This window comes from Haemaphysalis longicornis, unplaced genomic scaffold, assembly GCF_048455015.1.
Source record: "Haemaphysalis longicornis isolate Haplotype H1 unplaced genomic scaffold, Haemaphysalis longicornis Haplotype H1 scaffold_9, whole genome shotgun sequence".
Classification (NCBI taxonomy): domain Eukaryota; kingdom Metazoa; phylum Arthropoda; class Arachnida; order Ixodida; family Ixodidae; genus Haemaphysalis; species Haemaphysalis longicornis.
In genome coordinates this window covers 50827763-50971941 of record NW_027526460.1, presented here as the reverse complement: position 1 = coordinate 50971941, position 144179 = coordinate 50827763, and the positions used below count along the sequence as shown (strand labels likewise).

The 144179-nt window shown below is 49.7% G+C and overlaps 4 protein-coding genes across 4 annotated transcripts; 3 read left to right on the top strand and 1 right to left on the bottom strand.

The window, feature by feature from the left end:
• Positions 1 to 24487: 24487 nt before the first annotated feature.
• LOC144153177 (kelch-like protein diablo) lies at positions 24488 to 25403 on the top strand. The gene is made up of 2 exons (XM_077684826.1): positions 24488 to 25260; positions 25397 to 25403. Exons 1-2 carry the CDS (start codon positions 24488 to 24490, stop codon positions 25401 to 25403), a joined length of 780 nt encoding a protein of 259 aa, XP_077540952.1.
• LOC144153946 (uncharacterized) lies at positions 25216 to 26362 on the top strand. Its single transcript, XM_077685722.1, has one exon. It carries the CDS (start codon positions 25499 to 25501, stop codon positions 26360 to 26362), a length of 864 nt encoding a protein of 287 aa, XP_077541848.1. The 5' UTR covers positions 25216 to 25498.
• Positions 26363 to 28942: 2580 nt separating this feature from the next.
• Positions 28943 to 78590, bottom strand: LOC144153752 (urocanate hydratase-like). Its single transcript, XM_077685451.1, has 22 exons — positions 78335 to 78590; positions 67555 to 67685; positions 64321 to 64474; positions 59225 to 59415; positions 57498 to 57564; positions 57358 to 57414; positions 57070 to 57156; positions 53954 to 54042; positions 53269 to 53331; positions 51994 to 52102; positions 47544 to 47614; positions 43278 to 43375; positions 42745 to 42808; positions 35285 to 35317; positions 33948 to 34036; positions 32578 to 32648; positions 31953 to 32051; positions 30940 to 31039; positions 30769 to 30850; positions 30319 to 30367; positions 29656 to 29706; positions 28943 to 29205 (listed from the first exon to the last, which is right to left on the bottom strand). The coding sequence occupies exons 1-22, from the start codon at positions 78458 to 78460 to the stop codon at positions 29071 to 29073; spliced, it is 2016 nt and encodes a 671-aa protein (XP_077541577.1). The 5' UTR covers positions 78461 to 78590; the 3' UTR covers positions 28943 to 29070.
• Positions 78591 to 91692: 13102 nt separating this feature from the next.
• LOC144153906 (uncharacterized) lies at positions 91693 to 94961 on the top strand. The gene has a single exon (XM_077685656.1). The coding sequence runs from the start codon at positions 91951 to 91953 to the stop codon at positions 93751 to 93753; it is 1803 nt and encodes a 600-aa protein (XP_077541782.1). The 5' UTR covers positions 91693 to 91950; the 3' UTR covers positions 93754 to 94961.
• Positions 94962 to 144179: the final 49218 nt, after the last annotated feature.

Genomic DNA, 144179 nt, shown 5'->3' with positions numbered 1-144179 from the left:
CAGCATTGTCATATCATCTCGAACCTTCTCAACCATAAAATTGAGGGGCGCTGGAAAAAAAAGTCGATTAATGCGACTTAGTGAGTAGACGGGCGGAACAGTGAGATGAGTGGGTAAGCTAATGTGAGTTAGTGGGAATTGGAGTGTTGGTTAATTTGTATTAGAAGAATTAGTGCATCGGTTAAGGTGGATTAGAGGGTCGTACCAACCACGATATCTTTGGGGTCCTCGGTGTATTGGAAATTTTTCGGCGCTCTCCCTCTCGACCAATCAGAAAATGTAGTTGCGCACAAAATAGCCGGAAAGTTGTTATGTGACGAACACCTGAATGCTTAAAATGTCGTCCTTTATGCCCGTTTTGCGCTGTTATGCTAATTCTAACATAATATTCACATCTAGAACTGAAGGGAATAAAGAATTGCCTAATGTATATTTCATATTCATCCAAGGGTTTCCAAAACAAGTATATATGTGAGGTAAGACTAGTAAGCAACTAAACTGAAAGGAAAAAAAAAGGTGCGACCGACTGGTTTGATGCAAATGACATCCGATAGCATTCTTCAATACCTTTGCTTCATTTTTGCTACAGTTCTGCAGCCTTCGACATGTGCAGCATCTCAATCGCCGGACACAACCCCCTCCAAAGCGGCGCCAAAGTTATCATAACAGACTCCAGCAGGCGTGCCGCAACTCTGCCAACGGCGGATTTCATGTTGCAACACTTCGAATAATCAATCAGAGACCACCAAAGAGAGACCACTCCGCATTGTATGGGCACCAACTCAAAGCGGTATCTTCGGCAACGAGATCGCCAACCTCGTGGCTCGAGATTAGACCCGCCCAGCCAGCGCTGATGAAGCCGAGCCCGAGCGCATGCATCCTCTATTCACATACCAGGAAGTTGCTCAGCACTGTATATGCTCTCCCATAGAACATATTCCTCCCGGAACCAATCTCTACGAATTAACCAGCAGGTTCACACCTTTCCGCGTCCCAACAGCCTTCTCCTCTTTGACCGGACACACCTTTCACCAGTTCGCCATTTCTGTGGAGGCCCTGGGACCCTCAGGCGTGTAGTGGACGGCTGCGAGAAATCTACCCTAGACCCTCTCAAGCTCCACCTTTCTACGGAGCTTGGGGAGAGAGCCTTGACCACCACCTGTCTTTAAACATCGGCTGCGCGGGATCGAAAGGACTGTCGACTTGGCCCGAGCTCAAGGAATGCTTGAATGAAGACGCCTCTGTGAAACTTTTCCTCGAAGTTAAAGTTCATTCTCTCTCTCCCTACCAGCGGCCATTACCGCTGCTTGTAACTTCATTAAGCTATTATCTTTCCTAGAACCCAATCGCTGCCACCTGTCGCAGAAGTGTCATTAACAAGTTGTTATTCGGTGTTTCTCCGTATATCTATATGGCCGTTCCTTCCTTCTAATCGATCTGTTAGCAGATGCAACATGGTCCGAATGACATCGCTTTAAACGCCACCTGCCACGCTTGACAGTGGAGGCTGACGCCGACCTCGGACAGTTACAGTTTTCGACTTCTAGCAAAACGCCGTTGAAACTATGGGTAAATGAAAAGCGTAGCAGACCAACCAATTTATTTTCAATGCGAAATCTTTTTGCCTCTTTGTGCGAAAATACGTGTGCGTGCGCGCGTTTGTTCGAAGACATTTGATGGTACCAAAATAGATGGCGTGCGCGCAGGCTCTCTGCTACCCATAGAAGTTGCCTGCCCACCAAGGAGGCTGCCCGCGCACCAGTAAATTATACCTGCCTGCCTGCCTGCCTGCCAGAAGATTCCGGCGAGGGTGTGTGATTTCGATACGAGTGGCGGCCCGTCATGAGCCGGCCGGGGGGGGGGGGGGGGGGGGAGCGGAGTATTTGCATAGCCTCACTGCTGCGACACTCGAGGGTATGAAAAACCGATGGTGGACGGGGCAATGGGCATCCTGCGGGGAGGCTGCCCATTGCCAGAAGATTCAGGTGAGGATGTCAAAAGGGGCGAAACGGGGTTGGTGGGGGAGGGGGGGGGGATCCACTGGCCAGGAGGCTGCATGCTCGCCTTTCAGAAGACTGCGGCGAGGATGAATTATTTGGGGACGAGGTGTGGGTCGTCACTGGTCGGCGAGGGGAGTGGATCACAAGGGGGTACAGCGGCGGCTACGTAGAGCCATGTTTTAGAGCGCAGCTCTTAAGCGCCAGCTCCTGTGGTTTCGCGTAGTCCCTCAGCGTCGGCCGCGTTGTAACCGAGAGAACGAAGGGGCCACTGAATATAGAGCGAGCAAAAAAGCGGAAGATGAAAGTAGGGCGAAAGTGTGAGGGGGAGGGCGGAATGCCGAGACCGCGCGAGATATGCTACCGGGCAGCGACGCGCTACGAGGTAACGACAGAGTATAGCGCGCGCCGGATCCCAACCATGAGGCAGATATAATTAGCAGGATAAGAATGTGGTGGAGTGCATTCGGCCGGCATTCTCAGATAATGAATGGCAGCCTACCATTGTCCCTGAAGAAGAAAGTGTACGACAGCTGCATCTTACCGGTACTCGCCTACGGGGCAGAAACTTGGAGGCTCACGAAAAGGGTTCAACTTAAATTGAGGACGACTCAGCGAGAAATGTTACGGAAGATGATAGGTGTAACATTAATGGAAAAGAAGAGAGCTGAGTGGGTCGGAACAAACGCGTGTTAAGGACATATTAGTAGAAATTAAGAAGAAACGTATGTGGGCAGGGCATGTAATGCGAAGGCAAGATAACAGAGTGGATCCCTAGAGAAGGCAAGCGTGGCAGGGGGCGGCAGAAAGTTAGATGGGCAGATGAGATCAAGAAGTTTGCCGGGATAAACGGGTCGCAGTTAGCACAGGACGGGGATAATTGGAGATCCACGGGAGAGGCCTTTGCCCTGCAGTGGGCGTAGATAGGCTGATGATGGTGATAGCGCGCGCCGTCGTGCGTTCGCTGATGACGAGATTTCTTCCTGAGACGCAGCAGCTACGCGTCCTCGCCAAGGAGACGGCAGTTCACGCTGCACTCGAATTTCGCATTAGCGAGTATCGTAATCGCCAGCCAATTTTTAAATGCAGAGCATTTCAGTAACTCACGATGTCACCCGCGTTGACGTCCGTAGTCGTCCGCACCCCTCCCCCTACACTATATATAAAAAAAAAATACTATCCGGCGCCTGGTTTCGATCCCTCGACCCTGCGGGCGGAACGCAATGTACATGGTGCTCTACCCACTGCGCCACAAAGCCAACACAGAATGGGAGGCTACGAACGCGCCTTATATCCTTGACTCGTTCAAACTACGTCAAGAAGCTGCTGATACAACGCATTCACTACCACCAACTCCCCAAACACTAAACGTTAACGCAATACACCCACCCCCTATGCGACGCATTTACTCGAGTCCCCCTCGCGGGGAGATGGGCCCAATTTGTTTTTTTTGTATCCACAAGAAAACAACTGCGGGGTATGAAACTGCGGGTTTATGAGCCAATAACAAAACTAAATAAAATTACAAAAATTAACGCAACTAAGTCAATAAAAATAAAGATCCGGCCATAAAGAGTAATGCTTTCGCATACACACGCATACTCAGCCTTTAGTGTCCGAGCGAACCTTTTATTTCGCTTCAGTTGGTGTGTATTCGTTGACCTACCATAGAAAACGTTTGGCGGTAGATTTCACGGTTAAAGGGGCTCTTCAACGCTTTCTTAAACGCTTTCACTGTTTACGCCGCTTCTGGAAGCACTGCGAAAGCTAGAGGTATTGCCAGCACGGCGCGGCACTGCTTGATTTGCTCGTCGCAGTGGATACGCCTTCGTTTCTGCTTTAATTTTGTGACTTTCTTTTTAATGCAGCTATCAACTGCGTTCTTTGCTGCAACTTAAAAAAGCCGACAAAGAGCCGCTTAACCGCTGGAATGACGTAATTCCAGCGGTCAAAGAACGCCAAGACCGGGAAGGAGAGAAAAATATTTTGAGCAACTTTCTAAACTATCTGATGGGCATACATCAGTCATTTTGGGCTGAGGTACTTCGCGACCCCCTAATAGATGTCCTGGATGTGTTGGTTGACTACGTTCCGCAAGCATTCGAGATTTAGAAAATAGTTGAAATAAGCGTTGCATGGTCCCTTGAAGTTGGCCAAGCCAAAAACATTCCCACAAAGAAGCCCACATTATGACTTTGTTTGTATACCGGCGTGGCAGAGAAACAAAAACGGAGCGCAACAAAAAAATTAACTAGATAAACACTCATACTTTTTTTTTTTGGAAACCATTTGAACCGGTTTGAACCAGTTCGAACCGGAACGGAATGGTGCTCCGGAACCTAACCCAAACCGAACCCGAAAGGCTTGAACCAGAACCCAAACCGAACCCGAAAAACTACCGGTTCGACACCCTGGGCAGAGCGAGCTTAATATCAGCCTATTTATCTTAAGTTTTGAGTATTCGAGCACTTCGAACGGTAAAGGTGCGCTGCGAGTCGTATCGGATAACAACGACTGTTCGCGAAGTGTTCAAGGTTTAGAATATTCGCATACCTCCACTTTTCGGATCAGGACTTTCTTCTACTGAACTGTATGTAGGGCACAAAGTCCTGGAATCAATTAGTCATTTTTCACGCGAAAGCTCTATGTTTCAAGCACGAGATTTGTGAGGATCTGAAAATAGGTGGCCCAAGAAAGTTGAAATTGCGGGATCCGGGGAGCCTGAGCCTGCAACCGCGAACCAGGAAATTGAAACGGCAGTGCGGGGGGAGGCAGCGCGAACCGGGAAACGGCGTTAGCTAGCGAGGAGAACCAGCTTCGGGGGCTGGCCAAGTGGTGGAGGGCGCGGCCGCAAAGTTCAACAGAAAGTTCAACAGCAGATGAACACAGTCCAATTAGTCATTCGCCTTCACATTCTTAGGAAGTTTTAAGCATCACCGAAAATGTTGTTCGCTGCCACAGCTTCTCAATCACTCTTGGAGTTTAACCGTACAGTGATGACCCTTTCTATTTCACTTTTTGGTGCCACAAGTCTAGGATACGTTAATTAAGAAATCCTTATTCACCCTAATCTCCCTACAACGAGCGGCTTAAATTGCTAAGGGTCCTTCAAGTACTGCCAATATGGGTCGTCGTCATTCGCACCACAGCTTCATTTTCCCAGCTTCTTTGATGCTGTACAAGTGAGATTTTACCTATGAGGTCTCACCGGAACGCCATATCACGGCGGGGCTATAGAGCGGCGGCGCGCGCGAGAATGGCCAAGAAGGTGTCTTGGCCAAGAAGGTGTCTGCCTAACTAGGCTCTGACCTAGGTAAATTTCAGAACCAAATTCATAAAAAGTGAGTACAGAATGTAAAATTATAGTCAGGGAAAAGCTAAGTATGAAGGAGTGCTCGCCGCCGCTCTAGTCCGGCCGTGGCCATATATAAATCTTTTAGCCCTATGTCCCCCTATGAGTGTGGTCCAAACTCATTGAGGGCATCATCATCGTCGTCCTTATGCACTATGCAGGTATACTTCTTCATACTTATTTTTTCCCTGACTCTAATTTTACATTCCGTACTCTCTTTTTATGAATTTGGTTCTGAAATTTACCTAGGTCAGCCTAGTTAGGCAGACACCTTCTTGGCCATTCTCCCGCATTGGTATGTGCCGTGATCTAAAGAAACCAATGATAATCCGCTCGCGCAGCGTGGCACGGGCACGGTACCAGAACGTTCGAATCGGCCGTTGAGCAGACCATCCCACCTGGAAAGTCGCTGTGCTCCAGCGCTCTCGCCTGGCTGGCGACGGCGTCAGGCCCTGCCTCTGGTGCACGCTCCTGGCCGCCCCAGTATGAAGGCCCTCGGAGATGGCATCGACGACCGGAGCAGCTGCGAGAAGAACTGCACGGCAGCGACTTCTGCCCGGCAGCTTTTCGGCGGCCTCCCGGAGTCGTGGCCCGTTCCATGTCCATGCTGAGAGCCATGAGGAGGGCCCTCGAGCACTGCGATGCCGCATTCCGGACCATTGCAGGCGCCGAGCTCTGCCTCCGGGGAGCTCCTGGCCTCCCCAGGATGAAAGCCCCCGAAGATGGCATCGACGACCGCAGCAGCTGCGAGGACAAATGCACGGAACCGACTTCTGCCCGGCATCTTTTCGGCGACGGCGGCCGCCCGCGCCACTTCGCTCCCGGAGTCGTGGCCCGTTCCGTGCCCATGCTGACGGCCATGAGGAGGGCCCGCGAGCACTGCGGTGTCGCACTCCGGTCCATTGCAGGCGACGAGTTCGGGGCCCATCGCTTCGTGCTCACAGCCAGGTACGCTGGCTGTGATGCGTTCTTCTTCGCCTGCGATGGGAGTCTGCGCCTTGCCGTCGTGTCGATGCCCGCGCAGCAGGACATCGTGGGGCCGCCCGTCAGGGAAGTCGTAGTGAGCGGCCTTAGCCCAAGGATGCTAGAGCTCCTCATCGACCTTGCCAACCAGGTCTCCGTTCACGAGCTCGTAGGCCTTCACAACGTCCGCGAGGTGCTCGACGCAGCCGAGGCGCTGGACATCGCAACGGTACGGGACCACTGTCTTCAGCTGCTGGGCAAGAATTTGGAACCAGGAAACTGCGTCGGCACCTACCAGTCGGCTTTGAGCAAATGGTAGGGGATGCTCTCTAGCGATGCCTTCTACTACATAGTTCGTAATTTTGACAAGGTATGGACCACGAACTCCGAGTTCCAATCACTGATGCCCGACGAGCTTATAAGCGTGCTGCATGATGACGAGCTTCTCGACCCGAATGACGTTGAGTGCGCCCTTGGCACCATTCTCAAGTGGATCACCGGGAACTTGGAGGACACACGAGGCCACTTGCCGCGACTCCTGCCGCTGATACGGTTCGCCTTCTGCAGCTGCATAGACATGGCGAAAGTCAAGAGTGATCCCCTGGTGCGCGCTAGCCAGAAGGCCCTCGGTGTTTTGACCGTTATTAAGAGGACGCTGAGCCAAGTGACCGTGAGCGACGTTTATTGGAGGACCAGGCCGAGCCTCTCCGAACGGCGCTGCATCAAGCCGCGCGTTCCCAAGAAAGTATCCTTCATGTTCGGGGTCTGTACTGGTGGCGTAACCAACGACCTGCTCACGTACAACTGCCGTTCCAGTCGCTGGCTCCTCCAGCCTCACTAGAACACGCATCTCAAGGCCTACCATGGCGTGGTCTTGTTGGGTGGCCTCATCTACATTGTGGGCGGCTTCGGCGGCCACGAATATTACCACACGTCGTAACCCTGGCCGTGTCGCGTCACAAGTGGACCTCAAGGTCGAACACACGAGTGGCCGTTTGCTACGTCAGCGTTGGGCCTTGATCCGCCCTGCCAGTAATTTTTCGCCGGGTATTCGGACCTTCTCCTCACTGCTCGGTTTCTCGTTTTCTACTGCTCACCGGTGTCGGGTGCTGATGGTTAAACGAGTAAAGTATACCCAACATATCTGCCTGATGATTAATTGCAGGCGTGCTCTGCATTGTAAAACCCCACAGCCAGCATCCTTACATAGAACTGAAATGGTCGACTGCCCGGCTTCCTCAAGCACAAAGCACAAAGGAAGAATTCGTTTCAACAGTTCGTTCTTAAATCTAGGCTTTCTTCGCTTGCTTGACCAGAAACTTCGGCAACACAACTACCGCTTGTTCGCAAAGCGGGTTAAAAGGTCAAGAAACCGGAGTGTGACCAGTTCGATGTAAAGTTTTCGTTCGTCAATGAGTAGGCTGGGTTGTTACTTCGTCTTCTCTTCCACTATATCATCATGGTAACACACCAACGAAGAAGATTGGCCAGAAAATGGGCAATTTTTTATTATTTTCTTTGTATTTTGCATTGTTCATTCTTTCGTGATATCTTTATTTTGTATTAAACGTGACAAATACCGCTATTCTTCCTTTTCAACGCCTGCAGCTTCGCACTCTTTCTCAGTATCCGCTTTTAAACTGGAAAATATTTCATTGAGGGATTGGCCGTGGACCAAGGTACTTGTAGGGGCTAGAGGGTGTGGATAGTGCTCAGGAAGAGAGACGAGAGCGTGCCAGTGATAGCTCGATAGCCACCATCGATGGTAGCTATGGTGAGGGTTGTGGTCAGCCATAGAAGGTGACGTGCAACCGCGCAGAGGAATCGCCCAAGAAGGGATATTGATTTGATTGATTGTAGGGTTTAACGCGCCGACACAACGCAGGCGATGAGGCGCGCCGTAGTGGAGGGCTCCGGATTAATTTTGACCACCTGGGGATCTTTAACGTGCGCCGAAATCTCGTACACACGGCCGTTTTTGCTTTTCGCCTCCATCAGAAAAGCGGCCGCCGCAGCCGGGAATCGAGCCCGCGACCTCGTGCTCAGCAGCGCAACGCCTTAGCCACTGAGCCACCGTGGCGGGTCCCAAGAAGGGATAATTGAACTAGGCTGTACAAGGAGCAGATCATGGTCTTCCACAGACCACGCTAGCACCCCCTGCCTACGCACATCTTTTCTTTTTATTCCCGCCACTACAATAGTATAGGTAACTACCACAGATCAGTGGTTTATCCAGAATTTTGATTGCGGGGGGGGGGGGGGGGCGGTCGAAATCGTCCTGGGAGGGGGGGGGATGTATGTATCCTTGGGCAGCCCAGTACGTTCCTCCCACACCAGGGTGTGGTCGCCATCCTTCTCGATGGACGCCATGTTGTACTTGTACTGCTGCTTCCCGTACTCGGACGCTGCGAGTCCGATCGCAACTTACCAATGAGCACCAGGCGTAAATTTCAAGTGTGAAATGTAATGTATAAGCGATGGCGATCCTCTCTGCCACCTAGTGGGATAATAAGGAACCATATGCTGCGCATGTTGCTTTCTTTTCTTTTAATGCCACGCACAGGGGCTCCTTACAGGAACACTGCCTTACAGACCCTGCCCCAGATCCCTGACGAGTCGAAGTGCGCATTTCATCAGCAAAGATGACGGCCCAATAGGAGGCTTAATGACCTGCCGGGAAGTTGAACTATACCGGCATGCTTATACCGTTCGTCCTGACCAGGTCCTTGAGCACCGCCAGCAAGTCCTCCTTGCGTCCCGAGGTGCACACCCGCCTGGAATGAACTCGCGCCGTAAATACTCGCGCGCCCGATACCGTCACAAGTCAGCGGTGATAGTACGAACTGAAATAACTGAACGCAAACAATCTATAGAGGGCACGGTCTCGAGAAAATGAACAAAGCAAAGCGAGAAATGAGTGAGCTAGATGGTACCGCATTGAAATTCATTGACCTGATGCCACACGGTTGTAAATTATTAGTTCACTTGGCAAAAAAAAAAAAAAAAAAAACAAGACACGGACAAAGAAGACACAAAAAAGACAAGACACGTTGTCTTGTTTTTTGCGCTGTGAACAATGAGTATACAGTCCAACTTGCTCAGTTTTCCGTAGTTCTGGCTATAAATGTATGCCAAGAGACGCGGGCGGAATGCGCGTGGCCTCAAAAGAAGCTCATACAAGCAGCTTTTTAATGCGGCTATGCATTTTTCTTTTTGGGTCGAATGTAAGGGTCCTTCTCACAGTGTGAAGCGCAACGAAAAAAAATTGGCCGCGTATCTGCTCCTTTCGTTGCAAATGTCGACAAAAGATGAGTCTTTGTCGACATTGGCCAAGTAAATGCCTCCCTTCGCTTTCCCGCTCACCTCTTATTCTGTCCCTCTTCCGTCGCGCTCCTTTCAAGGCAAACACGCTAAAGGTTTGCTAGAGTCGATTTAAATTTACCGCGCTACACTCCTCCAGGCCGGGTGCCTCGATGCCAGCGCTGCCGTACGGCAGAGACGCGCTTGAATCGAGGCGTCCTACTTCAACGTTTACAGAACCACGTTGCCCTGCTCCACGTGCGTTCCAAGCAGACCGTGGAACCTATCTAGTGGAACCTTTCGTAACTGTTGCCGTTTAATTTCTTAAAATGCTGCCAGAAGCTGTAGAATCGCGGGCGATAGCACGCGACGGCAGAGTGAGTTTTTTTGCAGTGGGTGTAGTATTTCATTTTGCAAAAATCAAGCATCCATGATTTCTTTTTTTAAAGGAACACTGCAAATATCACTTACATATGAATTTGTTGTCCTATATTTGCGTAATGCCTTGATTCTTGTTCAACAATGTTGGCAAGTATGAACATTACACCGTACTTAGACGTTTAGATTTGGCTGCGAGTATATAAGACTATTGCGCAGACTATGTATCACTTTGGCCGGGTCGCTGAATCGAGTCACAGACAGACACACAGAGAAACCGAAATTTCTCGGTTTGAGCAGCCCAAGAAAGCATATCGTCTTTAAAATAACACCTGAGGGGCCCGTAATTAACAGTTAGGCTTTGCGCTTTCTTTCCCACTAAACTTTTATTTCATTAAACATGCGCTCATGAACACTGAGATTGTATGAACACAGAAAGAACGGGGAGGCACGTAGGCGGCGGCATGTAGGACCGGTCTTTTACCTGTTCGCCAGTTCGTTTGCTTTTTCGTTGCACTTCGTAGCACAGGATCTCATTGACAACTATCTCATCACTGAGTTCTACTCCACAGGGTTGCGCCCAACTCCCAGGCAAAACATTTAGAGCCCTTCTACAGGTGAATGCGTTTGTGGTGCGAGAGGGATCGAGCTTCAGGATCCGTCAGCATCCAGCAGAGACAGCCATGCTAGGCGGAAGAGGAAAGCACAAACGACGAACAGAAAAAAAGGACGGGAAGAAACGGGAGTGGGAGTCTGTGTTGGCGCCAGATGAACCGCTCTGCGCATGCTCACCTCGCCTGGGAATTTCCTAGCAATGGAGAAGAATCCTCCTCTCTCCTTTCGCCTTCGCTTTCTTTCGCTCAAAAGGCTTCGCTCTCACGACTTCTTTTAGGAGAGGCACATCGCGGGCTCTCGCAATAAACGCCCAGAACGCGTGAAAGGCAGCTGAACGCAGAGCACTAAAGCCGTGAAAGGAAGCTGAACGCATAGCACTAGAGCCGTGAGAGGCAGCTGAACGCGTAGTACTGGAATCGCGCCGCTTTCTTCGGAAAATGGCGCCGCACTACCCCGGGTGTTCTGTTGACCCAGCAGGAGCTTCAGGTGGGCCACCTGGCGCAACGTACTGAAGAAACAATTGCGCAATATACGGAACGGACGAACACAGTACAGCAAATTGGAACTAATTGCCAATTAAAATCTATTTGAAAAAGCAAAACATTCTATACATGGGAAAGGGGTTGCACCGCAGTTGGTTGATGCCGATTTTTTTCTATTACATCAAAAAGGATACCTCCTACAATGAAAGGGCACAAGTATACAGGTGGGCTGTTAATAACAATGCTGGGGGACATATTGCGGACCATTGCAAACGTTGCAAGTGCAAACCGATTCTTAATGATACAAAGTTTCTTGTACATTGTAGTAACAAGCTAGAAAGGGCGATACTGGAAGCTTTTCATATCGCGAGAGCTGGGGGCAAGTGCAATAGCTCCCTGTCCGCGGCGCTTGCCGATAGCAGGTAGCCTTTTTCATGCAATAGAAAAAGTCGCCATGACCCGACTGTGGTGCAATCATTTTGTTTGTTCGGTCAAGGTTTGGTTAAGTTCGGCCAACGTTGTGATCTTTCTCAGATTGTCGGGCAGCTGCGTGATGTAATTGTGAAAAATAGGCAACGTTTGCAGCACCTTGAAGCAGACGATATTGTCTGGTATGGCCTCGAGCTGGTTAAAGGATATCAGCGACACTTCATTGTTAGGTAGCCAATACTGTCGGGCAAAGACTTTAGACGGTTGTAGCTAGTCCAGAATACGCAGCTTAGGTAGTCTAAACGGTATCTCGGGGGGCAGCGTCGTCAGCTCGTTGAATGACACACTGAGGGTTTTGTACAGCGAGACCGCGTCCCTGAGGCCCCATAGTAAGTCCGTAAGACTCTTTTTCACTATGTTCGCCGTCGATATTCTGTAAAACAATAAAAAAAGGTCAGTAACGCACAACAACGCATATTTCTGAGAATGAAGCTCAATGCATCAATGCATTATACCTCATTAAAAGAGCGGTCGTCTGCTTTGACGCTGAGATCGAGATCTATGTTGAGCAAATATTCGCATACCTCCACTTTTCGGATCAGGACGCTCTTCCACTGAGCTGTATGTAGGGCACCCTGTCCTGGAATCAGTCGACCATCTTTCAGGTGAAAGGTCTACGTTTCAACCATGAACGTTGTGTGAATCAGAAAATAGGTGGCCCAATAAAGTTGAAATTTCGGGAGCCGGGGACCATGAGCCCGGACTCGCGCACCAGGAAATTGAAACGTCAGTGCGGGGGGAGGTGGTGGTGGTGGTGGTGGCCCGAAAAATGGCGCATACCTACTTAGAGGGATTGGCCAAGAAGAGTTATGTTCTCGTTACAATAAATCATGCGAGGCAAAATAATGGAGCAGAAGAAAGAATTTGGTCTAGGTTCATGAGAGTTAGAGGTTATATATATATATATATATATATATATATATATATATATATATATATATATAGAGAGAGAGAGAGAGAGAGAGAGAGAGAGAGAGAGAGAGAGAACACAAAAAAAAACAGAGAGAATAGAAGGAAAGCTATAGTAAAAGTCAGCCTAATCGGAATGTTTTTAACACTGCATACGAGCTGTCTCCGAAATGGAGTGGATGGCGTTGCACACGTCCCTTTGGCATCGGCCCAGCCTAGTCCCCCCAAACGACAAAAGCACCGGTACAGTCAAAGGCAGTCCAAGAAGGACGGAAGGAAACAACTTTTATTGTCAGACAGAGCGCGTTAAGCGCCCGATGGGGTGGCTCCCTCTTCACGGGTTCCATACGCTTCCAGGCCCGCCTGGCCCCGGTGGATCAGTCGGAGCTGGTCTTCCAGGGCGGGGCTGAATAGCAAGATCTCCCATCGCTCGTCAACGGTGAGGACAGGAAGGGGATTACTTATGGGTATAGGTGGGGGGCAAGACGTAGCAGGGAAATCTCCAGCAGCCTTTTCCGATGGTTAGAAAATCAGCGGCAAAAAAGAAAGAAATGCTCTTCGGATTGCAGCGCGACCCGGGAAATGGCGATGGCTAGCCAGGAGAACGAGCGTCGGAGAAGATTGTCCAGGGGCTGGTCAAGTGGTGGAGTGCGCGGCCGCAAAGTTCGGCAGCACGTTCAACAGCGGATCAAGAGAAAGTCCGACTGGGCCTTCGCCTTCACATTCTAGGAAAGTTTTGAGCATCCCTGAAAGTGTTATTTGCTGCCGCAGCTTCTCACTCTTGGGTTTTAATCGTACAGTGATGACCCTTTTCATTCCACTTTTTGGTGCCGCAAGTCTAGGATACGTAAATTTAGAAATGCTTATTCACGCTTATCTTTCTACAAAGAGCGGCTTCAATTACCAAGGGTGCTTCAATTATTGTCAATATGGGTCCTCGTCATTTACGCTACAGATTCATTTTCCTAGCTTCTTTGATGTTGTACAAGTGAAATTTTACCCACGAGGTCTCACCGGAACGCCATAGATGTTTTAGTCCTAGCCAGTTCCATTATGAGGGTGGTTCAAACTCGTTGAGGGCATCATCGTCGTCGTCCTTATGCACTATAAAGCTACTTCTTCATACGTATCTTTTTCCCGCCTATAATTTTACATTGTGTGCTCTCTTTTTTATTAATTTGGTTCTGATGTTTACCTAGGTGAGAGCCTAGTTTGGCGGAAACCTTCTTGGCCATTCCCCCGCGTGGGTATGTGCCAGGATCTGAGGAAACTAACGAACCAATGATGATCCGCTCGCGCAGCGTGGCAGGGGCACGGTTGAGAGATTGGCGTTGCGTTTATGTTTAGGGTTGCCAAAGTATGTAGCTAACTCTGTATTGTACCTTGAGGCACGGTTGCCTTCACTTCTGGATCGATTTAAATTGTTAACTGTTGTAACATTTCTAAAACTGTTTGAATCTCCATTATACGAAGCTCAACCCATCTTCCTCTTGAGGCCTGACCTTTTTCGAGGATTTACGTGGCCCCGATTTCAGCGTCCTCAATTGGATTGCGTTCAGGCATGGCTGCAGCCTCTTCGTGCAGATCTTTTTCTACTCCAGCCCTTTTCTGATAATTTGTCGCCTGTCGACATAAGCTTGGACAACATTTTTCCTTCGCATGCGAAATTATTGCCGGCCCGATTACTCAATCATTTACTTGAAGATCACTTGGCCACTCTTCATACTGATGTCGTCATTGCCACAGATGCCGCGCAAAGTGATGAGAAGGCTGGGGTAGGGATATATTCTCAGTCTCTAGATTGGTCCTTCTCAATCAGGCTGCCAGACTATACCCCGATCTTTCAGGCAGAATTATTGGCGATAATATTAGCCCTTAATAAACTACAGCACAGATTTGCGGGGGTGGTTATCCTTTCGGATTCTCTCTCCGTGTGCACTGCTCTAACAAATGATAAAGATTCTTCTATTCTCAGGTCATTCCGTTCATTCATTCCTTACCAGCTTGGCGAGATCCGGTTAGTGTGGGTCCCTGGTCACGCAGGGATAATCTTCAATGAAATGGCAGACCAATTAGCCAATTTGGCTCTTGGGGGTCCTGCCGTCGTGAATTGCCCAATTGACAGTTTTCTTTTGGGGGCGAGGTTCAGGCGCCTTCAAGTTTTACAAAGTAATCGGCAAGATGCCCTTCGTTCATGCTCCGACTATATTCACCTCTCTCACTTATGGAAGCCTAAATTCTGCGAATCTCGTAAATGTGAGGTCGCAATCACAAAATTTCGTTGCAGAATCCCCCCTTTAAATTTTTATCTATACAAAGCTGGTCAGGCGTTATCTCCTCAATGCCCTTTCTGCAATGCCCCTGAAACAATAGAACACTTTCTTTTAAATTGCCGCAGCTTTTCCTCGATGCGACGTACGCACCTTGAATACACGTTTAATCGGCTGAATCTCCCTTTATCTTTAACCGTTCTTCTTTCCCTGGGTGCTTCCGTCGTAGGATATTGCCACAGAGATGTCGTGATCGCCTTTCATTCCTTTGTTGCGGCGACAGGCCGGATGCCCTGCTAGATAGCTATGCCTTCATTCGCAAGATTTTTTTTTCCTGACAATCCTGTTCAATCCAAAGATTTTTTTTTTCTACTCTCAATGTTTTTTCTCGTACTCCTTTTTTTTTTCTCTAAAATAAACCGGGTCACAGCCTAATTATTACTAGCAGCTTCTTGGCCAATCCCCCGCGTGGGTACGCGCCATATCATAGGGAACCAACCAACCAACCAGAACGTTCGAATCGGTCGTTGAGCAGACCAGCTCTTCTGAAAAGTCGCTGCTTTCCAGAGCTCTTCCCCGGCTAGCGACGGCGTCTAACCCTGCCTCCGGTGAGGACCTGGCCGCCCCAGGATGAAAGCCCCCGGAGATGGCATCGACGACCGGAGCAGCTGCGAGGACAACTGCGCGGCAGCGAGTTCTACCCGGCATCTTTTCAGCGTTGGCGGCCGCCCGCGTCACTTCGCTCCCGTGGTCGTGGCCCGTTCCATGCCCGTGCTGAGAGCCATGACGAGGGCCCGCCAGCACTGTGAGGTCACACTCCGTACCATTGCTGGCGGCGAGTTCGGAGCCCATCGCTCCGTTCTCGTCGTTAAATACGCGGTCTGCGATCCGGGCCTGTCCGAACGTCGCTGGCTCAAGCCGCGCGTTCCCAAGGACGTACTCTTCATGTTCGGGGGCTGGACCGGCGGCGCGACCAACCAACTCTTCACGTACAACTGCCGTTCCAGTCGCCGGCAGCTCCAGCCCGACCAGAACACCCAACCGAGGGTGTGTCACGGCGCGGCCATTCTGGGCGGCACATCATATACATTGCGGGCGGCTTTGAGGGCCACGAATGTATACCACGCGGTCGTAACCCTGGATTTGTAGCGGCACAAGTGGACCTCAGGTCGAACATGACATTTTCCCGTTGCTACGTCAGCGTAGCGCTGTGATCGTTCCCGCCAATGATTTTTCGCCCGTGAATTCAGACCTTCTCCTCACGGCTCGGCTTCTCGATTTCTACTGCTCACCGGTGTCGGGTGCTGATGGTTTAACGAGTAAAGTATACGCTACCCAACATATCTGCCTGAATTTTGTTACAGGCGTGCTGTTTATTGTAAATTCTCTCAGCCAGAATTCTTACATGCAGAACTGAGATGGTCGACTGCCCGGCTTCCTAAAGCCCAAATCACTAAGGGAGAATTAGTTTCAACAGTTCGTTCTTGAATGTAGGGCTTCTTAGCTTACTTGACCAGAAACTTAGGCAACATGACAGTCGGAGACCATATAGCTGCGCTTGTTAACAAAGCGGGCTAAGAGGTCTAAAAACCGAAGTGTAATCAGTTCGATGCTGTCAAGTTTTCGTTCGTCAATGAGTAAGCTGGGTTACTTCAAGTCTTCTCTTCCACTAGATGGTAACACACCAGCGAAGAAGATTGGCCGGAAAATGGACCAATTCATTTGTGCTTTTCTTTGTATTTGTGCTTTTCTTCATTGTTGTTCATTGTTTGTTATCTTTCTTTTGCTTTAGGCGTGACAAATACCACTGTTTTTTTTCATCGTCTGCATCTTCGCACAATTTCCCAGTATCCACTTTTTAACAAAAACCGGAAAATATTTCATTGAGAGATTGGCCTCGGTCCAAGGTACTTGTAGGGACTATCGAGGGTGTGGATTGCGCTAAGGGAGAGAGACGAGAGAGTGTCAGTGCTACCATCGATGGTAGCTATGGTGAGGGTGGTGGTGGGCCATAGAAAATGGCGTGCACACGTACCTTCTTGGGTATTGGCCAAGAAGGTACAATTGAGCGAGGGAGCGGGCGGAGCAGATCATCGTATTCCACAGACCGCGCTAGCGCCCCCTGCGTTCGCACATCTTTTCTTTTTATTCCCGCCACTACCATGGATAGGTAGATACCACAGATCAGGGGTTTATCCAGAATTTCGAGTTTGGGGGGGAGGGGGGGGGGTCGAAATCCTCCTGAGGGGATGCTCGGGGTTGTGGAATCTTCTAACACCGACGCTGTTCAGCAAATCGTAATTTTTCGTGTCCGCAGTTAAAAACACCAAGAAATTGTCGAGCGCGCGCACGTCCTCGCGGGCCTCGCGGAGACCACCAGGCAGCGAACAAAATCAAGAAAAGGCCGAGCTCTCGTGTGGGCGTGCCTCGAGACGACGCCCAGCGTCGCCGGCGCAAGTTTGGAAGCCAAGTATACTCACTTAGGGATATTTCCCAAAATTGAAAAAGAAAAACGCCTGCGTTCGCCGTAACTCGGTGGCAACACTTGCTCAAAACGAGAATGATTCCGGCGTTCGCCGTAATCGTGACAACATTTCCATGCCAAATTTTATGCAACCAGTCTCCTACGTCAAGGTTGTATCCTCGCGTATCGCACTCATTCGGTCGGAGAAAAATAGAAGCAGAGAGAGAGAGAGAGCAGGATTGTATTTTTATTGGAATATAAAAATAAGGTACCAAAGGCCTCATGGTAAGTCCGTAAGACTCTTTTTACTATGTTCGCCGTTGGTGTTCTGTAAAACAACAAAGAAACGTCACGAACGCACAACACAGAAGGCAAATTTCTGTCAATGAAGATAGATGCATCAGTGTATCACCCCTTGTGTAAAGAGCGGTCGTCTACTTTGACGCTCTGATCAAGATCTCTGTTGAGCAAATATTCGCATACCTCCACTTTTCGGATCAGAACTTTCTTCCACTGAGCTGTATGTAGGGCACCAGGACCTGGAATCAGTCGACCATATTTCAGGCGAAAGCTCTGTTTCAAGCACGAACGTTGTGAGGATCAGAAAATAGGTGGCCCAAGAAAGTTGAAATTCCGTGAGATAGGGAGCATGAGCCCGGACTCGCGCACCAGGAAATTGAAACGGCAGTCCGGGGGGAGGCAGCGCGAACCGGGAAATGGCGATGGCTAGCCAGGAGAACGAGCGTCGGAGGGGATTGTCCATGGTCAAGTGGTGGAGGGCGCGGCCGCAAAGTTCGGCAGCACGTTCAACAGCGGATCAAGAGAAAGTCCGACTAGGCCTTCGCCTTCACATTCTAGGGAAGTGTTAAGCATCGCCAGATACGGCTTTACCTTCATTGCCAAAACTTCTGAGTAGCTGTACAGTTACTGTTGGGGTTTAATCGTACAGTGATGACCCTTTCTATTTCACTTTTTTAAGCCGCAAGTCTAGGATACGTAAATTTAGAAATGCTTATTCACGCGTATCTTTCTACAAAGAGCGGCTTCAATTACTGAGAGTGTTTCAATTATTGCCAATATGGGTCATCGTGATTTGCGCCACAGCTTCATTTTCCTAGCTTATTTCATGTTGTACAAGTGAAATTTTACCTATGAGGTCTCACCGGAACGCCATAGATGCTTCAGTCCTAGCTAGTCTCTCCATTAGTATTGTCCAAACTCGTTGAGGGCATCAGCATCGTCGTCCTTATGCACTATAAAGCTCCTTCTCCATGCTCACTTTTTGCTGACTATAATTTTACATTCTGTGCTCTCTTTTTATTTAAGTGGTTCTGCAATTTACCTAGGTCAGAGCCTAGTTTGGCAGACACCTTCTTGGCCATTCCGCCGCTTAGGTACGTGCCGTGATTTGAGGAAACCAACGATGATCCGCTCGCGCAGCGTGGCAGAGGCACGGTACCAGAACGTTCGAATCGGCCGTTGAGCAGACCATCCCAGCTGGGAAGTCGCTGCGCTCCAGCTCTACCGCCCGGCTAGCGACGGCGTCTCACCCTTCCTCCGGTGAGCTCCTGGCCACCCCAGGATGAAAGCTCCCGGAGATGGCATCGGCGACCGGAGCAGCTACGAGGACAACTGCACGGCAGCGACTTCTGCCCGGCAGCTCCTCGGTGATGGCGGCCGCCAGCGCCACTTCGCTCCTGGTGTCGTGGCCTGTCCCATGCCTATGCTGAGAGCCATGAGGAGGAGCCACAAGCACTGCGATGTCACACTATGGACCATTGCAGGCGGAGAGTTCGGGGCCCATCGCTTCGTGCTCGCCGCCAGGTACGCAGGCTGCGATGCGTTCTTCTCCGGCTGCGATAGGAGACTGCGTCTTGACGTCGAGTAGATGCCCGCGCAGCCGGGCACCGTGTGGGCGCCAGTCAGGAACGTCGTAGTAGGCGGCCTTAGCTCAGAAAGGCTAGAGCTCCTCATCGACCTGCCTACCAGGTCCCGATTCACGAGCGCGTGTGCCTTTCTCAAGTGGGTCGCCGGGAACGTCGAGGACCGGCGAGGCCACTTGCCGCGACTCCTGCCGCTGATAAGGTTCGCCTTCTGCATCCCCGCAGACATGGCGAAAGTCGAGTGATCCCCTGGTGCGTGCTAGCCAGAAGATCCTCGGTGTCTTTACCATCATCAAGAGTGCGCTGAGCCAAGAGACCGTGAGCGACCTTTATTGGAGGACCAGGCCGGGCCTGTCCGAACAGCGCTGGCTCAACCCGCGCGTTCCCAAGGACGTACTCTTCATGTCCGGGTGCTGTACAGGCGGCGCGACCAACCACCTCCTCACGTACAACTGCCGTTCCAGTTGCCGGCAGCTCCAGCCCAACCAGAACACCCATCCGATGGCGTGCCACGGCGCGGCAATCCTCGGCGGCGTCATCTACATTGCGGGCGGGTTTGACGGCCACGAATGTTACCACACGGTGTAGCGGCACAAGTGGACCTCAGGTCGAAAATGACACTTTCCCGTTGCTACGTCAGCGTAGCGCTGTGATCCTTCCCGCCAATGATTTTTCGCCGCGTATTCACACCTCCTCCTCACGGCTCGGCTTCTCGATTTCTACTGCTCACCGGGGTCGGGTGCTGATAGTTTAACGAGTAAAGTGTACGCTACCCAACATATCTGCCTGAATTTTGTTGCAGGCGTGCTGTATCTAAATTCTCTCAGCCAGCATTCTTACATGCAGAACTGAGACGGTCGACTGCCCGGCTTCCTAAAGCCTAAATCACTAAGAAAGAATTCGTTTCAACAGTTCGTTCTTGAATGTAGGGCTTCTTAGCTTGCTTGACCAGAAACTTCGGCAACAGAAGAGTCGGAGACCATAAAGCTGCGCTTGTTCACAAAGCGGGCTAAGAGGTCGAGAAACAATGTAGTCAGTTAGATGCGGTCAAGTTTTTGTTCGTCAATGAGTATGCTCGGTTGTTACTTCAAGTCTCCTCTTCTACTATATGGTCACACACCAACGAAGAAGATTGGCCAGAAAATGAGCCAATTTGTGATTTTCTTTGTATTTTGCATTATTGTTCCTTCTTTGGTGTTATCTTTCTTTTCCTTTAAGTGTTCCAAATGCCGCTCTTCTTTTTTCATCGTCTGCATCTTCGTACAATTTCTCAGTATCTGCTTTTAAACTGGAAAATATTTCATTGAAGGATTGGCCTCGCGATCCAAGGTGCTTGTAGGGACTAGAGGGTGTGGATTGTGCTAAGGGAGAGAGACGAGAGTCTGTCATTGCTACCATCGATGGTAGCTATGATGGGGGTGGTGGTGGCCCACAGAAAATGGCGGGCACACGTACCTTCTTGGATACTGGCCAAGAAGGTACAATTGAGCGAGGCAGCAGGCGGAGCAGATCATCATATTCCACAGACCGCGCTAGCACCCCCTGCATCCGCACATCTTTTCTTTTTATTCCCACCACTACCATGGATAGGTATAGACACCACAGATCGGGTTTGGGGGGGGGGGGGGACTTCTAACAGCGACGCGGTTTAGCAAATCGTAATTTTTCGTGTCCGCAGTTAAAAACACCAAGAAATTGTCGAGCGCGCACACGTGAGCGCGGGCCTCGCGGCGACCGCCCTGCAGCTAAACAAACCAAGAAAATGCCCGGCGCTGGTGTGTGCGTGCCTCGCGACGACCCCCCAGCGTCCCCGGAGCACGTTTTTCAAGCCAAGCATACCCACTTAGGTAGATTGGCCACCGCTCAAGAGTTAGAAAAAACAAGAAAATGCCTAGCGCTCGTGTGTGCGTGCCTCGCGACGCCTGCAAAGCGTCCCCAACGCAAGTTTGCAAGCCGAGCATTCCCCCTTAGGGATAATGGCCAAGATTGGCAAAAAAAAAAAAAAGTCACACATCTCCACGCCGTGAACGATGCCAGGGGTGCGAAGCACTGGGACGCAAGTTGTGTATTGCTTGTGTGCTGAGCTTCATCTTCCGTGCGTGCTGATGCACTCTGAGTTTTAAATGATTTTGAGGTGCAGTAAATGCCCTTTAAATGACAAGCGCCACACGAAAGACAATTCGCGTCCCAGTACTTCGCACCCTCGGCATCGTTCACGGCGTGGAGATGTGATTTTTTTTGTGTGTGTGTGTTTTGTACCCTTTTAGGTGGCTTGGCTCACATATTTTTCGATTATAATGCTGTGTGCATGGATGCCAACGGACGCCAACGCACATTGCGAGGTCGCTGTACACTTCAGTATCCGATATTGCGCATGAAGTTGTTCTCGTGTCTCCCATAAGTTCAACATGTGTTTGTCTGGCGTGGGAAGTTCTTCGGGAAGGTCTATTTCTTGAGTTGCGAGAACCATCGCTTGCTGCATATATCCTCCACGAGTGCACTGATCTCGCTACAGGTGGAAGAGGGGTAGTCCAGATGTTGCCGAAAAAGATCCTAATCTGTGCAGCGGACTTTGCGTTTACGCTTTTTAAGCCCGCGTTTTAGCGAGACCCATACAGAGTAATGGTCACTGCCCCATGGGTCATTTTCACAGGACCACGAAGAACAGAGATTATGCGATGTCCACGTGAGATCCGGGGTCAAAGAGTGCAGTGCTGTCCATGTGGGAATATCAAGATCGTTAACCAAGGTAAGGTTGGCTGCTTGGGCTTCACGCTCCAGCTGAGCTCCCCTGGGGGTATTTCGAGGGTATTCCCGGATAGCGTTAGGCGCGTTGAAGTCCCCTCCAGTGAAGATGGCGTTACCGGGAAAAAGGGAGCGTAGATGCGCCATCTAAGCGAAATCACCCCTGTTGGAGCGGCCCGTTTCGGGACGTAAGTATAGGCACACTAAAATTATCTTTTGTGGCGAGTTGGAGTCAATGCGTACTTCTACGACTTCCTAGAAAACCGTGCAGTATGCTGAAGTGTCCAGCTGACAGTGCCAAATAGTGCTGCTGATAAAAATTACCGCTTGTGGTGTGGGTTCAGGTTTTCCATCATGAAGAATGCTTGGCTGGAAGTAAGCGCGGTATCCATTTATACTGGGTGTTGGTTTCTTGAAGTAGAAGGGCCAGGGGGGTGAATGCATGGTCCGTAACCTTTCGCTCAATTCAGCGCCATTAGCTCGGAGGCTACGGCAGTTCCAATGCCGCGGTCATCTTGCGGCGTCGGGGTGAAGGAGAAAGGCTAGAGTATGAACGTCGCCGTTCCTGGCGTTTCAGGATCGATTTAGGATGTCCGACTTCCGAAGTCAGCGTGTCTAGCTGCGTTATAATCCTTGCAAATTTGTTTCCCAAACTGTCAAGTACTGCCGTTGCCAGTGCTTGCTTTTGGGTAAGATGTTTAAGCACTTGATCATGCTTCTGGGCGGTGGTTGGCATGCTTTGTATACAGTCGGCATCTCGGAATTCAATCGTTCATTCACGATTCCTTCATCGTGTCCATTTTTTATATTTGTTTCAGGGGCTGCAGGCTGTGATGACGATGACTTGTCATGGCTATGCAATGATTTCGAACCTGTTGTCTTGGAAGCAGGTCGGTTTGGTGTTGAACGCCGTGGTTTTGACGAAGATCGTTCGTTTGCGCGCACCTGCTGAAGGGGGTCGTCTTGTAGGCTCCGTAGTTGGGTGTCCCGGGTTTGGTGACATTTACGCCACAGCTTCATTTTTCCAGTTGCTTTGGTTGTGTATAAGTGAACTTTTACCTATGAAGTCTAAGCGGAACGCCATAGATATTTTAGTCCTATCCCGTCCCTCTTATGAGTGTTGTCCAAAAACGTTGAGGGCATCATCATCGTTGCTGTTATCCACTGTGCGGCTACTTCTTAATACGTATTTTAACAGCTGAGCTGCTTAATCTTCTAGTTCTGTCGCATGGCATTACCGGAAATATATAACAAGAAAAAAGGCCGAGCGCATGTGAGCGTACACCTCGTGCGGAGAGCCCCGCGTCGGCCAGGCTTGTGCCGCGTGACAAGCTCACAAAAAATAACAAGAAAAAAACTCCCACCTCCCCTCGCGGGAACCCCTGTGTAGATGCGACGCATAGGCGTAGCGCGGAAGGGACCGCGTTTTATAGCGCGCATAACGTTGAGGGGACTGCGTAAGCCGGTCCCAGTCGATGACAACGTTGGCGTACTTGTAAAGCGGCGTGGACTCTAGGTGTTTGAGCCAAGCGTGGATGTTGCTTTGCCGGAGAACGGCACACCGATAATATGCGCAGCGCGCCCGAAGGAGAGGAAACCTCGGAAGAGAGAGTACTGCACATGCGCCGGCCCCAGCGCGTCTGCCGCGGCTATGACGCAACGTGCCGCGGCTATGACGCAACACAATCCAACACAATCCACTTTGATCCAAGCCAAGCCAAGCCAAGCCAATCCAATCCAATCCAATGCCCATCGCGAGAGAGTGTTCGCTATCGGAGAGGAGAGGGGGTGAGCGGAGGAGAGCGCAGCTGGCGCGGCGAGGAGAATGGGGGAGGGGTGGACAACGCCGACGACAACGACGAAGACGACGCCGGAGGGACAAGGCGAGTGAATCAGATGCTCTGCATCTAAAAAAATACCGATCGCACGTGAACATACGCATCTTGAGGACAGCCCGGCGTCGGCCAGCTCGACCTTCGAGAACAATCTGCCCAGTGTTCGTAGCGTGATCTATCGTCTGCTCTTCTACCCGCCAGTTCATGTGCGTTCGAGCCCAGACGCTGAGTTCGCGCTTCAGACGACGACTTCGTGAAACCGATTACCGCGGGTTCTAGTGCGTGCTAACGCGTTCCACTTTTGAAGAGATGTGAAAGGCTGCGGACCAAACAATCCGGGCCTGCCAGTCATGCATTTTCAGCGGCAAGGTCGGAAATAAATGTGAGGTATAACAGCCAGGTCTCCGACGAAGGGAAAGGGGCCGCCAGCTCTGCTGTTTCTCCAGCCTTGCACCACTAGTGCAAGCTGCGCCGGTTTTTTTCCTCGCTGTACTTTTAGTCAAAATTTTTTCTGTGTTTTCTTGTTATTAGTTTAGTATCTAAATCAACCTAGGTCACAAGCTAATTTGGCAGACACCTTTTTGGCCATTCCCCCGCGTGGGCATGTGCCGTGATCTGAGGCAACCAACGAACCAACCATCATCCGCTCGCGCAGCGTGGCAGTGACACGCCACCAGATCGTTCGAATCGGCCGTTGAGCAGACCAGCTCAGCTGGAACACCGCTGCGCTCCAGCGCTGCTACCCGGCTAGCGACGGTGACCTGCGTCTGACCCTGCCTCCCGTGAGCTCCTTGGCCGTCCCAGGATGAAAGCCCCCGGAGATGGCATCGACGCCCAGAGCGGCTCCGAGGACAACTGCAAGGCAGCAACATCTGCTCGGCAGCTCTTCGGCGATGTTGGCCGCCAACGCCACTTCGCTCCCGGAGTCGTGGCCCGGTCCATGCCCATGCTGAGAGCCATGAGGAGGGACCATGAGCACTGCGATGTCACACTCCGGACCATTGAAGGCACCGAGTTCTGGGCCCATCGCTTCGTTCTCGCCGCCAGGTACGCGGGCTGCGATGCTTTCTTCTCCGACTGCGATGAGAGACCAGGCCTTGTCGGCGAGTCGATGCCCGCGCAGCAGGGCACCGTGTGGCCGCCCATCAGGGACGTCGAGGTAAGCGGCATCAGCTCGGAAATGCTAGAGATCCTTATCGACCTCGCCTACCAGATCCCGATTCACGAGCGCGTGGGCCTTCACAACGTCCGCGAGGTGCTCGACGTAGCCGAGGCGCTGAACATCGCTAAAGTACGGGACTACTGCCTTCAGCTGCTAGGGAAGAATTTGGAACCCGAAAACTGCATCGGCACCTACCAACTGGCTTTGAGCAAGGGGTACATGAGGCTGACTAACGATGCCTTCCTGTACATAATTCGAAATTTTGACAAGGTGTGGACCAGCAGTTCTCAGTTCCAATCACTGAGGCCCGACGAGCTGAGGAGTGTTCTGTACAATGATGAGCTACACGCCCGGAATGAGGTTGAGTGCGCCTTTGGGGCCATTCTCAAGTGGATCGCCGGGAACGCCGAGGACAGGCAAGGACACTTGCCGCGACTCCTGCCGCTGATAAGGTTCGCCTTCTGCAGCGGCGCAGACTTAGCGAAGGTCGAGAACGATCCCTTGGTACGCGCAAGCGAGGAGGCCCTTGGTGTTTTGACCGTTATCAAGCAGACGCTGATCCAGGAGCCGGTGGACGACGTTTACTGGAGGACCAGACCGGCCCTTCGCGAGCAGCGCTGGCTCAGGCCGCGTGTTCCAAGGGACGTGCTCTTCATGTTCGGGGGCTGGACGGGCGGCGCGACCAACAACCTTCTTACCTACAACTGCCGTTCCAGTCGCTGGCTGCTCCGACCTAACCAGAACACGCATCCGAGGGCCTACCACGGCGTTGCAATGCTGGACGGTCTAATCTACTTTGTGGGCGGATTCGACGGCCACGAGTGTTACCACACGGTCGTCGCTCTGGACGTGTCGCGGCACAAGTGGATCTCAAGGTCGAACATGCAAGTGGCGCGTTGCTACGTTAGCGTGGCAGTCCTCCAGGGCTACATATACGCCATGGGCGGCTTCGACGGTGAGGACCGCACATCGTCCTGCGAGCGGTATGACGCCAAGCGAAACCAGTGGGAGCTCGTCGCTTCCATGCACTCAGTCAGGAGCGACGCCTGCGCCGTGGCGGCCGCCGGACGCATCTACATCATGGGCGGCTTCACGGGCCGTGATGTGCTCGACAGCGTCGAGTGCTACGACCCGTCTGTTGATGTGTGGTCATACGTGAGGAGCATGTCGAGTCCCCGCAGCGGCCTGAAAGCGGTCGTGCACGACGACGTTATCTACGTGCTGGGTGGCTTCGACGGCGCCTTCAGGCTGGAGACGGCCGAGAGGATGGACGCGCGCAGGGGCCACTGGTCCGAGCTGCCCAGCATGGCCTTCCCGCGAAGCAACTTCGTGGCCGTACTGCTGGAAGGAAGCATCTACGTGGCCGGAGGGTTCGACGGCAATACGACGGTGTCGCTCGTTGAGCGATACGATATCGAGGCACGTCAGTGGCACCGCGCTCCGGACCTAAGCATTACGTGCAGCGCTGCCGCTGGTTGCGTTTACCCGAACATCCCTAACGCGAGGAACTGGCTGTGATGACTCCGGAGAAAAAGCACAGGGAGAAAACTCAGCCGCGACTGCTCTATCTTTCCCGCTATTTATTTTTCTCTTGTAATTCCGACCTTCTGACTACTGGATTTCCTGCTTTTATCTTGCTTACAAATGGTGGGTGCTGATGCTTTAACGATTAAAGTATGAACTTCACGACACAATTGTCTGTTTTTATTGCAGGCGTGCTCTGTATTGTAGATTCGCACAGCCATCATTCTATTTATCGCATTTTTATCACATAGGTGCTAAACATAAAATTGGGATGGTTGACTTCCTAGCTTCCAATGTACGAATCACTACGAAAGTATCCGTTTCAACAATTTGTGCCTGAATGTGGGGTCGCTTGTTTGACCAGAAACCTTGGCTATAAAATAGTCGGAGATTCTTTGCCCAGATTAACCAGACTTTGAAGGATGTCCCCCTCTCACTCGTTTTCGCAGAGCAGAAAAATATCTTGGCCAGAAAGTTATCCGCCTGTACGTTCGCTAGCCACCCCACAATCCTCTTAGACGCTAACGTGCTCATCATTCTTGTATTTACAAGTACAGGGGAGAATAATTTGTTGAAGTAGTATTTGCAGATACGGTAGGAGTGGCACTGTGAACAGTTACGATGCAAAAAGCCCCTGCGTTATCTGGCCAAACCTTCCACAATGACGTGGGCCGTCCCTGCCCCTCGCCTCCGTTTTTTTAATGTGTAGCACTCTTGACAGTTGGGTTTTTGCCGGTTTCGGACTTAATTTTCAACGGTGTTTTGTGGTCCGACTTGAGCTCCTCTAGCTCCGGCATGGTGAAACGAAAAGCTTAGGAGAGGACCTGACGTCACCACAACTGAATCCGCAACAGCCATTTTGTAGCGTTAGCTAAACTGGCCGAGGTTGAGCAGTTTCGCGTGGACCTTGAAGGGCCGTGCGGCGGAAGCGCGAGGACCACTTAATTGGATTGGATTGGAATAGGATTGAATTAAATTTAATTGCAAATCCAATCCAGTTGGATTACGCGTGTGCAGAGAATTGGGCCTGCACATTCGCCCGTCTGCGCATTCCAGAGAAGTGACGTCGTAGCCGCGGCAGACGCACTGGCGCCGGCGCGTGCCCAGCTGTGCGCCTCCGTTGCGCAGTAGCCAATTCTGACGCTGCGCCGGAGCCGCTTTATAATTGTTTCGCGTGGCTCCTGGAGAGCCGCGGTGCGCATGCGCCAGGAGCAGTGACAGATGAATTTTGAAAGGCAGAAAGAAGATGGAGAAAAAAATGCGCCCTTTCTTTCTGTTTTTCAAAATTCTTTATCTGTTTCAATGACCTAGCACATCCTCCCTTTTCTTGACTGCCGACCCTTATTTCTGTCTTATTTTAACGCGCCCCTCATTTCCTATTCTGATTCGCTACATGCATAGCGAGGGCCTCTGTTCTGACAGTTTTGGTGTCGTAGGGAGCTTAATTGGGTTCAACGCTGGTCGACCACTCTCGACATGTCGTAGACACTCGAGTCACGGCACGGGGTTAAAAACAAGGTGCCCTTCACCCCGAGTAGTCCGAGTGGCGCTGGCTACCACCCCCATGCGCAGGTAACAAAAATACCAGAATATAAATACCCCAGAAAGTGGAGGGGGAAATAGCCCCGCCGGTAGCGTAGTGGTCATCGCATCAGACCGGTATTCTGGAGGTCGTGGGTTCGGATCCCACCCGACGGGCATTTTTTATCCACTTTCTTTCTGTCTTTCAAAATTATTTTTCTGTTTCAATGACCTACCACATCCTCCCCTTTGCTTTCCTAGGTTTTCTTGACTGCCAACCCTTATTTCTGTCTTATTTGAACGAGCCCCTCAAGAAATTGGAAATGAGGAGCTATATATTGACTTGGGAGCCATGATTCGTCAACAGTAAAAAAAATGGAAGCACTTTCGGGCTCAATCTGTCACTCCTTCGATGCCGCAAGGCGGATGACACTGCACTGTTATTTCCTATGGAGGAGGTTGTCATTGCTCTCCTCATGTTGCCGAGGAGTAGTACGACTGCAACGGCCTTTTTATGACTTGAAAGTGCACTCCTTTTAAATCCGCCGCTCCGTGAGGGCCAGGGGACACGGAGGGGAGGGCTTGTGGTTTATCGTCCCAACACGAGAGGACCGGTGAAGTTGGGGAGGACCGGGGTGACCGTCACTGTGATTTGCCAATTGAATGGCTGAGCTTCTACGTCCCAATGATGGTCGGCTTCGCTGGGCCTTCATTCCATGAGTGGTCAACTTCCATCTTCCTTGAACTTCATGCGCGATAGAGCGCTGTTTGGGTGCGCTGTTGACAAGCTTTAATCCGTTTCGGAATGCCGGTGATATAGCCGTCTAGCGTCTGAAGGTAGGGAATAAAGTTCGTACGCTCCAAAGTGCGCTCGGGCCAGTTCATAACAAAGTGATCTACGTCACCAAGCGCTCCTACCGAAGGGTACACTGGGGGTGATTCAAGAGTGACCTTGAACAGCCAAGCCGTTCTGCGTCGTCATCGAGTCGGTCTGCTGATGCGCGGTTGCCGAAACCAGGCAACGTGTAGAACCAAGAATACGGAGAGCGACGATGTGTGTTAATGACACACTTCTTTGCAGAATGCAGCATTTATTAAGACACCCGTATCGTGTTGCTTGCTCGCGTAGGGGACGAAAGAGAGAGGAAAAAACGGCGGCCCCATATCGACGATGCAGGCAATCATTGCAGCGCTCTTTTGACGAGCTGGTCGTCCGCCTCGTTAGGGAGCGTCACCAGCAGGCGGGGGTCGTCCTTCATGGCTCGCTGGATCGTCTCCACGGCGTACTTGTTTCCTGACCAGCTCCTGCGGCACACCTGCGCAGCGATACGCACGGGAAAATTTGAAACTTCAATTTGAAATTCAAAATTTGAACCTCGAGCGGTTATATTTGTCGCTATTGTTTTTTTTTTTCGTTTGACCTTAGTTACAAGTTCAACGATACGATTCTGCCGTATCTATTGTTGAAGAAACTACGCTACATGAAGTCACCTCAAAACATCTTCGAGAGAGAGAGAGAGAGAGAGAGAGAGAGAGAGAGAGAGAGAGAGAGAGAGAGAGAGAGAGAGAGAGAGAGAGAGAGAGAGAGAGAGAGAGAGAGAGAGAAGGGGGGGGGGGCTATACTTAATCCCCGAGATGGGTTTTGAATGTAGACCTCTTGTACGGTGTTGCCCCCTCAGCCTTTAAATATAAATTTAAAACTAAAACTAAAACTTTAACACTCAAACTAAATTGAAAACTTTCTGACCGGCTTTTAGTATACTTACGCCGTTGTTGACGTCCCAGTTGAGAAGCGGTGTGAGACGTTGGTCCACTTCCTGAAAAATCAAGAGCCAAGTTTTATTCCACAAGCCACAATGCTTGCTTTGTAACTCGTTCCATAAGTATTTTTGTTTAGTGATGGTACGTGACACGCGATATTGAGGATTCTAGTACGCTTGCTACGTTTTCTTCCAGTGAAAAAAGGTCCGAGAAGCCACTAAAACTGGTTAAAAATCAATAAGGCGTGCATTTAGCCGAATATCGAAGCTGTATGCTTAAAACAAACGTTCCTAAAACAAACGTTCGACATGCTTGAACCAGAAATTTTAGAAGTTTTTTTTTTTTTGCTACCTGGAGACATAAACAGCTGGATAACCTTGTTTTATGACGACTTCAATTGCTGGGATGATGTTGGGGCATTCATAATTAGAGACACTACAAACAGCAGGTCTCTGAAACATCATTCCAGTTGTTTTGTTCAGTGGCATTTAAAACTAACGCGAGAAATTATTAGCGTCCCGTACCCTTTACAGAATTTTAAAGAACCTTTCAATAGGCCTATTTTCATACAAACTGAATAATAGAACTAAGCTGGTCGTTGATGTATGGTGCTAGTTCGAGAAATAGTGCTAAAAAAACAAGACGAACGAAAGAAGAGACATACGGACCTTGCTTCCGTCAAGAAGACAGCCGAAACCTCCGTTGATGACTTCACCCCTGCAAGACAATAATGACGGTAAAAATGAATTAACGGGAGAGTAAGGATTACAAAATTCAACCGCAATTACGCCGAACAGAACACTGTGGGACAAAAGCGACCGCTTTGCTTTTCCAATTTAGAATGCTCTTGCGTTCTGCTCCTTAAGTTCTTTTAGGTTTAATTATGTATATTTAAATTTACAACTAAGTACAAGTCCTAATAACACATTCTGTGTCGATTCTATGTCGATTCTGTGAGGGCCATTAATGATGGCTGCATGGCCCTCACAAAACACGAAATAGTCACGGCATAATGTGTCCTTGAACTCAGTTAATGCGCTCGATCGCTTGGTTCAGCTACGCATACGTCCATTACCGCGTGTTTGCGAACTACGTGGGCTTAAATCTGCTGCACTGACCAGCCAACGCCACCGCCGTTGTGCAGCGCCACCCAGGTCGCCCCCCTCAGGGCGTCGCCGACGAAGTTTTGCACCGCCATGTCTGCGAAAGAAACGGAGGTGAAAGTCTGACTCCTTCCACCCATCCACCAACGTGTGACCTTCTATTGGGTCCGAAAGGTCTGCACCCACCAGCGGTGAACGCCGAACCGTCGTAGATGTTCGAGGTCTCCCTGTACGGACTGTCGGCACCGCTGACGTCGTGGTGGTCGCGGCTGATCACCACCGGCCCCTGCAGAGCGCGGAGAGCAAAAGAATAACGCTGGACCTTGGGTCTTCCATTACGCGTACCGAATGTAGTTCCGAATCTAGTTGTCCCCTTGTCGGGAAACATTTACGTGTGATTTACACTCGTGGTTTTATTTCGAATGGAAGAAAATTGCGAACGTTCCCGCGTACAAGAAGTTGGGCGCGTGCCAGACGGCCAATACGGAGATTTTGCCTCGGCGCGTCCATGCCAAATATCATTAAAGGAATCCACTACTTCAACTGCCTTTTCTCTCTACTTGCACTTATTTGGTCTGAGACAAAGAGAAAAAGAGAGAGGGGGATTGCAGTTTTATTGTTCGAGAAGGAGAAAATATGGGAATCAGACAGAGATAAAAATGGAGGGGGAGGGAGGAGTCATATGTAGATGATGTGCTGGTAATCATACTCTGAAAGCGTACGAATTAGATTAAATATCATTTTTCTGTCATCATGGATCAAGGAGGCGGTAGTATTAGAGTTCGGGTGCAGGTTTCAACCACCCTGACTAAGGAAGACGCAGAGATCAAAGGAGTTGGTGCTGCGGCACGTGATTTGGGTGGTTTGCAGCTCGCTGCTTCCTGGCACCTCAAACAAGGCATGCAGTAAAGCTGCACAGCGTTTGGGGTTGGCTTTGTTGCGTTGCTCTTTCACACCGAGGCGAGGTAAACTTTTACACTGGAGGTGGAGTGCGAACACATTAACGAGAAACAAGCAACAGTTTCTGTAGCTCACCAAAAAAAAAGTGCGTATTGTAAAGCGCTATCATATATTATATAAAGAAATTGTAAAAAACGATAGCTATGTTCCTTGATTGTTTGCTTCGCTGGCCTATAGTATGAGTAGACGCGCAGCAAATGGCGTACGAAAGACGCCAATGGACCCTGAGATGTGCGTACCTTCAGTCGGCCGTCCCTGACGGCGCAGTTGAATGCGAGAGCAATCTGCGTTCGTCCGATCTTGTCAGAGTACAGAATGCGGGCTTGAGAGCCGACAACCTGCAAAGGCACACAGGTCCATGTAGAGACAGCACGTGCCGATGAGCTCATTCACATCTACAAGCCACAATTGCTTAAAGCGACGCGGGAGGAATCGTTTGTGGAATGGGGGGGGGGGGGGGGGATTTTTCGCCATTCTCACAAACACAATATTTTAATGCCTAAAAGTTTTCAATTTGCGCTTGGAAGGAGCCTATATGAGGCAGCCGCAACGTTCAGTAGAATTAACTCTCTGCTGGAGAAGAGGCATTAGTGATGCAAGCAGCTAGTCATTCGGACCCAATCGAATCGAGAAACCTTTTTTTTTTTTTTTTTAGGCGGGGAGGGCTAGGCTCGGCCGTGTAGCCGTCGCTTGGGCGTATTCGTGCCTGAACGTTTTAAAACACCATACCAGTGTTTTGACGTGCTGTTGTTTAGCCTGAATAGGTGAACGAAACTTACAAGCAGACAATAGTAAAAGAGAGAGAGAGGGAGTTGCCCCAATCAGAAAGCAGGGCGGCATGTGGAGAGAAGGCTCCTCCCTTACAAGGTTGTGGTCGCCAGCCTTCTCGATCCACGCGATGTTGTCCTTGTACTGCTGCTTCACGTACTCCGGCACTGCGAGACCAGTGACAACTTTTAAGCCGGGCAACAGTCTGAGTTTTTAGCAGTTAAATCTGTCCTACACACAAGGCCGGCTTCACTCACTCCGAGAGGGACTGTGAGGAGCCAAATTTTGTGCCATAGGTTGCCTTTCTTGGTGTTTTAATGCTGAAAGGGTTGCTGAACTTCTTGTCGACTAGGATGAAAGCTCGGTGCCTTTTTTTAGCCAAAAATTGTTATTCCTTCGCAACCCAAATACCCTGTGAACGTTGCAGAACTGGCGCGGCATTGTGCTACGACACCGTCGATAACGGCTGCAGTGGGCGTTTTGGGCGGAGGTGAGAGGCGAAAGCGCCAGTGTGTCGACATATTAGTGCCAGTTAGATATCCCCGAGTGTTCAAAATTAACATTTAGCCTTCTACTACGGGGCCCCTCATGGCCCAGCTGCAGCTTCGGCGCGCAAACACCGCGAAATTTGAATCTTTTTTTAGCAGCGGAGCTGTTGTTACTGACCGCGAGTTCACCGTTGAAGGAAAAAATAGTAAGAAAATGCCGAGCGCTCGTGAGTGCGTGCCTCGCGGTGACTGCTGAGCGTCCCCGGCTCGCGCAGTCGTTTTAGCAAAAAAAAAATACTCCAGCGCTGTTGTCAAGCGCTATCGCGCCCGTAAAAAAAAACTCTCGCGCTAATGCTAAATTAAAAAAAAAAAACACCCTGCTTGTGAGCGGTCACTGTGGCCGCCGCATTCTCTAGACGCCATTATGCATAATTGGAGACATGGCTACGAGTGTGCCAATCTTTCCTCAGACTACTTGCAGATCCCACCACCGTGGCCTCGGGTCGCGATGTAGAAGGGCTAGGAGTCTACAATGCTGAGGATGACTTTCCATCCACAACTCGCCGCGAAGGAAACAACGACCTTTTCGATGCATATGACTATGATCACTAGCACCGCAAAGAATAAACAGGGATGCCGAATCTTAACTATGTGCCCGCCAATGCTCACCTACAACATCTTCACCATTCAAGCCTTGCGCGTGAGTGCAAGCATCACTGAATTTTTTGCCGCGTTGTCAATGGCCGTTAGAATTTTTTCTTACTATTTCGGGATTTTTTTTAGTGGCCGCCAGCGCTACAGGTAGTACTGCTCTGAGATTTGTTTCCCATTCTCTCCCACGCTCTCTACACGCACTTTGTGCTGATAGAAAAATTGCCTCGGAAATGCGGCTACAAATCTCCAAATAAATAGACAAACGCATGTGATCACGCCGGCTCATTGACCCCGCAGGATCCTGACCTATAGAGGCATGCGTACCGTTCGTCCTGACCAAGTCCTTGAGCACCGAGGCGGCCAGCCTGTCTGTCGCCACCAAGTCCTCCTTGCATCCCGAGGTGCACACCCACCTGGAAGGAATACTCCCGCCGTCAATACTCGCGCACCTGGTACCTAGAGATGTGAGTTTTTATGATTTTTTAGGGGTTTGAAAAAACATGTTTTCTTCGTGTTTTTTTTTTGGGGGGGGGGGGGAGGGGGGGATATAAAACCTTGACAAAAGACGATTCCGCACAGATCTATAGAGAATTTGGCATACTTTTTAAGGCGAAAGTGTTAGATGTCTCATCAAACGCGAAAAGTGACCGTAGTGGAGGGGTCTACATGAATGAAACCAAATTACAGCCGCTGTAAAAATATCCATAAGTAAGTAAAATGCCTATAGAAACTTTTTATATTCAAATAAGATTTGAACCCGGATCGCCAAGAGCCGCTGCCAAGTGTGGTAATGACAGCGCTATCCTGTACCGTGCCAGGACAGAACAAGAATTACTGGGATGCGTGCCGCATGACAGGTGAACGTGACAGCACAGCAAACACGATGCAGCAGTGAAGAAGTCTCCAATAATCGCTGGCTATCACCTTCGAATCACTTAAGGGACTTAAGTGCCCTTTCAAAGTTTCCGTTCACACTGAAAAGAATATAATTGCTACATGCTGCATCACTAAAGTCCCAGCAGAGCTTCCGCTCCCAAAATCTGCGCGCGATTTCGCGCCAAGGTATTGATTTCAGAAAGCGTTTCCCTCACTGCAGTTTGCTCGCATTTTTCTGGAGAAGCCAGGTTTGTTTTATTTTTTTTTGTCAATATTATCCTGGTTTAAAAACAAAAAAAACTGTTTTCTTATGCTTCTTTTTTTCAACCCCTCACATCGCTACTTAAGGAGGCCTCAACCACTTCGTTTTCCCGCGACTTTTCTAAACGACGTACTGTTGAAAGTAAGCTTAACGCATAGCACTGGAGCCGTGAAAGGCAGCCGAACGCAAAGCGCTGTAATAATGGCGCCGCAGTACCGCAGGCGTTCTTTTGACCGCGCGACCATACCGGGCACGATCGGACTCTGCGCGAAAGACGCTCAGCTCCGACAGGCCACCGGCGTTTTGCGCTACTTATAAAGGGAATAAATTTATGTATGTATTTATTGTTCATTGGAAAGGGAAGGCCCACCAAACAGGCGTAAATTGCCTCACCTAGGGCCAGACACCGGAACGCCTGATGGTGTAGGGGAGGTGGAATAGGGAGGAAAGAGTACATAAGAATAGGAGGATAGAAGAGAATGTTGACATTGCCATATATATAACACACAGGGCAAATAAATACCTGAATGGGCCGAATCCGAGGGAGAAGATGTCCCTGCAAAAGGAAAGGAAAAAGGCGCTGATTATTTGGCTACCGCTAGGGTCAGTCCATGCTAAAAGTGTATTCATTGCTTAATTTATAATCTTAGCGTATTCGCATTAATGAGGCGCCGCCACATGCATACTATTAGAATATTTATAACGGTTTTTTTTATATATTTTTGAAATCAGCTACCATCGTCGAGAGAGCTAAAATCCTTCCCATGCCATAGAATTATTCTGGCTCGTTGTTGTGTATTATATTGCCGCGAACCATACATTGGGTTTGTTTATTTGTGTTTTGCTTTTACCGCCCGGCTGCGCCGGTCTGTGTTATCTCTGCGCCAAGGGAAGCGCGTGTTCCATTCTTTCTTTCTGTGCCGCATCTGTTATCTGTCGTGATAGGGAGAGCATTCCGATCTAACGTGAACAGCCCAGAATAATCTTCTTGGATCTACTATGTTCTCGATGTGAATCGACGTTTCGAGAACCACGCGCACCGAAAGATAAAAAGCCTGCAGTGCGGACGCCGGGGCATTCGATTCTGCGACGCTCGCTGACGCAAGTCACTTTGTTGACCGCTGCTTCGCCGCCTCTGTATTCTTTTGAGTTGTTAGGGGAGCACAAGTTCGCTCCAATAAACTTGTTTCTCCTGCAAGACAACTGCGTCGTCCTTGGCTTCGTGACATCTGGTGGAGGTGCGGGGTAGCACCCTTCATGCCCACTGCAACCTCGGGAAGCCGCCAAGCCAGTCCAACAAGAGCCAGCCTCCGCCTGCAAGGTTTACCACCCGAGTTCGGTTTGATGCCAGAAGGGCCCAAGAGAAGGAACGCTGCAACCAACACCATGGTACAAGAAACAACGTCGCCAATCATGCTGCAGCAGCCCCGGGAACCGCCATCGTTCCGGGGAGCCCCCGCTGAAGATCCAGAGGAATGGTTGGAGAAGCTGGAGCGCGTGCGGATCTTCAACAGGTGGGACGATGAAGAAACCTTCCGGCATGTTTTCTTTTACTTGGAGGATGCAGCCCGAACTTGGTTTGAAAACCACGAGAGCGCCTTGACCGACTGGACGCAATTCAAAAGCGAGTTCGTTAAGACCTTCACGACCGTGGTGAGAAAAGAACGAGCTGCGATTTTACTGGAAACTCGAACGCAACACCCGAACGAAGGAGTCGTAATCTTCGTCGAGGAAATGAAGCGACTTTTCCGCCGTGCGGACCCAGGAATGACGGAAGAAAAGAAACTACGGTTTCTGATGCGAGGTGTGAAGCAAGAGCTCTTCGCGTGCCTTGTTCGCAACCCCCCCAAGACCGTGTCCGAATTCGCGTCTGAGGCCGCCGCGATGGAGAAGACGCTCGAAATCCGAACGAGGCAGTACGACCGCCCAATCAATGCGCTGGTTTCGGAGACGCTTGGTGCCAGCGCTATCAACTCCGACTCACTGCGCGACACTATCCGCGAAATAGTGAGGGAGGAGCTGCGGAAACTGCTCCCGACGCCGCTGCAACCACAAGTCGCTTCTCTTACCGACGTCATTAGAGAAGAAGTGCAGCAAGCGCTGGGAACTTCAACGACGCCAGTAGCACCTCGCGAGCCGCAAGCCATGACCTACGCGGCTGCTGTACATCGCCCTCGCCCACCTGCACCCTATCGTCACGAGGCTCCGTACCGTCGTCCCCTCTCGCCGGCCCGACCACCTGCGGCGCAACCCCCTGCCCCAAGGAAGACCGACGTGTGGCGAACGTCCGACAATCGTCCGCTGTGCTACCACTGCGGAGAGACCGACCACGTCTACCGTCGCTGCCCCTACAGGAGGCTCGGTTTGCGAGGGTTCTCCGTCGACGCACCCCGCCCCCGAACTGGCCAGCGCCCATCGGAGATCGAAGAATACCTCTCACCGTCACCCGTCACCGTCACCCTACCCATACCAACCGTTCACCGTCACCCTACCCTACCAACCGTTCACCGTCACCCTACCCATACCAGTCGCCGAACCGCCGTAGCAGTGCTGAGTTCTCACGTGGAAGGTCCCCCAGCCCACGCGGGGGAAACTAAAAGCAGCAACTTCTGGAGGTAAAGTTGCACGATCGCGGAAAAATGAAAACCCTCCAACGACGCAACGACTCGCGGAAGACAGTGACTCACAACATGCCCTCATCCCGACGATCCGACCCAGACCTGACGAGACTCCCGTACACGACGACAGCTATACGCCGCGACGCGCACCCGACCGGACCGACACGTCCGCTGAGAAGACGATGACAACGACGACGCACAGTGCCCGACCGTCAACACGTACAAGCAGAGATACGACGCCCCGACGAACCCGGAACTCGAGGAAGACTGCATCTGACGTCAAGGTGTCCATCGACGGCTTTGACGTAGTCGCCCTCGTAGACACGGGAGCTGACTATTCGGTAATGAGCGGACCATTTGCGTCTAAACTGAAGAAAGTTATGACCAGATGGGACGGTCCGCACATACGCACAGTAGGAGGCCACCTCGTGACGCCAAGTGGAACGTGCACATCGCGCGTCACCATAGACGGCACAACGTACCCTGCGGCGTTCGTCATTCTGCCTAACTGCTCCCGCGACGTAATTCTTGGAATGGACTTTTTGATGGACAACGGTGCAATAATCGACCTGCAGACCAAGTCAATAACTTTTTCCCCCAATCACTCCATGACGCCGGAACCGAACCCCGAACGACGTGCTGCTGTAAGGATTGCCGATGATCATGTCACCCTGCCACCCCGCGCAAGCTTGATGGTCGCAGTCTACTGTGAAGATGCTGCTCCTGACGTCGACGCTATCGTAGACACCGATCAAAGGGTGCTTCTCAACCGTGGTGTGTCGGTCGCAAGAGGCATTGCGCGCTTCAAGGAACACCAATCCCACATTTTGGTTACGAATTTCACCGAGGAGTACCAGCATTTAAACAAGGGCGCGGCAATTGCATTCCTCGAAGAAGCGCAAGAAGCAAGTGACGTGATCGCGGTCACCGACTTTGAACGCACACCCGTAGAAACCTTCAAGCTCCCGCAGCCTTTCGACGTGAATCCGGCGCTACCGCAAGAACAACGGAACAAGTTATTGGCTTTGCTGCGTCGCTATAGCGAATGTTTTTCGTCGAGCGCAAAACTACGTCAGACCCCTCTAGCGAAGCACCGGATAATAACCGAAGATGGAGCCCGACCCACCCGACAGTCACCGTACCGCGTCTCTTCACACGAACGGGAAGCCATCCGGACTCAAGTCGACGACATGCTCAGCGACGACATTATACAGCCCTCGAAAAGCCCCTGGGCTGCGCCCGTCGTACTCGTAAAGAAAAAAGACGGCACGTTAAGGTTTTGTGTTGACTACCGGCGACTGAACAAAATCACGAAAAAGGACGTGTACCCCCTCCCCCGAATCGACGACGCCCTCGACCACCTCTGCCACGCGAAGATTTTCTCATCGATGGACCTGAAGACCGGCTACTGGCAAATTGAAGTGGACGAGAGAGACCGAGAGAAGACTGCATTTATAACCCCAGACGGCCTATACGAGTTCAAGGTGATGCCGTTTGGGCTGTGCACAGCACCAGCGACGTTTCAAAGAGTCATGGACACTGTGCTAGCTGGCCTTAAGTGGCACACCTGCCTCGTATACCTCGACGACGTAGTGGTATTCGCCCGGACTTTCGACGAACACCTTGCAAGGTTGGAGTCTGTACTCGAGGCCATTCGTACGTCGGGGTTGACGCTGAAGCCTGAAAAGTGCCGTTTCGCATACGGGGAACTTAAGTTCTTGGGCCACGTCGTCAACGCCGCGGGAGTCCTACCTGACCCGGCAAAAACTTCAGCCATTGCGAACTTCCCAAGGCCGAAAGACAAGAAGGGCGTGCGAAGATTTCTCGGGCTGTGCGCATACTACCGGCGCTTCGTCGCAAACTTCGCACGCATTGCAGAGCCACTCACGCGCTTGACGAAAGATAGCACCCCTTTCAGCTGGGAAAACGACCAAGAAAAAGCATTCTGCGAGCTGCAAAAACGCCTGCAAAGACCGCCCGTGCTCGCTCATTTCGACGAAAATGCCGAAACGGAAATGCACACGGACGCCAGTGATATAGGCTTGGGTGCCGTCCTTGTCCAAAAGCAAAGCGGCTGCGAAAGGGTGATCGCCTATGCCAGCCGTGGTCTGTCGAAGGAGGAGAAAAACTTTTCTGCCTCTGAGAAAGAGTGCCTGGCTATTATATGGGCGATTTCAAAATTTCGCCCATACGTGTATGGACGGCCATTCAAGGTTGTAACAGACCACCATGCGCTGTGTTGGCTCGCCAATTTGAAGGACCCCTCTGGCCGTCTTGGGCGGTGGAGCTTACGCCTGCAGGAGTTCGACGTTACAGTCGTTTATAAATCCGGCAAGAAACACTCCGACGCCGACTGCCTGTCCCGCGCCCCCGTCGACCCACCACCACAAGACTCTGATGAAGACAGCGCGTTCTTCGGGATCGTGACGGAGAGCGACCTAGCCGCCCAGCAGCGTGCCGACCCCGACTTACGTGTCATAATCGAGTACCTCGAGGGATGCAACGTTGCCGTTCCTAGGACCTTCAAACGCAGCCTACCAGCATTCAGCCTGAGAAACTCCGTTCTCGTGAAGAAGAATTTCAGCCCCGGAACAAGAGCGAATTACCTTCTCGTCATCCCCGCGGACCTTCGTGACGAAATTTTGGAAGCGTGCCACGACGACCCGTCTTCCGGACATCTCGGCACAGCGCGCACTATTGGAAAAATCAAGGCGAGGTACTACTGGCCCGGCCTTACCTCTGACGTCACCCACTACGTCCGGAGCTGCCGTGACTGCCAGCGACGAAAAACGCCGCCGACAAGACCCGCCGGACTTCTGCAACCGATCGCCGTCCCATCGAGACCATTTCAACAGATTGGAATGGACCTTTTAGGCCCGTTCCCTACGTCACGATCACAGAACAAGTGGATTGTCGTAGCGACAGACTACATGACGCGCTACGCAGAGACCGCCGCTCTTCCGAGGGGGACTGCACAAGAAGTGGCAAAGTTCTTTATAAGCCAAGTTGTGCTGCGACATGGAGCCCCGGAAGTCCTAATCACCGACCGCGGAACGGCATTTACTGCGGAGCTGATGCAAGGAGTATTACGCTACAGCAACACGGATCACCGAAGAACGACGGCGTACCACCCCCAAACGAACGGACTAACAGAACGTCTGAACAAGACAATCGCAGATATGCTGTCAATGTACGTTGACGTTGAACATAAGACTTGGGACGAAGTGCTCCCGTATGTCACGTTTGCGTACAACACGGCTATCCAGGAGACGACGCAGCTGACGCCGTTCGAGCTTGTCTACGGTAGAAGGCCAACTACGATGCTCGACGCCATGCTTCCGCACGTAGAAGACGACGACCTCAACGCCAACGTCGACGGATATCTTCAACGTGCGGAGGAGGCCCGCCAGCTCGCTCGAGTTCGTATAACGGACCAGCAGCTGGTGGATGCGGGCCGCTACAACCTCCGACGCCGAGACGCCGAGTACCAACCAGGGGATCGTGTGTGGGTTTGGACTCCCATCCGACGACGCGGACTCAGTGAGAAGCTCCTGCGACGGTATTTCGGACCCTACCAGATTCTACGACGTGTCGGCCAACTTACCTACGAGGTGATCCCCGATGGTGATTCCGGAACATCACGACGACGCACGCGGCCCGAAGTCGTCCACGTGGTTCGCTTAAAACCTTTCTACGGACGATAACGAATTTTATTTTTATTTTCGGACTGTCGCTTATGTTAGCATCGGGTCGATGCACTCTTAGAGGGGGGGTAATGCCGCGAACCATACATTGGGTTTGTTTATTTGTGTTTTGCTTTTACCGCCCGGCTGCGCCGGTCTGTGTTATCTCTGCGCCAAGGGAAGCGCGTGTTCCATTCTTTCTTTCTGTGCCGCATCTGTTATCTGTCGTGATAGGGAGAGCATTCCGATCTAACGTGAACAGCCCAGAATAATCTTCTTGGATCTACTATGTTCTCGATGTGAATCGACGTTTCGAGAACCACGCGCACCGAAAGATAAAAAGCCTGCAGTGCGGACGCCGGGGCATTCGATTCTGCGACGCTCGCTGACGCAAGTCACTTTGTTGACCGCTGTTTCGCCGCCTCTGTATTCTTTTGAGTTGTTAGGGGAGCACAAGTTCGCTCCAATAAACTTGTTTCTCCTGCAAGACAACTGCGTCGTCCTTGGCTTCGTGACAATATCAAGTGAGTCTCAGATCTGAACGAGTGGTGTCGGTTGTCCGAGAAAGAGAAAATGATCGATGCAGGACGTTCGTGATCTTAAGTGCCTACAAAAGCAGAAACACAAGTGACCTGGCACGCGCCCAATCAGCAATCTGGTGCGAGACTAGCATATTGACGGAAGAGTAGGAGAAAGGGGGATCCCTTACTCTCCCCCTAATAGACATGAAACAGGTTGACAAAAGTTCGGTGTGTGCCAATGAATCTCTAGCTGTTACGCGGTGGCTCTAAGAAGCGTTAAATGTTGTTTTGCTTACACGTTTCCTCTGGCTGATTTCTTTCAATTCAAAAGTTTCAGTTTGGTGCCTGCATAATACGCTGCAGAATTCCAGGATTACCACTGCAATACGCTGTGTTGCCTTTTTCAAGGCAACAAGTTGGACCCATTCACAGCTGAAATGAGCCTCGTTTTTTTCGTTGCGACGAGCCATTGAAAATTTATAATAAACAAAAGTTGGCGAAGCTTGCACCAACTTCCGCAAGGCTCGAACCATAGCAAAGCTGGAGGATTTCTTTCTATGTAAGAACTGAAGGACGCGCCACCACGCATTGCTTTAGGTTTGAAATTGTTTATTTACATGCTCCGTCGTAGCTACTCATTGTCATATCCATCTATGTCGTCGTCTTGCGCATTCATGACTGGAGGGCCCCAATTGCTTTGTCCGCAGGCTATCACATTACTCCCAAAGTGTAACGCGTCATCAGGCGCTGTAACCGGCGGTAACCGCCTTCGCGAACTGGGCGTGTGTAGCGCGAGCTGTTTTATGCTCCCCCCTTGAGGCGCGGACGCACGTGAATTGTTCTCTTGGTATTTTTTACGAACGCCACGCGCAAGCCTGGATGACGCCAAGGCCGCGTGCTCACGTGCAGGATAAACGGAGGGAGTAACAATGACGTGTTGTTTTTTGATGACGCCGCACACATTACGGCGAGCAACAACAGCTCCGCTGTTAAACGTATTTATGGTGTTTTAGCTTACTGACGAAATAATAATCTTATCTGATGTCCTGCCAGGCCTCAAAACGTACCTTCAAAAAGGTGCAAAAAGTAGCGTCTGCCCTCTTGTTTAAAACTGTTTTGAAAAAAGAAAGCAATGTCTCGTGGCTGTGAGTGGAGTCTTACCCCATGATGTCTTGAACGTATGATGGATAGCGGAATTTCAGGCCCTGCTGCCCAACATCAGCCCCTGCAAAAACAGACAAATGGAAAGGGCATTGCTACAGCAGGGCAGAGGCCCGACGCATACCAGTCGCTTCTGCAAAACATTGGCTGGGCCTGTCCTTTGGATAAACCACAGAATATACTAGTGGTTATCGATCATGAGTGGGCCGGGGCTTGCGAAAGTGATGGGAGACCTTGCAATGAAACACGTCGATGCGTATCATATTGCTGAACAATTTGGTATTCAGCTTGTCTCCTATACGCATATTCTATGCCTGCCTATTGTAGGCCTGGCTTTTCTGCGCAACTTTGTTTTTGCGCACAAAACCAAAACTAAAGGGTAGGTTTTGCGGAAAAGCCAAGCATGTGTACCAATAGCGCGCCGTCACTCGACTGGCGTGCATGGGCCTCACGGGATATTGCAATAAGCACAGAGTAGTTTGAATGTGAAAGCACGGATAATAAAGTGCGATGTTCTCGTCGATCAACCTTACCGGCTCTGGAGGCCTCGAGCAGGAAGGCGTTGCCGTAGTCCCAGAAGCACATGCCTCGCTTTGCCAGCTTGTTGATCGCTGTGACTTGCCGCCGCAGACTGAAAATAGCCCGTTCTGTATAGGAATCTAAAAAGAATTCTCACTGCCGTGGTTGCTCAGTGGCCAAGACGCTCTTTCTTTGAGCACGAGGTCGAGGGTACGATTCCCTATTAACGGAGATATGTTTACTTTTAAACGAAGTAAAGGCAACAATTGGTGTTGCAGACTCCAATTTAATTGAATTCACTCCAATTAATGTAATTTCCGAAATGACTGGGTGGTTTTTCAACTGAAAGCTCTTTTCACAGCTTTGCAGAGGCTAAGAAATTTGGCGTAGAAGACACCGTGAGCGAAATATATACGCTTGTCACTCGTAATTTAAAAATGAGCAGGTGAAATGAAACGCCTGAAAAAATATGGACCCGTACACATGACCTTCAGTATTATTGTACCTGCGGATGTTGCACTGGTGCGGCTTGTGTATTTTATTTATTGAGTAGTGGCTGAAGCTTATTGGTGTAAACGACTTACGACACCATCTATGTCCCCAAAAACCAAATTTGAAAATTTCGCTTGCTCAGGATTGTGCTGTGTTCGTGTTCATATCGTTTCTTACAGTTCGTTAAAAAACCCTGGTAGGTCTACTTTGGATCAGGAAAGCTTCAGCGCTTTCGGCGTACCGAAATGCTTGAGTTTCTGCATGGCCACATTGAATCCAAACGGTAATTTTGAGCTAAGAAAATACGTCTTCCCCGTAGTCATATGCGCTGCTTACTGCTTTTGTTCAGTCCTTTGCAAAAAAAGCATGCCCGCTTGACCGAGATGTTGTGCCTACGTAAACGTTAGTATTTTTTAAGTAAGCTGAATCTCAGCTGATCAATGTTTCCAAAGTTCTTACTGGGTCCGGAATGACAAATTTCAATTCCCCGTTTGAGAAGTTTAAGTTTAAGAAAACAGTTTTGCCCCAACTATATAATTAAGCACTGATTGATAGCACGTCACGGCAGATCCTTTCTTGTAAACCTCGTTGTATAATGTTAGGCAAGTGTATGACCAACAACCCTTTGTTTGTAATGATTTGATTGATTGATTGTGGGGTTTAACGCGCCGACGCAACGCAGGCGATGAGGCGCGCCGTAGTGGAGGGCTCCGGATTAATTTTGACCACCTGGGGATCTTTATCGTGCGCCGAAATCTCGTACACACGGGCGTTTTTGCTTTTCGCCTCCATCAGAAAAGCGGCCGCCGCGGCCGGGAATCGAACCCGCGACCTCGTGCTCAGCAGCGCAACGCCTTAGCCACTGAGCCACCGCGGCGGGTCCTTTGTTTGTAATGACCACTTTCTATTTTAACATTGCAAGCACCGCAGACACGACCAGTTCTTGTTTTTTTTTTTCTTTTCCGCGTCTGCTTCAGCTTCAAACTCGCGTACCTCAGCGTACTGCTTCATCAATCAGGCAGCTCTTCGACATGTGCGCGTCAACAAACACGTTCCAGAAGGGGGTCAAGCAATTCCGAACGTTGAGTCTGCACGAGCACGCGGCGCTGTTAAGCGGTTAATGAGCCTCGACAAAAAAGCAGCGCTCGTGCCTCGGCAAGAAGACAAAAAGGGAATGAAATTGTGAAGCAAAACATGTTCGCTGCAGGCGATTCGCGAGTGCGTCGCAAGACGCACGTGCTGTTCTCCCTGTTGCAAGCACGTGAGCAACCTGCATGCGCTCGGGTACTTGGTTCACAAGTGTCTAGTATTGCCGTTCAAGGTACCACGCGGAGAGTTTATCTTGAAAGCAAGGTCGCACTTACCCATTAGGGCAAAAGGAGTGGAGAGGGAGCGAAGCTCGCCCATATTGGTGTATACTTCTACCTTAAAGGGACCCTGAAACACCTTTCCAACTTTTTTTGAAATCTTAAATACTTGCAGAACGTAGTCACCCGATACACCCAGAACTTAGATTAGGGGGTCGCAAAGTACCTCAGCCAAAGATTACTGCTCTAGGCCCATCAGATAACTTGGAAACTCGCTCAAACGATTTTTCTTTCTTTCCTGGTCTTGGCGTTCTTCGACCACTCGAATTACGTCATTAGGCCACGTAACGGCTGTTGGCCCATTTTCCTTCAGTTGCAGCAATGAACACATTCGATAGCCCCTTTAAAAATAAATCCACAAGAGTGAAGCAGGAACGGAAGGCGTATCTGCTGCGGCGAGCAAATCACGCAGTGCCACTCCGTGCTGGCGATAACTATAGCTCTTTCGCAGTGCTTCCAGACGCGAAGGAAAGAGTGAAAGCGTTTATCGAAAGTGCTGCAGGGTCCCTTTAATGCGAAGGCGGCTACACGCACACATGTCGTTGCGTGTCGATTAAAGGGGCCCTGAACACAGAACGCAAGTCTGGTTCATTCAATAGATTGCTTTTCTCGATAAAAATGATAGCAATTGTATTGGGAACGTCAAACAAGTAATCGAGGTATTTAGGAAAATAGATTATAAGCAGTGACAGCTCCCCAACCACTGTCCGGCGATTTCCCAATGACGTCACAGTATCTAGTTTGTGTGATTGGCCGCCGCTGACCAAAGCCACCGCCAATAAACCTCACAGGGCGATTGTAGTGCGGCCTCTAAATTCGTTTGATCGTAACACTTGAGTGCTCTTATGCAGTTCCCACACTGGTAACTTTTTTTACTGCTGGGCTCTATTGCATCACCCCTGCCCAGGCTACGTCCCTGAAGCCAGAAATTTGACATGTTTTCAATAGTCTCTGCGTTCTTTTTTTTTTTTTTTTCGTTGTTAAAGAACTCCGTTTGTGGCTGGAATGCAGCTGAGTGACCTACCAAAGGCCAGTTCTTTCGAAATGAACGAGGTTCTCTTTTGTCTTCATGGCCTTTTTAACGTCCGCTAAGGCTGTAAAACGCCAAGAGCAAAACGGACAAGGAAAGTGAAAGAGAGAAGCTGTGGTGAACGAATTGTAGCTGAATTTTTTTTTTTTCTGGTGCAGGATACACACACTGGTTTGGTACACTGGCTAAGTACAGGACGCCCCCAAAACGCGATGGTCGACTGGTAAGAGGGGTAATCCTAAACTATCGAGAAAATAGGCTATATAATCGAAGCTTTGTGATAGTATAGCTTTCAAGCAGTGGTTTTTATGCATCAGTAACGTTGAATTAAACCCCGGCTTTACTATTTTGTCGACTTTGCTTTCATTTTGGTCAATTAAACGGATTCTGAGCGTGCGAAGTTTACAGCAATTTAAAATATTTCAAAGCGCAGTCAGTTTTGTACAAATGCCTCCCGACGTATGCTGTTTCAAGCTGCAATACCTATTTCCTTGCGTCGCCATAGTTAGTGACTGTTTGCAACGGGAACGTGCTCTTCACGAGGCGGATGGAAAGGGGACCGAAAGCACCTCCAAATTTAGCATACGCCCATTACGACTACCAAATCAACGCCACCTTGATCGGAATAAAGCAACTCTACGGAATTGTAGGTCACTGGTGCCCAGTTAAAAACAAAACTTTCATAAAACGTCCCCATGTTCAAGCCAAGGTAAAGTGTTTTTTAACACTCACCATGACAAGAAAGAACATGGTGGGCGAAAACTTTGTGGCCTTAATATCGAAATTGTGTTGTCTAAATGCGGTTGAGCGTGATATGCTTATTAGTTTTAAATTTGCTCAGGGCAACCAGTTCTCCCTTTGTGCACGTGGGTCGGGGAAAAACACACTCAAGTTAAAAGGAAAGGCCTCCTGGCGTTGTTCTAAATAATCGGTACGCAACGCTTTTTTTAAACCTCGGAGCTTAATAATATATTATTAAGCTCCGAGGTTTAAAAAAAGCGCTGTGCGCATATATGCGCACAGCGTTGGCGGGGCAGGCATTATGACGTAGTTCAGAGGCCTTCGGTATATAGAGAAGACGTTAGTCCAGCACTTCAAATATGGTGCATGCCCTTCGGACAATCAACACCGCCTGACGTAACCCTAACCCCACTGCCTAATTGCAGCGAAGCCATCGGACTGACGCGCCGTATTCTTGCTGCCGCTTTATGACGTCACATATTTTAAAAAAGCTGGACCACTGACTCGACCACAAAATAATCGCCTCGAAATGACGGCTGACGCTTTCTTCCTATTCCGTGAGTGTTGATTCGTGTGTCTTGGCGCGCCCAGGTGTATGGTAGCACGATACGGGCCTCTTCGAACGCAGGCACATCACACAAAACACTCACCTCTCTTGCACCAGCATCTTGAAATTCTGGGGGTCTTGCCTCATCTTCACGTTGGCTTCCTCGTAACTCAGCTGCGGGGGTGGGCGAGAAAGAAAAGGAGAAGAAAGAAAACGTGAGGAGGAATATAAAGGCAAAAAAGTCACGTATCTGTTGTGTTATAGAAGCTTGTGGGAAAGGGATGGAGAATGTCTCCGGTCGTAACTTAAGCCACGGACAGTTGGCGCCGGGCGTGCCTTTTACTAAGAAGAAGCTAGGCGAAGAGGGCGCGAGAAAGGACCCAACCAGTCACATGCGCAGTTGCTTGGCTGATGGCACCGACGTGTTGTTTTCGCAGACTCCGCTGACAAATCCGCGAAATAAGCTGTGCGTCACGCAAGCTGACTCGCCTTTAGTCCTGCATACGCATGGAGAAACCGACCTCTGAGCGGTCTTGTAAATGCCGTGAGCACACCGTGGCTGCATACAGGGAATGGAGGAAGAGGGGGGGGGGGTTGCTGGCCGTTGATGCTGCAGGAATTTTTGGTTTGTGAAGGAGGATAAGGTAGAGCGCATTTCTGACAACACGAAATAGGGCCCCCGACTCACTTCCTCCTCAAAAAAAGAACAAAAAAGGGTGGGGGGAGGTGGAGGCGGACCATTATTGACCAGGCTACTAGCGATAAATAGTTGAAGTGCTTTAGGTGTAACAGATAAGTGCGGACAAGACGCCTTGCCTGTCGTAATCGTTTCTTTACCGGCCGCGTGCTTTTCGCGCGTTCATTTATTTTATATATGCCCAAGGTGGGAGAACTCTAGACCACAATAAGAGCGTCGCCTCTTCCTCTGCGCGTAATCTTCAGCACAGATGATGATGGTGGTGGTGCTGGCGTTTTATCTTCTTCTTTCCACGTGCTTATCACCATTACGTGTTTGCGCGTGTTGCTCGCACGAGAGTTTTATATAAGGGTCGCTTGGAACATCGACGTCTCAAGTGAACCTCAACCTTTCAAGTCCTGTAGACCTCAGTACCCTCCGTTTCGACTGAAACGACTTCAATTAATTGTTTTCACTTCGATGGCATAATTTGCGGCGTGCGCTACCAACTTTGACTAATTTTTAGCAGTACCGTTCATAACGAGAATTAGAAGAAAAAAGAAAACATCTTAAATAAACCTGAGCACATGACGTGTGCGTATTGTCTGGTACAAGAGAAGTTTTGGGTGGCCTGCAGACAACTTTTTCTGCGCTTTTATTAAATCATTGTGCGAAATAATAGGTCGAATAGCGGAATTTCTTCTTTTGCAGTTTCGCCACTTACCAATGCGATAGAAGACTTCAAACATGCTAGACACTTTGGCATAATTTCAGACGGCAGGTTAAGCTAGTTTCTCCTCAACTGTGTTAGTGCTGCCAGGTGTGCCGAGGCTTTCCCAATACGCAGAAGCGGTGCGTTATCAAACCGGTGCGTCCAATTAAAATAAGGTAGGCGTTTTGTTCCTTTCAGGACATTTAGAACAAATACTTTTTTTTTTTTTTTTGCACTGCGTGACTACCAATCCCGATAAAAATATTTTGTGGGGCTTGCGAGATTCGGTTGTGCCTTGACCACACACGTTTGGGTAATAATGCTGGGATGTCATTAAATTTTTATTATTTTTTAGGCAACGAATTCTTCAATGTGCATCGGGAAGTCGTCTCCCGTCTGAAATATGGCCGCCGCATAACACACGTATTCCATTTCCGCAGCGCCGCCTGCAGTTTGTCTGGCTCCTAGCGTCGATGACGTCATTGCTGTAGAGCCACGTGACGCATTTGCAGCCAATGGGGATTTATCTTGCCTCCGATTACCTTTTTTTGGTGTTGTTATATAAGTCATCTATGCTTTGCAAAAAAAAGTCCAGTGTTTATTCTTTTCCCTCCGTTTAACAAAGTGTGCTTCACCACTAAACGCTTGAGCTCGACAGAAAAGTGTCATCAAGAGAAGACGAGGCACGCATGCGCGAATAACAGCGGATGTCAGCGAGGAACGAAGATGAATGAAGACAGCCGGATACGTTAACGAATACGGAGAAAGGCAGAAAAATAAAGTTGGCGACATTTTTTTTTTTCTTGCCGCATAATGTTTTTTGTTCACAGAAGTTTGCTTCAAAAGTAGTCACCGAGCCTCACGGAATCAGCGATGACGAGGTGTAGCCCGGGGGCGATTCCTAGGAATCTATCGGCCCTTTTGCCTCACAACCACGGTACGCAATCAGGCGTCGCGATAGAGCTAGACTGCGACAATACACCGACCTTTCAACGTTGAAGAAATCTCTGAAAAGGCGCCTCATGCATCTACGGGCCTCCTAGCGTCTGCATCATCACTGTCAAAAAACACCGGTTATGTCGCCAACTCGTGTGCGCAATAAGCAAAATTTTCTGCGCTTGCGCAGTAGAACATTTGAACACCTTCGAGTGTTCATTGTTTCGTGCAGTAGTAGAGGTATTAGGTTGACTAAAATGCTGTCGATTTTGACTGTATGCTATAAAAACTACTTTTTAAAAATCCCGCTATATTACATGTATATATGTATATAGTTGAGATTACCCAGAACATCAAACGAATTTGGTATTCTCTGCGATTTGTGCAGGAACAATGAATGCGTCTGGTATCAGGATGTTCGTTTCGGTTTTCTAAAATTATAACGAAATGTGGGTTTTCCCACCGATTAATGCTGTGCTAATATATACGGAACGAGGTATAAAACGTCGTCGCTGATCATAGTCCGGCACAAGATTCTTACGGTGTTCACCTACACCAACTACAGTTTGAATGAGTCTTAAATGAACGTGCAATGCCTGCAGCGCAGGCTGGGATTACGTCAAGCGCCGCTGCATCGTCTGCAGGGTCAAGGGGGCGAACGACCCGCGATTGAAGAGGCGCTGCTCGAGTCTCGGCTTGGCTCGTCTTGGCTTCGCGTGACGCCTGGCCGCGTATAACCTAAACAGATGGTTTCCCGCTCGAAGACAGCACGCCCGCGACGACATAAATCATCGGGCCGAACGCTTCATCATTGCGCGAACGACGATTTACGTCCACACGCCTGACTGCGCGTCCAAGCGCCTCATTTTCCCCTTGCTGCTTCTGCATCTCAATTCTTTGTTTGCTTTTCATTCTCCCCCTCCCCGATCTCTGGGCTCCGGGGTATTTTGGCGTCGGTAGCCCCTTACCTCCTTCCTTCATTCGCCTCCTCTTCGGCACGCTTGTCTGCCATTGTTGTGTACGGTCCCCGCGACCATCTGTACACGCCGCGCGCGAGCGCCTTCCTGCATTCCTGGCTGTTCCGAAGCAAAATATTGTTCCTTCCTCCCCCATTGTCGACCGAGGCCCATTTGTCTTGAGCAGCGCTCCTCGAATAACGCTGAATCGCGCTACTCGGGAATTCTGCGCAGGCTTCGTTCCAACACGGAAGATCCTGTACCTTCGCCGCGTTGTTTAACGCTCCTCTTTTCTTTTTTTCTTTTTTCTGACGCAGCCGCCTCTTCCACTGTTGCCGCTGTGAGTGAGAAGTCCGTAGCTCGCGTGCGCGTACCCTTGTTGCTCATTGAGTTTCCTCGACTAACTTGTCGTTTGCTGCCATCTGGAGGCATCAGTTTCTGAACGAGCATTCGAAACTATCTTCATCTTGGCTTTCCCGAGCAGGCGTATGAGTGAATCTAGGTTTTTGCATTCCCCTAAGTCGCGCACGCCGACTTTTCTCCTCTATCCTTTTTCCTCAACTCCCACCAGGCTCGGTAACCTTTCTCAATGCCTCTAACCACCTAAGATGCGGTCGTCGCATCGAGCAACACCTCTGTGTCCCTGTGCCTTTGCGGTGTACGAGAGGGCAGTGAACACGTCTTTTGTGTTTGTCCACGTTTCTCCCCGGCACGATTGACGCCGCTATGTTCACTACGGGCGAAAAACCTCATCATTAAGGACTTTTCAGGCCCCTGGGACAGCAAAGACGGTACGGTGCGGGGTGTTAAAGCTCTTGTGCGCTTCCTTAGAGACTCTAGACTAGACGCCAGCTTATGAATGCCTCTCTCGCTAATTTTTTTTGTTTCTGTATGTGTGCGTGCGTGTGTTTATCTGGTGGTTTTTGTTTTTTCTTTCTTTTTATTATCACTATTCGTTCGTTTTGGCATTTAACCCTCATTACATGTTCATCAGCCATCTGGAGTAGCAAGCCCAGCATTGTGCAGGGCTGACCTCTGCATATAACATTAAAGAGCTCTCTCTTTCTCCCCAGGGTCCCTTAAAGTGCTCCAGGGTCCCTTTAACGGCCTTTCTTTACATGAGGGATACACAACCCAGCACTACACACGGATAGTTAACTTATATTAGTAGTATTTGCAAAGCACGGAGCTTTCTCTGTAGCCGAAGTTCTGAGATGCCTACCAAATTTGGCACGTTACGCTTCCATATTCGACGTTCACTCGTGAACTGTACCTGGACGGGATAGTAGCCTCCGTTGAAAGGATTGTGGCAGGAGGTCTGGTCCGAGCCGAGTTCCACCAGCATCTCGCCCGTGTTCTCCATCTCGGTCGCCAGGCGCTCCCTAGCGGGAAGAAAACATCCGCGATTTATCACGTGACCTCATGGGAAATGAGCGCCCAACGCCTCGTGACGCAACACCCGGCCGGGGGCAGGCACTGAACGAGTTCAGAGGTCACGTGAGCTACGCTCCTCTCTCAGCCAGTCTCGCACGCCACTTCAGCAGTTGTATACTATCGAGTTGTATGCGATATCGAGCTCGATAAGCAGAAAATGACGGGCTTGCGAGCACACACACCGCACGCACCAGCGCGAGGACATAAAATACTACTGATGCTACTCAACTGCTGTTACTGCTGTTACTGCTGTTACTGCTGTTACTGCTGCTACTCAACAATGCTACTGCTGCTATGTTACAGCAATGATATGCTATGTTACTGCTGTAAAATGGAGAAGTTGCTCCCTGTTGGAAGTGAGCAGTACGCGCTTCGCATGTAAAACATGCCTCGGCCAGCCTCATTTATAGTACTCACCTTACATTACAACGCGCAAAGGATAAGAAATGACTTGAGACCTCTAGCGTTACGATATACTCTGTCGTTATTTCATGACAAGGTCAGTCTAAGTCGTGTTATCCAACATACTGTATTTTCACGCGTATAACCCACCCCTGCATATAAACCGCACTCCACTTTCAGCCCGCCGGAAAAGAAAACAAAAAATCCTCGCGTATTGCCCGCACATTTTATACAGGAAAGGCTGCACCAAAGCTATTGTTCAAGCAACACATCACATACTCTGTAGACAGAAAGAGCGTATATTTAGCTAGTAGAATACACTGATGACTGCAAGGCGAAAGTCACAATTCACTACTAAAATTCAGTTATTAGAATGCGCTTGTGCTTGTTTTTTCTTCCTTGTCCTTGCATGTTTTGCGCAATCGCTGCCATGGAAGGCTTATTCAGTGTTACTGCGCAGGAGCTTCACGGCACAACGCGCATTGCCGTGAAGCTGCGCTAAAAAAACCCGCGTATTATCAACACGCATAATTTGCCACTGAAATTTTCGCATTTTTGGTGCGGGTTATACGCGCGAAAATACGGTACTAGTTATACTCAGGACAAAGGCAGAAAACCATCTTAGGCTTGACGAGGGCCCCTCGTTACATATGCTAGATATGTACAGATGTTTACAACATGCCGCCGGAAGACAAGAAGTTTGCGGACTTACCACAAGCTGACGACGTTCCCCAAATATCCGATGCTCACCGTCTCTCTCGCGGACTTGGCTTTCCTGGACAAAGGTTATCACCGATTAGCATTTAGTCCTTCACTGCAGTCTCACTCAGGTAACAACCTCCTTGCACGCGTGGTATACAAACAAATTAGTTAAGCTTAAAACTGAAATCTTCCGCCACAGTTATAATTTTGCACCATGAAAACAATTCAGATGCATAGCGTACACGACATGTGCCCACCACTGTGCTTGAGCACAGATTTAAACGAAGGCTCTAAGATTAGGCACAGATGAGCGTTCAAAGGCATAGTAACAATCTGAAGACTATTTTCCCGGATTAATCACTTGCAGGGAATACGTACCCACTGCAACTTTTTTCCTGCGTTCAAGAAAGACAGTGAAAAAAGTAGCCTGCGTTAACTTACCCAAAGCGGGGTAACCTATAATATGTCCGAACATTACGATGAACGCAAACGCATATTCCGCGAGTTGCATTGGTCGCGCATGTACTCCTCCAAGTGATTCACTCCGATTGAACCGCTCTAAAAGTACAAGAAATATTGTTTTCTCTTTTCTTTTTTTTTTCTGGAAACAAATATTACGTATCTCGTAGATGGCAAAATGCCAATAATGGGACCGGGGCGGCCGCTGAACTCGAAGCGGAGTGTCGTTATCGCACCTTATTCGTTTGATGAGCAGTTCGAGGTCCTCGATGACTTCGTCCAACCAGCCCTGTTTGTGCCGCTTGTAGGTCGCTTCCTTGGACACCTGGCGCGAGAACGGAAACATCAAAGGGACCATGAAGACCAAATACAACTTTGCTCTAGTTGAAAGCACTAGACTTTGGTAGCTCACTCAACTCCATTCCAGCCTCGAAAGGCGTTTAAGCCGGAAACGCAAAAAATATTCCCAGCATTCAAATCTCGCGCCATGGTTACGTAATATGGACAGGAGTGACACGTTATGGACCGGCAATGGGAGAATTGTTATCACTATGATAACTGCGCGTCAGTATTCACGTGATACAATCAAACGGATATAGAGGCCCCACTATTATAGCCCAGACATGTTTCTTGGCGGTGGCTTGGGCTGGCGACCGCCAATCACGCAAGCAAGATTCTGTGACGTCATAAAAAAGTTGCCGGAAAGTGGCTGGGGTGTCGCCACTGTCGAGTATCTTTTCTTTAATATCTCTGTTATTTGTTTGAAGTTGGCTATAAAATTGGTATTGTTGTTATCAGGACAGCCTGCCTTTTTAATGAACCGAACTTGTATTTTGTCTTCGTGTACTCTTTAAATTGTTCTCAGTGGCCCCTGACGTCGACTCATGCAACCCTGTGGCATACTGGCTGGTGCCCTTTTCTTGCTCCGTGCTGCAAAAAACGGGTCACAAAGAAATAGGTTCCGTTCTCCCAAAATCCAGTTCCCCCCTACTTATCTCCAGGAACGACTTTGAACTTTTAGTGCGGAGCACTTTAGCTGCACGGCTTGTCGTCGTAGCTCGTCTGGAGTCACGGTGTCTAGCCACCACAGTCCCGCAGCGTCACGCACCCGAACAGAGGCTACCAAAAAATCAGCGCTTCCCCTGGTTGGGATGGAACCTAGGTCCCTCGCGTTACGAACACTGTGTGAATCCCATTACGCCATACAGGCACACGTTACTCATGTTCAAACTTTTGGGGGTGATCTTTACGCTGCGCCATTGCCACGGTGGCTACCCTTGCTAGACCGTAAGTACACAATAATATAAAATCAGGAAACGTCTTACGTTAACGCGTTAATTATGACACATTAATGAAAACTCAATGCAGTGTCTTTATAGGCCTTTTCAGGGGCGGCGGCGCCCTCTCTGGACTACTTAATTTCGGTGTCAGCTCCAGGCTGATACTGAAATTAGTCAAGAGAGGGCGCGACAGCCCCTTTGGTGATTCACTGCTCCGCATCTGACCGCTTTCACGGTGAGTGAAACTGCTTTATTTTTTTTACGGAATCCCTTCCCCTGCACCTTCCCCCCCCCCTTTTTTTTTCCGAGCACAGAAACAAGAAAGCAGGCGTAAGCGCCGTTCTTCTCAAGGGTGCGGGATTATGATTGGAATCGGGTTCGACTCCCTGCCTAGGCGGATGCCTTCCGGATGAAGGTGCAAAATAAAAACGTGTGCGCGATGTTCCCTTTTTTATGTTAAAGGAGTACTGACACGAAATTTCAAAGCTGAGATAACTATGTAAAACGCTTCCTTTTTATCAGGAGATATCTCCCAGCAAGTTTCAACATCAACCGTTCAGCGAAACATATTTAAAATCTATTTTAATCTTCGCCCGCACGAGAAAGCCCAGAGCGGCCCGACGTGACATCATCTGCTACGTGCCCCAAACTGCCGACGTCGGGGCTCCCGTGACGAAGCCGACGCGCTGGCTGTGGTTGGCGCGCGCTGCTCGGGCGTGTGTACACGTCATGGTTTTGGGACTGACGTCATGCTGCCCGGGCCTGTGGGGACGGCGAAAACCTCGGCCGGTCTGGGCGCGCGCGCTTCCAGAGAGGCAGCGATACGGCAAGAATGGTGACGTCATGTTATACATGCTGTCATGGCGGCCGCTCGGCGTTTTTCAGTCGAAACCGAAACTGGCACGAATAAACGACGCCGTAAATGAATGTTTACGCTGCGCTCGACCGTCTAATCTGTCATTCTATGATTAGTGGGCTGGTAGGCACGTATAGCAGCGAAAAAAACGTAACATAAAAATTTCGTGTCAGTACTCCTTTAAGAGAACGCCTAAGTCACGGGATTTAACTGGCACATGGTCCTCATCTCAGGCGCACCCCACACGAAAGGTCGTTCTCAGCGCGTCCAGCCCCAAATTGTTACACTTATACCCCTGTCACACGGGCACTTTCAATCGCGATTGAAGTGAATCGCGATCGAGTTTTCAAGCGCGCTCGACGTACTGCCGCTGCTACACGGCACGTTTCAATCGCGATTGAGAAGTTGCACGGGTTGCACTCGCGTTCGCTAGATGGCGCTAACCATGTACTTGCGGCCGGCGTCTGGTAACTTCGCGCGGTCGTAGGTATACGTAACTATGTAAATATTACCTCACGCTTATTTGGGTCAAGTTATTTGACACAATTTGTGGCGTTAGTTGAAGTTGTCACATTCTGTGCCATTAGTGAGCGGGGACGAGAGTATCGCCGCTTTCGTTCGATCCCGCTTGGAAGCCTCGATCGCGCTTGAGGAACCAGGATTGAGTTCGAGCGGGATCGAGCTCGATCGCGATTGAAACTGCCGTGTAGCAGGTGCCCGATCCGGATTGAGCTCGATCCGGATCGACTCAATCGCGATTGAAAGTGCCCGTGTGACAGGGGTATTAAGTGAACCACATAGCTTCAAAGATGGGTTGGTATGGAAACGTGAAGTGTCGGCATAACAGCTGACTGTTCTGAATCCCTTTAGAAGTACTATTACCGGGAGGTGTTCCTGCGGAGCTGATAAGGAGAATAGAAAGACCCACACGCCCTTGAACCCAAGCAGAGACCACTGTTTCCTGCGTGTCTTTAATTATCGAGCTCATTTTCGAGGCACACTTTTGACTCTGTGTAATCCAGCTTGTACGGTTTCCTGCGGGCGGCATTTTTGTCGCACTTTTCGCATTCTGACGTTACTTTCGTGAAGTGATATCGAGGAATTTCTAGTTGTTTGGGCAAAGAAATAAGTCCCTAATATTTCGGCCGGATCGGGACCCAGCCTGTCAGTTGTGACGCAAAAAGTAAAGATGCAGCTGGCGGTGACCGTTTATTACCTCTGCGATGACGCCGATGCCATTGGCGACCACTACCGCCTTTGCCTGTGCGCCACTCATTCCTCCTAGACCGGACGACACGAAGACCTGTAACGAAATTTAATCACCCAGTGCTACGCACATTTGTGGCGGCGTGCTTCATGTCCTTGCATATGGCGGTGAAATTAAGCAATGAAGTGTTTAATAGAATGATTAAAGTTTTGTACAGTACAAAGAACTAGCATGGAGAAAGCGTTTTGGGGGTTGTCTAACTAAAAGAAAACTACGCAGTTACGCCTGATCACTTACTTTTCCCCGCAGATCGTCCAGTTTGAGATACTTGCGACCAGCGTTGATTACTGTTATCTGAAATCGACAGCAAAGATAGAAAAAAAAAATGTCCAACAGCACTTTTTCGCAGACAACACACTTTTGTTGATATACCGTACCGTAGTTCCGTGTACTATGCCTTGCGGTCCGATGTAGCAGTAGCTTCCAGCTGTCATTTGTCCATACCTGAAAAGGTCAGTAAGAAGTGAAGTCAGGTTCGCTGATTTGCAGTCAGACTCAGACATGGAGTAAAATGATTAGGACTACCATGCATGGCACCCGAAAACCGCACGCAGTAATTGAGCATGCTGATCAAGGAGAAACCCTGGTACTGTGTGTGGGAGCAGTGTAAAGCTAGCAAAAAGCCTAAGCCAAAATTGTTTCATGGAAACGCCGGTGGACCGTCGCTTTAGTGGAGTGCTTATAGTAGCGTAGGATGGCACTCTAGACACAGCCTTATAAGTAACGAAAGCATTCCTAATGAGCCTATAGTGGCCGACGAGCGTACGTTCCCGTGCGGCTCTGAAGTGACCATAATGGCTGTAATGCCTCCTGACAACACGAGGGTGGCTCAAAGAGTAGCTTCTAGGAAACGGATTTTCCCGCAATCTGCGAGACTTTCCACAAGCGCCATAGCTGGTGTGTGCAGGGTGTTACAACAATAGACGAGCGTCTTTAAATTAAACAATTTTTATTTATAAACCGCTGAACCCTTTACACTGACATTTTTCAAGAAAGGCTCAATTTGTCGCCTGTTTGGTTTTGCGATAGCACAGGCGGCACTAGTGCTCTGGTTTTGTGACAATCAAAATAAAACCGATTTTCTCCTGTGGGGCAAAAAAAGGTTGCTGGAAAAATATTTTCGCTAGAGGAGTAATCGGAAATCCCAAGAGGGCTTAGCCTGAGCCCATAGACGAAAACGTTTTTTTTTTAGAAGGAATACAAAAAACAACAGGGCGGTACGGCCACCTGTATTTGCACCTTCTTGCAAAGTTTGAGCGCACTCAAGCTAGCCGTTTTGCCAAAATATTACAGCGAAGCTGTCTACGGCTAGGGTTTAGCAGATTATCTCCGGCGACAGAGCGATGTAGATAAGAATCGCACGGGGGCGTAGCGCCCCCTTCCGGCGCCCACTCAAATCCCCGGGATTGTGAAACTGTGCGCGACCTTCGGGGTAGTGGTCAAAAAAATAAAAAATAAAAGAAAGGTCTTAAGGCCTTCATATTTTGAAATAGGTCTTAATTTAGGAAGGTCTTAAGGCCTTCATTCTACCTGAAACGTGTATTTTCAGCAGTGCATTTGTGTTTAGAGGTAAAGTCGACATTAATGGTGTAAGCTGGGTCCTTCTAAGCTGGGTTTTGCGCATTGCGTTTTGCAGAGGGAAGCATGGCCAACTATACGTAGGATGATTGCGGAAAACTGTTCTACCTCTTGCGTTATCGAAAGTATCACAAATCAAATTATATGATAATTAGTCGCTGAGGCGACTGTACCATTACGCTGAGTTTCATTTACGTGTCATACATACCTAGTTAGTTCCCAATGAAGTTGTAAGTGTTACATAATTACTGTCTGCTGCCAATACATGACCATATATGGATGAAGTATGGCTAGAGAAAGCGGCTGCAAATGTTATTTTAGCGGAACTATCGGGAATCGAATTACATGGCAACTAGCCTCTAACGTGACTATGACATTACGCACCATACTTTCGCTGGTCATTCTTCTTCAGAAAGTGAAAGTGCACCGAATTTTTCTTAAAGACGCTCAGCCATTGTTTCTACACCCTGTATATATATAGGCGGGTGCATGCAAGGGGGGAAGAGTGCGAGCGTGGCCTGCTCACATTGTGACTCCCATGGCGAACATGCGGTCGTAGTCCTCCGGCTTGGAGTGGTTGGGGATGACCATGCCGTTGGTGATAACCACTCGGGGACTGGGCGCGAGGGACGGGAAGAGACCCAGCGGGTGGCCGGAGTACATCACCAGCGTCTGCGTCTCGTCTATCTGGGACAGGTAGTGCATCACCAGCCAGAACTGCGCGGGGAGGAGCGCGTGAGGGAGAAAGAAAACAAAAATAGAGGGTGATTAATGCTTGGATGAAAAGAGCGAGGATGGACAGGTGCAAGGCTGTTATCCTCAAGGTTTCAAGGTTTCAAGGTTTATTCAATAAATGTTTGGTTTACGAAATGCGTTATTGAGGTTAGTACAGAAGGAGGTCCCGAAGTAAAAACTGTCAGGGGGACCTCCTGGCTCAAAAGGGCGCATAGTCATTGTGAAAAAAAGGATAGGGCAACTCCTATGAAGAATTTGGAGATCCTGCATAAGTTGGAGATCCTGGAGATCCTGAGGAGTTTGGAGATCCTGCGGCTTCCTTACATAGCTTATTTACTGACGGGAGAGTTTACTGCAATACGAAAAGCACTGTAGAAGCGCCAACTGCACAAAAATCATGTTCCTGTACAGTGGGTTGGATTAGTGTGCACCACACTTTCTTAAAACCGTCTTCACTGCTATACGCTTCTAAATTTCGAAGAAAAACGTTTCCCTTCTTCTTCTTCTTCTTCTTCTTCTTCTTCTTCTTCTTCTTCTTCTTCTTCTTCTTCTTCTTCTTCTTCTCTTCCTCCTCATCCTCCTCAACTTCCTCCTTCCCCTCCTTCTTCTCTAAAAGCAATATCATCCGCATGAAAGTATATGAAGGCGCTAGAGTTCTCACAAATATTTCCTACTGCAACAAACACTAATTATACAATTTATTTTCAAGCAGCATTATCAGCGCCATGTTTGCAGGCATACGACAGAAATAAAAGGAATAGATAATAGCCTAATACGAAATGAAAAAAAGACGCAGGAAGTTCACACTAACCCGTAAGACTTCAAGATAGGAAAGCTGTACACAACCTTCACGACCATCACGACGGTTTCAGTCCACGACTGCAGCCGATTTGCTTCTTCTTCGCTGCCGCAACGACCTTTACTCCATCTTTGTTGCTATAATGGCGAAGGAGAAGAAAATCGGCTGCAGTAGTGGACGCGCGAGTAGGGGGTCCTCTTCCTCGAAGGAACGAATGGAATGCGCACACTAAAACTAGGCGAACGCTGGAGTTCTTTTCTTTTTTTTTTTCCAATGTTGGCCAATCTCCTTAAGGGGGTATGTTTGGCTTGACGAACGAGCGCTCGTTCCTTTTTTTTTTTTTTTTTTTGCACCAGACACACGTTCACGAGTACGCTATGACGTGTCTTTTTCGTTCCGAGCAAGTGTTGCTGCGATACGGTGAATGCTGCAATTTTTGTTTGTGGCTAACATTGGCCACAATGTTGGCCAATGCTGCTTAGTTGCTAAGTTGCTTAGTTGCTAAGCGCTTAGTTCTGAAGTTGCGTAGTTGCTTAGTTATTAGTAACTGAGTAAGCAAGTTTCTAATTGCTTAGTTGCATACTTGGTTGCTTAGCAACTAAGTATGCAACTTATCATACCCACTTAGCAACTAATTGGGTATGCTTAGCAATGCTGCTAAGTGGGTATGCTTAGCTTGAACAACGTGTGCTCGAGGCACGCGTGCAGGAGCACTCGGAATTTTCTTTGTATTTTTAACTGCGGACACCATACACAAGCGATTAGCTCAACAGCTTCGCTGTTAAAAAAAAATTCCCCGGCCGCCTCCACGAACGTGAAACTTGGGGAGGGGCGAAGCATGCATTGTATACGTGTATTCTTGGCGCCTTGGCGTTTTTTCCAGTGGAGATGAAACCGCTGGGGGGTAGGCGCAAACGAGTGCCCCGGTGTTCTTTTAGTACGCGTTACATTCTGGCGCGAGGCCTAAGAGAGTTCCCCGGTGTTTTAGTGCCGTGACTACACGAAACGACGATTACGACGACGGCAGGAGGCACCAACAGCCTCAGCCCCTAAGGGGCTTCGCCCCTAATACACATACCCTTGTCTGACCCTGTGTGATGTACACACCTCTGACAGAGGGGAACAGCTTCTCATTTTGGTGTTCAAATTATGGGGGCTGGGTGGTTCAGCCTTGGCGGCTTTCGGGGGACGCGATGGCGGGGAAGGACGCAATCCATCTCCCAGCTGCTGGCCTCCCCAAAATGGAGCGGTGGGCCCCACGCCTGCCCCCAGCCAACTGAACGCCCGGTGGCCTCTTCCTCTTGAAGGGCTCCCTGAGCGATACTTGTCCCGGTGTCTTCCTGCTCCCGCACGTGCACATCCCCGCCTCGACAGCAGCCGCTTTGGTAGGCTTTGCTTTGGGACCGTGACCGAAGGCGATAAGTCCTACCCGCGGTGCCAAACCTTTATTGTGGTTATTCCCTAGAAATTTTACAACGAAAGCTCTCAAAGGATCATGGATGGGCCGCGCATTCCAACGGACAGCTTCGAGAACTTATAATATGAAAGAAATTGCAATCCTATCGTTCTGTATGGCTAAACTAGTAGTAGCCATTAAATGCATTACAGCACGGTGCAGACTAGTGGAATGCGGATCAAGTATGAACTGCAGAAATGTCAATTACAGGGAACTGCTGAATGGGTCCTTAAGGGACAACGGTTTTATGTTAGCCTAGGAAAATGAAATCCCGGGTCAAAAGTCCCGGGCCATCTCCAGTAACGTGTAATTTGGGTAGGGGCGAAGCATGCAGTGTGTAAGTGTATTCCTGGCACCCTGGAGTTTTTATCCACGGAGATGAAACCGTTGGGGTATAGGTATGCAGCTTTGCTGTAAGTTTTGTGTCCCTGAAGCGCGAAGCGTTCTAGCGCGAGGCGTTGGAAAATGAGCGGGCCGTTGTGTTCTTTTAGTATGCCTTTTTCCCGCGGAGATGAAACGTTCTAGCGCGGGGCGTTGAAAAACGAGTGTCTTGGTGTTTTAGTGCCGTAACTACATGAGACGACGACGACAGGAGACGCCGGAAGCCCGAGCACGTAAGGGGCTTCGCCCCTAAAAATCTTCCTATCGCACATCTGAACCTTCCCCAAAATGCTTAAAAACGCAAAGACGGGCACACAAGGCAACATTTTTAAGCAAAAGCCCATATGAGACCGGAACGGACCTTCGGGAATGATATGGACAACATTTGTGAGAAAACATATCAGTGCGGTATCTCAACGGGCCTAGGCATTCTGAAGACGTAAAAGTAAGCTGCACCCAACTTCAGGTTCTCCCCTTGAGAAGTTAGAGCAAAACCCTGGAATTGGGTATTATACGTTTGCATGTGCTAGAGACGTCAGTAAAACCTCCTCGAGATGTTAACGGGTAAGCCGGGTAACAAGGAATTCGTGGAAACGTGTATTAGCACTTTTCGCTCCCTCAGGGGTGTAATTATTCAGTGTCATATTCCACTCTGTGAAGGCGGGTGGCCGGCGGAGCTGTTCGTGGGTTTGCGGTTAGCTGTTGCGGTTAGCCACAAATTTCGCGCTCAAACCTCGCCGTCGCGCCGGGGAAACGTTCGGTGGGATTGTTTCCACGCAGACGGCTCACGTTTTCCGCTTCGCGGTATTCGGTGTCCCAACGGGGATCAGGCTTACGCTTGGTGGTCGCGGCCCGATCGTCGTCGGTGGTTTCCTTCCGCCGCGTTCGCGCCCACTGCCGCCTTTTTTTTCTTCATAAGTACACTTCACTGCGCAGCACATATGTGGGAAAGCCAGCTTTCATATACCAAGCTTTCACCACTCTTCCTAAAGTCTGCTTCCCTTCCAAATACGAATGAATTGCTGAAAGGGCATTTCTCCCGGGGCATCATACGCCATCTTATATCAAAATATAAAGCACCGGAGGAGAGCAGGTGGCCGAAGAAAGAGGGCGTGCCGAAGTGAGGAGGAGGAGAGCGTCTTTTCTATGTCCACGCGCGCAAGCAAAGGGGTTAGCCTATAACAATTTACACGATGTAAGGCATGTAATCGAGCAGGGACTTGCGCTCACCGAGGCCACGCAATGGTCGATACATCATTAAATCTCGTCCTTGTTGTTTCAACGTCTGTGCTGCTTTTTACTCATATGTTTCCGCTATCTTTGGGAGTTCACTTTATTTTCAGACTATTCATGAATGATTATTTATCTCAGAGGACGACTCGAATTACTCAGTAATCATTCTATGCAATGTTTCCGGCTTTTAGTGTTGTGATCTGCATTGATTAGCAAATTAAAGACGTAGATTTTTCGTAATTTAGTTACCCTATTTTCGCGCGTATAACCCACACCAAAAATGCGAAAATTTCAGTGTCAAAGTGGGGGCACGGCACAGTTAATACGCCGGGTTTTTTTCTTTGGGCAGCTTCGTGGCAATGCGCGTTGTGCCGTGAAGCTCCTACGCAGTAACACCAAGCCTTCCATGGCAGCGATTACGCAAAACATGCGAGGACAAGTAAGAAAAAAACAGGACGAGCGCACTCTAACAACTGAATTTTATTAGTGAATTGTGATTTTCGCCTTGCAGTAAGTGTATTCTACTTGTTATATACACACTTTTTCTGTCTACACAGTACGTGATGTGTTGCTTGAGCAGTAGCTTTGGTGCATTGATTGATTGTGGGGTTTTTACGCGCCGACGCAGGCGACGAGGCGCACCGTAGTGAAGCTCTCCGGTTTAATTTTGACCGTGCACCTGGGGATCTTTAACCTGCGCCGACATCTCATACACACAGGCGTTTTTGCTTTTCGCATCCACCAGAAAAGCGGCCGTTACGGCCGGGAATCAAACCCGCGACCTTGTGCTCAGCAGCACGACGCTTTAGCCACTGAGCCACCGCGGCGGGTAGTAGCTTTGGTTCAGCCTTTCCTGTACCAAATTTGAGAGTAATACGCGGGGATTTTTTTTTTTTCTTTTCGGTGGACTGAAAGTGGGGCTGCGGATTATATGCAGGGGCGGGCTATACGCGCGAAAACACGGTAACCTTTGGTAGCTGTTGACGCACTCACATGAGAGAGAAAGCTTGTGCCGTACCTGTGCCCAGTTGGAGAAGACCTGTCCGTTGCCGCCGTAGGTGACGAGTTCCTCGGGGAACTGGGCCACCTGCGGGTCCAGGTTGTTCATGATCATGAGCATCACGGCCGCCGCCTGCTTCGTCTTGGCCGGGTACTCGCTGATCGGATACGCCCTGCGCACGGCGTTGTATGCGCAGTCTGAGGAACACGCGTACGCCCGCTTCCCCAGATTTCCCCAAAACAACCGATTGCTGCAATTATGCTGATTTTGGAGGCCCAGCAAGCGAGTTGACTGAAATGCGGCGTTTGTTCCGGTCCGGAACATGCGCGCACCTCGTCACAGTCCCCGTCACAAACGCATAAATAAAAAAAAGAAAGGAAACTTAAAATGTCGAGGACACCTAAGTTCTTATTTCGAGTTATGAAGGCAAGGCAAAAGCATTCATGTCCCGCCTCCCCCTCTTCCCTTCTTCTCCTTCCCCAACTACGGCCATGTGGCCTTCCCCATCTCAGTAAATGTTATTCAATTATTCAATTAAAGAGACCATGTAACACTTTCTTCAACTTTTTTTGAAATGCTTGCATAACGCAGTTACCCAACACACCCAGTACTTAGATTAGGGGGTCGCATAGTACCTCAGCCAAAAATAACTGCTCTATGTCCATCAGATAAAAGATTTTTCTCTCTTTCCCGGTCTTGTTCTTTGACGGCTTGAATTACGTCACTGAGGCCATCTAGCGGCTGTCGGCCGGTTTTCTTTCAGCTGCAACAATGAACGCTTCTCGATAGCAAATTTAAAAATAAAGCTGCAAAAGCAAAGCAGAAACGGAAGGCGTATCTGCTGTGACGACCGAATCACGCAGCGCCGCTCCGTGCTGGCAATAACTATAGCTTTCGCAGAGCTTCCAGACCCGAAGGAAAGAGTGAAAGCGTTTATCGAAAGTGTTGCAGGGGGGCTTTAATGTCCAATTGAAAGGGGCTGACTGCATTCTGGAATTTTCCGCATTTAGGAACATTTGAAGTTGCTGAGGGAGGGGACCGTGTATACACGTGCATTGGGCTAGTTGGTGCATACTACCGAAATTCAAAACAGCGCTAATAAACAGCACAAAGAACGACAACACACGGCGCTGACTAGTTTATTCCGGTCCTCGGAAAGATTTCTTCCTCTTTCCTTTATATTCCTTCCCTTCCTTCCGTTCCTTCATGGTTCCTTCATCTTTGCGCTTTTGTCTTTTGCATTTGCTTTCGCCTATCACGGTTCTTTCTTCGTCCCCCTTCCTTCTCCTTCTTCATTACATGCTGCAGGACGCGGAATAAACCACCAGTTGCCAGTCAGCGCCCGCCATGTAAGTACGTGTTGTCGTTCCTTGTCCTATTTACTTGCGCTGTTTCGAATTCCGGTGGTATCTGCGGTTTACTGGCGTGGCGGTGGCCCCTTTCTCTACTGCTGAAATTTCGGCCGCCGACGTTGTCGAACACGGTTCAGACTCCGTTGCTTAGAAGCGTTGCTTAGGCGTTGCTTAGCAGCGCGAGCACTTTTGTGTTGCGGAAATGTGGAAATCGTTGAAATCCTCGAACCCGCGCCGGCACGCGCTAGGGTAGAGACGCGAGGCGCTTGTCTGGCGCACCGCTAGTTCAGGAGTGCCCCGAGAGGTGACATCACCGCTCCGCGCGCTGGCGTCGCGAACGTGTGCGCGCGGGAGACGGAAAGAGAGTCAGATCGGAGAGCCGGTCTAGGTGACATCGGCACCATGCATCCTTAGGTGGGGACTGTTCTCGCGCGCCGTGAGTGCATGCCTCCCATTCACGATCACAACCGAATGGCGTGATTCGTGACCGCCATCGAGCTTTGTGCTCGCATGCTTTGGGAGGTTCCAAATAAACGGCTGTGCTTTGGCACAACGGTCAACTGTGTTCTCGTATCGGCGAACCTCGCTGGGGCTGCCATGGATGCGGGGCCCACGTGGTTGACACGCCGGGAGCTCCGCTGCAACTAAACGAGCTGCCAGGGCGGAGGCTCAGCACCACCAACGCCAGAACCCCGAGTGAGGGCTGAACAATGAGCGAGGCAACCGATGCATATACAAGTTTTCTGCAACCATACAAATATGTCTGTCTGAAATTCTTTGCATCAACATATTTTGCACAGTCAAAACAGCTAAGCAGCAGCGCCCAAATATCAAGTGAGGGAGTATCGTAATCGTCAGCCATTTTTTTTATTGCCACGTGGGTGGCATGAACGGGATAATTGTTTCGTACTGTTTTCTAAATGAAGCCTGTTGTCTCAGCTGTTCGATATCTAGGAAGTCAGTCATGCGGTTAACTAAAACAAAAAAAAATATCGGCAAGTAACTTTTATAAAACAGTGAGTATACGCTGATTGGTCGGTAACTGGTAAGCTATGTGGCATAGTACAACTTGTGAATTAGGATTATCTTGGCATTTTTGTAGGCTAGTGCAACCACCTGAAATGCTCTGAGGCATTCTGAGAACAATTTTGCTAGCTGTAGATCTTCGGTTATCCCGTCGTCACCTTCCGCTATGCCTCCCTTCTTCCCTGTAGCGTGTTTTCCACCTCGTCTTTTGCAACTACTGGAACCTTACAGGCTAAGCTAGCCCCTTCGATACTGTACCCTCGTCTAACATTTCTAGAGTATAGGTATTTTTCGGCAATTTTATTACCTCGTTGATGCTGTTTATATTTACAGATGTGTCTCTCAGTGGATACACTGTCCCTGCCAATAGTCAGATTCTCCATAACGTTTCATGTGTGTATATAAAACCGGTCTGAGGCGGCGGCGTTAGTCTGATGCCAACATTTCGAACAGAAGATTCCCCTTCGTCATGTCAACCGTAGTCGTCCTTGCTAGGTTGTATGTAGGGGTACGTACCCATGGAAAGAACGTGGGTAAGGAAAGGGGGGTTTGCGAGGGGGAGAAGATGCTTTAAAAAGCAGGCGGGGGGGGAGGAGGAGGGAGTGTAGAAAGTGTTTAGTAGTGACGTCGTCTTCACATCAATCGAGGCCTTCCCACTATCTTACGAGTTTTATTGTTATATATACCCTTATTTCTCTCTCTATATATATATATACACACACACACACACATATATATATATATATATATATATATATATATATATATATATATATATATATATATATATATATATATATATATATATATATATATATATATATATATATATATATATATACTAGCATTCATTACAAAATATACGGTAACTCACTTCATGTCGATGTTCGGGATGAAACGGTACATGTAGATGTGGCCGTAAGTTTTGAGCTCTTGAGCAAATTCGGCCGCAAGCTGGGCATGCAGTTTGGTGGGGAAATAGCGCAGAGCATTCTTGAGGGCGATCTGAAATGGAGGAAAAGTATTTGTAAGCAAGGTTGACCGAATAAGTATGGTTATTCATTCAAGGTCCAAAGTGAAATGCAAAACTATTTCGTTTTTTTTTTACCTGTAAGCTTATTCCAGCGCTTGCGTCGATTTATTTGATCATTTTTCTAAATCTCCGTTCAGCGTTCAATCTGTAATGCTAATGGCCTGTAAGTGCCTTTGCCGATAAATAAAGAAACACGCTATTCGACTTTCGGGCCGACAGGGCTGGGTGTCGAGATTTCGCCGCACCTTAAATGTCCCCAGGTAATTGAAATCAATCCGGAGCCATTCACTACGGCGCGCCCACAGCCCAGGCGTAGCTTCGACCCACAATTTGAATTTTTCGTCAACATTTCAGTCGACGCCTCGATATGTACGTGGTATCGGGTGAGTTTTTTCAAGTCATCGTAATTATTGTCATAATTGTCGTCAACGTTCTTTCATTTTAAATAAAGGGGTAAAAATGGTTGCACAGTTCTTTTACAATATCCGGCTTTCTGCTACCCGTCATTTCTCTTTCAATTACCATTTATGAGTGGCGAAAGCAACTGTGGACTAGAAACTCGAAGTCGTAAAAATCACACCTTGCGGTGGAGCTACGCTGAGGCTGCCGTATAGTGCGAAAACATTCAATGCCTCATTGTTCGAAAATCCAGCGTCCGGTGTTGGCGTGATGAAGCGACGGTTCCAGAAATAGCTGACGGCTCACTTAGAATGAAAGTAAAGAAAAAGAACTTTACCATGCCTTCCCAAAGAACGTTGAGAGAAGCGCGAAAGCTCCCTCACATCAAAACGGCGTCAAAACCGCCGCTGAAAGTCATTTCCAACCAACACGCAAACGAAGAACGAACCCACGCGACGATTTTCCGCGCACACACATCTACGAACGATCTAGATGTACACCGATACGTGGCTTATGTGATAAAAGTATACTATCGTTCTTCTTATCTATGATCCATGCGTTCATTGAGTTATCTAGAACCGTTACTTTTTCGCGATGTTCAAGTAGCCGTTTTGACGCACTGGAAGCCCGGTTTCACGTGCGTCCGGAGATGTTATCAGAACTTTTCGGTCGAACAACCAGTCTATAAAAAAATGTGTTAGTTTTTTTTTTTCTTTTTGACAGGACACTATCGGTCCCACTAAGAAAGCTTTCGATTTAAATTTGGGCAGCTCGGACTTATGATTAGAACACTGGGCCTACGGAATATGAGTCCAACGCGGCATTCCTTTCCCACGTGCGTACAAGCTTCCGGCGCGATGCGTAAAGCTTCGTGCACACCAGCGTCGAACTTGCCGTGCCGCCCTGCCGACTGCCGCTAGCGGCGTTGCGCCACGCTGCGGGTGAAGACTGCGGCGCCACGCCGCTGGCGGCCGTCGGCAGGGCGGCGCGGAAAGTTCGACGCTGGTGTGCACGAAGCTTTAGGTTAGTGAACGAAGTCGAAGTTGTGCTCCGTACCTAAGCAGACCTAGAAATACCAAACCACTATTCTTAACAAAACAACGCGTAGTGTTGATTTTCTTATTTAGAACGAAAGAAATCGTTAGACCCACTGGAACTCCATCCCAGGACGTCAGCGTCAAAACCCAGAAATCCACCTCGAGGCCTCAGAGACCTAACGGTGGAGTTCCTTTATCACTCGCCCGAAAGGAGAGTGGGAGTCTCCGAAGCGAACCAACCGGTGGCGCGAGATGGTACAATAGGTGCTTGCCTTGCACTCAGAGGAGAATTGAATATCGCGAGTCCACCACGCAGTCCCCACACCACATCCGCTCCTTTGATCGACCTAACGAAACGAGCACCTAGTGAATTCTTTGTGACATTCGACTCAAAAACACGTTTTAGAGACGTGTCTTAATGGGGCCTACAAGGAGTAATTTCAAAACGCTAATTATACAAGTAGAAAAGCGCGTTTACGCTAATAGCGTATACATAGGGCTTCAGAAGAAAACGAGAGAAGAAAAGGGGGCCAAAAAGAAACGGATCATGACGATGGTAATGCGAGGGCACAACCGCGTTCCTAAAGGCCCAGAGGAGTACTTTGAGCATGCTAATTACAAAGGTAGTAAAGTACGTTGCGTTAATAGCTTATATGAATGGCCTACAAGAACAGTAGGTCACGCCCCTCAGTCATAATTACAGAGAGAAGAGAACGGTTCAGTGGCTAAGGAATCCTGACGAGTGCAATCATAGGGCAAAATCGCTCCACTGGACAAATTTCTGCTGTCGGTCCTGTCACCAGAAGGCCGATTTATTCCATACAGTTTGGAATTACCCAGTTAGTTAGGATCAAAATAGCTATACAAGACTCCGTTACAGTCGTGGGAGGAAGCCCTGCCCAGCTCGGACCCTGCGCAGCAGCTTGCGATGCTTAGTAGGGCCAGGGCAGGCCAAATAGCTTCTGGGGTTCTGGAATTTGGATCCCAACCTTAGATGTCCCCCCTACCTTTCTCCCTTTTAATGCGTAGCATTCTTCGCCGAATACCCCCTCAGCCAAGACCGTGTAACGCCCTGCATTTCCACAAAAATGCACACATCGCGGGAGTTCTACCTGCAATCGCTATAATGGCGTAAATGAAGATGACTGGTCGCACAAAATTTTGAAAAACTGAAAAATAAAAAATATAAAAAAATTACGGAAAATGGAGAAACGTGTAACGCCCTGCATTTCCACAATAATGCAGGTTTCGCGAAAGTTCCACTGCTGATCGTTATAATAGCGTAAATGGAGATAATTGGTCGGACAGGACTTAGCAAAACCAAAGGATTTGGCTGGAAACACCTCACACTCAAGACAAGCGGCAAGAATGCTACGCATTAGTAGCAAATTCTCCGAATTTCTGCAGATTTTTTTCAAAGAAAGCTCACTACTACTACTACTACTACTACTACTACTACTACTACTACTACTACTACTACTACTACTACTACTACCACTACCACTACCACTACCACCACCACCACCACCACCACCACCACCACCACCACCGCCATTACTACTACTAATACTCTACTGTAATGGACTCTGAAGCGTCTACCTCAGCAGCAGCTGTGAAACGTGGTCGCCCACGGGAGTACACCTCAGAAGAAAATTCAAGGAAGTGCTGTTACGACGCGAAGGTTGCACGCCAGACATATATCGTTCTGATGACTAGGCAGTGACGCAACAGTCGATGATTCACTCACGACAGACCGATCATTGGATATAGGGCGTTCTGATGACTAGACAGTGACGTTCTGATGACTAGACAGTGACGCAAAAGTCGATGATACACTTACAACAGACTGACCATCGGAAATGCAATTCTTTCGCCTTCCTACACATTAGCAGTAGTGTCTCCGTGAAATTTCTTTACAGAGAAGCTGTGTATGGCTAGGGTTGGATGTATTTTCTTTCCCATCAACAAAAACACACTCGTCCTTCCTTTGAGGAAGCAGGCATATTAAGAGAATTTATTAAATATTGTGTCACGGTACAGCGACTAGTCGTAACAGCGCTGCACGTGAATGTATCCCATCGGAGGTTGGAAAAATAATTTATGGAGACATGTGCCAGGACGCAACGACTATTGATAACAGCGCTGCCCTATAAACAGGAAAGTATCCGATGAGTTCCTAAGCAACCTGAGCTTTCGACACGCTACAAAAATAACACGTTTATTGAACGTTCTAGTTCATGGAGTTGCCACTACACATAGCTCACTCGATTATTTTGGACTGCCGAGAGCTTTGGGAGAGAGAGAGAAATGACCTTTATTGCGTTGTCCGGCGGGGGGTGCGGGTCAGGCCACGCAGGGCTTCGCCGTCACCCCTGTCTCTCTACCTATTCTAGGTATCGGGCTGACCTCGAAGCAATAGGCCTGGCCTGCGGCTCGGGCTACTAGGGGTGTCCCCGCCCCGCCTCCTGTCACCGTTCCCGAGGGAAGCAACCGGGGGGGAGCGCGGGTCCTCCTTTCGCCGTTGCCGCGCCAGAGCAGCCTCGAGCCGCTGGACGGCCCTGAGCTGGAGTCCGTGCTCCGTAGAGCCGATCATGTCGCGAACGTCCGGTGGGAGGCCGCGGCCTCCGTCACGCGCACAGTGTTCTTCGCAGCCCCACATGAGATGGGCAAGGTCCGCGGGCACTCGCGCACACACACTGCACTCACTTCGTTCGTAGAGGTCCGGGCACACGTGGCGCGCGAGCGCCGGCGTGAGAACCGTTTCTGTCTGCAGTTGCCGCAGGAGCACTGCCTCCCCTCTCGTAAGCCCCGGATGGGGGGGCGGGAAGGCTCGTCTCCCGTGCCTGTACCACCGGAGCGTGGCGCCGTAGGCGGTCAGGGGCTCCGCGTCGTCATCGTCGTCTTGCTGTTCTTCTCCGGGCTCGGAGGGGGGTCGGGCGAGGGGGGGGGGGCGCGGCTCGGCACGTGGCGAGGTCTCGAGCCGCGGCGTCCGCCTCTTCGTTGCGGTTGCGGTGGCCGTTGCGCAGCTCCCGGCCCGCGTGGGCGGGGAACCAGCGGATGCTCGTGCTGTTCGCGCGGGCTCCCTCCCCAATGCTGGAGAGGAGTCGCGCGGTGCTCTTGCACACCGTGCTCCGGGCGAAGTTCGCTATCGCCGACTTGGAGTCACTGAGGATGGCCGTCGTGCCCGGCCGGACCAGGGCGAGAGCGATCGCCGCCTCTTCGGCCTGGCGGGCGGTCGTGGCCCGCACGCTCCCGGCGCTGAGCAGTTCTCCCGTGGTGGCCTTCACGACCACCGCCACAAAGGTGTCGGCCCGCGCTCGGTACTTGGCCGCGTCCACGAACACTGCGCCTTCGCGCTCGTTGTATTCCTTGGCGAGCGCGCACGCTCGCGCCGACCTGCGCTCGACGTTCCGCTCCGGGTCGACGTTCCTCGGGAGCGGCGGCACGATGACGCGGCGGGCGATGTCGTCCCGCAGCGGAACGAGCTCGTCCTCCGCCACAGGTCCGAGGGGCGGGCTCAGGCCCACCCTCTGTAGTATCTTCCGGCCCGATCTGGTGGTGCTCAGGCGTTCGAGTTGTGACACGCGCTGCGCCTCGCTGATTTCCGCCAGGGTGTTGTGCACGCCTAGGGACAGGAGGGCCGCGTTGCTGGTGCCGTTGAGGAGGCCCAGGGCCGCCCGGTACGATTTGCGGATGGCCGCGTCGATCCGGGCCCGCTCTTGGGTCCTCCACTGGTGAAAGGCGCCCACGTACGCCACGTGGCTCACCACGAAAGCCTGCAGCAGACGGAGGAGGCTGGCTTCCCGCATCCCCCGCACGCGCGTGGAGACTCTCTTGACGAGGCGCGTGGCGATGCCCATCTTCGTTGTCATTCGCTCGATCGTGGTGCTGTTGGTGCGGCTGGCGTCCACGTGCATGCCGAGGACCCGGATGCTCGGAACCTTCGGGATGGCCGTGCCGTCCCCCGCTCGCACGACGATGTTGCGCTCCGCCTCGGCGGCGGCGCGCTTGCGGTACCGGCCCGGTGGGGGCAGGATCAGCAGTTGGGACTTCTGTGGGGAGCACCGGAGACCCGTGCCGGTCAGGCTGGCCTCGATGCTGTTCACCGCCTCTTGCAGCGTCGACTCGATGTGGCCGTCACTGCCGCCCGGAACCCACAGGGTGATGTCATCCGCGTAGATCGCGTACTTGACGTCGGGGAGCGCGTCCAGGCGCCGGGCGACCCCGATCATCACCAGATTGAACAGGAGCGGCGAGATGACGGAGCCCTGCGGGGTGCCGGTGCTGCCGAGTTCTCGCTCGTCGAGCTGCGTTCGGCCGATCTGCAGCCGGGCGGTGCGCCGGGACAGGAAGGCTCGGATGTAGTCGTAGGACCTCCGCCCCAGGCCGAGGCGAGAGACCTGGGCCAGGATCGCAGAGTGTTTCACCTTGTCGAAGGCGCTCTGCAGGTCCAGACCCAGGATGGCGCGGTTGTCCGCGGTGGGCACGGGTGGGAGTGCCAGCACCTCGTGTTGGAGGAGCAACATGGCGTCCTGCGTACCGAGCTTCGCGCGGAAGCCCAGCATCGAATCGGGATACAGTCCGTGGTCTTCCAGGTAACGTTGCCACCGGGCGTTGAGAACGTGCTCCAGCACCTTGCCCACACACGAGGTGAGGGAAATGGGGCGCAGGCTCTCGACGCCCGGCGGCTTGTTGGGCTTGGGAAGCAGGATCGTTTTGGCAGTCTTCCACTGCTTGGGGAGGCTGCCCGATTGCCAGCATTTGTTAAAGAAGTTCGTCAGGGCTGTTATGGCTGCGTCGCTAAGGTTACGCAGCGCCTTGTTGCTCACTCGGTCCGGACCCGCTGCCGATCGGCAGTTTAGGGCCTGGGTCGCCTGGCGAACCTCCCACTCCTCGATGGCCTTGTCGAGGGTGGCGTTGGGCGGCCCGGCGTACTCGGCGTGCGTCTCGCTCGGGGTGTCGGGAAGGTAGCGCTCGTTCAGGCGTTTGTGCACCTCCTCTTCCCCCAGCCTCTTGGTGGCGGTGTACATGATCTGGGCGAGCCGGTGGCGCTGGAACTCCTTACTCTTGCTTTCGTCCATCAGGTGGCGAAGGAGTTTCCACGTGCCTCCCCGGTGGAGCTGCCCGTCGGCCTCGCTGCATAGCTCGAACCACTGCTGGGCGCACATCTGGCGGCTGTATTTTTCGATCTCGCGGCCGAGCGCCGCGATCCGCTTGCGGAGGGTGCGGTTGTGGCGCTGGCGCTTCCAGCGCTGCTGTAGTGATCTTCTCGCCTCCAGCATGTGCGCCAGGCGGGGGTCCATGCGTGTGGTGTCCTCCGACGTCTCGATCTCCGTCGTCGCGCTCTCGGTAGCCGCTACGAGGCCTTCGGTCCACTTCTCGATGTCGTCGATCTCGCCCAGATCCGCGGTGCGAAACTGGTGCCAGTCCGTGAGGCGGTGCTTGATGTGCCCGGCTCCTCCACCGCCGCCGTTGCCGGAGCGGAGCGGCACTGTGACCTCGATGATATTGTGGTCGCTCCCCAGGTTGTGGCCCGTGTTCCTCCAACGCGCGGTCCTGCGGCCGGGCAGGAGCACGAACGAGAGGTCCGGGTTGCTGTCCCGGACCGTCGACGTGCCGATGCGCGTCGGGTGGGACGGGTCCGTGAGGAGGACGTAACCGGCCTCGGCGGCGTCTTCCAGCAGGCTTCTGCCCTTGGCCGTCGTGACGGTGTAGCCGAGTTCCCGGTGCTGTGCGTTGAAGTCGCCGCACACGATGACGGTGGCGTCGGCGTGCTGGGAGACTGCGTTGCGTGCCTTGTGTAGTAGTGCGCGAAACTTCTGTTGGCGATGCTGCGGATTGCTATAGACGTTCACCACCAGGATGGTGTCGCGCGTCGTCTTCTTCCTGTTGTGGGTGGAGGTGATCGACAGCTCGGTCGCGCAGTGCTCGATGGGGCTGCCCCGGGGACCGAGAAAGTGCTCGTGCTTGATGAAGGCGAGCCCCCTGCGGACGAACGTGCACACGCCCTGCGCCGCTCCCTTCCCGCAGGTGCGGGCGCTGGGCGGGCTGGCGTGCGCGCGGTAGCCCGGCAGGGACATCGCGTTGCCGTCTTCTGCGTGCGTCTCTTGGACCATGATCACGTCGGGGAGGTCCGGCGCGGCCAGGGTCCGCAGGTGTTGCTGCAGCACTGCCTTTCGGCACCGGAAGCCGTTGGCGTTCCAGTGCCAAATCTTCAGGCTTGGGGCTGTGCGGTTGTGGCTTGGCATGATGGCGGGTTCTGGGCGTCTCCGTTGTAGAAGTGTTCTTTAACGACGTCGAGGATGAACGCCTTCATGTTTTCGGGGGTGATTTGTTGTGCCAGTTGATTAATTGCTTGATTGATTGCTCGATTTGTTTGGCTGGTGATACGTCTCTCCATGCCCTCCAGGTTCTTGCCCCAATGGTTCATCACGTTGGAGAGCTGGCGGCAGCGGTTGTTCAGACCCGCGTACCCGGGGGTCTTCGTTTCGCTGGCCGTCTGCATCGACGCCGACGAGACGATCGACTCAGCGTCGTCGTCGTCGTCTTCCTCCGTGTCCAGCGTCTCTTCTTGCACGTTGTGGTTGCGGTGCTCCTTCGCTCGCCGCTTGACGGGGGTCGGGGAGTCCTGGTCTTCCGCTGGCGGTTGTGGCTGCGGTGGCTGGCGCGGCTTAGGGCTGGTTTCCCTCGTCGCCTGCCGCTGCTGCGGCTGTTGCTGCTGCGGCGCCCGGGCCTGCCCTTGCGGGGGGCGCGCTGGCTGGCTCGGCGCTGGGCCGATGGCGGAGGTGGTGGTCGCGGCTGCCGCCGCCTTCTTGCCTCCCGTTTGCGAGATCCGGAGCTCTTCGAGTTGCCTGGTGAGCCTGTCTATCGTGTTGGTGAGCTTCTCGATCGTGCCTTTCTGTTCTTGAACCATGTGCGTAGTTGCTGTAGTTCGTCCGGTGCCGCGGAGCCGGCACTTGCTGCGGCGGAGCGTCTCGTGCTGTTGTGCCGCGAGCTGGAGCGGCTCGCGCGCCGCGCTTTAGACTTTGACCTTTGGCGCGCCACCGCAGCTGTTCCGCCCGTGGCGACGGCGGCCCACGTGGGGTCGCGTGATTTGCCTCTGCGCCTATCGCGGCTCGCCGCGCGGCCGGCAGACAGGCTCCGGTTTGTGCTTTTCTCCCGGCCGCGGTTATCGGCCTTGCGCGGGGCGAGTTCCGGGAAATCATCCCTTCTGGATATTCTGACCTACAGCGCCGGCGGCGACGGCACCACGTGGGCCTCCTCGGCTTCGAGCTTGCGTTGCCACTGCCGCTTCTTCACTTGAAACGGCGTCTTGAATTTATTTTTGCAGTTCTTGGTGCCCGTGGCGTGCGGGCCGCCGCACAGCTTGCAGTTGGGCTTGCAGTGCTGTTGGTGGTCTTGGCCCGGGTTCTGCTTGCCGCAGGCGAAACAGACTCGGGCGGTGGGCGTGGGGCAGACGTCCTTGCGGTGGCCCACCTGGCCGCACGTCTTGCACACCTCCCTGTGCTGACGGTAGAGGTAGCACCTCACGATCATGCTGCCGTACTTGATGTAAGACGGGACCTTGCCGCCGTCGAAAAGAACGACGACCGCCTCCGACTGGCCGAGGCGGTGGGCGTCCAGCGCCGTAGGGTTGTGCTTGTGCACGACGCGGCTGTGGATTTCCGCGGCCGTCTCGTAGATCCCGATGTTTCTGATGATTCCCCGGGCCGTGTTCTCCGGGGCCGCCCGGTATGCGTAGGCTTCGAAGACTTGGTCTTCCATGGTGATGGCTCGGATCGTTTCGTAGCGCCTGGCCCGCTCTTCGCTCGGCGTGCTGAGCACCACGATGTTTTGCGCGACGTTGGGGCTCGCGGTGTCCTCCGTCGCTTCGCTTGCGCTGATTCCGGCCGCTCTGACGATGGCGTTCGTCAGTTCGGTCGGCCTCGCCTTCCCGACCATTAGGCCTCCACGTGGTCGGACGACGACTCTGTGCTCGTCTCGGGGGGCGAAGTTGGGCATCTTGGCCGTCTTCGCCATGGTCGCGTTAACTTTGCGGGCAAACTGCGCCCGCGTGGGTTGACGAGGGCTGCGAGATTTGGAAGCGGAGTCGGGGCTCGGCTTACCGGTGGGCAAAAGGGGCTGCTGCGGGAGGGACCCTTCCGTGCCTGCTTGCGACTTGCGTCCGCGCCGGCGTGCGACGTTAATCCACCCGGCGCGGCCTTCTTCACCCGGAGCGGCGGCGGCGGTGGCGCGCGAATCCGCGCCGTCGTCGTCGGCTGTGCCGGGAACCGTGATCGTTGTTCTCCCCGAACTGCGGTCCAGACTGGGTTGCCGTCGGTGGAGGCCGTCGGCGGGGGTTATATCCATGGCCGTGATGTCATCGTTGTCGTCGACGGCGTTGCGTCGTCCTCCGGCCCCGTCGGGAGCGACGCCGGGGGCGTCGCAGGCGGCGGCGGCCGTTGACGTGGCCGTCGCCATGGCTCGGAATCGTCGTAGCCCTCGTTAGGCGTGCGTATCATGTTTCAAACGGCCTATGATTGCGAAGGTGACCTAGCAGTTATACCACTCACCGGGATGCTCGTTTTCCTCACTGAAGGAGCTCAGGACTTGTGATTGAGCGCGTTCATGCTACTTAAACTAACGCGATGAAGTGCTCCAATTTCAGGACTGACGCTTTTTACGCGCATTTTTGTTTTCCGTGCGCAAAAACACCTTGCAGCAAAGCCAACTTAAATCGCGACTGCTCGGCAGAAAACGGCTGTAACTCTTGTTTCGTCAAAAATTTCCCAAAAAACATTTATATAGCAACTGGTCGCTAAGACGGCTTTATCACTACGGCGAAATTTACTTTTCATAATTACATCGCGGTAAAGTTGCAAATGTGGAATATCCCTCTGCTATCAATACGCGAGCTCCCAGGGGAGGTAAACGGGCAGCCACATGTTCGCTCCCTAGAATAAAACTCCAGTGGCATATGCGGGGTTCAGACGGAACTTTTACAGCACCGAAATACGAAGCGCTTTGCTCTTGTTCTCAGCCTTAGCCACTAGGCCATTTCCGAGGTGTATGTCGAGGGAAAAAACGTTGAATACATGAAGACAACTTTTTCGTTGAAGCCGGAGATTGATGAAATATCGCCATAAAAGTAGAAACGAATGGCGCAAGGTCAAGGACAAATGAAGGTCACATGGCCACAACCGCACCTCAGTCTCCTCGGTGGTGAGCGGCGCGATCCTGTCCGGTGCGTGCGGGAGCTCCGGGTTCCTTTTCCTGGGCGGTGGCAGGGGATTCAAGGGCAGTCCAGCGCAGATCTCCCTCAGCGAAGCCATGGCGTTTCGGTGAAGCTCTTCGGTGTTCGGACGCCGGCTCGACCACTCACGACCACCTCGGACCAAGTACCAACTCCGGACGGGGCTCTGCTCGCAGCTTGGCTCGCAGGAAACAATCCTGGGACGCTTATCTCTCGGTGCGTGCAGAGTCATGTCTTGTAGCCGTTATCTGGGGACGACAGGAGCAGGGAATTGCGCCTCCTCCGTCTACCGTTTTTAAGCCATATAACGGAGTACTTCGAGGCACTATCTCGCCTTAAACGAACGATGAAAAGATATCGGGTTGTAAGCGACGTGGTCTGGCGGTAGTAGCCGAACGTAAAACCTTGCGGTGACTGAACTCGCATAGCATGCCTGAAGCTCTTGAAGCTTGTTTGAGCGATGAAAGTAAATAGGATACGACGTTGTGACGCGATGAATTGGACGCCTGCTATTCTTAGCTCGCTGTTCACTTCCTTAATGTCCATTGTTATGGTCGTGTTTTTTGAGAGGCACTGTTCAATTGCCGTGCGTTCTCTAAGAAACCTGACACGCGCTACTGATGCGCAAGAATAGCCTTAATTGGTGACAGAGACGGAAGGTGGGGGGCCTAAATTATATATTGCCAGCTATAGGTGAAGGAGGGGCAGTCAAATGTTTCTCACCTAAACTACATTCAGCTGTGAAAAAAAAGCCACGCGGTGTAAAAAAAATTCCTTTTTAAACTGGTATGTCTTTTCTCACTGACAGGAGCGGGACTTCTGGAATGTGGATGCAAGGAATTTTTGTTTTATATTTTATGAAACATCAATCTTTTGCGTTGTGCAAGTTCAGTGCCATTTCGTACAAAGTTCAGACTTCAATTATTATTTGAAATTTGTAGTTAAGCAATATTTGGAATAAATATACGCGCTGATCATTTCTAAAAGGAATTAAACGAACCGGTCACTGTTTCTGAATTTGTGCAAATGTTGAATAGCCCAATAATTTTTTTTTTCCGTAGGATCCAGAACGGGACTTGAGATTTGTACTCGAATAAATGAGACCGTATGCCACGTAGTAACAGTTATTCACGCAACCACTGTGGCCTTTGAGTGGAGGTCACTGCGCATGCGTTAATAAAAGATGCTCGATTTAGCTGAAATAATTTACCTGCTTGGAGTGCTGAAACCTAACCAGTTCGAGCTTGACAGGAAGCTGTGCTTTCTTTAGCTATCCCAACATTTCACGACAAACAGCATTTTGAGAATTGAACGTCGTGTCAAAGCAGATTATTACAGTTGTATATTGATTAGCAATGTGTGTATTGATGTATCAAATCCGGGAAGCTTGAAGCCAATGGCGATTTCGCGCCCCGGCTTCATTTCTAGATTGGTCTTTGTGGAACGTCTACGTCTGCATTCACTATCTTCTTTGTTTAGAAATAACCATCGGCCTTCAGTTTTGTACGTTACAAAAGTGCATTACAAAAGTTTTGTGCATTACAAAAGTTACACCCCGGTGTCGCAACTATACGTTTGATCCGAGTTCAAGGAGCAATGTCCGTGTTTTTTGCGTGCGGCGTTTATCTCTGAGATGGTTTCCCCTTCCCATAACACGTCATCCTACATAACAATAACTTTAACTACAGAGCAGTGACAAGCATATTTTGGGTTATTTGTTTGCCGGCTTAAACCTGCTCTTCGTCTTCCTTGTTTTCTTCGCACTCAGCCTCTTCGACAATGGCCGCCTCAAATGTTACGCCGCAAGGTCGCACGTAACAACAGAGGCGCCATAAAAGTAACTGCGTTGAAGATATTTACGATGTCATGCGCGTTTTGTTGTATTACCCGGGCCAATTTTTACGGCCGTTGTTTGTTCCCCGTTCCGTGACTGTGCAAACAAAGCATCCCGTGGGACCGCAGCCGACCGTGAAAGAGGCGACGGGGGAATATATTTCGGGGGGCAGAAAATAACGGCGGAAGTGTGCGGTGGCGCGGCGTCGCGATGTGATGGACGGCGGGGGAGACTCGGAACATGCACACGTGGCTACACGCCTTCCTCTTATAAAACGCAAACACAAGTCACAAGCACAAAATTTGAGGTGGGTACAAAAAGCCGCCTTCGAAGCCATTGTACGTGTCCGTGTATGCATAATGTCACCGTGATTTAGGGCAGCGACGCAGTCACATAACTCGTCCCTGGAAGCTCTCTCTACCCACCGCCTCGACGGGAAAAAACGGAGATCGAAAACGAAGCATCACTTTTGAAATACGGCTGTGAATACCGATAGGTCTTGATCAACCTCCCCGCCCACTCCTACTTTTGTTGCGGGTTCTCCATTGTTAAGTCTTATGCTTCCTTTGTTGTGGTGGCTTTGTTGTTCGGCGTCTCCATTGTGTGTTTTCCACAGTTCCCTGCAACGAGTGGCGTCTCTTGCGTGAGCTCACGCAAGCTTGCCCCGAGGGGCCATTCCGCGCGCCATAAACATCTTCGTCGCATGCGTGCACACCCATCCTCCGACCGCGAATGCGACTCTGCGTCCGGTTGATGTTTATGAAGACTCGCGGGGGGGATTGCGTATTCTGTCAAGTGACATCACGACGCGGCGGGAGCCGCAGAGAAAATATGCGCATCTCTCGGGCTGCGAAATGCCGCCGCCGTGGAACGAACGGCCGCAGAGGCGGGAAGGCCTAGGCGGGAGGGCCGGGGTTGGGAGCAGACGCCGCTCGAAGGTGCGACTTCGCGGAAAGAGTTCTCAAACAAACACCGCGCCGCAGCCGCCATCGATGTGTCGCGGGATCCTTCCAGGCTTCACTCGGGAGGGTGTGCGACGCGTCACCTGGGAAAACAAGAGCGCCGCTGTCCCGCCGCGAATCGGACTCGGTGGTGGTGTACTTCTGAGACCGGCGCCGCCGCCGTCTGCGTTTTGCGTTGTCGTCTGCGAGGACGACGCGCCATCTGCAACGCCTTGAGAGTCTGTCGTCTGCTAGACTGCCTGTCACAGGGTGGCTTGTCTGTCGTCTGCTGCAGTGTGCGGGCTGCCCTTGTAGGAGACGCGCGCGACTTCAACCTCGACCTTTAGCTGCCGGCTTTTTCTTTTTATTTCTGTCCTGTTGCGGTCGGGGTAATTCATTTCACTGTGCCATGGAGAATGTCACGGTCACGGGAAAACGCCAGAAAGGGAAACCATTCGGGATGGCGAATACTGCCCTATCGTCGGCTTTGTTTTCTTTATCTCTTTTTTCCCTTGTTTTGATGACCATGAAGGTCATGTCTCTATTCGTTTTGCCTTGAAGCGAAGAAAAAAAAAAGTGAGATTACGTTGATGTTGACTCGCTGGCATTCTTGGAGGGATTCTGGAGTCAGTTTGTCGAATTTGGGGCTGCATTGTATAGTCCAGCTGATGTAATCATCTATTCCGTTACTTACCAGTGATCATGGGTGTTAGAAGGATTGGTGAAACGTCGAGCAGTGCCCCCCTCCCCACAACTCTGTGATTTGACGTAGCCCCCCCCCCCCCCCCCCCCTTCCCCTCCCAAATAAAAGGACAACTTTAGTTTAACATCAAGAATCACTGTAGAATTCCATCCGCAATTTCCGCAAAATTTGCAAACTATAATGCCACCCACCTCGGAGGCTGAGTGACAAAGGCGTTGCGCTGCTGGGACGCGGGTTCGATTCCCGGCCGCGGCGGCCGCTTTTCTGATGGATGCAGAAAGCAAAAACGCCCGTGTGTACGAGATTGCAGCGCACGTTAAAGATCCCCAGGTGGTCAAAATTAATCCGGAGCCCTCCACTACGGTGCGCTTCATCGCCTAAGAAGCGTCGGCGCGTTAAACCCCAAAATCAATCAAGCAAGCAAACAATAATTCCCCTTACAATTATATTCTCTTCGCCTACAGCACTGTCTGGTCGCCTTCCGTCGTAACAATTAGAGCGCACACCAACCTCTTCCTTACCTTTTGCACCTTAGCTGCGTGCCAGTTCTCTTCATATTGCGCAAGAAAATGAAGTGCACAACGTCGTAAAAGCCGCACTTGTAAGCAGTCAGATGCGTTGAATTGATTGTGTTTGCATGTGTACGATATGCCTGGCAGTGAAGGGAGGCCAGCAAAAGCAAGTATGGCCATGAATTGCACTGCGTACTGGTTCCCAAGTACAGATTTCGCACCCTCGACTCCTGTTCCTACCATACCTCTGGAAAATCTAACGGATGCTTCGATCTGTAAACGTGCCCATCGCGTTAATAGCTGCAGTTACGGCGGGCATTCGTACCCAAAGCAGCCTTTGCTGTGCAAACAAACTGAAATTCTTCCAAGTGCTTCTATTTTCAACTCACCTCTGCCTTGCACAATCAGAATTTTTGTTTTAGTACAACGCGTAATTCTAGCTACTAAAAAGAAAGTTACATTTAGGAATATGGGGTGCAGATTCGTTCTACACTCTTGGACAGGGGTCTCAAACACGCGGCCTGCAGACCTTTCGACTGCGGCCCAACCCGCTCATTCATTCGCTCATTTATTTTTATTTGCTTTTTGTGAGCACCCAATGCGGTCACCACGTGTTGAAGCATCACTGTGGAGCAAATTTTATATTCCAGAATTGACGTCTAGATTTTACGCATCCTGGAGATCGGTATCGATATGTTTCTCCAATCCTGACGCCAAACTTTACTCAGAAATGACCCGGAATATTTACAAGATGTGGAAAAAGACGTGTTTCGTTCAAATGGTAGCGTTAGCTGACATTTTGTTAACCCCCCCCACTCCTTCCCTTTGTTTCAACCTTCTCGCTGTCCGAGCCCTTGAGGGAGTAGATTTCGTGACTGTGGCCCGCTCACTGATGTGAGTTTGAGACCCCTGCTCTAGGAGTTCACGGTAAGTTAGCTTCACTGCACCGCTCCTGAGCAATGCAAGCCTCACACTCTTGCCCCTCCGTAGGTACTATTTTTCATTCGAATCCTATGCCGGGCCAAGTCATTCGTCAAACTCGCACATTTGGTCGCGCTGATTAGCCGTTCAGGAGCGGTGTGGTAAAGCCGACCTACCTCAATATCCTGAATGCAGGTGAGCAAACAAGCCTCGTCTGGTTGATTTGTGTCATTAAACAGGTCAAAAGAGATTTTACTTGTTCCCTGCAACGCGTGTGCATAACACTCATGATGAATAGTTTAGACGCATAAAAACCTAAGTCATAATGATAAAGACTAGGACCGGAAGGCGCATAATCAGTATTGTTGGTGTTGGCAACGGAGAGCTGCCACCAGCAACACCTTTAGAGGAGCTGCTTAAACAATATGCTTCTTTCGCATTGTTCAGGATAGTGTCACGAGATAAGGTATCAGAGTACCGTCACTGAGGTACTCAAGTCAGCAACGGCGGCCATTTTGGTGTTCATCAGTGTGGCGAGGTTGGCGCATCTACGGCCTCGCCGCTAACTTTGACCAGGTCGTTTGTTAACAACGCTGTCGAAGATGCAGCAAAAGGGCATCATCGGACACACTTCTGCTGCTGATATGCTAATACAAGCATTATCTTTGAGTAGCGTTCGGAGTGACGTCAGTCGCGCGCAGCCGCAGAGCATAAACAAGAAAATGGCAGCGCCCACAAACCATGACGGTGTAAACAAATGTGACGTGATGCGAACTGACAAATGACCATGGCGGCGGCACGGAACAATAGGAGAAATGAGTGGTTGATACTCTGTAACCCTATAGTGACCCTTGTTTAGGACACGAACAAAGTATGTCTTGGTGTTTATTCAGTTTCGCTCACACTCATTTGATTAGTTTCTATGACATTATTTTTCTATGACAAGATTGCCCAACACTGTTTACTCCCACTGTTCATGGCGTTCCGCAAGGCTTTCTTACACAGCTACCAATGAAAACGGAACCTCATTCCGTGTTACCAGGAATAGATCGTATTAGCGAAGGTTACACAAGGCAAAGCTAAAGAATGTACGAAACACACAGGCTGCAGGCGTGTAGAAGTAATTAGGCCCAATAAAATGGCCGTAGCGGCAGTGGGGCGTTTAGTTGGGGCTTTCATGGGGGTCTAAGAAATGGAACTTTCAGAAAAGTTTCACTAAATAAACGTTCCATGCCCAACCTGCTTTAGTGTTGTTTTCGTCGGCATGCAACGCATATAAGGTTATATATAGCGCTAGCGGTTCAAAACAGTATCAAAAGAACGCGTGAGAATTGTTCAGGGAACCGTACAACTGCGCCGGTAGAACTGTTACCTCCCCCTCCTCCGAGATTCGTTCATTTTTCACGGCCGAGCCTACACATTCGCGGCTGTCAGTCGCTCTGCACCGCCGAAAACATTGCTTTCTTTGTTGCTTTTCTTCTCCACGGTGCATCCTAAGCCGGGCTTTGCCAATTTCGCCCGTCGGTTGGGGCACCCACGTGTTATAAAACTGCGCAGGGCGTGGCAGCTCGCTTGGGCGGTGGTGGTGGCATATAGCTCATTGCCGTTCCCATCAGTGCCGCCACTCCCCCGGTCCCCACCACCGCGGCGGTCCGAGAGCGTGCTTTATGCCGCGCTGCTGCTGTTCTCACGCCGGCGGAGATGAGATTGGGTGCGGGCGAATCGCCGACTGCGAAGGGGGGCCAGAGCAAATGAGATTGGAATGGGAGGAAGGACCTAAAAGGCATTTAAGGTGCGAAGAAGAAGATGGCTCTCAAAGAAGGTTCGTATAGTAAGGTGTGGGATGAGGGAACGTAGAAAGATAACGAAGAGTAAAGAAGATGATGAGATCGGAGAAAAGGTGGAGTGACGCTGGATGTGAGAAGATTTAATCGAACTGGGCAGACAAGTTCATGGAAAATTAAAACGAGTCTGCGGGTGGAGGAATCGAGAGAAATCTTGGAGGAAGAAGCCCCCTCGACTACGGCATTGGGGAGGAGGACGGAACCGGGAAACTTCGCGGAGAGGGCGAGTGCGGAGGAGAGAGAGGTGATGAGGTTGGAGGCCGGAATTGAAGAATGAGAAACAATCCCGCACGTCCTTCACCTTGCACCCCGGCCGACTTAACTTAATAGAGCAGAAACAAAAGGGGCCAGTGTCGCGGAGGAGGCGGCAGCGCGGACAACATTGGCACGAACTGCGAGGGAAATGGATGAGGATTGGGAGGGGCAGGAGAAGCCTGTTGGCTGACGGCACCGCATCGTGGCCGTCGAGCGAAGCGTGACGTATAGCGGTGCGCATTCCTCCTGCGCGTCCCACGAAGGCGCGGTCTCTTAAACGAAACGGCTTTTCGATTTAACACCCCGGGGAGGTGGCGCCTTCGCCCCGAACGCCGTCGCTACATGCGGATGGAGGGGACGTCATCCGTCAGGGGCTGGAAAACCACGTTCGCGAGAAGTGCTTGGCAGCAAAGCCCGACGCGTAGTAACGTTCGACATCTGGTTGTTGTGAGAGCGGTTCGCCGGTGTGGGAAGGCGCTCGTCATGTTCGCCGTGAATCATCACACCACCGGTACGCACAATGAGCTTAAGCACCGGAATTTCCTGCGTCTGTTACAATTTTACAAAAATGGTCCGCGTATCTGTACTTTGTCCACGCGGTTTCCCGGAGCCAGGGATTCGAGGCAGTGGGAGCATTACCGTGAAACAACGCTGAGCTCATCATGTCATCGTCGTAGTTGGTTGCGAGAGATAAGCGAAAAGTCGTGTTTTTTTATAGCGTTTATTTTGCCACAGGGCATAGATGTGGGAGTATAAGGTGATGATGAGGAAAGTTGATCAAATGTGCATGAAAATGTTCGCTTCGTGGATGAACTCCAGGAGGGAACGATGCTGAGGCGCATGTATCCACGCAGTGTATGCAGTCGCGTCGTATACGCAGAGGCCCGCCGCCGCAAGATATAGTATCCTCATCGGACGCAAGTCTATAGACAGGACCACAGCAAGTGATGGAAGTCAGTTATTGCATTGCCTCACGTTACATGGTCCGGGAAATGTTGCTATGTTGCCGTGAGAATAATCACATTGTCTAGTGGAGCCAGAAATAAACTCCTCATTTTATTTACTCTTGGAAGCATGCATAAGTAAGCCTTCAGTAAGTTTTGAAGTGTAAACTTACGACATGACAGAAACTTGTTCATCCAAGGCATGCACACACAGCGCCTGCTGCACAGGCTGCCTGTACCGTTACCACAGCACAATAAATGTCCCACTGCCTGTTCTCGTGCACGCGCAGTTCGTGCCTCGCACGGTTATGTTGGCGTCAGGACAGGCGAGGAATATATGGGGAAATGGTTCGGGGAACTGTTCTCGGGCAAACACGCTCTGCATTGGCGTTTCGGTTGAAGTATTATAAGTACAGTCGGTAAAAAAACACACACAAAGTACGCGCTACTCTCGGTCGGAATTTCGAGCTGTGTCCATTTTATGTCGTTTTAAAATGGACTCTGCGACGCTGCCTATAGAGGCTTTCACTCTTTCCTTCACGTCTGGAAGCACTCCTAAAGCTGCAGTTATCGCCAGCACAAAGCGGCATTGCGTGATTTGTTAGTCGCAGCAGATGCTCCTTCCGTTTCTGCCTTGCTTTTGTGGCATTTTTGTTTAAGTGGCTGTCGAAAGCGTTTATTGAAGCAACTAAAAGAAAGCCGGCCAACAGCCGCTATACCGCTGTATTGACGTAATTCCAGCGCTCTAAGAAGTCCAAGACCGGGAAAGAGAGAAAATTTTCTTGAGCAAGTTTATAGGTTATCTGATGGGCACAAAGCAATAATTGTTGGCTCGGGTACTTTGTGACCCTTTATTCTAAGTGCTGATTGTGTCTGTTTACTAGGTTCTGGAGGCATTTAGGATACGGCATTGCGCTCGTCGCCATGGCGACGCGGTGTGGGAACGCACGCTGTCTCGGTTGCTGACTTTTAGATGCGTAAGCGCTTCTAGGGGTACCCAACAAAGAAACCGGTCTGTCTGTAACGCTTGATGTGTTACACAGCCGCCGCAGAAGAAAATGGTGGGAGTAAAGGCCCTACCTTCTGATTTTCATTCGTCCACTTATATTGCCCCGGAAACACATCTTTCTAGCAATACAATTATGTTTAGTAGTGAAGCCTACTTAAGAAAGGGCTGTTGAGCCATCATTTTAGATACCAGACTTCTTACATGACCCCTGAAAAACGTCTTGACAACAATGCGTTTGTGTATAATAGTGAGGCGGAATTAGGACTTAGGAGTTGTTCGAGTTCTTACCTGTATCTCCTGCGGCTTATGGCTATTGGACGCGCCCTGATCCTGCCGTTTGCTTGTTTGAGTGATAACTTCGTAGAAAGGTACGTTTTCGGGTATTGTTCCGAAGAAAACATTTCTCGGGGAAAGGCTCGGTTCCATTGTTTTTACGCCAAAGCAATCCAAGATTCGTTTCGCACACAGACCATCGCGATACCAACGTGACACAAATTGTTGGAAAAAAAATGCGGGGTAATGCTCCGTGATTTTATTCCACGAAAAACCGGATCGAGAATTCAAACCGGTTCGCTAGTTGGTGTTCTTGTACGCCAGTTTTTTTTTTTTTTTTTTTTTTCCTCGTCTTGGTATACGCTCGTCAGTTCTCGCCAGTTGTAATTGAAAACGCTGAGTGAGCACTGTACGCAATACATTTCGCGGGCTTCTTCGCACAGACAACGCAGTGACTCAGCCCTACATACGTGCATAGAGTTCCCGATTCCCAGAGCCCTGGCCCCAGCATCAAACGATCCAGGGAGAGCAGCAAACCGGTTTCGGCCAGGGGAGGGGGGGAACGAAGTGTTGTTTGCGAGCACGGAAGCGGCCGCTGCTCCTGCATTCATTGCGCTCGCGGCGGGGTGATCGGACGTGACGGATGCGATCCTGGGAGCTGCTCTTTACGGCCGTGAAATGGCGCTCTATTCTCTTGATTGGCTCCGACGTGAGCTACCCGATTATGGATGGCTACCATACCGCCGCTATAGAAGCAGACCCTGTCGTCTGCAGAGCTCTTTGGTCGTCTGCGCTGGCTTGCCCCGAGGCTTTGTCGCCTGCAGACGACGCTTTGCGAGCAGACGACGCAAAGTGGAATTTCAGTTAACGAGAAACGCGTCAAGAGTTTCCAGAAGAGCGTAAGTTATAGTATCTACGCAGTTTACTAAAAACATATCGTTGCACTTGAAAGACCCGTATCATCATTTTGTTTTCAATTTATTACTCATCAAAAGGTTGCAAAAACGATCGGCAACGAGGAAAGGCTGAGCGCTACTTTCTGTAAGATCTTCAAAACGAAGCTAGGGCTAGCTCTTGCACATGTCTCTCGTGAAGAGACCTTCAGACAGGAGGTCCTACCCGCTTCCTTTGTTTAAGCCTCGTTTTACCCAGGCACGGAATTCCGTTGCTGCTTCTAGGAATGTAGGAATGACAATTGGGGACTTTGTTTCCTTACTTTCTGAAGCAGCTGACTGAACCATAATGAGCCTTGATTTTATTTTTTCTTTATTGAAAGAAAGGTGCCTACTGTGCACTAATTGCAAGTGTTCTTCACGAAAAATTGCATAATTACTCTAAGTGACTCAATTTCTGCGAGGAATTTTCTGGCATATCGCGAATCAACTTCCACTCCCGAGAAATGTCAGGCTCTCTCTCGAAATACCGCCGCCTTCGAAACAAAATATCGGTTGCCTTTTCCTTCTTTAGAATAAGGCTAAGTTAGAATAGGTTAAGCTGCGATGTATAGAAAATAACACTTGTACCGCGGCTATATGATTGTCGCTGCGACGTAGCTCTCCTGCCAAAGAAACATGCCAAAGCACACCCGTAATTTTTGGCAGAGGTCCGTTGCGAGCCTCTAATCTAAGTACTGGATGCGTTAGTTGGCTACGTTCCGCAAGCATTTAAGATTTCGAAAAAAGTTGGGAAAGTGTTGCAGGGTCCATCTAGTGTCCTATATCCCTATAAATTTAGTCGCTCGAACTATTACGAAACTCAATACCTCAGTCTGATAGGCGAAATGTTAAGCTCAAGGACGAAAAGTCGTTTCCAATGACTCAAGTCTTGCAAACAACCACCCGCCTGTTGCAGTTCCTTCACCTAACGGTATTGTTTAAGGCGAAACCATTTCCTCTGGTACGAAAAAGGAAACGCCTGTTGTGCCAGAAATATGAAAGGAGGGCTTCGCAGCTCCTTGTCTGCTGCAATCGGGGGGCGAGGCGAAGCGCGGCTGATTGAGGCTGAGTCGTGCGCGCTTCACGGTGACAGCTCGGCCGGCATTCCATCGCTCACAGTCGCGGCGGCTGCGTGTTGCTGTCACCTCACCTGTGCTCGCGGGGCCACCGCTGAGCGACGCGTCGCTTTCTCCGTGATGTATGGTTGCGCCGTCCGTGGCAAGTTTCGGAAAGCGGCGCAAATGAGACAGAAAAAAAAAAACTGTGGTTCATTTCTCTGTCATAGGAATCGGTAAAACACGAAGGTAAAATGTGCAGCGAAATCTGCAGCTGAGCATGATTTGCGGTTTGGCGGCTGCTTAGCGAGCGACGTCCTGCTGGCGGGTCGCTTCTGCGAAGGTTTACTGGCCTCATTTCCGTGACGGATATGACATCAGTGAAATCTTGGTGTATACCGGAATAAAATACTTCCTTGTTAAAATATAAAACCCGAAAATGAACAACCCGAAGTAAAACGTACTGATGATGATGATGATTCCTATTGGTTTCCCCTTTGAAGCGGGGTGATGACATGTCATCTTACCAAAAAGGACTAATACAACCATGTTTTACACTCTTGGTTTAATACTAGCGCTGCTTAGGGCAGGCACTAAAGCTTATTAGGCCCGAAATACTTTATTTTCCCTGTTACAGGTGGTAACTGTCCTAGGCAATATTCCCCTCTCTGCTTTTCGTCCACCAGCATTCTAATCTTCTTTTCGTCCCCTCGACAGCCTTGAAGTTAACTTCCTCTCTGATACCCTTAAATCCTAGGGCTTCTGAAAGCCAAATATTCCCTTCATGTAGATTTGGATGGATACCCTCACATTCTAACACTATATGCCGCATAGTTTCTGTTTCTTTTCCGCAGACCACACATACCCCATCAATTTGGGAATACTTCCCCACAAAACTCTTTAGTACTAAAGGTTGCTTCCCCGCAAGAAGTTCCTGTATGCAGGGCTACGCTCTTTACAGGCCGCTTGCTCCGTTGTACTGGCGTCATTTCCATGACGGATATGACGTCAGAGAAATCTTTGTGTATCCGGAAATAAAACACTTTCATGTTAATAAAAGTTGGAAATAAAAGCAGAGAAACAAAAAAGACGCAAAGAGGGGAAAAGAAACAGAACTATGAAACGAAGGCGGGGTAGTTTGTTCGTGATTTATACATTTTTGTTTACTCAGACGCTGCAGTTATTGTTTATTGTGTCAGATGCGAAGCTTGCGTCGTTTCTCTAATTAAATCTGTGTTTATGTCCTAACAGTGTTCGTGATACTTGAGTGAATAAAAACAAAGGATAACGGAATAAATAAAAACTGCGTTATTTATAGGGGCGAAAAAAAGAAGTCCACCGAGCACGGCACGCTGACGAGCAACAGAAGAATTTATTTGAAAACCAAATAAATTTATAGGAATTAGACGCGCAAAACTAACACGCACAAAAATGGGTTTGAGACTGCGGGTTGTGAAATGGGATAAGTTGTTGTTTATGAGTTCAGGTATCGTATTTCCTTTTGAAGTAGCTTTACTAATGCGGAACTCACGCACGAAGCTATTTCTTGTGCCTTTTTTTTAAATTTGAAGAGTTGTTTTTTCCAACGAATGTTCGCGTTAGAGTTGAGCTTTTTTTGATAGGTTGTAATTGCGTATGGCTGATCAAATCGTGCGTAAATAAGTTGTTTACTTCAGGTGTTTTTATTTTGTATACAAAATTACATCCTACATAATTTTTTTCACCGAAGGACATGTTCAAATATGGGACACACACACGCACACGCACACACACAAATGCGCACTCACACAAACGCACGGACACGCACACCACAAATGCGCACGCACACGCGCGCACTCACACACACACACGCACTCACACAAACGCGCGCACATGCACGCACGCACATACACAAATTGTGCGCCATTTATTGAACGTGCCCTTCGCGCCATTCGCTCATAAAAACGTCACCACCAAATCATCCCCTTAAACTATCTTCCCCTCTTCGAACTTTCTTCTGCGGACGAGACTTTCGCCGGATGCCGGCACACATCGCTCTTCGTGAAAAAAGGAAACGTACCGAGACCCTGGGGGGGGGGGGGGGGGCGCTGCGAGCGCGCGACGTGAGCAAACGTGTGGTGTATCGGCTCCGCCGATTTTCGGCTGGAGCCGCGGCCCAAATCATCCTACCCAGGCAAAACTGGCATCAAACGATCCGGAACATCGAGCGGAACAACTGGATACCGAAGTCGTCCAGGTGGGCTCATTTTCTACGAATTTACAGCCGTTTTTCGACCGACCACGTGGGAGCCGCCGCGGCGACGCCGACGCCCGGCCGGGCGAAATCGGCCTTCCTAAGACAAAATGGCAACTTCCGCGCTCCAAACACGCGGCTACGACCCTGAGACGATGGCGTGGACCTCGGTCCCCACCACCGGTGACCAAAATTCGATGGGTTTTCCGAAAATTCGGAGTCAAGCTTTACTGCAAGCGGCTAAACGCCGCTCCCAGGACAAAGGCAAGATGTCGGCGTCCGACGTCGCCCCGGCCATCGGCTCGTCGGTCGGAAAAGTGAACGCTCCCGCGACGCGCGCCACGGGAAGCAAGGGAAAGCTGTCCACGAAGTGGAAGCCGCGCCCAATGCCCAAACCCGCTCCCGAAGACTACGTTATAGTCATCAAGCCCAGGCAGCATGTTTCTCTTCACGAGGCGTTCACGGAAACCGGCTACGGCACCGCCATCTCGGCGTACCTCGGGCCGGAACGGGCCCGCGCCATCTCCGTTCTGCCATCACGAGACCAAAACATCATAATCGTGCATACCCCGGACATCGAGGCGGCCGACCGGCTCATCGGGGACTTTGCTGTAAATACCGAGAAGGGATCGGTCCCGCTTTATGGTTACCTTAGGCAAGACGGCGGCAACACGTGCTGCGGAGTGATCGTGGTCCGTAACACGGATACTACGGAAACTCTTCAACATCGAGTGTGCTGGCGTGCCGGCACCATCGTGGAAATCCGAAAATTCGGAACATCAAACAAGGCACGCATCACCTTCGCGGGTAAGGAGAAGCCCCGTTACGTGCATTATGACAACATGGTCGTCTCTGTGCAAACCTATTACAAAACTATCCCGGCCTGCATCCAGTGTGGGGTCGTCGGGCATCGAGCGGATGCATGTCCAAACCTGCAGCCGAACACGTGTGGACTCTGCGGACTCCACGCTCCGCTAGTGGAGGGGGTGCGGGCCCCTCACAACTGTGTTCCCCGTTGTTCTGTGTGCGGTGGCGCCCATGTCACCAACTCTCGCGACTGTGTGGCAAAATTCCGCAAACCCAAGATAGCCGCCCAAACGGGCGGGAAAAAGAAAATAACGCCCAAGAAAAAAAGCCGCCATCTTGGGCCACCCCACGACCAGCCTCGCCGGGAAACCTCTAACATCGAAAAACCACCTACTGGAGGTGATGGAAAACGACTGTCGACGGTGTCGCCACCACACGGCGGCCTGGAGAAACGAACGGCGGAGACGCGTGGCGAGACCAGGCCCTGGGTCAACGTCGTCAAAAACGGACGCCAGGTGAGCGGTTCGGGTGGGGCTGCTTCCTCCTCCTCCCTTCTCACTCCCCTCCCAAGGGCGCGGAGCGCCGAGCAAGATCAAATAGCAGCACTCAGGGCCCAAAACGAGATGCTGCTAAAGAAAATTAATGAATTGGAATCCAAAATCAACCAGTCTCCTTCTCCCACCTCCTCTCCCGCGGCTGAGGTGATGGAAAGTGAGCTCGTGGCGCCGAAAGCGGCAACAAGCGCGGAGGCTGCATTCGAGGCCCGTTTTGACGCCCAATTCCGGGACATAGACGCTCGATTCGCCGCCATGGCAAACCAAATCTCACTGATGGTCAACACCATCTCGAAATTGCAAGAGACAATCCCTGCGATGATTGCCCAACAAATTACGCATTCCTTGCGCCCCTCGCGCAGGACTGGCGGTCCCTACAAGGACGTATCCGGCCGCCCTGTCAAAGGTTCTAGACGCCTCACAGAGGCAGATGATGACGACAGCTGCTCGCTCTCCGGTATAGAGGACACCCCCCTCACCGCGAGTGCTGGCTCCGGAACAGCGTCGCTACAATCCTGCCTCAACCTAACTGACCATGGCGAGCAACCCTAAGATCAGGCACTCCCGAAGAACCAATTCGACCACCCCTGTTCAAATTGTCCAGTGGAACTGTCGAGGCTTCCGCTCCCGCGCAAAGCGGGCGAATCTGCGACTTTTCCTTTCAACTTTCGACTCGCTTCCGGCGGTGGTTGCCCTCCAGGAGCCAGGGAGCGGCGCCACCCTTACAAACTACATAACCTTCCAACAGGACCCCTCTTCCTGCGTATGTGTGCATAAAAATTATACAGCTAATTTAGTCGACTTGGAACTTCAAACTGAATATTCGTATGTGATGGTGACACTTCTTCCGTTTAAGAAACAAGATGTACCACTTCACATACTCAACGTCTACTGTCCCCCCCGACTAAAAAATGTAACGTTCGCAGCACTTTTTAGCCGCGCTCTAAAGGCTGCGGGGAGGGAGCCCCTGGTGATTGTGGGCGATTTCAACGCCCACAGCACTCTTTGGGGGTACGTGCGTGAGGAGAAGCGGGGACGCAAGCTAGCGGAACTTGCGTCCACGCTGGGCCTGACTCTCCACACCGACCCTGCATATCCAACGCGGGTGGGTAACTCCGTGACCCGGGATACGTGTCCGGATCTTACCTTTACCAAAAATATTACACACGCAGAATGGGCCAACACCGAGGAAACCCTCGGTAGTGACCACTGCCTTATCAATACCACTGTAAGGACTAAACCATTGGCACGGCCCCACGCACAAGCTCGGCTCCCCGACTGGAATAAGTTCCGGCAAAGTTACATCAATTCGGCCTCTATTCACGAACAAGGGTACCACGCATGGGCACAAGGATTGGTTACACACCTTCGTTCGGTGGAAACTAAAATACAGCTCTCAGAGGCAACGCCGGAGGTGGACACCCACCTTCTGCATATCTGGGAGGCGCGGCACAGCCTCTCCCGCAGATGGCGCCGCCAAAAACATAACAGAAAGCTTAAAATTCGTATCGCAGAGCTCACCCAGCGAGCGGCAGAGTACGCGGCCCAACTCGCCGACTCGAACTGGGTGGACCGCTGTAACACGGCGGCCAGACAAATGTCTAGCCGGAGCACGTGGCGCCTCTTCCGCGCCCTAATTGACCCGACTCAAACCCGCGCCGAGACACAAAAACATCTCCTACGAGCTATTCATAGCTTCGATGGAGATACCTCAAAATTAGCGTGCAAGCTACGCGACCAGTATCTTTGCACTCAGCAGGACCTCCGAGGGCCCGCGTACTCGTATGCAGGTTCCGAAAACGCGGAGCTGGATCAGCCGTTCCAGCTGCATGACCTGAAGGCGTCCCTAGCTAAAATGAAACAAGGAACGGCACCGGGCCGGGACAAGGTAACTGTGAAACTGCTTGCCAATCTTCCCGACCCCGCCTATGAGACCCTCCTCGCTTTCATCAACTCGATCTGGCTTGGTGAGGCACCCCTCCCAATCGAATGGAAGACCGCCCTGGTAACTTTCATTCCGAAAGCCGGCAAAGCCATAAACACGGACAACCTTCGCCCCATCTCCCTCACGTCTTGTGCGGGAAAGCTGATGGAGACCATGGTGCGGGACAGGCTGTCTCTGTTTCTGGAAAACCAAAATGCATTCGCAGACACCATGTTCGGTTTCCGCCCGCACCGGTCCGCGCAGGATGTTCTGCTTCAACTCGACCGAGAAATTATCAACCCTGTCGAATACCCCCTCAACGATAAGGCAATACTCGCCCTAGACTTGAAGGGGGCTTTCGACAACGTCACACACGAAATTATCCTGCAACATCTCTCCCAGACCGACTGTGGCCATAACACCTTTCGGTATATCAAGCAGTTTCTCTCGGATCATCAATCTTTCATCCGAATACAAGACGAAGAACACGGCCCCTATCAACTGGGAACGAGAGGAACCCCACAGGGCGCGGTCCTCTCGCCGTTACTTTTCAATCTGGCTATGATGAAACTTCCGGCTCAGCTGGCGAAGGTCGAAGGCGTCCAGCATGCGCTGTACGCCGACGACATTACCATCTGGGCCAAACACGGATCGGTTGGAGACATTGAGGCCAACCTGCAGCAAGCGGCGGAAATTGTGGACGCCTACGCCCGCCGCTGCGGCCTTCAATGCTCCCCGTCCAAATCCGCATTTGTGCACATTCGCCCGTCGCCTAAGTGCACCACCACAATGAAACTCTCCCTGGCCAGCGGCCCGATACCCGAACACGATGAGATTAGAGTACTTGGCCTCTTTATCCACAAACATCGACGGGTAGATACAACAATAGCCAAACTGCGTAAGGTGGGGGACCAGGTGGGCCGGATGGTCCGCCGGGTTTCTAACCAACGCGGGGGATTACGGTGCAAAGATGCCTTGCGGCTGGCGCATGCATTCGTGATCAGTCGAGTCCTCTACTCGACTCCTTACCTCCACCTACGCAAGTTTGACGAGAACGCCCTCGAAGTGATTCTCAGAAAGATGTACAAGCGTGCCCTCGACCTCCCGATAAACACGTCAAACCAGCGCCTCATGGGCCTGGGGATGGTAAACACTTTCGCGGAGCTCCGGGAGGCACACTTGACTAATCAATATACAAGGCTTTCAAAGACGCCGTCGGGAAGCCGCCTATTAGCCCGACTACACATCCACCACACAACACTAACGGAAGAGCGCGTACGCATCCCCGAAGTCTGGAGATACGCCCTGCACGTGCGCCCTCTTCCGGCCAACATGACACGTGACGACCACAGTGGCAGGCGCCTGGCGCGGGCGGAGGCACTGGCCCGCCACTATGGGAACAAGCACGGAATCTTTTACGTGGAAGCCTCCGGCCCTCACCATGGGGGGTGGTACACGGCCGCAGTCGTCCACCAAAACGTCGCGGTAAATGGCCTAACATTCAGAGCTCAACACATAACACACGCGGAGGAAGTCGCCATCGCGCTAGCAGCCGCAGACCAGGAGTCGCGAGTCATCATCACCGATTCGAGAGGGGCCTGCAGAAACATTGAACAGGGGTACATTCCTCACTTCGCGTATCGCATCCTTCAAAATAGTGACTATCTCGGGGCCCCCGCGTCTCGAACGATCGTATGGGCTCCTGCTCACATGGGCCTCGAAGGCAACGAAACGGCAGACGCCGCAGCCCGCGCGCTCACTCTCCGGGCAACGTCTTCAGACCCTTCCGAAATGGATCCCGAACCCAAACCGGCCCTCACTTTTCGAGAAATTACTGAATTATACCTATTCGGCCACGCAATTTATCCTAAGCCCTGTAAGGGCCTTACAAAGGCAGAGGAACGCACCCTCCTCCGTCTTTACACCAAAACACTGCTGTGCCCGGCAGTTTTAAAACACTTTGATCCTGCCTATACAGGACAATGCCCGTACTGTGCGGAGAAGTATTCGGACATCTTCCACATGGTGTGGGCGTGCCAATCAACTCCGAACCTCGCCCCAAAACCCAACCCCACCCGGGAGGACTGGGAGGCAGCACTGCTCGGCTGCTCCGACTTAGTGAGCCAGAAGGCCCTGGTCGACCGAGCCCGAGCCGCGGCGATCGCCAATGGGCTTCTGTAATGAGGAGCCCACCTAGTCATTGTGAGAGGTGGCGCCCTCCGGGCCACCTCAAACATCTTCCCTGTATATACCAGCATTAAAGTTTTTCAGACAGACAGAGAGACCCTGCATGGCTGTGAGAAAGATAATATTCACTCGACGGGTAGAAAATTGGCTTTCTTGAACGGATTGAACAACACAAGTTTGTTAGTTGTTAAAGGCTGTTCAAGCGGTAGATAACGTTCAATTCTATCTCCGTGCACACCGGAGTGTCCCAGAGATGCAATAGAACATTATCTAGTTGAACGTTGATAATATTCAACGACATACCCGAGGTTTGGCAAAGAATAAGGGGGGTTGGGGGGTGAGGGATGATGGGAGCTTGCCGTGCCCTGGAGAATGGGTACCGAGGCAGGGGAGGACGTTCCCCTGCCTTGGAGCGGTGGGCCCCACACGGCAGCTCCCGGATGAAGGGACGGCCGTGGGGCACCTTCTACTTCAAGGGGTTCTGGAGCGACGCTTTTGCCGGTGTCTTCCCGTTCAAGCACGTGGACGCTACCGGCCCTATACGAGAGCCGTTTCTGCCGTGTGGTATCTCGTGCGTGTGCGTTTGAAACGCCGATGCTTATTGCTGTATAGTTTAAAGACAAATAATGCAATCCTACGCGCTCTGCGGTTATTGAGGTAAAGACGATAGTCTTTCTTGGGCTACTTAAACCCAGAAAGTTTGGTCTGTCTGTCTGTCTGTCTGTCTGTCTGTCTGTCCGTCTCTCTGTCTGTAACTCGATTCAGCCACCCGGCCAAAGTAAAATGCTTACTGCGCAATAGTCTCATATACGCACAGCCAGATGTAAACGTCCAAGCACGGTTTATATATACATACTTGTCAACTTTGTAGAACAAGAACAAGACATTACGCAAATATAAGACAGGAAATTAGTACACAAAGAATATTTGCAGTGTTCCTTGATTAAAAAATTCCTGGATGATTGGTATTTCGATGGCAAATGATATTCTACATCCACTGCAGAAAACCGCCGCTTGGTCTTGACCGCGCTACCTAGTGGCGGCACGTGAGAAATCACGCGGCAACAGCAAAGAAAGGTTCCACTAGCTAGGTTTCACGTTCTGCTTGGAACGCACGTGGAGCACGGCAACGCGGTTCTATAAACCTTAAAGTCGGCCGCCTCGATTCACGCGCGTCTCCGCCGTACTGCAGCGCTGGCATCGAGGAACCCCTAGGGTGCCTCGATGCGCGCCCGCTCCGCTGAGCGGGCACGCATCGAGCGGGCACGCATCGGAGGCACCCTAGGAACCCCGCCTGTAGCAGTGGAACGCGGTAAATTCAAATCACCTTGAGAAAACCTTTAGTGTGTTTACCTTGGGATGAACGCGACGGAACAGGAACAGCATGAGAGGTGAGCGGGAAAGAAAAGGGGGGCATTTTCTTGGGAAATGTCTACGAACAATCGTCTTTTGGCGACATTTTCACCGAAAGGAGCAGATACGCGGACAATTTTTTTCTAAATTTCACGACGGGAGCTTGTAAAGCACGATACATGCACAAATATTTTAGCCCTGATTGCAACGTAGTGCAGTCACAAATAACTGAAACGTGCACCGGGAGGTGTAAGCCTGATAACGTTAATTTTAAAGGTCTGGTAATCGGTGTGAAATAATAGGCAGTTTTAGCATATCGGTACCGTGTATGCGTTACCGTTTACCGTGCGAGTGCACAGTGCGAGAGTTACCGCGAACGGTAACTTACCGGCACAGGCTTCACCGTCGCCAGCGGCTTCCGGTAACCCGGTAAACGGTAACGCAAACACCGTAACAATATGCTAAAACTGCCTAGTATTGCGAGAAAGAAAACGTCTACACGTCGTAATTAGAAATGATGCATGCCACTAGCTGTTGCCTGCAGAAACAGTTACGTAGCAACACTTGTATTCCACGTCGTATATGAACTTGCCCGGTTTTCATTTCTACAGTGACGCGTGGAGTTGCAGGCCGTTACGAAATGTGGTGGGACCGTCTGACCAGAAATGGGAATGGTTTGCCCGCACTCCATGAGACAACCGAGCCGCAGAACGCACGACGAACGTGTGAAACACGTCATCATGGACTCGAAAGGAAGAGCCGCAACTACTATACGGCATGCGTAGATAAAGGATTTGATAATAGCGCCTGCTTACGGGACCCGTATACTTCAGCGTGTGTACATGCTGGAACTTACGGGGCCTCCGTGTTTATCGGATGCCCCTTACCAACAGTTCTTATTACAAGTGCTTTCTAAACTCCGCAACTTGTTCCCGTGAATCGACTTGACTGAAGCGTGCGAACAGAAAAAAAAAAAAAAAAATTCCCCGCATTTCCCCGAGGGGAAGAATGTGAAAGTGCGAATGCAGGAGTTGAATTTGCGCGGTTCGGTAATGTTCGCGAAAGAGAGATCAAACACACACACACAACTACAAAGAAAGAAAGATGCATTTATTCACAGACACCTATTTGTGTTGTCGTTGTACTTGATTGCTAGAGCGGATCTCAGCTTTGAAATTTCGTGTCAGTACTCCTTCAAGCGGGTGCATTAGCCCTTCTCACGCCCGATTCTTGGCCAATCCCCCACGTGGGTATGTGCCATGTCAGCGGCCAGGCAGCGCGCGCCCATCTCCCCCCGTTGCCAAGGAAGACGAGGAGATGCCTGGCCAATCCCCCACGTGGGTATGTGCCATGTCAGCGGCCAGGCAGCGCGCGCCCATCTCCCCCCGTTGCCAAGGAAGACGAGGAGATTCCTGGCCAATCCCCCACGTGGGTATGTGCCATGTCAGCGGCCAGGCAGCGCGCGCCCATCTCCCCCCGTTGCCAAGGAAGACGAGGAGCGCGCGCACCCGCAGCTGTTGCTATGCGGACGGCGGCGGACGCTTCAGGCTCGCTTAAGAAGTGCATTCGCACTTAAAAAAACTGTCTCTTCATTACTTTTCCTTATCATTTCCTTCCACAAAACGTGAAATGTTCCTGGGACTACTTGTTTGCCTAGACCACCCGCATACGCGGGACAGTTTTTACACGTAGATCCCATATGGCAGCAGAGGTGCTCGTTTATCTACCTGCTTCATTTTCGCGTCTTGAGGCAGCGGCGTGGCGGAGCAACACCAGAGACTTCCGCGCGCGCGTACACCGCGGCTGCGGCGGCAGCCGTAGGCAACGTTGGCCGTAGCTGCTCACGTGCGCAGAACTAGCAGAGGGGTTTTGTACGAAGCACAAAGTGGGCTGTCCTGCCACCGTAGAACCAGCAACGCAGCGGCTGGTGGGAACTGATGCACGACTTTACTCTGAGTAACCATAAGTCGCGGGGCCATGTAAACAAAGTGCAAGTTTGTTTTATTTGAAAGTTTTGAAAGTGGCCCCAGCGCTTGCCCGGCAGCAAATGATGCTTTATTCACAGGAAAATTAAACAATTGAAGGCAGAATTTCAATTCTCCCGCAAATCGGGTGTTTTGTGACGTCATGGATGACCTACACAGGGCAGGCACTTGAAACGATCGTTAGTGCGGTGACTAGGGCTGCAGCGAACGGCCAAATGTGGTTTGTTGCCTCGTTTTACCGTTCGTCCTGCCAGATGGCGCCACGATCCTGCTCAGGACCGCAATCCTCACTTGCCTTGTTTTCGACCGGATTTGTACCTGGCTAATTTTTGTTAGGGTTGATAGTAATCATTTCGTGAAACATTGGGCATACCCGAGAAAGAGAGTCACAGAAGACAATGTCGCTGATGGCAGTTGGCCAGCGTACGCTCAACGTGTCCGACGGCTGTGCAGGTATAGGGACCGGGCAGCTGGACGGGTGGCGCCACCACGCGGCACTCCCCTCGTTAGTGGAATGAGCCGGCGCATTGTACAACGCAGGCTCCCGTTGTTTTGGCCGTGTGTGCTTCTGTGCTTTGAATGTCTTGGTGCTGTTGTGAGCGGATATGTGCGGTGAAACTAAGCCTAGACAGATGTGTTGGGTTCTTAGATGCAATAACCGCTACGGAAACTTGTTGGACGCTTCTAAAGTTGGGTATGGGCTACAATGACATGAGCGCTTTTTGCAGCGATCTGCGCTTGGCTCCACCCGTCCTGAGTAGGAATAAAACTACTAATATTAGTAAGCATTTCTTTTTAAATGCACTAACGGCTACGTAAACTTATTTGACGCTTCTAAGTTTGGGAATGGGCTACATTGACGTGAGCGCTTTATGCAGAGCTCTGCGCCTGGCTCTGCGCTGATTAGGAATAAAACTATTATTATTCATTTCTACCCCTTTAAATTATCTTCACTGGTTTCAATGACTGCGGTTTCCACGCCATCTTTAACGCTGAGATACCTTGATACGTGTGTTTTGAAGAGAACGCGTCCGGGCACTTACGTACGAGATCGATTACCGTGGAAATGTCGTGGAAATGTCCCGGTAGTTCACACTTTCTGTAACGGTGAGCTTTGTGCCTTCGGTTTTAGTGAGCGACACTGTGACAGCATGGGAGCCTCAGAGCCGAAGCGGAACTCCCACGTTTGTAGTGGTCATTTTATCAAGATCCAAAGTTAATCAACCGCCCAACAGCCCAAACAACAAACCATCCCTCCTCCCCTTCCCATTTTGCAACCTGCGTGGAATAAAGGCTGGCACCGATAGTTAAAAAATGTGGCAGTGTTAACGTCAGCCTGTGTTTTTTAATGCTTAAGTATTCTTTCCCGAGCACCTAGAAAAATCGTGAAATGCCTTGTGAAGAAACCAAGAACGCGCGGCTAGTTGCCTCAAATAGGGGTGCGTCAGCCCGAGTACTCCAGCACAGACGCATCTCCGACACACTGAAGCACTTAGGATTTGGAGAGGAGTGCATGGAAGTACAACATTAAGCATCAAAATCATCCATCCCTCCGTTTAGCGAAGACGATAGTTGAAGGCGAAGCTTTCTGCATGCGAAATCGAATGAGAAATGATCAAAGACAGGGACGCTGCGATAAGAAGACCAAACTGCGTGCTGGTCAAATTCAAAGCTCAACTAGCCAAAGTTTAACTCCAGAAAGCAACCAAGCAAACCCACACGAGAGAACTTGGCAATAAACCATCATCGTTGTTAGACGGAGGGGTGCATGATTTTCAAGCGTAGGTGGCAGCTTGTAAAACTCGACCGCTGCATTCAATTGTGAAGCTGAGGATAGGTTTTTATGGCACCCTCCTGTCTCTCGTCGTTCAGCCCCGCAGGAATTTGATTTTTGAAAAACCATTAACCAACTATCCAGCAACCATTGCAATCCTTGCAAAGCAATGCTTTTCCACGAGAAGCAATAAGGTTCTGCTGTTTTTATTCTGTAAACGATTCCCGATGACTGTAGTAAGTGTATTTCTGTGAAATTAAACACTTTTCTACCGTAGCTAATGAAGTTACGGAAGCGTCATCCATCACAATTTCTGTTTTGAGGTAAATCTTAGAATGCACGCCCCAAATTTGCCTTTCGCATGTGCACGACGCCATTTCGTCATCAACTGACAAAGGCTAGCGCCGCAGCATTCCTTGATCGGCTGAATACACCGGCTTTGTAGTAGCATTTAGCTGCGATATATTCCTCGATACGCCAAAGTGCACGCAAGCATGAAAAATTTGCGCGAAGGAACGGACTTGCACTTCCAGCTTGAATTCAAGCTTGGCGCATTGAGCGTCGTCTGCTATTTGTAATTACTGAGTATTGGCGTAAGTCACACACATGTCATGCCTCGTAAACGTCATTTCTATGCTCAAGATTTACCGATGTGACAAAAGTCCTTGTGGTTATCTACGCTTTGCAAGCCACACTGCAGCAGAACGGCTGAAAGCCATGCACAACAACGCTGCGCTTACCGCCACCGGCATTCCACTGACGAGCGGTTCGCCACGGGCGGCGCTGTTCGCTGAAGCGACGGTGGTGCCATACAACGGCCGCCCGGTCCCTATAACTGGCATAGTATGTGCATCACGCACTGGTGCTTCGATGTTTACGTGTGTTCGTAACTTCTATTGTTTACCACACCATTCTTACTGATATATGAAGGATATGCATTAAATTTAAGCGCAAATAGGTCCCTCTAGAAGCTTACAAGCCCTGCCTAACTCGCGTTTGCTTTTGCCGACCTTAGCCAATCGCACAGCTGCCCATGATACGTCATAGGTTCTAGTACGGAAAATTAGGTAGTGGGTCGCATGCCCGTTCTCTTTTTTCGTAATTATATAGCTTATTTGAGTGAAGTGTGTGTTAAAAGTGGTATCATCATTATTCCAACAAGGCAGTCTTTCGAATGAACCAAACTTGCAATTTGTTTTCTTGGCTTCTTTCAAATTTTGATCACGGGCGTGAGGACGGAAGAGGCTACTAGCTCTCCCTAGAGTCAAACATTGACTACCAATACGTATTTCACAGCGAAGGTGTCTATACCTAATATAGAGCAGGTTATCTCCGACCACACAGCGATGTAGGCAAGATTCGCATGCGATCGTAGCGCCACCCCACTGCACCCACTGAAATCCCACTCATATATCGGGATCGTAAAACTGTGTGCCACATCTTCAGCGTATTGAAAAAAAATCATAAAAAAATAAAAGGTCAGAGGGCCATCAGATTTGGATATAAGACTGCTTATATTACTCGAAAAAAAATGTTTTTGCAGCAATGCACTTGTGTGCAGAGGTGAAGCTAAATTTAGGAGGATCGGTGTAGGCTGTTTTTTTTTTTTCGTATTCTGTGTTGCAGAGTTAAACGTGGTCATCTACGGAGGAAAAGTATGCGCAAACAAGTTATCTTACAATTAGCTGCTAAGACTACCCTTCCAATACGCCGAGTTTCATTTACTGGTCTTAATTTACAGATAAGTGGTAAGCGTTCCAAAATTAGTCTGCTGTAAATACATGGTTATCAACTGAGGGAGTACGCTTACAGAAAACGGCTGTAAGTGTTGTTTTACCGGGACTATCAGGAAAACAATTATATATGACAATCAGCCGCTAGGAGGACTCTAACATTACGCACCGCAGCTTGGCTGGTCATCCTTCTTCCCAGAGTGAAAGGACACTGAATTTTTTTGTGCCGCAGGCCACGCACCAATTGTATGCAGAGTCGATGCAACATCTGACCAGGACCATCAGCCGCTTCACACCTTCGATGGGGAAAAAAATGAACAAAACAATCGAAAAATTATGTACAGTACAATATCATCCCAATATTGGTTATTTCTAATTTAAATAAATTATTTGCTTTTTTTATTTTCTGTACTTTTTGCTACTTTCATGCTCTCGCTGTTCCATTTTATAGAGCCTGCCCCCCTCCCCTCCGCCATCCGAAATCAAATCCTGCTTCCGCAACTGACCTAAACCATCGCCGCTGTATGACTGCGCCGCTCTTTGCCGTTGTTGTTGTTGTTGTTGTTGTTGTTGTTGTTGTTGCTGCACCTTTTCTGATGGCACATACCCACGTGGGGATTGTCCAAGAAGCGGGGTGGCTTTTTGGGGCGAAAACGCCTTTTAATAGCCCTATACAATCAGCCTGTAAAATTGAATTATGGAAACAGTTACCGAATTATATAATAGAACTAGAGAAGAATCAGTGATTGATGCCATTTTTGGGAGACTACGCTAAAAACCCATTTTGAACGGATTGAATTGAGCCGCGTGAGCACGTACCCGTTGACCCCCCACCCCCCGACCCCTAGCACGAGTGCTCGTGCAGTTCAGCTGAAATCACGCGAGGAGAGGTGGACAGTTTTCTTGAAATGTCTAACGGCGCTCATCTCCGTGGTTGTGAGCGTGCACTATGATATATGTGCAAAACAGTGGTGGTAGTGGTGGGGGTGACCATTTTATTGGAGCTACAGAGGAATGGAAATAGGGGTGAGAGGCCTCCTTAGCGTGGGCTCGTGACCACGCTGACTCCAGAGCACGGCGGACCAAAGCCTGCTGGCGGGCTGCACTGTAAAATAACTGTCTATAGCGGAAAAACCAAAATAAAACACCCTTTCGGGTGTTTGGTGGTTTATAACGCCCTTAAAACCTAGCAAAAAAAAAAACAAGAATACACCATTCTAAAGGTTGTTTTATCGTCAATTACACCCTTCCGAAGGGTGTTGTTCTTTATTTTTTGATAGGGTGTAAGGGTGTTAGTTTTATACAAAAAGGTGAAGTCATTTTGCAGTGTGGGTCCGGCCTCCACGCTGCTCCAGAGACGGAAGGAAAGGAGGTTAGGGGTGTGTAGGAAGGAGAATACTAGATTATAACTGGTTGCTAGATTATAAGTGTTGATTAGATTATAAGAATACTAGATTATAAGTGTTGCAGTGCTGGCAGTGGGAACAGTAGGCGATCTGCGAAGGGATGTAAGATGGCGTGATCAAAGTGTGTGCTCAGTTGACTAACAATTTTCCTAAAAATTCCATGTTCAAACCGATCGCTGCCGAAGCCCGGTGTGAGAAATCAGAAGCTTCATTCTATGCTCGCAGTTACCCGCGGGTGGCACAAATTGAAAACGGTAGCCAGGTGATTTGTTGCTGCGTAAATACAGAAGGTGAAAGTACGTACTGTTTATTTGCATTTAGTGGCGCTTTTGATTTTAATGACGTTTTGAACGTATGAATCAGAAGATCACAAAATCTATTCCGCGTCGTAGCAAGAAAACTTCCGAAAATTTTTGAATTACTGGATGAAAGCAAATACCCTAAAATACCATCAATGTTTGGCCAGGAATAAATTAACGCTGAAAGCGCAGTATCCCAACTATAGTCTTCATAACATTAAGCGAAGTTTTAAATTGGACTTACTGGATTTCTCATACTGGCCTCGGCACAATAGAGCACTTGTCAACATTTCTCGGGCGATCTGAACTGAAAATAGACTTTTTCCTTTTCCAAACAAACGTTATCGATCGCTGGCGGCATAAAAATTCGAATATGCGTGGGTAGACGTTCGAGCCCCTTGTCGCGTCGTTTCGTGCACCTGCGTGATGTCAGCTAAAGTAAAGCCATGGTATTTTGTTATTTATTCATGAAGAACATTGACTTGACGTCTTGTACACCTGGGCTTCGGCATCGTAAGGAAAGTTGACAGATTGCTGTAGCCAGTAGGCCACCTGTAAGTGATCGCTCATTGAAGCAAAACTGAAGCATGAAGTTTGATTTGATTTGATTTGATTTTTTTATTTCTTGGCAAAAACCAAGGGGAGGCTTAGACTAAAGGCGAACGTGTCCTGACAGAGGCTTCAGCCACCCGATTTACAGCATACTTAACAACACGTCTGTTCTCAAATTTAAGCATGATAGCACAATCATAATAGAGAAACAGCACAAAGCAAAGTCATTACTACACTTCTTATGTATTAATTTATACAAAGCATAGGTCTCAAATTCACAAAGGGATCACAATGTACACATAAACGCAGTAATTCGTACGCATGAACTTTCATCAGTTACAGTACTATGACATAATTACGTATTAATATATTTTTGTTTGTAATTGTTTTTAATTTCTACCTTTAGGGGAACATGTAGACATATACTTCGAACCCTTAATTATACATCAGTATTGCGAGCGTTTTGCTTAAGTAACACTTCTTTGACCTGTTTTTTAAACGTAAGTTCACTGGCGTCGAAGTTTAATTTTTCTCCTAATTTATTTAATATTTCAGTTGACTGGTACAGGAAAGATTGCTCACCACAGTTCGTTCTTACTTTTGGAGTGTGCCGTATTGTATGCCTGAGATGGTAGCCAGAAGATTTATTGTTAACTTGATTGTGGGTCTTTTGCTTATAAATGGTGTGCAGAACCTTCATGTAATAGATTTGGTTAGCTCGAAGCATTGAGTATTCAGTAAATAAAGGACTTGTCATCAAATCTGCGTAACAGCCATGATAAACTAAATATATGCGCAAAATTCTTTTTTGCAATACAATGAGCCTGTTATAAGTAGTTTTAGTTGTGGTCCCCCACACCAAAATCCCGTAGCATAGTTTCGAATAAATGAGAGCATCGTATAAGTTTTGTTTCAACCATAGCGGTATCAAATGGCCGATTCTATATATGAGACCTATACTTTTAGAGAGTTCGGAGGACACCGGGGTGAGCAATATGCGTGGATCATGACTCTTCATTTCAAAGTGTGACGAGTCAGCTCGCAGGCACGCGAACTTGCATGAATTCTGAGTAAATGATCACCTTTAACCTTGAGGGTCGAAACCTATTTCTCGAATTTACTGCCGCACGATTCTGAATTCAAGTTATGCCGCCTAAAACGTTTGGCCTCAGTTGAAGTTATGCCAACGCTCGGAAGCTTCCGAAGCTCTAACTGCATCCAGCGTTCCGTTCCCCATCCACGGGGCTATCAGCAGAGCAAAGCGGTTGCCCTGGTAGTTTTTACATATTCTATTTTGTGGGGTCAAATAGCATGAAGGTGTGCCTTTGAAGGAAATAACAAGATCTCAGAATTCGCGCAACTCTTTGCACCGTGGGGCATGGGGAGCGAACCTCTGCATTCTCGGTGCATTTATATTATAAGATGAACGTTTTAAATTCCCGAGCCTATACACGCTAAATATATGCATACCTCAAGCCCGCATAAAAGCCACGCACGGCCTTCTCTGACGAGAAGACAAATAAAATTAGTAGCTCCCATTGAGGAAAACTCGTTACTGATAATAGACAACTTGAATGGGGCGCTAATCATTGAGCATTTTCTACGCGTACCGAACGGCCTACGAAAGATTGACTTATGAAACCATATAAAGACTCTGTGATATCACATGATACCTGCCTCTGAGCGTGGCCTTTGTTTGTCACACACGTTACGGCAGCCCAATCATTATCGTCGCCATCGTCACAGAGTTAAATCACGACCGCACTCCTCGTAAGATACAGTTGCTGACCGAAAGCATAGAAAACATTCTATTTACAAGGCAACACCATGAAATGCTACCGCGTTAAAAACCGCAAAAGACGAACACGTAACGGTGCAGAAGCGATAGGATGGAGCTGTTGTTACCCTACCGACCCTACACATAAACCATGTGTGCCTCCCCACTCCCCCGTCCCTCCCGCCATGCGCATACAACGTTACTGACAGACTAATAGGGCGGCAACAACGCTCACAATGTCGGAGACGGATACAGGAATAACCGGCCGTGACAAAGGACGAATATAAACCAGCCGCTTTAAGCAGGTTACGACTGGCGCCGATCGGCCAAGGCGGGGAATTCGTCCGGATTCTGTTCCCCCAGTTTCGATATAGGCTGTCCTCCTCTTTGTCAGCGATCCTTTCCTGCCTTGCCGGAGAAGAAGAAAAGAGGCGGCAACGCCCGGGCACAATGACTCTTTCTCTCCTCTTTGTCACTTTCCCCTTTGGGGGCTCTTTAGGGGAAGGTCGCCTCCCCCATCCGAGCCAGTTCCCCCTTCCTTCTTCTGATCAGGAGGAGGCTGAAACGACGCCGGGCACATCCGTGGAGGAGCAGGCCATTGTGGAAGCAGGCAGGCGGCGACGTTGGCTGAAGACGCGCGCGACATAAAATCCGCACCTCTATTCTTGTCGCCTCCGACAACCCGCTTTCTTGAGGGGGCGACGGAGACGCCCTTTCCGAAATTTCCTCGAAAATGTGATGGATGTATATGAGAAGCCGAGTCTGCTCCGGAGTGGAAGTATGTCGGTTTCCGGTTGTACAAAAGAAGAAAGGGGGAGGGGGGAGTGTTAATTAGCTCACGGGGGAAGTAAGGAGAAACAGCGTTGGTTTCCCACAACGCCGATGTAAAAAACTGCAGCTGTATTTTAACCTGGTTCATTACGTAAAGAAGTGTGGATGCCCGTGGGTTGATGGAACCGCGTCGTCTGTGAACGCGAGCACGGTGCGACGACAAAAAACGCGAGGCTAGGGCGCCAAACTCACAACGCGGTTTTCTTACATCGTTGGGAGTGGTACTTTCTACGGTAGCACCGACTACGATGCCACAAAGATTCTGTGTGATGTCGACCTCATATAAATGTCAGAATCGCGAGAGTACGCGAACAAAAATAACACTCAACCGAGCGTTCTTACTCGTGCGGTAACTACAGCCCATTGAGGTAAACTTCTAGTAATTTCAGCGGAAAATGTTAAAGGCTAATTTTTTAACGTCTGATAATGCACAATCCCATTAAATTGACCTCCCACTTATCTTCCAGTGATGCTGAACGTGAGAAAAGATTCAAAGATTCAAAGATTTTATTTCCTCAAAAGTACGAGGACGGAGGCTTCGACTAAAGGCTACAAAAGCCTGACAGAGGCCCCAGCCCACATTCGTACAGTTCTATTACATCGTGACTATAATTAATAAGCAAAACTCCACTACAAGCATTTGTAGTGCAAACCAAAATTGCACTACAACCATCTGTTCTGCAAACAGACGTCAGCCCTCGGTTCCTGCTTGACTTCCCGGGAGAACCCGGGAAGAAGACCTCGCCCATCCTTACTCAAAAGATCCCATTCTATACAGCGATACATGTAAGGTATGCCTCACAAGTCAAGGCATCAACCAAGCTGGTCCGGTGACGCAATTATGCGTATTACCCCTAACAAAATATACATTGTTCCATGGGAATATTGCTTCTTCCGCTGCGTTCATAGACCTTTGTCGCAACGGGGCTGATGCGACGGACACAAGAGAAGCATGAAGTGAGCGAGAAGAGTTTGAAGAGTCGCAGAGCATTGGGTGACCCATTTTACGGACGTGAAAACAACGAGGCTTCTCGCGTCGACCTGTGGGAGGCTTTGTTTACCGGGACTTCCACTCGCGAAGCCACTGAAAAGTAAAATCGATAAATTGCTGGTCACTGAAAAATTAGCTCAGATTGGTCAGTGACAAATGAACCCAGGTGCGCAGAGATGTTCAGTCCACATTATTCGGAAACAAATGCAAGCCCTAAGTCAACACGTAAAATGAAGCGTGGGAAGTATGGTAATAGTAATTAGGCCTCCCTACGTTCATAATTTTTTTTAACTACAACCATTCAGCGACTTTTTAGACTCAGTATACGTGCGAGAGCAGCAGCTCTTCTTTAGCTCTTGTCTTTTCTCCTCGGTGCCAAAAATGTTCACGGTTAAGTTAGTTTAGGTATAACTTTATTGATGCCAGAAAATCGGTGGTTTTTTCTGGTGGTTTTTTTTTCAGAAAATCGGTGGTTTTCTGCTACTCTGCAAAGCGCCAGCGGATCCCATTGCCGGGTCGCCAGGTCTGTGTTTTTCGAGTGCACCCCGGGCGTGCTGGACAGCCCAAACTTGAACGTCCTTGCCGCTACTCAAAGCTTATAGGAATTATGCATGCATTCCCAGCTTTCCCTTCACCCTCTGGCGGAGCATGGAAAACTGAATTCCGCCCTGTTTCGTGCGCCAGCTGAACCCGAAGATTGAACAGCGCACATTTTTTTGGACCAGGATGAAGCAGAGAAGTACACAACACGAGCACTAGTCTTCCAACAGATCGTAATCATTGGAACGAGCGCAATAAGTACCACACAAATCAAAAGTCGCTTTACCAGCAGGTGCAGAGGCAACAAGCTTAGCTTGCAAGTCAATTGCAAGCCATTGTTAAGTTTTCAAAGCTTCAAAAACCTGTTCACGGTTCAGCACATAATTCCTCATCCTCTTTCGGAGTACAGCCACTCCGAGTGTCGAAAGTGTCACACACCTCCCTTTTTAGGCTCTCCTCACCCCCTTCGCAGCTGATCGGTCGCACGGCCCACCACGGTGAACGGTGGTCGCCGCCCCCCCTCCCCTTTGTACTCTCCACCCTCAGCGCGTTCACCACGCGGCGGCTGCCTTCGAGGAGGTCCCCCCGGCCGGGTTACCGTTTCTTTGGTTCCGGGAAATTTGGCGCCTCACCTGAGCGAGCGAGTCGGAAAATTGTCGCCCCTTTTATTATTCCCCAGCCTCTGTCCGCGGTGCCCGCTTCTATTGTAGAGACGCACCCGGTAGAACCCGTTGGAGGCGCCGGGCCGGCCTCGGTCATGCTTGCTTTTGCGCCGCCGGGCCTGTTGCCCACTTTAGACCCTAAAGAAGTTTCTCATCGTTCGGGCCTTCCATTCGTAAAATGATACCGCCTTTACAATCTCAGACAGCATTAGGTCGCGTCGAAGTAGCGTAAGGGCTGGTATTTAACGAGCACGAGAAATTCCTCGGTTACGAACGGTTTCATTAGGCCGAATGGGGGAATCCACCGCCTCTACCACCACCTGCGCTAGCGCAGTTATTACTACCAGTGGAGCCAACGAGCACTGTGGCCCCAGCTTCATGTGGACAGGTGAACGAAACGGAGGCATCGCTCAGGATGCCGTCTCCCTCCCGGGTAGAGCCCCGGCGAGCGAGGGAACGCTAAGCACCACGAAGCTCTGGTTACCTCGTCAATGGAGAAGGAGTTTCGAATCATCACAGTGTTCCCTAAACGCCGTTCGTATGCCTCTGAATACGTCTAAAACGCCGACCGCCTCGAGCACCATGCAAGTTCTCTGAAAGTTGAGTCGACCACTTGCCAGCCTCGAGTGGCACTACGACCTATGTTGCTCCATTATTTTGTCGGGAAGGCCGGGAGCGTCAATTTTAGTTGGATGCTAGGAGTCTCAAATACCGCATTTGTGTTTTTTTTTACCAGTTCGCCTTTCCTAACTAACATCTTCTCGGTTCTGTGATCTGTGGACAAAACCTACCCAGTGTCATTACAGTGTCCGATTATACAAGCTTCGAGTCATCTACGTGTGGGAAATTCAGTAAAGTAGTAGTATTCATGCGCCGTGAATTCACCTATTCTCGTTGTTGATCACGCCTTCATGGCACCAACTACTATGTTCGTATTAACTGCAAAAAACGCAAGGTCTCCTTTACGCTCCTCGATGGACACATATCTCCACCGGGTAACATTGACCGCCAGAGAGTCGCGTATGCGTCCCGACAGACTCAGGCGAAATCGGCTGTGTAGAGTGGTGCAACTTATTTATTAGGCGCGGCACTTAATTAAAGGTAGAGGCGAGGCAGCAGGTCGGGTCTCACCAACGAAGATGGCTGACGGACTCGATCATGCGAGCTCGAGGAACGTGCATTTACGCCGTCTTCTTCGGACTACCGGCTTACCAAAGAAACGGCACGTATCCCTCACTCGGACGTTGCACAAAGCACGGCGACCAGTGCACACCTCAAACAGGGGACTGTTTGGCTTAACCCATACCCGATACCCACGCGACAGTATCTTTAGGAAAATACAAGGCACTAAAATGTTCACTGGGGGATTCAATGTCCAGGGATCTCCACGATAAGCCCCAAGGACTCAAGATTTACTTGACCGTTCACATGGGTTTTTGCATATTGATTTATTGCAGCATTACATTTCTCCGTGCTCCGAAATATGGGAACTATTTGAATTTAACCTGAGTTTCAGGCTTTTCGTAGGCCGTTTCTAATAGTTCACTAATAGTGAGTCTCAAGGAAGTGATCATATTCCGGCAAATATGAAAATTAACAAATTTTACCATCTCTCTCTCTCTCTCTCTCTCTCTCTCTCTCTCTCTCTCGCCCACAGTAACCAAACATATTGACTTGCTGATGTTTGAATACTTGATGGCCGGAGGGCGCCTCCATAGCGGGCATTTCCACAAACCTAGAAGCCGCTGTCCGCAACGCAAACCAGTCTTCAATTAGATATAGCTCAATACCTTAGATAATCACGGAAGAGTTTCCAAGATTTAACAAGAGCGACGGTACATGAACACAATATGCGCACACGCCTCAAAAGTCACACAGAATAAGATACAGCGTCGCATCATGGAGTCACATATATACTCCCCTATGCAACCTCGACCTTGAAACTCTTGGATCGCTTTAATGAGACGTGGATGGATTATCTCGCACCTCCATAGTTGAAATCTTGCCATCTTGTTTTCCTACTAAGACCTTCGTCCCCACCGTCATTTTAAGAGAATATCTTGTAGCTGAGGGTGACTAAAACGAGCACTACCTAATTACAAAACAGCGTGAGCAGTTTCGCTGGTCCTTCGCGTTGCACAGAGAAAAAAAAAACGCGTGTTTTTTAATGACTCTGTAGCCATATGGGGGTTATCCTAGAGGCATAAAGCAATAGGGGTACATTTCCCTAGAGAAATAGCCTATCGCGTAAGCTTGAAAAAACGGTACCCGCTTAACGGTATAATACCCAGTGAGCGACCCGGGAGGATGTCATCACAACTTGCACACCAACGTGTGACCAGAAGCTGCCATATTGCCGAACATTTGGTATTGATTAGAGTCTTAGAAATATCGTTTTTGCTGGTGCGCATTATATGACAGGACTACCCTATCATGTTGATCTTTTTCCGCATCCTGCTTAGCAAGTAAGAAATGTATATTTTGATTTTAGTTTTTTTTAGTTTGTGATTATGCATTAAAAAAAGCGAAATACTCCGTTAGGGCGTTTGCTAACCCTTGACTCCCGAAATAGGAGCAGTAAATTAGGGCGACACCGCAATCAGTTCCTCGACAACCGTAATTCCTTTTCTCTCGCTCTTCCCAGAGGCATTAAATTACACAGCTGCTACCCGCACCGATTAATATCAAGGTGCGGCAACATTTTTGATGCGTTACTTTTTCTTCCGTGTCGCGAAGGGTAAAAAATGGTCTCGCCTGAATCGACAATTCCAATCTCCGCGCAACCTGTTGACTCTGAGATAATTAATTTCGTCTCTTATTCTTTCCTGCATCATGAACGCGAGTCGTACAATGCAATTGCTCTTGACCAACACGCGCTTGACCTCCAATTTTTCGCGGTCGGTCAATGCAAAAGACACAAGATAAACCCAACTGGCAAATGGGCGCCGAAATTTGTCACTCGAGCAACGTCGAAGTTCATGTGTTCGTACGCCTGCACTAGCCTTTTTTTTTTTTTTTTCTTTCCACTGCTTTCATGCTGTATTCTCGCTGGTAAATCGCTATGGTCGAAACTCCTCCTGGGGGGCATCACGCCTCTTGCCGATTGCTTTTCTTTTTTTGTCGTCTGCTTAGCCCCAGAGCACTACTGCATTCGCGCAACGTATTCAAGCCAGCCAGCATACTTCGGTTCCCTCCCTTCTCTTTCCTTGCGCATTTCGACGGTCCCTTTTGCCACTATTTTTCGCAACTCCGCGTGAGCAGACGCAGCGGGACACGCGAAAACAAACGACTCCCAAATAAGGCTTGACGGCCGCCGTGCGAGCAGTTGCAGAACGTCGTCTGCGAAGCTACGGCCATGCGGCCTGCATGCAGACGACCAACGAAATTGTGCGCAGACGAAAGTGCGCTGCACGACGTCGCTCGCTGCGAACGCAACGGCAGGATGAGTTTCACTGGCGAATGCATGCGAACGTGGGGTCACTGCAAATAAAAATGAAAAAAAGAAAGGTTCAGCCGCGAGGGTTTTGGGAGGCGCGTCGCTGATCCTTTAAGAGACGAGGCCTAGTCGAGGTATTGGTGTACAATTCGCCATGGCGGAAGACGCGTGCGCAAGCGCATACGAACTCGGAGGGGGCATTATTCTTCTTGGCAGCTCGGAGGCATACGTCTTTTCCCTTCCTAAGCACGTCCGGGTTAAACAGACGCTGCGCGGCGAACGAATGAGCTATGAGCCGCTGACCGGAGAAAGACGGGTTCCTGAAATGGAAATCTTGCGGAGTCTTGGAAGAGATGAGCTTGTACACGCTCGAAGCCAGTTTTCCTTGCGTTCAGATGAATGTTTCTGGTTATATTTTTCTTTCGACGAGTAGTAAAGTGACAACAAGAGTCCCCGTGATGGAATAAATGTATAACAGCGGCGGTTACTTGATGAAAACGTAAGGAAGCATTTCGTGTTTTTTTTTTAACCTCCTGCGTCAGCCTGAAGTTCTTGTCTCTGAAAGTTGTTGTCATCAACGATTTTATCATGAACACTCACGGACGCTCAACGTTAGTTTGCTAATCTGGATTCTCTTTTCATAAACGTATACAGTAAAAGGTTTTTGAAAGTACATGAAAGAAGAACGCTGACATGTGTTTCGCCCTGAGATGCGTAATCACGTTCGTCATGTCATTTTTCGTCAGTCATTGCTCCCTCATTAATCGTTCACGACATCCGCGCCTTGGTGAAGCGCTTTTTTTTATTTTAAACGGGGCGCGTTTGTGTGCAAACTCAGATTTTTACATCCGGAGGGTGAACAGGCTTCTTCTCCAGGAGTATCCTGTGTTCTGACTTCCTTAAAGTTTACCAGGATGATCCAAACTTCATGCTATATATAGCCCTTGCGCTCTCCTAGTTGTCACGTGATTTTATGTTCCACTGACGACACACCTTGTCCAGCAGTGTACTTATAAATGCCTCACGAAAACCCCGCCGACTCATCCAAAGAAACTCAACGAGAACGTTGTTGGTACCAAAAAGAAGTGGCGCTCACAATACGCGCGTAAAAACCGTTGAATCTGGAGGAAAGCCGTCTATCACTTTCGTTTCTTCCGCCGCCGGCGACAACTTCTCTTATTCATCCGTGACGCACAAAGATTGAGCCGACGCCGTGTCGGGGTTCGCGGCCCCAACTTCGCGTCCGTGTCGCCGAAATTTCGCAGTACACCCGCCGTTCTGAAAACGACGGCTGGGGTGACTCTGACGGAGGGGGGACATGGGTTGGGCCGAGGGGGGAGGAAAGTTACATTAAAAGAAATCATAAAATGGGGAGGGGGAGAGAAGGGGGAGGCGCGAATAGTGAAGCATGCAAGAGCCGGGCCCCCGCACCAGCGCTCCTCCTGCTGTCATGCTCCGTAGGTGGTGTCTAGACGGATGGGGACTTCGCGGAACCGGGCGCCACGCACCGCGTCTTGACCCGTGAACTCCCGTGGCGAGCCATCAGGGCTGAAATAACAAGTGTTCTTCGTCCTCGCGCCAGCCGGCGACGCGGGAGAGAGAGAGAGAGAGAGAGAGAATACGCCGCCCTCGGCTTCCTCGCGTCCTCAAGAGAGACCGGCAAGCACGACGTTGTAGTCTACTGCGGACGACGAGGCGAGTCTAGTACGGGAAAGCTGCTTCTTCCCATATACGAAAAAGAGATTACGTTGCGGAAATGGTCTCAAGCACGGCAGAGGGCGGCGAAAAAAAAAATCACGTAAATTTTATTCCGAAGTGGCTATTTTACAGCGTGGGCTGTCGAGCTGAATTACTGCATTCGGGATGTATGGCGTTCGCGTACGTCAAGTTGACATCACGCCCTCGTTATGCCCCAGCGTGCGTATGTACGTACATACGTACGTACGTACGTACATACATACATACGTACGTACGTACATACATACGTACGTACGTACATACATACATACATACATACATACATACATACATACATACATACATACATACATACATACATACATACATACATACATACATACATACATACATACATACATACATACATACATACATACATACATACATACATACATACATACATACATACATACATACATACATACATACATACATACATACATACATACATACATACATACATACATACATACATACATACATACATACATACATACATACATACATACATACATACATACATACATACATACATACATACATACATACATACATACATACATACATACATACATACATACATACATACATACATACATACATACATACATACATACATACATACATACATACATACATACATACATACATACATACATACATACATACATACATACATACATACATACATACATACATACATACATACATACATACATACATACATACATACATACATACATACATACATACATACATACATACATACATACATACATACATACATACATACATACATACATACATACATACATACATACATACATACATACATACATACATACATACATACATACATACATACATACATACATACATACATACATACATACATACATACATACATACATACATACATACATACATACATACATACATACATACATACATACATACATACATACATACATACATACATACATACATACATACATACATACATACATACATACATACATACATACATACATACATACATACATACATACATACATACATACATACATACATACATACATCATTCAACACACAATTGAATTGGAAAACACAGCTAAATGAACTAACCTCCCCCCTGTGTGGTCAATAGCAGCTACACCATAATCCCTGTGTGGTGAGTGGCCTCGACATTCTTTCCAGCCCGAAGCGCCAAGGAGACAAGCATTCGGTGCATCTAATAAAATAATCGCGATAAGCTCAGTACAGCCGCAACTAGAAAGGGTATGCAATGCAAGACACAAAAATGCGCTTAACTGGTCCAGTTTGAAGACTCTCGCAACCACCCAAACGGGCAAAAAACGTAATTTCGTTTGGCATGTGCGCCTGCATTTACATATCACACCACGCCCACCTCTGCCTGGAACATAAAATGGCGCACGTGGGATTGAATACGCTCTCCTCCGGAGCTGCGCCCCGCGAAGACGGTCGCCCTCGCTCGCACGCGGCCTTCACCCTCGGCAAGGTCGTTAAAACGAAAAGGCAGGTATAGGGAAGATTGCGTTTGCCGATACGCGCGGAGGCGCAATATTCGGAGCAGGTTTAATTCTCGCCTCGGCGAAAAAGGGAGGGTGAGGGTGAAGCAGTCGACGTGACGAAGTGCCCCGAGAGCGCTGGTCGAAACGCAGTTTGCAAGTTGCGTCGCCGTCACGCTACTGCGGGGTGCCTGAAACAATTTGGAAGATGTTTTGACTCGCGCGTTCTGTATTCCAGTGTTCGCGTATTTCTCGTGGTCCCAGCACACCGTACGCATTGGCGTGCATGCCGGCCGACGCCCGACCACATGCGGTGGCCGTCCTTTACACCTTCCAGGTTCGACAAAAAGGACCTCGAAACGCCTGTATATTTCACGTTGAGTCGTTGATAGGCCCATTCTCATGTCAGCAACACCTATCTTCTAGATTCATCAACCTTTTTTGTTCGGAAGAGCAGGCAGCCTGCCATGATTCCTGCGATGATGACGCTATGAGGAAGCTTTCTTAGCTGAGTGGTGCTGTTTCTTCGCTGTCTGCGGACGGCGTTGTCGGGTGCCGAAGCGGACCACCGAGAGGTTGCGCCCGCGGCTGGCAGGTGTCGCTGGAAAATGAAATATTGAGAATGACCTCCGGCCTTTGACACGAAGGCACCCGGGGTCTCCAGCTGTCAGGTGCAGCTGCGCCGACGTTCTTGCCACTTCGCTCCCTTTTTTATGCTCATATTTGTCCGTTCTATCACCGAAAAGTTGTAGTCTAAGGTGTCTACAAATTCTACATCCCGTCGGGGTGCGAGGAAACATGCGTGACAAGTCGTTATATGCGCGGTATGCGGCTACAAGAATAGACAACACCGTAAAAAGAATGACTGCGTAGAAGACAGCACCGAGAAGGGGGCGAGACTGCATCCGCCTGTTCGGCTACCCTGCATTGTAACTTGTACAGTTATCTTTCTCGCAATGGAAAACCGTCTGGGCCAACCGCACGGTGTCCTGCGAAAATGTTCTGAGGAGGATTGTACGGCGTAGAGTCAGGGTGTAAGAAAACGGCTATGGAGAGGGGTTGCATTCCCGCAAAATCTGCCCTGAAAGTTTCAAACTTTCAAGATTTGAGACAGAGGGCAACAGACCTTTCCCTTCCGTAATTTGTGCGAGGCATTCAGAATGAGAATTAGACTCCGGTGCTCCCACGGGGAACAGCGTCAATGTCACTGCTTAGCGAGCCATTTTGCGAGCGATCACGCATTGTGACGAAGCAGCCTGGGCGTCCTGTAGCTGTTCGCTACGTATCCGTTCCGCAGCAGGTTCTATAACTCCACGTTATCCGGCTACAGCCTGACCTCCACACCCATCCGGGATATTTGCACCGACGCAGATTGTAACTACTGTGCCTGGCTTAGAGCGAGAAGCCCACACACCGACCCGTCTCTAAATATATTTGCCTTGGAGCACATCAGCAACAATTATCGAACCCATACTCACGACAGCTCAGAGACGGCTACATTGCCTGCAATAGGTATCTGGATTCTATCGTCGCGCGCTGCATTATGCGCCCCACTTAACCACACAAGACATCAACGATTTCTGATGATCTGAAGTTCACTGCGCGCTGGTCAGTGAGTGAGTGAGTGAGTGAGTGAGTGAGTGAGTGAGTGAGTGAGTGAGTGAGTGAGTGAGTGAGTGAGTGAATGAGTGAGTGAGTGAGTGAGTGAGTGAGTGAGTGAGTGAGTGAGTGAGTGAGTGAGTGAGTGAGTGAGTGAGTGAGTGAGTGAGTGAGTGAGTGAGTGAGTGAGTGAGTGAGTGAGTGAGTCTAAAATTTGAAGCTTCCTTACGCCCGTGTTCAAAATATCTGTACCATTTAGTATTTAGGTCAAATTACCAGAAGCTGTATAAAAATCAGTGCAGGCTCCGTCCTCTCATGCACTGTGCAAGGGCAAAGTCCACCTGTATTTCGATCTGCTCACTCACTATATCACTCACTCACTCACTATCTCGCTCGCTCACTCACTCACTCACTCACTCACTCACTCACTCATCACACAAACATGTGCCGACTTCAAACGCTTCCTCTTTTATGATCATAAATTTTCCCTCTTAACAGTTGCTTAACATGGCTGGATGAATAGCACATAAGTTGATCCATCGCAAGAGTCGTACGAGAAGAAACAAAGCCGGCGATACGCCAGAAGACATTGCATCAACGCAGCCTGTCATGCCATCTGTGAAGTTGAGCGGTTCTGTCCATCACGGGATGCACTTCTTCCACTACAGCCGGCTACAAGTGGTTCCATTACGAAACAAATAGGCTCTTTCTCACTGCACAAGAGCTCGACGACCGCCCGGCGCCTGCAAGCCGCGATGCTACACCCTTGTTTACATTCGCGACGAACAGGACAGACACAACCACTCCACGACCGCGTGCATGTCGTTGTCGTGCGCAACGAGCGCGAAATCCGAGAAGTTGTCGCGACAAACCAGGCGCTTGCATCACGTGAAAGACAGGAGGATGCAACTGGCGCGCTGGCGCCAACAGTGTGTGACGGCGTGCACGCCTTATGGGCGAACTGGTTGACGGAAACCGAGTGGACAGCTCGTTCTCTACTCGGGCATGCGTAGGTTACGCCATTGGTGAAAACGAACTTCACGCTCTACACACCGGCATTGCCGTTGTTTACGTGTCATTCGGCAAGAACCGTGATGTGTGGACTTGTTCACGCGGAAGGAATGTGGTTGCTGTCACTCAAGTTAATTGCTTGAGCACAGGTAGAGAACTCGAGGTGTTTTCTTTTTCTAGGAAAGATGCACAAACAGCTCTGAGAAAAACTACCAAGTCTTGGCAAACTGCGTTATTGTTGTAGCCAAATGCAGTCACGCGACTGCTGGCGCTAGAGGCAGCAGGTACCCGCCGCATGTGGCTGCAGCAGCTTGAAAGCTACTCATTTCTTGCCTGCTTGGTGAACAATGGAAAGTTGTTTCGCATACAGTGAAATTCTGCAAGTTCTGTGAGAAGAAGTCGATCTAGAAGGGAAAACACTCAATTTCTAAAGAGAAGGTGAGTGACGTAAAACTTGGTTGCATACCGTGCATTGCAAGGTTCTGGCGCAACAAAAGATACATAGAGAGAGAGGGGGAGGGGAGGGAGAGAGAGAGGGAGAGAGAAGGGGAAAGTGGGAGTTGAAGACAACAGTAGAAGAAAATTGTCTGTGTCCTGGGACATTTCGGGAGGTGAACAGTTATGAATAAAAAAGAAACGGGGAGAGATAGGGGGCGAAATATATTTGATAAAGTAGTCCTGTGTTGAAATCCCAGAGACACCTTTGCTATATTTTCCGACTTTACAAGCACGTACACAAGCCTTCTTTATGTTAGATATTATGTGTGTGTGCGTACGTGGCACGAAAGCCCACTCTCTGCCATGTAGTGCTGCCCGGGTGTGGTCACTGGGCCTTTGAAATCGCTTCAGTCTAGTCCGCCAAAATAAAGCTAAGAAGTAAGGAGACATTCTCAATCCGTCCTAAGTGCTAGTGAACTTGTTTGCGCTGTTTGCATTGGATGAATTGGGTGACGAGGAGGATTTGAGCAATAACTTCTGTCCCTCCTCTAACCGAAGATAGTTCCGAGCTCCCCGGTGCCTCAGCATACTACACTGCAAACACCTCTTGGGCAGTATACCTACTGGGGAGTACGACCACATCTGAGGGAAGTCGCAGTGCCCAGAGTTGTTGCAAATAACGAAGGGAATCGGGAATGATACAACTGCGAAGCTGTATATATTACGCTGCCAGGAATTTTCGGGTCCGCGATCAAAAACCCGCAGGTGCACGGACATTCTCACAATATGCTAGTAACCAATAACGGGGCATTCTATTTGTACTCTAGCGATGCTGTGGGAAAGCCACGTATAGTTGTAATTCTCGAAGAACCCGCCGCGGTGGCTCAGGGGCTAAGGCGTTGTGCTGTTGGCCCAGAGACGCGAGCTTGATTCCCTCTTTTCAGATGGAGGCGAAAAGCGAAAACACCCGTGGGTCGAGATTTCGGCGCACGTTAAATATCCCCAGTTGGTCAAAATTAATCTTGGGCCGTCCACTATACGGCATGCCTCATAGCGTGGGTGCAGCTTCGGCTCGCTAAATCCCATAATTTGAATTAGAATTCTCCAAGACCTGCGTGCATACATGAATAGCGACGAAGCTAACAGAGAGGACAATGTGATCTGCGGAGTTCCTGCGCGAAAAGCGACAGGAGACTCAAGAAGCAGGTGTAACGCACTCTGGTTATGGTCGTCGGCGGCTGCGATGTCTAGATCTGCCAGGCAGGCAAGGTGTGGTACATCCAGCCCACGTTGAGGGAGTTGGAATTTCACATCAACGAAGAAGCATCGTACAAGTGGCGGTTCATTTAGTTTATGTCGGATGTGGTTAATCCATGTTATGCTAGAAGAGTTTCACGTGTTTGTTTCAAAGATTGATTGATTGATTGATTGATTGATTGATTGATTTATTTATTTATTTATTTATTTATTTATTTATTTATTTATTTATTTATTTATTTATTTATTTATTTATTTATTTATTGATTGATTGATTGATTGATTGATTGATTGATTGATTGATTGATTGATTGATTGATTGATTGATTGATTGATTGATTGATTGATTGATTGATTGATTGATTGATTGATTGATTTCGCGGTATAACTCGCCCAAAACTACGCAGGTTACGAGGCGCGCCGTAGTGGAGGGCTCCGGATTAATATTGATCACGTGGGGACCTTTTACGTGGGGACCTTTAAAGAAGTCTTGAACATACGGGTGTTTTTGCTTTTCGCCTCCATCAAAAAAGCCACCGTCGCGTCGTTTGTTTCAAGTGCCACAGAATGAAGTCACTCAACTGCTCAACGTTATTGTTCATGCTTAAATCAAGACTGGTTAAGGTTGTAAACGAGCCAACCAGGACATAAGGGCATACAACAGTAACCACAGAGTTATCGTCACTACCAGTCGCGTAGTCAGAAATATTTTTCGGTGTGGGAGTAGTAAGAAGGGAAGAGCTATCCCGCCGTCAGGAAAAAAAAATTAAAAGGAAAGATAGCCTGCGGGAAAAGATAATTTGATTATCGTTTTCTTATCTATTTCTTTATTTTGTTTTTACAATTAATATCCGATGCGGAGTGGGAACAGCGTAGACGAGAAAAGGTCCAAATTCTGAGGGTACAAAGGGGGGAATTCACCGCTTACAAAATTTCGGAGGGTGTTCTGATACCGATTCATAAACCCCCCTGCCTGTGCTACGCCCCTGGCCACTACGATTATCAAATGATGCCCCCTTATCATTGGCCAAGAATCTGTTTAAAGTTGGGTTAAAACCAATCATATATCACACTGCGCTTACAACGCTGTCGTCACTGCCGTTGACAAATGGAGAAAAAAAAAAAAAAAACGGGGCATCTCCACTAACGTGAAACCTGCTGAGGGGCTAAGCATCCAGTGTATAAGTATATTCAAAGATTATAAATCTATCTCTTGTCACTCGGCGCGCGCTAATATACACGACATCCCAATTACGAAGACTGAGGAGAAGTAAAATTGGAAAAGGAGAAGTGCATATTTTAAAGTTAAAGTGAGTAGGGAGCCAAAGAGAAGTAAGCAAGCAAGCAAGGGTGAACGAAAAACGAGTGACCCGGTGTACTCTTTTAGTAAGCGTTACGTTCTAGCGCGTTACGTTCCAGGAGCCACGCGAAACGGCTATCAAGCGGCTCCGGCGCAGCGTCAGACTTGGCTACTGCGCAACGGAGGCGCACAGCTGGACACGCGCCGGCGCCAGTGTGTCTTCCACGGCTATGACGTCACTCCTCTGGAATGCGCAGAACGGCGAATGTTCAGACACAATTCTCTACACACCCGTACTCCAATTGGATTAAGTTTCCAATCCAATCCAATGCAATCCAATCTAATCTAATCCAATCGAGTTTAATCCAATGCTCCTCGCGCTTGCGCAGCACGGCTCTTCAAGGTCCACGCGAAACTGCTCAACCTCGGCCAGTTTAGCTTACGCTACAAAAAAATAAAGCCGTTCCACTCATTGTGATAGCTGTCAGAAGTGCAGAGCTGTGATTCGCCAATGGGTGGTAGCGCCGATATCCGCTCACTGCTACCACCCATCACGCTCTTCGCCGCTCTGTCTCACTCCTCTCTTGATGAATATGCAATTCAAATTTCCCGCCTTCGCAGTGCTCGCGCGCCCCCTGCCTGAAACTGCGCCAGCGGGAGCTTTGTTCTTTTTGTGCTTGCTTTAATTTCGTATGCTGAAGCTGTTTTTCGTCACTTCGAACGCGTAATTTTTTTCTTGCGCCGCTGGAGCCTCTTTGCGGCGTTCCTAAATAAATCAACGCGGTGCTGCCGGTTATACAGGGTGTTGCAACGATAACTGGAACACTTTAAAAAATTTTCCTGAGCGATCCGCCGCTCTGTTCGCGCCCAAACTTCACACAAAGGTCGCATTTTGTGGTCTATTTTGTTTGACACCGGGAACAACAACGGTACTTATCTGTTTATTCTGAAAATAAATGAAAACGATTTTCGCCTATGGGAAAATGGCCGCTGATTTGAACGTGCGAGCCAGCGCAAGTTGATGTTGGAACGACGGAACCACCTGCAGAGTGAAACGCACGTTGGGGATTCACGTACGGAGCCAAATGGTGCAGCAGACGATCAGAAAATGCACCTAGAAATGAGCTAACAGACGATCAGAAAACCCGGTTTTCGGGCTCGCACGTCCAAATCGCCGCCATTTTCCCATAGGCGAAAATCGTTTTTATTTATTTTCAGAATAAACAGATAAGTACCGTTGTTGTTCCCGGTGTCAAACAAAATAGACCACAAAATGCGACCTTTGTGTGAAGTTTGAGCGTGAACAGAGCGGCGGATCGCCCAGGAAAATTTTTTAAAGTGTTCCAGTTATCGTTGCAACACCCTGTATACACAGATTTTGCCTGAAATGTATCTGCAGTTTTCTTTGTGCTAAACAAGCGCCAGCGGTTCGCGATGTCCGAGCGTTTATGACTATTTAACCCGCGCGGGGTCTTCGAAGCCTCAGCGTGACTCCCTGACGGCGGTTTTCACCAGACTCTACTTGAGTCCACTTGTTGTGCAAAGTGCTGACTTCCCGGACTACTTGCAAGCTGGTTTTTTTTTTCTGTTTTTAGGGCAGCGCTGTTACCATTAGTCGCTGCGCGCTGACATGTGGTTTTATAATAAATTCTCTTTTCGCTGCGCCACCTGATACCGGCAGTCGCTTGACATCGACCGCTAGGGAGCTACGACTAGAAGGCGAGCCGTCTTAAATGCTCTGTACTTAAAATGCCCAGGCCATTACTATATTCCCTAATGCGAAATTTGTGCGCAACGTGAAGTGCAGTCTTGTCGGTCACGGCGCATATCTGCTGTCCCAGGAAGTGATCACGTGATCAATGAATGCATGGCGGAACGCGCCACTGTGCTACAGTGTCTAGAATAGTATATTCTAGGCACTGTAACTGTGCTATCCTCGCAGCGCGACGCCGCTGCCGGCGAGAGAGAGAGAGAAAAAAAAACTTTATTTGCTCAGAGCCATGGTCGGGCCCGCTAATCCGGGGCTGCCGATGGCCAACGAGTAGCTCTCTCAGCCCGGTCCGTGAGCCATTTTTGGCAAGCTGGATGCGGGTTGAGCAGGGTGGCCTCCCATTGTGTCGTGGATCTGTTGTTCGGTGTAATGTTCTTCATGTTGGGATTTTGTGTGCAGTGCCACATCGTGTGGAGTAAATCTCCCGCTGCCGGCGAGCGTGTTGTTTGTTGTCGTTGTCGTGTTTGAACCTCCCTCGCAAATGTCACGTGGTTCGAATAGGCCATGCACACACGAGTAGCGTCTGGCGGGGGAGGTAGTGAGATAGATGACGTCATAGCAGCGCATGCCGCCCTCCGGTTCACACCTTCGCCATGGCCGTCGCCGTACCCATGGCCGCCTCGAAACCATGCAGAGTAGCGGCCGCCAGAGTGCTAGCGCACTGAAAACGCTTTCGTGGCAGAATCGAACCTGCAGGACCCTCGCGTTATAGAGCCGGCGTCTGTCCGATTGCTCCATTTCGATATTGTGGCAACTGAGTTCAAACTCAGGCGACAACCAAAGAATCCGTCACGAGAAAGCTTCGCGTCCAACGATCGTCGTCGTTATACGGAGGGGCGCATGACTTTTGTTTTGCGAAAGCCACTGCGAGAGCCAGGGACATGGCGGTCGCCGCGAGGCACGCGCTCTCGAGCGCTCGGCATTTTGTAGCGTAAGCTACACTGGCCGAGGTTGAGCAGTTTCGCGTGCAACCTGAAGGACCGTGCTGCGGAAGAGCGAGGAACATTGGATTGGATTGGATTTGGATTAGATTGAATTGTATTGTATTGGATTGGATTAAACTGGGTTGTATTGGATTGGATTGGAAATTTAATCCAATTGGAGTACGGGTGTGCAGAGAATTGGGTCTGCACATTCGCCGTTCTGCGCATTCCAGAGGAGTGACGTCATAGCCGTAGCAGACGCACTGACGCCGGCGCGTGCCCAGCTGTGCGCCTCCGCTGCGCAGTAGCCAAGTATGACGCTGCGCCGGAGCCGCTTGATAGCCGTTTCGCGTGGCTCCTGGAAAGCCGTGCTGCGCATGCGCGAGGAGCAGTGGCTGGACTGGACTGGACTGGACTGGATTGGATTGGATTGGATTGGATTGGATTGGATTGGATTGGATTGGATTGGATTGGATTGGACTGGACTGGACTGGACTGGACTGGACTGGACTAAACTGGACTGGACTGGACTGGACTGGACTGGACTGGACTGGACTGGACTGGACTGAACTGGACTGGACTGGATTGGATTGGATTTCTGAACCTTAGCTCACTCTACGTATATCCTGGCATAACCGATCTAAGCCAGTGCTAATTTGTCTCGCTCCTTAGTTTTAAAAGCCACTGCGTATGCCAGCGACGCTCGGCGATCGCCGCGAGGAACGCGCTCACGAGCGCTCCTCATCTTCTTGTTTTTTTTTTTCCTGCAACACCGAACCTACGGCTTGTACGACAGCTCCGCCGTTAAAACATACATGTACCCTTGTCTGACACTGTGTGATGTACACCCCCTTGACAGAGGGTAATGGTTTCTCATTTTGGTGTTGAAATTATGGGGGGCTGGGTGGTTCGGAATTGGCAGCTTTCGGGGGACACGATGGCGGGGAAGGACGCAATCCATCTCCCAGCTGCCGGTCTCCCCCAAAATGGAGCGGTGGGCCCCACGCCTGCCCCCAGCCAAGTGAACAACCGGTGGCCTCTTCCTCTTGAATGGCTCCCAGAGCGACACTTGTCCCGGTGTCTTCCTACTCCCGCACGCGCACATCCCCGCCCCCACAGCAGCCGCTTTTGTGTGCTTGGCTTGCGAACACCGAAGGCGATAAGTCCTACCCACAGTGCCAAACCTTCATTGCGCTTACCTAGAAATTTTACACGAAAGCTCTCCGAAGGTCATAGATTGGTCGCGAACTTCGACGGACAGGTTCGCGAACTTTTAATATGAAAGAAATTGCAACCTATTCACTGTAGGGCTAAACTAGTAGTTGCAAGTAGTCATCAAATAAATCACAGCACGGCGCAAACTAATGGAAATCGAATCCAGCTTGAACTGCTGAAATCTAAATTACGTGGAACTGCTGAATGGGTCCTTGAGGACAACGGCTTTATGGTAACACAGTGTAATGAAATTTCGGCGGCCGAAGGCAGACCATTATGGTTGCGTTTTTAAGGCATTAAAGGCCTTTTAGGTCGTTAAAAAGCATTAAAGGACGTTGAGGCTATCGAAGGGCATTAATGAAGTTGAAGGGCATTTATATAGGCATAGGGCCACGTACGCACGAAACTGCTTCGGCTCATACTGAAAACGCGGGGATTAGATGCAGAGCTCATACAGTCACTTAGGAAAATGTGTTGCGATAGTAGGGTGCACGTGAAATTTGTAGGGCAGAACCACACGTGACTGGTAACCACACTTATAGAGAGTTACCAGTTATGTGGTTCTTCTTCTTACTTGTTGTTACTTAAGTACTTAAGTTAAGTTACTTGTTACTTAAGTTACTTCTTGTTTACTGCTGTTCAGGCATTGTATGGCACGGCCAGGATAGAGGCTTGAAGAAAGCTGTTAGGGTAAAACGTAAGGTGCAGCCCATGAATGAAAGAGGCTCAACAGAGCAATCCGGGAATGTCGTAGGCAGACGACGTTGTTCCTTTGTCTAGTAGGAGAGAGATATATGCAACAGCTTAAAATATACTTGCCCAGGAAGCACAGACCCAAATGAAAATTTCGGTACTCGAAACTCGTAAAGAACGGTAGTTCGATAAAACTGTTGATCGTCTGTCAATCGAACACGTCTCAGAGTAAAAGAATAAATGTATCTGAGAGTTGGAAGTAATAATAACGAATAGAAATAGTATTACGACAACAGCTGTAAGTAGTTAATCATTATAAGGGATTCCCAGGTTTGTTCCACCTTAAACGTTCCCTATTAGGAATGGTTTGAGAGTGCTTTTCTGAGTTCTCTATTAGCCGAAAAAAAAACGGAACTTCAACAGTGCAGGAAGGTGTGATCAATAGATTCCGAATCCTCACGTAAGCGACAATTTATAGGCGCCACAAAGTACCACGTAAGTGCAGCTACATATATTTATACGAATTCGCTTTAAATTGTAATTTTAATTACAACATTTTAACATCTATAACAATGTGGTTACGCTTATCTCAATGCAGGACAGGGTGACCATTGAGCGTGGTTAGGTATTCAATCTAAGGAAAAGGGTGGAAAGGGAGGTATCTTCTACGTCGAGGGAAGCTTTCGCCTCTTGTTTGTGAAATTGCAGGAGAAGGGTGAAGGAGATAGTTAATTTCATTTTTGTTTGCTGTCATTGTTCACGTTGTGTAACTATTTGCGCTACTTCGGTTGTTGTTTTTCTTTACAGCCATGCGCTCAGGTATTTTTTTATGTTTTCTCCCATTCACGTTAATGCCGGAAATGATGCAAAATAGATTGGATCAAGCTTTGTCTTTGGGACCCCCACCAAATACCCGAAGGAGTTGCATGCTGAAAAATATTTCAATCTTGCAATTTCCTGTATGATCAAATGGTCAAATTGTTGACGTGGAAAGACGCCTATGGTTGACACTATATACCAATAGCGGAAGTCGTTTCGGTAAAGACCACTGCGTAGAATAGCATAGCAAAAGATCGGTTTGGTCACGCAAGAATGGGAAACGAGAGACTAATTGACAAACGCACAAAACGCGCAGGCTGTACACCTGCTCCCACTGAAACAGAAGTAGCCTCTGCTTATTGGTACCGACTATGAACATCTAAAAAAGAAACACTTGAATAAACTTTTCCGTCACACCCAGTCCCGGTTGTGACGGAAGCCCATCTGGTTGGGATGTATTGTCGAAAATAAGTCGAGATACCGACCACAAAGTCGACAAGTAAAAATGCCGATGTTTCCGCTCCCCCATAAAAGCCTCGGTCACAATGAAAGGACAAGCGGGGAACGTTCGCCTTACGCACGGCTCACGGCACTGCCCAGGCATCTTGCGTAGAATGGTGGCAGATTCCTGGCGTTCTCATTAAGCGTGTGCGTTGTCGTCTGTATGTGGAGCTACTAATTTTGCTCGCGCACTTGCACCCTTTCCTGATCTGCATAATATTGACCCGTGGTTTTTGCGCAAGACGCTACTCCGTCACGGGACACATGCAAGGCTAGTTTCGGGTTGCCTCCGCCAGTCTTATATTGTCGCGGGTTCCACAGAGGCCTCAAAAGGCACTGCAATGAGAGCAAGAGGTTTAGATTGCGCTATACGGTATAGTTGGTATTCTGAGATACTCCGGAGCTTGTTCCTTGCGGGGGAGAGGATGATGTTCTTGCGCGGAAAAGGTGGAGTCGCTCGGGATGAGGATAGGCGCAGGCCTCCATCACACGAGAAACCCGCCGAAGGGCTTCGGCGCCAGACAAAGGTGTCTGGGCCCCGCACATATATACCTCCCAGTGCGCGCTCTTCGGGTGTTCCAGTTAGGCATGCCACTCCAGGCGGTGACCCGCAATTAACGGGGCACTAACCCCGCAGCCTGGAGGCTCTGCCGAGAAGCGCGGTTCTAGCTGGCAGCGACTCAAGGGAAACCGAGCGCGTGCGACAATTCACGCCTTCGCCTCAGCCGCCCGCGCTGACGCATGTATACGCGAAAGTCTGCGTTTCCGTCGCGCTCCGTCTCTCCCCTTTTAAAAGTGCATGAGTAGCGCGCGCGCGAGTCGACTGTATATGCGGACCAGGGGCCGCCCAAATATAGATTACCCGGCTGAAGTAGCGAGACAGGCTTGCTCTCTAGGCTCCGGCCGTGGCTCGAAGTACGCGAGAAAACGCGGGTAGGGGTATTCGTTTAAAGTGCTGGGTACCTAAATTTGCGAATAGACCGATCTCACCCAGCCGTGCTCGTGTGGTTGAACGCGAGGACGCAGCGGTTCGACGTTAAGCCTAACGTCACGCTATGAAGTATATAAGCCGCAAGCTGGATTTACAAATAGTTCGACATTCCTTGGCACTCAACGAAAATACGCGCTTATAACAAGCGAGATTACATGGACGAGGCTGCCGTTCGTAGTAAAGGAGAGAAGACGGGAAGGACGCAAAGAGAAGATCTTGAAAGGAAAAGGGTGGTGAAAATGTCGAAATATGGCCGATTGGTCGTCTTCCGTGTGTCGCGACATCATGCTCTCGGAACAAGCTGAACTTTGCATTACAAAACTGAACTCAGTAAAATCAGCCACGATGGGTAGGGAGATGCGGTCACTAACCAAGTCAAGGTGAAAACACAGAGACGTTTCGGGACCCGTACTTGGTGAGTGACCGCACCTTCTTAGCCATCATGAAACCTGACCAAATGAACTTTCGTCGAACTCCTGACTAAAATCAGCCACGTAGCTCGTCTACATAACCAGGCGAAACGTGACGGTCAAGCTTTCTCACACCATAAAAGAAAGCTTAAATGTCCGCGTATTATTTTTACTTTATTTTTTGTTGACATTCAATTTACATAGCTCGTCCGACGTCGTTAGCTGTTCAATCTGCATGGACTGTTCACCGCTATCGGCTTGTTTCACTCACAAAGCAAAAAGTCGTAATGACCTGAAGAAATTAAATAAGGTATAACCGCCGAAGTTTCTCCTGGGCTATGGGTAGTATGAGCGTGCCTTAGCGGACTGTTGCGGGATTAATTTAGACCCCCCGGGATTTTCAACGTCTGCCGGAACCTCGACACACCGGCGTTCCGGCTTTTGTCCCCACGACAAAAGTTGTCTCACCGGCCGCGGAAGTCGAACCAACTTCCTCGTCCTCATTAGCGAAGCGTCTCAGCCACTGAGCCACGATGATAAATGTGAGGCCTATAGCGTGCCGCAGAAGTAGTTAGGAATGTAGACGCTCCAGTGAGGGTAACAGAGAGGGGGAGGGTCAAATGAGCGCCTCCCCCTGAGTGCTGAATATCAGTGTTGTACACGTTCCTCCAAAACAGGAACGAAAGCTCGTTCCTCGTTCCTGCCAAATTTTCAAAAAAGTTCCCGTTACCAGTTCCTTTATTGCGAAAGGAACGCGTTCCAGTTCCACTTCGAACATTGGAACGTGTCGTTACATTAACGTTACATTACATTACAAAACGTGAAGATTTGTACACAAACAATCACGTGATCCACCTTCTCACCCTCACTCAAACTCCCAGGTACTCATCGAAGTAAAAGTATAACACAGGTTGAAACCGACCAACTAAAGCAACTCTGGATGCTGGCCACCGACCTTCGAGCGGCCTCTCTCAGGTATTGTCCATTCGGCGCACGACGAAATTATGCCCAACAATTACGAAATTGCTGTCCTTTGTCAACACGACGCGTGCAATACAAAAAGACCTGGCACTCCCGTCGACCGATTCCCGCCGTATCGGCGACTGACCGCGCCATGAAAAACTGCGCGCGTACTCCGTAACTTCGAGCAGGACAACATCCCGAGACACTGCGGTGCGCCCAGCTCAATTGATAGCCGGTGACCTTTCGGATGACCTCACAGCGAGCGCAACTCCCCCTACAACGACGCATCCGTGCCACGCGCGCACTAATGCGGTAATTAGCCCTGACAATGTATATACGGCTGTTTCTCAAGGGACCGCGCAGCGCTTATCGTACTTCGACAACCTTTCCCTGGAAGGGAACAATTCTGTCGACGAGACGCGAATCCTGGCTTCTTCAGACAAACGATGAAAGAGGAAAAGCATCCTCGCGGCTGCGCTAAACACCCTTTCGAACGCCGCGTAAGCTCAACCGGCATGAAAGCAAGCACAAGCTGCAGCCCGCTGTGTGATTACTCTTCTGCCTTTGATCTTCGAGGAAGCACGTTCCGCTGAAGGGCGGGCCAATTGGTCAGCTTATAGGAAAAGGAACACAGTAGCGACTTGTGCATTTTTGTACTCCAGCCTTGGCATCAAAAACAGCCAACTCCTAGCGATGTAACGTTTGCAGAAGGAACGCCGTTCCTACCGTTCCTTCATTAACGAGTTACCGTTACAGTTCCACCAACCCTTAATGGAACGGTGGAACGGTGACATTCCTCCGTTCCTCAAAAAAGGAACTAGTTCCAGGAACGCCGTTACTTGGAACGTCGTTCCGTACAACACTGCTGAATATTGAATTCGCTATCCACAAAATCTGATAAATTTTCCATTCATATTCGTGTGTTCGCGTCCTCTGTTATCTTGATAGTATACGTGGAGACAGACTTTGGTCTGGAATCGCGTGTGCCCTGCATTTTGTGAACAACGAAATACGATAATTTAGTTGATAAATGTTTGTATAAACGATCAAAACGACGCCAGTTCGAGGGAAGAGAAAGGGGCTCGCCTGAGGAATGCATTGATTGACGGACTACCTGGAAGGCAAAGCACACGGGGGCGTTTGCATGTCGGCGGTATAGCAAACTGCGTCGAAAACCGAGCCTCAAATGTAAACACCCGTACAGCAGCGAACGCCAAAACCAGATACAGGAAGAGAAGGAGGAGGAATGTACATTTATCGAAAGCGCGAAGCGGAAGATGATTGAGCCGCTTCCTCGCGTGAGCGACATCCTAAGTTTAGGATGCCGTGGGCACGTGCAGCCTACCTCCCAAAAACAGACCGCAATGCCGACAACAAAAAACTCTTTCGCCAAGCGTTCGTGCTAACCAGGCTTCTGCGGCACTTTGCAACAAAAAAAGAGTCACAGAAGATGGAAAAAACTAGGAGGTGGAACCACTTAACATACCTAACTACGCTGAAGCGTCCCTGCGGCGTCCTTTGAACACATAGAGCGAAGCGTCGAAGTGTGGCGCCACATCTGTTTTGTCATCGGCTGCTGTCTGGAAACTTCTGACACTCAGTGTCAATAGCCTAAATCGTTTTCCTCGCTAGCTTCCGCTCACTTTTTTTTTTTTTTTGCTTTCTTCGAGTAACATGCGGAAGACGCCTTAACGCCTTTGTCAAAAAAAGAAAACGAAAGCGTTCTTTGTGGCGTCTGGGCGCAATTTCGCAAACCCGTTCTGAACACGAAAAACTCGCCCAGCTTAATCAAACGCAGACCCTACACAGCGATTGTGATGAGCGGAACGCATGCGTTCCCAGTGCGTATTGCCCCGTGGATTGTATTAAGGAGCTACTTTGATCCGCTCACTTCCGCTAATTTTCTAGTATCCCCCGTTAAACGGGCCATAAAGATTAAATGCTAGTTTGGTTTATTTTCTTGTTATTCATTAAAAAGAGTGCTTCTTGCCGATAACAATGGCCCCAATTTCATCACAAACTTCAAACATGTAACACATTAACGACGACATATGAAACAGCGGCGACACTCCAGCGACTGTCAGGCGATTTTATCATGACGTCACAAAATCATGACGTCACTTGTGATGACGTCACTTGTTTGTGCGATTGGCGGCCGTCTACCTAAGTCCCCTCCAAGAAACGGGACTGGGAGATTGCAGTAAGGCCCATAGTTCAGTTTGGTCGTATCACTCGAATGCTAACGTTGATAACTATGCTTTTAGGGCGGCTGTTACTATTCAGCGCGAAGTGCTTTACCGTTACCCTGTGCGCGCGTTATCATATGCCGGCTACGTTTTGTGCATTGCGGGGAAGTTTCTTGTGTGGCGATGAAGCCAGCGCGTTCCGCGCTTCGACATGTATCGACAAGTCGGAACCTGGCTGCAGTGCAACGACATGGGGCCTGTGAGTTTAGCATGGCTGTTGCCAAAGCTGAAATCCGGTTCAAACTGGTTCCACCAAGACGTGTTCGAACAAGCCTTTCTCTGGCGACGGCCGTCCGGTGAACACCCCCATTCCACCCTCTCTCCGACACAGCGTGCACCGGTTTCTGTGGACGCATCACGGGACCTATTGAAGGTGTCTTGAGTACTCGTACTTTTTGGTGCCCTGCGCAACACGCTGAACGGCTGTTTAGCGTTCGGAATTCCGGTTATAAATACTCGCCTTCCGCGAGCGCAAAGTAGTGCGCATTCGGGCTCTGCTGAGAACGTTTCTCTGCCCGTTCCAAGTGTCATGTTGTAAGCGCGCCGGTGTGCTGCTACCGGTATCATCGCTGTTCTTTACTTGCTATGCATTAAACAAATTAAGTTTGGCTTTTGGCTCTGCATCGTCGGAACGGAGGCAGCTCCCCTGCAAGCGTCTCGCCACCACGCTACCACAACATGACGGAGGTCGGTACTGGGATGCCTTCACCCATGCTGGCCCATTTACGTCAATGTATACAAAATTTGACTCTTCTAATATTTCTTGCATTTTATTCAATTAAAATGTCTTTCGTGTCTGGAATGGAGCTGAGTGAGCCATTGGAAGCTAGTTCTTTCAAAGTTGTATTTATGCCTGTCCTCCTTCAAGTGTAAGCGGCCTGCTCTAAGCCGGGTCGGTGACAACACAGTGGATGTTGTCGGCTATCGCATCGCATCGTCAATCGTTAGTCCGCCGCAAATATGTAATACTGTGTTATGCTGTAATATTTTTCCAAAGGATCGAGATAGATACATTCTTTCTACTCTTTCACTCAAAGTCGCGAAAAAAGGAAATAAGCAGAATTAGGTGTCTTGCTGAAGTATAGGACTGGAATACAACTGTGGTCATGGACATGAACGTTTTAGTACATAATCACGAGCTGCGGATGAACTTCTCTTCCATCCATTTCGCCCGGCCTAGTAAGCTTATCTTTCGGTGCATGCCTTCATTTCCTCTGTGGGCTGAAAATTGGCTTAAAGTAAATACCCCTTAACTAAAGCAGTGGTCGACCTGACTAATTACTATTTAGGGCTCATAATTTAGTAACCTAATGAACGACGTCGCATTGCGATTGGTAACACCTTTAGGGGTTGAAATAACCGAAAAGTAATGAAGCCGAAGGTTTGGAATTGTTCGCATAATTGACGTAAGATGATTCATGGCAACAGCTAGGCTCCAGAGTTTAGAACTCCCTCCTAATAATAATGGCTGGTGGCACTAAGTCGACCTGCAGGATTTGAAGGCGAAACCCTCGTGGTACCTATTTACTCCCACTGTCTACAGGCAGTTCCGATTCCAGCTGTGCTATTGTGACGGATACCTGTTATGTGCACGTCCACGCGTAGACACGAAACACGTAATTTTAGCGTCTCATTATTTTACCGACTCAGTGCTATATCGACGTCCACTTTCCCCCACCCAAAGCTCACCCGAATCCATTTTAATAATTACTATCAATCGTTATTGATAGTAGTAAAAACGTTGGTAATGATTAATCATCTTTTGTATACGGCTGACATGATTTGGTTCGCTCCCGGCCTTTGATGAGTCACGTTGTTGTTTTTTGTACTATTTCTGCCTTCGCCGTAGTCATTCAAGGACACTATCCAATGAGGCATGCAAAACCTTCATCTCAATAACAATTCCGCTGGAGTATCGGACAAACACAAAGGACCATAAATTCCAGCATGCACGATAAGCAGCGGCTAACGTAAGCGAGTACACTTCTCAAATTATACGCATGCCGTGTTGTAGCTGCGCCTCTCCCTGGCGAATTTATGATCGGGTGTTTCACATGTTTCTCGCGCGTTCTACGACTCGTTTGTCGCATACACTTGGGGTAAAATATTCCCTACTTCTCGTCAGAAGGTTGTAGCGCTGCTGAGCACGAGGACGCGGGTTCTATTCCCGGCCGCGACGGCGGGTTGTCTGATGGAGTCGAAAAGCAAAAACGCCCGTGTGTGCGAGATTTCGGTGCAAGTTAAAGATCCTCAGGCGCTCAAAATTAATCTGGAGCACTCCACTACGGCGCGCCCCATCGCCTGCGTTGTGTTCGCGCGTTAAACCCTACAATCAATCAATCAATCAATCAATCAATCAATCAATCAATCAATCAATCAATCAATCAATCAATCAATCAATCAATCAATCAATCAATCAATCAATCAATCAGTCAATCAATTAATCAATCAATCAATCAATCAATCAATGAATTAATTAATTCTCGTGTGAGGGTCCCACTATATTCTATATATATAACGACTTGCAACTACACCTGCCACTCTAGGCCCGTTATGTACAGCCAGCCACAGCATGAACAGCTACCAACATACATAAGGTGTGAAGACACAAGTAGTGCTACTCCGTTACGAATTTTGAACGTCTCCTTACACGCAATGCAAAATTTTGCCTGTGCTTACAAAATCTTTGCAATTAATGCCTTCAGCCTTCAAGCTGAGGGTTCACGTTTCAGTTGTTTCTGACGTTGAAATTCCTTTCATCAGGTGTCGTACATTTGTTGCAGATAGAGCGCTTTACAATTCAACTGCCGCGGCAACACGGCACGGAGTACACGTGCCTTGGTGTCCTTTCTCCGTGACTCCGGTCTGAACGAAACCCTGTGAACGTTTGCCTTAACTATATCACTGTGCGTGTGCTGTGTGCGTGATCCTGTGTCTTTCAGTTTCTGTGTGCTTATTTGTTTTTGTAGTGTCTGTATGATTTTTTGTGTGTTCGCTTCCTTTCACTTTCGCACCTCTCGTGTTCATGTGGAGTAGCAAGCCAAGCTCGCTGCCAGGCTGACTTCTCGTCATCATTAAAGGCATTCCTCCTCCTCCTATAACCGTAGAATTCATATGAAAACGCAATAAACGCACAGCGAGAATGATTGAGTACTGTGTCTCTAAAATGTGATAAGCTCGAGGTTAAAAAATTAAACCGATTCCACCCAGAGGGAAATGTGCTGAAACCGCGGAGCTGAGGATTGTCTTTACGAAGTTTCCGTTTAGCTTCGGCTTTTTTTCGAGAGGGAAAAGCCTTTATTTAGTGACGCTTTGTTCTCGTACGCCCCCGCCCCCTCCTCCCGCCCGAAAGAAGAAAAACAACGTGATAGTTTTCAAGCATCCTCAAAAGCTATGAATACAAAATACACGTTTGTTTCATAAAAAAAAAAAAAATCCCGGGCCATCTCCACTAACGTAAAACCTGGGGAGGGGCGAAGCATGCAGGGCATAAGTGTATTCTTGACGCCTTGGCCTTTTGCCCACGGATATGAAACCATTGGGGGTAGAGGTATACATCTTTGCTGTAAAGGTCTCGCACGTCTCTTTGAAGCACGAAGTGCTCTAGCACGAGGCAGTGGAAAACGAGTGTCCCGGTGTGTGCTTTTAGTACGCGTTACGTTCTAGCGCGAGGCGTTGGAAAGGGAGTGTCTCGATGTTTTAGTATCGTGACTGCATGAGATGGCGACGACAGGAGATGTCGACAGTCCGAACCCCTGAGGGGCTCCGCCCGTAAAAGACTGCATTGTCCCGTTAACAATGATACCAATTTTATCGCAAAGAAATATTCGAGATATTAAATAAAACCTATGAAACAGTGGCGACTCCGCAGACATTTTCCGGAGATTCCTCTATGACATCACATTATCTTGTTGGTACGATGACCGCCGAGAAACATGATTGCGCGATTATAGAGGACCCTCTAGTTCTATTTTATCCCATCATTTGAATCCGAACTTGCAGTTGACACACTGCTAACTACGTTTTAGTGCTGGCATATATACTACATCACTCCTGCTCATATTACGGCACTGCAGCGCGAAATCTGATTATTTTTAATATTTGTTGCATTGCTTCGGTTGAAAAATCGTCTTCTGTGGCTGTATTGGACCTGAGTGAGTTCCCAAAGGCTAGTTCTTTAAAAATAGTTCTGTGTGATTATTCGCTTTATTTCAACGCGTGTAGTATGGTGAGAGTGACATCCACAATAAAATGGCGTAGGCTTTAAGAGTGAGATTCCTTTTATTTAGTTGTTCTTGTCGAAGATGCAGTATATAATGGAATGGACTACTTTATTAGGAGAAGGCCAGTAGGCACTGTTGTAGGACATGGGAAAAAGGGTAGGGGAAGATGGTTCATGATACGAGTCTTTTCATTGCACTGTGAACGTTCACTTGGCACGTTATGTCTGGTTCCGCCCGTAGGGGTACCATATGCACAGTTGAAGCAGTAGTATATAAAAAGAACTTTCTTTTTTCTTTTTTTTTTTTTTGCATAGAAGCATTTTACGCTCATACAACAGAATCCAGTGTAAGGCCAATCGAGCTCATTCTGTACAGTCTACATCGAACCTACGGGCACTTACGTTATGTGTAGTGCAGGTGTTATCTTAAAAATACGACAGGCTATGAATTATGCCTACAAGAAGCATTATGTTACTAGCAATAATTTCAAAAAGTACCAACGCTGAACACGCAGGCATCACGCACAAGAACAGCGCTGTTAACGACGAAAATTACGCGAACAAGGCAGGATGAGTCCTCACGCATTGCGGAATAATACAGACATAGCTATTTGTCAAAGCATGCCAGTTGAAATTTCCGCTTCTGTTTTGAGTCTCTAACGCAGTCCATCTCGTAGCTTCTGTCAGGACTCCGGGCGGACACGAGGAGCTGGTGCTTTGTAACACCGTCAATCTGGTTGACATTTCGGTACATCCCAAATGTAGAGAATGCTGTAATGAGTCTCCCTGGGTGTTATGAAATAGTTACGCTATTGTCTGTCAAGTTCTAAATGCTTCGTGCATAAATTGCCTTAGTCTGCCTGAAGGCGTGTACTATTCAGTAACTTTTCTGGGGCGGCCACCCCTTTTAGATATAGGTACCACTATTGGATAAGGTAAAGCAAGTCACTGCAAAGTTCACAATTCAATGACATATCGAACTTTAAATTTAGCAAGAAAAAATAATAACGCAAAGACGGCGGTGTCTGACTATACTCTTTAGGTTAGGCATGCTCTGTACAGGTTGAGCATAATCTTGCTGCGTTTGGAATTGTGTCGTGAGGTCAGACGAACGAACTATAATAAGGTCGTACTATTTTGGTTTCAAACCTTTGGAAAGGACATTCTTTTTAGCAGACGCGTGCGCTGCCATTGTTCAGCCGAGTACACGTTGCCGGTTTCAAAGCTAAACGATTAAACAGCTCTTTGCAGTGCATGAGCATAGGCGGCTCTGCAAACTTACCAGAGCTCCAACTTCTTTAATGTTTAAAGTGAAGGTGCGATGAAATTATGAATGGGTGTCTTGTGCGTGTCTGAAAGGGGGACATTGAGTCGGCCTTGCGCCAATAAAACCCAACTATCATAATCATCATTTAAAGTGAAGGCCTCCACCGCCGAGAAGCGTTCTGCTCCGCTTGGCGTATCAGGACGTCGGTTGTCATTAACCGACTTGCCTGTGTTATTCTACTTGTTTGCCCTACCCTTCACTAACCTAATGGGTTATCCACCCTCCCCCCGCTTTTAAACTCCCATCGCTTACCCCCTTTCCTGCCCTTGCAGCCCTGTCTACCCCCCCCCCCCCCCCTGTTCTAATTTCTAATTCGGTATATTACTCTTCCTACGTCCTACTTCGCTCCCTACTTCCCTCCTGTTCAAATTACTAATTCAGTATATAAGTGCCACTATCTTCCCTACTTTTCTTCCACCACCACTCCAGCCGCCTATTGTCACCTCTATGGCCCTGAAGTTGAGGCTCCCCCTCACACCTAATTCCAAAGCCTCCACCAGCGTCGTTTCCCCCTCTCCCCGCGGTGGTCGTATCTCTGTGCAGTCTATGACAATATGGTCTATAATTTCCCCATCCCTGTTGCAGCATACACAAGTTTCGTCGTGTTGCCTGTAGTTAGCCGTGAATGCCCGTATTCACAGACACCCCGCCCGTGCTTCAAAAAGCAATGCACTGCCTCGCGTATTGCCATAGAAACCTTCCTTCCTGATTTCTGGTTTCTCTGTTCTATAAGTCTCCAGGGTTGTTTTTTTTTTTCGCTTCCATTCCCCGTATCCAATTCGTCGTCTCTGCTGCTTTTACCTGCTTTTTAACTGTTGTGTATACCCCACCTTACCCCACCGAATTTCCGTAACGATCAGTCAGCTGTCTGGTCCTCCGTCTCCACCGCGTGTCCATGCTCCTCATATATCTTTACCTAAACACTGTAAGCCTAAATCTTTACCTAAAGACTCTCGCGGCCCATTTTTCCTCCTCCATGTCACGTAGCCTCCCCTCAAATTTCATCTTGCCCTGCGCCTCCCTTGCCTCAAAGGACGACCAGCCCATATCCCCCTTTACCGCTTTGCTATGGGCCAATATGGCCCCTATGGGCCACTAAAGCGCTATGTTGGGCGAGTTGGTTACTGTCTCAGGAATTCATCGTACTAGCGAACATTAAGACAGGGACAAAGAGAAGGGGAAAGATGCGTCAGTGCAGCGTCTTTGGCGCTGTCCGCTCAGGAATTCAATTTTTTGGAAAGGGGAAGGTGGTTGTGCATGGGCGATGGATGAAGGCTGTTCGCACGTGTGAGTTTAATTTCCGCCATGTGATGTGGGCCGGCGCTGTAATATGGCCTGTGATATGAGTGGTAGTGTTTTGTTTGTTTTCACTGCGTTTTTATGATAACCCCTTCAAATATCATGTCCGTATTGGTGTTTTCCTGTTTATGGGGCATAAATTGAGTTGAAGTTCTAGCGTGTGGTTCGTCTTCTCTTTAGCTTTGTCGCTGTCTTAATGTTCGCTAGTACGATGAATTCGTTACCCTATGGTCCCCTCTGTTTTGCTATGGGCCCCTAGGGCCAGCCTACCTACCGCCCTTAGATTTACCTCCAGGCCCGCTTGGATCTCTGGTTTCATGCACAGAATTGAATTTCCGAAAGTCAATCCTGGTACCATGACCCCCTTCCAGACTCCCCTTACCACGTCGTATTTGTTGTAGCCCCACAGTGCTCTGTATTTCATTATAGCCGCGTTCCGTCTTCATTTTTGTTTTGAGGTGAGCCTCGTGCACATGCGTGTAATCTGCGCCGTCGTTAAGCTATACTCCTAAATATATATACTCCTTTACCCCTGGTATTTAACTTGTTGAACTGATACCGATTTGTGCTCCGTGTCGTCGTTGAAAACCATGATCCTTAATTTGTCTCTGCTAAAAGATAGCCCAAGGTGCGTCGCTTCCGTCCCTCTTATATCCATTAGAGAGAGAATCGACTTTTACTGATCCCTTATTAATGGTTAGCGCACGCAGGCAGCAGATGGGGTAGAACCTTCTTCTCAGGTCCCATATGTGTCCAGCAGCTCCTGGCCCCTAGCCGCCAGCGAGAGCTGGGTCGGTTGGTCGGGGCTGGACAACAAGGTCTCCCATTGCTCTAGGTGGTTGGGGTTGGGGAGGGTGGTGGGTAGGGATGGTGGGGGTTCTTGAGCTTAGTGCACTCGCCAAGAATGTGTGCTAGAGGCCCTGCACACCTATCCGGTCATCCGTCATCAATGTAATGTATTTTAATTTAATTTAAGTTATTTTATTTAATCAATTATTAATTAATTAATTAATTAATTAATTTTATTTTTATTGAGTATTTAATTGATTTTATTCGTGTTCCCTCTAACCAATTTTAGTTGTCATATGTTCATCAAAACACTTTCTTGGCGCTCTTTGCCCTAGTTGGCCTTGCGCCATTTACATTTAAACATCATCATCATCCGCCATCAATAATATGTCGTCTGCATACATTAATCCCGGAGTTTGCTGTTCCACCACCTGTCCGTTTTGAATGTATGATAAATCGAATCCCAGCTATATGCCCTCTAGCTTCTTTTCTAAACCCGCCATGTAGATCATGAACCGCACTGGAGAAAGCGGACATCCTTGTCTCAAACCGTTGTAGGTGTGTACAGGCACACCGCATGTTATCCCATCCCACCCTATTTGCACTTGGTTCTCCCGGTGTAGCTCCCTGAGTAATTTAATGAATTCTGCCCCCACTCCCTCGTCCTCCAGGATACTCCATAGCCGCTCCCTGTCTACATTATCATAAGCCGCTTTAATGTCCAGAAAGGCTAACCACAAAGGTCGGTTTTGCATCTTCGCCACCTCTAAGCATCGGCTTACTGCAAATTGGTTGTCATCTAGTCTTCTGTCCTTTCGAAACCCATTATGAAGTTACCCAGCACTCTATTCTCTTCTACCCATTGCTCTAGTTCCAATTTCACTGCCTGCATTCCCAACCTGTATAGGACGGACGTGACGGTAATGGGCCTATACGAGCTTGGCTTAGTCGTGTCTCCTTTGCCGTTATAGATTAAGCTCATCCTGCTAGTACGACACGTGTCCGGTATTGCCTTCTTTTCTATCCCCGCGCTAATTGCTTGTAGTAGCCTTCCCTTGCTCTTTGGTCCGAATTAGTTGATCTACTCTATTGGTATCCCATCCGTGCCCACTGCGGTATTTTTGGGAACCTTTCCCTCTTCGTTTCCCCATTTGCACTTGTCCTCTCCTATCTCCAGACGTTTCGGCCTCCCCGTCGTGACATCGCTGTGGCGCTGCGGGACCGCTCTATCCACCTTACAGAATTTCTCAGTGATAACTTTATGAATGTATGCCAATGCCTGCTCTCCCTTGAGCATCTGCCCCGTCCAGTTTTCTATAGTAGCACCTTGCGTATGTCCCGTGCGTTTCCCTAATGCCGGCACATGGTTCCAAAACCTCTTCGGCGTGTCTCTACCCCTCCCTCGTATTTGCTCCACCAATCGCTCACTGTCGCCCTTTATCTTCGCCTGCACCAACACTTGCACTTCCACTCTTCTTTGCTTATATTGCTCCCATTTTATGTTCACCGCTTCCTGCTGCCTCCCTGCCCTTTTGGCCTGCCTGTGTTCTCCAGACGCCTGTTTGCGCCTCTCTATAGCCTCCTTGATTTCTGCGTTCCACCAGCTTCTTAAAGTTTTCTTTCGTTTTCATTGATTTGCCCTTTCTGCCTTGACTATTTTTCCTGCATAGTCATACATATTTCTCCAGGGTTTCTTTCTATGTCGGCTTCTATACTTTTAGCTATAGCCTCAATTTGTTTACTGCTTAACTTTGTGTACTGCCCCACTCGGTCCTGTTTCGCGTCCCTCGGTACCGCGCCGATACCTACAGCGCCGCCACGCGGGAGGCACGCGCAAGTGAGCCAGCTTCGGACAGCCGGTTTTCACACCTTCCCATTCTTCACGTGCTTGGACGGGAAGACACCGGCAAAAGCGTCGCTCCAGAACCCCTTGAAGTAGAAGGTGCCCCACGGCGGTCCCTTCATCCGGGAGGTGCCGTGTGGGGCGGGTGTTGGTGGGCCCACCGCCCACCACTCCAAAACAGACATCCCTCCGCTGCCCCGGTACCCATTCTCCAGGGCACGGCAAGCTCCCATCATCCCTCACCCCCAACCCCCCTTTATTCAAAGATAGCAGCGCAAGAAAGACAAGGGCGCTCCTCGTCCTTGTCTTTTTGAAGCCCCTTAGGGGCTCGGGCTGTCGGCGTCTCATGAAATCTCGGTACTAAAACACCGGGACATTCATCTGTCAACGCCCCGCGCTAGAACGCAACGCGTACTCAAAGAGAAGCGTACAATGAATAAAACCGGTTTAAAATTAACTAACATGATTTAAAGATTTCTGGCGAGCTCCCTGTCCGCTTCAGCAATCGTCAAGCACAAGCAGAAGCTGTTTGCGAACGGGTGGGTGGTGGTAGTGGTAAAAACTATTTATACAAAGCTGTATAGAAAGAGGCGCCGGTTGGGAACACCGGCACACTGCGGTCCCCTAGTCGACGTCCAGGAG

Coding starts and splice junctions, on each gene's coding strand:
- LOC144153906 (XM_077685656.1), top strand. CDS start 91,951: ATGGCAACTTCCGCGCTCCAAACACGCGGCTACGACCCTGAGACGATG.
- LOC144153946 (XM_077685722.1), top strand. CDS start 25,499: ATGTTCGGGGGCTGGACGGGCGGCGCGACCAACAACCTTCTTACCTAC.
- LOC144153177 (XM_077684826.1), top strand. CDS start 24,488: ATGAAAGCCCCCGGAGATGGCATCGACGCCCAGAGCGGCTCCGAGGAC.
- LOC144153752 (XM_077685451.1), bottom strand. CDS start 78,460: ATGGCTTCGCTGAGGGAGATCTGCGCTGGACTGCCCTTGAATCCCCTG. Junction 59,416..64,320: donor TCTTCTCCAACTGGGCACAG/GTACGGCACAAG, acceptor CTCCCCGCGCAG/TTCTGGCTGGTGATGCACTA. Junction 35,318..42,744: donor TACGTTCAAGACATCATGGG/GTAAGACTCCAC, acceptor TTCCTTTTGCAG/GGACATCTTCTCCCTCGGAT.